This window comes from Chrysemys picta, chromosome 1 (assembly GCF_011386835.1).
Source record: "Chrysemys picta bellii isolate R12L10 chromosome 1, ASM1138683v2, whole genome shotgun sequence".
In the NCBI taxonomy this organism is placed as follows: Eukaryota; Metazoa; Chordata; order Testudines; family Emydidae; genus Chrysemys; species Chrysemys picta.
Window position 1 is genome coordinate 135147416 of NC_088791.1, and position 144179 is coordinate 135291594.

Genomic DNA, 144179 nt, shown 5'->3' on the forward strand with positions numbered 1-144179 from the left:
CCCATTTCTGTTACTCTAGTCATCAAGGTCATCCACACATTCCTGTATAATATTCTGATCCTCCTCTGTACTGATGATGCCTCCATGCTTGTATTGTCAGCAGATTTCATTAGCACACTCCTTTTTGTGGCAAGGTCATTAATCAAAACATTGAATAAGATTGGTCCCAAGACTGATCCTTGCAGAACTCTGCTAGTAACCTCTGTCCAGTCCGATAATCAATGTTTCAGCACAACCCATTGCCTTCTCCCCTTTAGCCAGTGCCTTATCCATCTTACAGTGCTTCCCATCCACCCTGAATAGTGGTCCAACCTCATCCTTCTTTGTGCTTTTTTTATCTATATAACTGAAAAACTCTAATTATTTCTTTTAATTCCCTACATTTTCTAACCGCCATGATGTAGCTTTCTTTGCTGTTCAACCCCTTTTTCTGTTTCCTATAGGCTCTCTGCTTGCTCCTAATTACCTTTTTGATGTGATCATTCATCCAGCGGGTCTGGAGCCTTTTCCTACAAGTTTTTTTCTCTTTCTTGGGATGCAAATGTCAGACAGATTTTGCATAGCTGATTTGAAGAAACTCCAAACCTCCTCCACATTGTCTTGAGCTTGTCAGTCCAGCTGACAACTTTAACTAATTCCCTTAATTTCCCAAAGTCTGCCATTTTGAAATAAAAAACCACAGTTGATCACCTGGTTTTGATTATCCTTCCATTTAATTTAAACTGAATCAACTCATGATCACTCGATCCAAAGTTATTTTCTCTCACCATCTCTTCTATGATGTCTTCACCACTAACTAAAACCAAGACTAAAACGCATCACCTCTTGTTGGTTCAACGATTTGACAAAGAAAACTGTCATCTATCACATCCAGGAATAAGTGGGCCCTACCATTATCAGTAGCTTTTATGCTGCAATTTATGTCCAGGAAGTTAGTCTCCCGTTATGACCCAATTCCCAAAAGTATTTATCTCTCTAATAATATTAAGGAGATCTCTAGCACATCCAAGTCCAACCTGGAGGTCTACAGCAGACCCCCAATACAATCCCAACAGAACCTCTTTTCTAATCCTTTCCCAAAGTGATTTTGACCCAAACAGATTCTATTTTGTGCATACTATCACTTCTTATTTCTTTACAGTTTATTGCTTCATTGATGTACAACACTACACCATCACCTTTACTTTTATTTCTATTTCACTTAAAGAGCACATGCCCCTCAATACCTGTATTCCAGTCATGAGTGCTATTCCACCACGTTTGTATCATCCTTATAATATCTGGTTTGACCTCCAGTAGTTCCAATTCCTCCATTTTATTACCCAGATTCATTGCATTCATGTACAAGAATTTCAGTTGTTTCCCTCAGACTTCAACCAGTTTTCTAGCTTGTGGTATTCCATTATCCCTTACTGTATCTTCCTTTAGCTGATTTTCCTGAACCTGTGTATTGAAGCCAGGCGTGGAGATTTCACAAGTCTCTCCCAACCTACTCCCCTCATCTGCTAATTTAAAGACCTTCTTATCATTTGTGCCAACCTTTATCCCAGAAGGTTAATACCCCAGATAATCAAGTAGAGTAGATCAGTCAAGAAGAGTCTTCTTTCCTTAAATGTCTCCCAGTGATCATTCATCCCAAAACCTTCCTCATAGCACCAATCTTTGAATCAACTATTTATTTGTTATGCCTTTGCCCAGCTTCTCTAGGGACTGGAAGTATTCTGCGGAAAATCATGTGAGCTTCCACTTCTTTAAGCATCTCACCTAACTGAGCGTAGTCATCCTGGATCCATTCCAATGGGAATCCAGCAGGACTGTCATTCATCCCAACATACAGCACAATCAGGGGATTTTTGCCCATGCCCATCAAGATCCTCTTTGGCCTCAGATCCACATCTTGTGTCCTTGCTCCTGGCAGACAGCAGACTCTGCTGTTCTCTGGACCTGGTTTGGTGACAGGCCTGTTGATTCATTTGAATATGGAGTCCCCGATCACCCAGACCTGACTCTTCCTGACGTTGCTACAAATCTGTTTTATGTTCTTTCTCACAGTCCCATCCTCATTTTTCCTTAGGCTCTGGTGCCTGGCTATCTCCATCATTTCTTCCTTTCTCCTGCAGGGACTGGCTTCTCTTCTTTTCTTCCTTGCCACCCCATCCTCTGCCTGTTTCTCCTTCTCATTCCCCAGTACAATAAATCTGTTACTCAATTCAATTTTACCACTACTTGCTGGTCTCTTCCTCTGCTTTGTGGTCACATTCTTCCATATCTCCTTCCTCTTCTGGCAGTCCTCCCTCCAATTTCTGTTAGTCATATTTTTCTGTTTATATTAGAAATTTTGAATATAATTGGAATAATAATAATACTGACCTCATAGGACAGGTAAATGAATTGGAGTTTGTAGAGCACAATAAGACCCTCTGATGGAAGATGCCATATGCAAGACCCAGTCTTCCAAAGTGATGAGCACTACTTGCAAAGGTGCCCTCAACTTTCTTTTTATTCTTTGTGAATTGAGAATGCTCAGCACTTCATGGGAGGTTCTCAGCATTCTGAAGAATTGGGCCATAAATGCATAGTACTCTTAATGTGCCTTTTTTGGGAAAAGAGCATACCAGTAGCCCAAATCAGTTTAGTGGGATCCTGACCATCACCCTCTAGACATTTGCCATTAGTGGATAAGAAAATGTGACAAAGTTCCTCCTCTATCTTGGTGGGTCCTGCGCTTATTGGCGGATTTTCTTGCCTCAGAGATTCACCATGTGGGTTGGGGAACAGCCCAGAGACCTTCCCCTCTGGAAGAACCCACAGTCCAGGTCAATTGGGAGGTTTGGGGGGAACCCGGGCCTGCCCTCTACTCCGGGTTCCAGCCCAGGGCCCTGTGGACTGCAGCTGTCTATAGTGCCTCCTGTAACAGCTGCATGACAGCTACAACTCCCTGGGCTACTTCCCCAAGGCCTCCTCCAAACACCTTCCTTATTCTCACCACAGGACCTTCCTCCTGGTGTCTGATAATAACACTTGTGCTCCTCAGTCCTCCAGCAGCACACCCTCTCAGCTCCTTGCGCCTCTTGCTCCCAGCTCCTCACGCTCACACCACAAACTGAAGTGAGCTCCTTTTAAAACCCAGGTGCCCTGATTAGCCTGCCTTAATTGATTCTAGCAGCTTCTTCTTAATTGGCTCCAGGTGTCCTAATTAGCATGGCTGCCTTAACTGGTTCTAGCAGGTTCCTGATTACTCTAGTACAGCCCCTGCTCTGGTCACTCAGGGAACAGAAAACTACTCATCCAGTGACCAGTATATTTGCCCTCTACCAGACTCCTGTACCCCACTGGTCTGGGTCTGTCACAAAAATCATTAAAGGCCTAATCTTGAGATGTTGGAGTGAATGGGAATTTTGCCATTGACTTAAGTGGGAGCAGTAGCAAGCCTTCCTGCCATAGCAATGCTTGAATAGTGACACACATTTCACTGCTGCTAGCTGAAGAAGGTGGGCTGAAAGGAGAGCATACATCACTTTTTAAATTCCATTTTGAGCACTGGTTAATGGCGTGGCTATGATTAAGTCTTCCCAGCTATTTCTGTTCCAATATGTTCTGCCAATTGACAATGTCACATATTGAATCAACGCTGAAATTTTTTTTTATCAGTGGATTAAAATGTTATTAGCAACACCAACAACGTGAATCCTATTCAGTTTCAAAAAATGAATAATAAAATAGATTCAGGTCCAATGTCTGCTTGTGAATTCTCCTGTCAATTTTTGTGGTTTTCCTATTTTAAAAAAAGTTTTTGCTTTCTTCTGTTGCTGTCTGAAAACCCACCACAAACAGCAGGCGCAAATGACTATATTCAAAGGCCCAAATCCTCAATGGTATTTAGGTGCCTAACTCCCATTGAAATCAAAGGGAGTCAGGCCTCTAAACTCCTTTGAGAATCTGGGCCAAAGTGCTGTCAAATGCACAAAGTAAAAAATCTGAGCAAATATTTTCCTGGTCAATTGTAGTCAGCACAGTGGTTACTTGTGAAATAGTAGGTGCATCCCAATATACATTGGGGAAATAGGGACAGATTCTGATCTCTTTCCTCACCTTCAGAAGTACCTGACTCCATGAATAGTCCCACTTAAATAGATAGGACTCTTTGAGGAGTAAGGTTCCGTATGCTGGTGGACTCGATAACCAACCTGGGGAAAATAATTGGCCATACCCACATCAGTTCATAGCCCCTGGCCTCAGGGCTCTGTTTATTGTCCAACAAAAAAAAGGAAATATAGAGTGAAAACATAAAGTGACAGTCCTGTTGCCAACCCCCTAATCTCTGGCAGTTTAGTAGTCAAAGCCTCCACCCAGGCTACAGGCATTCACAGGGCCTCTCAGGACCTCACAGTCCTCTGCTGCAGTTACAGGAAATGTTCTTCCAGCTCTCTCCTGGTCCCAAGCTCCCTCATGGAACTGAGACCCACATCTATATCGCCTAGCTAGGATTCATCAAACCTAATCACCTGATGCTGCCCAGATGAGTCGGATGATTTGGACTCCTCTCCAGAATCAGGCAGGCTGCTTCCCAAACCTCTTGGTCCTAAAAGGGGCAGGCCATCCTATTACAATGCAATTCAGGGTGAGTAAAGACATCAGCATCTGGCTCAAAGAAACAGTAAAAATAGCTTTAAAGGAATCATAATTAACTGCAGAGGGAACAATTTGTTTTACTGCCAAATTACAGTTTAATTTCATTCTACATAGATACCATGTACCATGATCCCAAGACCATAATCTTTAGACCATAAGAAAATGGAAGTACTGTACATCTCTCAGATGAAGTGAAAAACAATAGAAACATGTCTAAAAGGTTAAAAGCAGACAATCGTTACACTGACAAAACAGGAACCTAAGAAAAGCTTACAGACAAGTTTACACCTTCAGCACTGTTAGCTTTTCACAACTTCTAGCCTGTTTCATTTGCAGCTGATAAAGAAATGATCTCAGACAGAAAGCTAGTCAATTTTATCCAGTACATGACAAGAACATCTTTTTGTGCCTAATACCTTTGGTGGCTGGAAGACATACAGATGAAGACGATGATGCAACAATTTAATAAATTACATGTGAGTAAATGCCCAATATTTATATATAGTAAAAAAATTGATACATACATCTCAAGGAATATAAACAGTTAATATTTTAACTATAAGCTGAATATATTGAAAGTAAAATAATAAGTGGAAGGGGGAAAAAAGCTACAGACATCTTCATAATACAGAAGCCACAGATTTTTTAAAATAAACATTACCCCATTTCAGCAAAGGTAATCACTGCACTTTTGAGACTAATATTTGCACTTTAAAGTGACCTGTCCAACACCACCAAAAAAGTAAACACCAACCCCCTGTTTATTCAGAACTAAAATGATTTTGTATTAAGATGGTTGCTGAGAGGTAAACTGAGATGTGACGTGGCCAACAAAGCATGACTAATCTACCATTTTATAGGTTTTGCACTCATCATATTCAACTACTGTATGCCAAATTTAAGAGGGTCTCATGCAAAATCCAGCTATAACAATTCATCACAAAATGTTCCCAAATGATGAAAAGTTAAACTTGTTTTCTAAATAACTGACAGATGTCAATCTGTGAATGGGACAGAAATCAATACTGAAAGTTAGAGATGTATGTTTTCCAACTGATACTCTAAAATATACCTGCTGATTTTCTGTTACCTTCTAGCTCACACTAACAATCAATATGTAATATTCCCCACAGCTACAGTGGAGGGCAGTGAATGACAGCTGTAGCATCTGCCTAGCTAGATTAACATCAGAGCCAGTACAGCTAACTTTCTATTGTTGCTTAATGGGAAGAAAAAAATAATCACAAAACAAATTCCTATTATGAAGCAATAGAATCCTTCTGATGTACAACATATTTTATATTTATAATATATTTATACTGACTATGATCTCAGTAATGCTATCATGACGATGTGTCTCAGTGGTCTTCTATTTTAAAGTAATTGTCCTAATTGCCTGTAGCATGCAAAGCTTGGAAGAACCAGAAATTCACAGTAAATAGTACAATTTGATTATGCATCTTCTGCCATCCTAAAATTAACCAGAGTACTGAAGACTGTTTGCTTATTTTGCCTATATAATTGACAAAAGTTATGGTTCTGTATACTGTACATTCATAGCAGGATCCCATCTCCATGTGGCACCAACAGGAAGGATCAGGTTACCAACTTTCCACCAAAGTACGCTTTCTAGGGTCTAATGTAATAGACCTGCAAACAGTTGTTTTTAGCTTGAAGTGCAGTGGATCAAGATTTGATGCAATTCTTCTCTCTGTCTCTCAAGAGGTTCTTTTGCTAGCGCATTTTGTAGTCATTAGATACAGACGTTTCGCACAGCTGTCCTTTAAAATCCAAGTCTACTGTGAAATCCAGGTCACGCTGTAATGAAGATTTAGATGGAACATGTAAGTAAGACTATAAGTAGTTTTGTGTGCAAATTTGATTATTTTTACTCAGCCTAAGAAAGAGTGCAGACTCAGAAAGACATGCATAAGTGTTCTTTTTACCAATGAAGTATGAGAATAAATGGCCCAACAGCATTCACTGGGTAATCTACAACAGTAGAAGCTTTGTACATTCTTCTCAGAGGTTTCTTTATAGGCTTGTTGGAAATTTACCAAAATAGCTGTTCTGGAATAACTATTCTAGAAAAGTTATAAACCTCTAGGTGGAGACACTTATTCTGGAATAGGAGTGTCTTTTCCCCCAATTTAGCTTAATCCACTTCCAAATGAAATTCCAATTTTCCATCAAAAATAGTTTTGATGGAAAGTTTTTGGCCCGCCCTCTCATGGACTAGCCCAATGCCCATTGAAGTCAATGGGAGTCTTTACAGTCCCTTCACTCTTTTTTGGATTAAGCTATAAGGGTCACATTTTCAAAAGAGTTCAGCATCCACAACTGGGGCCAGATTTTCAAACAAAGCTCAGGGACCAGTTTGGCACCCAGCTGAGATGGGAGAATTACAGAAGTACTCAGCAGCCAGCAGCTGTCATTGAGAAAAATGGGACCTATACATGAGCTGAGTGCATATGAAATGTGTAACCCCTTACCTAGGTGCCCAATTGGGAGCTGCCAGACGCTCGGTTCTTTTGAAAATATGTCCCAAAATGCATAACTGAAGTAATTATGCCTGATCACACACCATTGAAAGCAATGGGAATTTTATCACTGATTTCAACGGCAGCAGAAACATGGCCTTCCTGCTTATGTCACAAAGTGAGAGCCATAAAACATACAGGATACACTGTACAACTGACTTAACACTGCATTTGGAATCTTTCTTTTTTTCCCCCATCCTGATTTTTTTGCAATTTTAACAGTGCAACATTAGCATTGTATAAACATAGTTATTTGCATCCAGTTTCAGTGAAGCTGTAAACAGACTTCCTGTGACTGATCATGAGTTCAGACCCTTTAACAGGCTCACTCTATTTACTCTTGTGAATGGTACATCTAGCATTACAGCCACAAGTTAGAACCAATGAAGCCAACCTACCACATTTTTTGCATTTGGTTTCATTGATATAGTTCCATAGATTTCTTCACCTCTTCTCACAGTTAGGTAGTCCTCTAAGTAGAACACAGTTTGCTTCCAGTGGGTATATGGAGCATCAGGGGCTACAAAACAGGTGTTGGCATTTATATGAATTAGGCATTTGTGTCTGTTCTATGAACACAACATTAGACTTTGAAAATATTGGAAAAAATTCTCTTCTCATGGCAGATTTCAACTCAAATAATATAACATTTGTATGGCTCCCACTTACCGTAGTGTAATTTCATTAACTTCGGTGGACTTACTCTGGATTTACATTGGTGTTAATCGGAAGTTAATCGGACCTCACTTATAGTGCCTTTTACTGCCTCTCTGTGGGCGCTGTCTAAAACTTCCAGCTTCCAATGGAATCATTACCAAATAAAGCTGGGATTTCAGATATTTAGCTGATCTTTTAAATGTGAAAGTACGCTCTGAATTTGTCTGCACTTCCCTATCAGTCTCAAGGCCTGAGCCTCTTCTAGGCTATAATTAGTTTACAGCCTGATATTTTTTTCAAAAGTCTCAGTACTGTTCATTACATTTGGGAGTGGACTAAATAGGTTAGAAATCATCATGAAGCAGGATATAAAGCTGGATTTTGCTCTCACGCTTTCCACTTTAATGTTTAGCTTTGTTCTAATTTTCTGAGCAAAAAGTTCCATTTTTCAAAGCAAAAGAAAGCTATGACTTGGGTAACCCTGACTGGGGTAACCCTCTCTCCTGTTCCCAGAGGAGTTTACACTGAATGACTACATGCAGATATGTGATCCAAAGCTTATCTGTTACAGGGTGTCCTTTAAGATGATTCAATATCTCAACCATTTTGATTTATTAATTTCACACACACATCCTTCTAATGTATTGATGGATCTTCTTTCTACCCATCAATTTCCTGATGGAGCTTCTTTCTACACTTCTTATTCCCCATTTGCTCCTTTGGCTAGCACTAGAGGCCTGACCTTGCAACCCTGCCCCATTTGAACTCCATTGGCTTTGAGGGATTGATGGACCTGGCCCTTACTCATTCCATTGTCCATATCCTCCCCCTGAAAACTTCAACAGAATGTGTTTGTCTTCCATTCCCCTTTTGCATTTCCTGTATGGTTTTGAAATTTTATTTTCAGATCTTTTGAGAAGCCCCTTGTGAACCTGCATTGGCTCCTTTTTATTTCTTGCATTCTTCTAGTTCAGGGAGTCTGCTGCACCTCTAGGCCCTGATCCAAAATCCATTAAATTCAACAGATCTTATTCACTTCCTTGAGATTTGAAGCAGACCTTCCTTTAGGCTTCTCTAGGCTTCTTCCATACTGATGGATTTGAATATTTCCTCCTATTGCATTTTACTCTCTCTAATGGTAAAATTTTCAAAATTGCGTAAGCCAACACCCTCAAATGTATTTAGGCACCTAACTCCGTTGATTTCACAAATTTGGACCTTCAGAGCCTAAGTCTCACTGAATTTCAAAAACATTTAGACTCCTAAGTCAGTTTTGAAAATGAAACTCAGGTTCCTAAATCACTTGGATACTTTTGAAAATTTTAGCCTAGATTTTTTGATTTCCCAAGTTTGCATTCACAACTCTGATATCTTTGTACCACACTACTTGATGATTTCCATGAACACATTCCTTACTAGGACAGCTATCTGATTTCTTGGGCAAGTCACTTAACAGAGTCTCTGTGACTCAGTTTCCTATCTATAAAATTGGGGGATTAATACTTCCTTTTTCTCACTCTTTGGCTACATCTTCACTACGGGGGGGGGGGTCGATTTAAGATAAGCAAATTCAGCTACGCGAATAGCGTAGCTGAATTCGATGTATCGCAGCCGACTTACCCCGCTGTAGGGACGGCGGCAAAATCGACCTCTGCAGCTTCCCATCGACGGCGCTTACTCCCACCTCCGCTGGTGGAGTAATAGCGTCGATTCAGGGATCGATTGTGGCGTCCCGACGGGACGCGATAAATCGATCCCCGAGAGGTCGATTTCTACTCGCCGATTCAGGCGGGTAGTGTAGACCCAGCCTTTGTTTCTCTTGTCTATTTACATTGTAAAATTTTGCAGCAGAGACTTGTCTTTTACACCCAATCACAGCAGTACCTACAGACTCCAGTGGGGCTGTGTCTACAGTGCCCCGCCGTTCAAACTACAGAGGTGTGAATAGCAGTGCACACCAAAGTGCTGCACTATAACTCCCCCCTCTGGACACTGCGGTTGCAAACTAAAAGGTTCCTACTTCGCATTACTGTAGTCCTCTTTGAAGAGGTCTATATTAATACGAAGTAGAAACCTTTTAGTTCACACATGTAGTGTCCACATGGGAGTTACAGTGCTGCACTTTGGTGTGCACTGTTATTCACACCCTCATAGGCTGAACTGCAGGGCATTGTAGACAAGCCTTGAGGTGTCTATATAACACCTAGCACACTGGGGCCCTGATCTCAAGTTGTGGCCCCTCAGCGCTAAAATAACCGATTCCATGCCTCTGTTCAGATATGGTACCATTTTAAGACCCACCTCTTCCTCCCAGCTCATTAGCCTCATGGCTAATAAAATAATCAAATCTTATGTGAAAAACATTCTAACTTCCTCCATCATTATATCTATTTTAATCTCCCACTTCCTTGGAACTAAAATACAATGTCCTGCTTCTTCCCATTACTCTCATGTCCCACAGATCTCTCTCTTCTCACATACTACAACATAAATCCGGAGTAACTGAAGTCAATGGAGCTACACTGGTGTGAGAGGAGAATCAGATCCAGAGAATAAATTACCAACCAAAGGATGGGAGTAAAGAGCATGGATGAGCAGGAATGTAAAGTGAAAATCTACATTAACAAAAGGCTGGCATATGGCGCTAAATGCCCTTTTCTTGCTCCTTACTTTTCTTACACAGATTATCTACAGATGCTGCCTCTCTGAAATACTGTGCTCGTAAATGTGTTTTATGCATTGTAATCAAGAGGTCTGATTCTCCTGTCACACTGGTTTTACCTAGTATAATTCCATTGATTTCAATCCAATCACTCCTTATTTACCTCGGTATGAGAGGAGAAGGGCCAATGGCTCTGTGGAAGTGTGAAAGATGATCTTCCAAAGTAAATGAGTCATATAAGCCATAGCAATATTTTCCACACGTATTTTTAACACAATAAAAATGTTTTTAAGACTTGTATGTGATACTGTATTTAAGACACATACCCCAAAGCCATTCCACTGAAAGCTGAAAACACCAGAAAATGCCAGAAGGGCTATTTATAAAAAGAAAACAGAGAGAGAGAGAGAGAGAGAGAGAGAGAGAGAGAGAGAGAGAGAGAGAGAGAGAGAGAGAGAAATTTTTTCTCTGGTAAATGAGTCTTCGTGTTTATTGGTGAGCCTGGGTTAATAAGACCAGACAGAGAGTTTAGAGACACTTAAGAATTCAGGACTCTTTTTGCATGTCTATCAGTTGGTTCATAGCAGCCAGCTTCTCTCTTTCTGCTAAGAAGAGTCAATTTAAATTGCTGTCTGCTGGAGACAGTGATATGTGTTCAGTGTGCTCTTCATAGTAAAAATGCAACAGTCTGTGACAAGCCAAATTGAGTTTCTTCCAGTATTATTATCATGCATTCACTGAGATCACATTAACATTATCAAACTCATGAGATGATGAGAAAGATGCTGCGACCTGGTCTGCTCACAGATTTTGTACCAGTATAAAAATTTTGCTTAAGGGTGAGATTTTTTTTTTAATTATTATTTAGCTGAACTGGTTATATCACCACAACCCTGAGGGTGGTTGTAATTATACCAGTAAAAATGTGCCTTATATCAGGAGAGCTTATTCCCCTTCTCTTATGGGAACATGCCACTATATGCACCTTTATACTAGTATCTATACTGGGGTGGGCAAACTTTTTGGCCTGAGAGCCACATCTGGGAATAGAAATGTTATGGTGGGCTACGAATGCTCACAAAATCGGAGTTCAGGTGCAGGAGGGGGTGAGGGCTCTGGTTGAGGATGTGGGCTCTGGGATGGGGCCAGAAATGAGGACTTCAGGGTGTGGGAGGGGGCTCTGGCAGGGCCGGCTCCAGGCACCAGCCAACCAACCATGTGCTTGGGGCGGCACCTGGAGGGGGGCGGTGCGGCACAGCGCTCCGGCCCGAGAGCGGGGCCGCGACTGGGCTCGCCACCCTCCCCGTGGCGCTCCGGCCGCCGGGGAGAGCGGAGCCATAGCAGGCTCGCCGCCCTCCCCCGGCGCTCCAGCCGGTCGGGGAGAGCGGAGCCCCGGCCGGGCTCTCCGCCCTCCTCCCGGCGCTCCGGCCGCCGGGGAGAGCGGAGCCCCGGCCGGGCTCTCCGCCCTCCTCCCGGCACTCCGGCCGCCGGGGAGAGCGGAGCCCCGTCCGGGCTCTCCGCCCTCCTCCCGGCGCTCCGGCCGGTCGGGGAGAGCGGAGCCCCGGCCGGGCTCTCCGCCCTCCTCCCGGCGCTCCGGCCGCCGGGGAGAGCGGAGCCCCGTCCGGGCTCTCAGCCCTCCTCCCGGCGCTCCGGCCTCCAGGGAGAGCGGAGCCCCGGCTGGGCTCTCCGCCCTCCTCCCGGCGCTCTGGCCGCCGGGGAGAGCGGAGCCCTGGCCGGGCTCTCCGCCCTCCTCCCAGCGCTCCAGCCGCCGGGGAGAGCGGAGCCCTGGCCGGGCTCTCCGCCCTCCTCCTGGTGCTCTGGCTGGTCGGGGAGAGCGGGCCCGCGGCCGGGCTCGGCGCCCTCCCATGCCGCGCTCCCCACCGGGGGCGGGGGACGGCGGGAGGCTTTTTTGCCTGGGGTGGCAAAAAAGCCAGAGTCGTCCCTGGGCTCTGGGCTGGGACAGTGGAGTGGGGTGCGGGGGGGTGAGGGCTCCAGCTGGGGAGGGTGCTCTGGGCTTGGACCGAGGGGTTTGGAGGGTGGGAGGGGGATCAGGGCTGGGTCAAGAGGTTGGGGCATGGGGAGAGGCTCTGGGGTGCAGGCTCCGGGTGGCGCTTACCTCAAGTGGCTCCCAGAAGCAGCAGCAATGTCCCCCCTCTGGCTCCTATGCGGAGCCATGGTCAGGCAGCTCTGTGCACTGACCCATCTGCAGGCGCTGCCCCTGCAGCACCCATTGGCCACAGTTCCCCGCTGGAGCGTCGGAGCGGGGCCATGCTGCTGCTTCCGGGAGCTGCGTTGAGTGGTCCCCGATCCTGCTCCTTGGGTGGAGCATGAGAGTGGGACAAGCCCCAGACCCCGCTCCCCAGTGGGATCTTGAGGGTCAGATTAAAATGGCTGGTGGGCCGGATCTGGTAGTTTGTCCACCCCTAATCTATACACTAATGGGGGTTGACCTGCTTAAACATATTGTTATAATTAAAGTGGTAGAACTTACGTGTGTAGCAGAGCTGAGTGGGAAATAGTTTTCCCTTCAAGTGAGAATTGTCATGATTTTGAATAATTTTGTGTCCCAAATAGGGATGAAATGTAAATATCTCTAAAGTTTTCAAAAACCGACAATCCAAACATTTTTTAGATTGGATCAATCAAAATCGGTTCATTTCCATAATTTAAAAACGTTTCATTTTGATTTCAACTTTTTTGTTATTATTTTTTACTTTTCTTTAGTATGAATTAGCTACAACTTTGAACCAAAAATTCATTTTGAAGAAAAAACGAACCTTTTTGTTTACAAAATGTCAAAATGCAATATTTCAACAATTTTGAAATGTTTATTTATTTTCAAAGGGTTTTTGAAGTGGGAGATTTGTCAAAACCGACCCTTTGTTGAAACCGACTTTCAACAAATCGGCTTTTTGTGATGAAAAATGTTTCATCAGAAAATTCCCAACCAGCTCTAGTGTGTAGACAAGTCCTAAATTCTTCCTCTGACAGCGTCCCACACTGAAGCGACTAGTTGGATGCTGCTACATGCATGAGTTTGGATCCAGAATCCAGTTCCAGGCCAAAGGATCTTAATTAATCTGTTCTCTGTTTGACTTGTCTCTGGTAACATTTCTAAATGGAAACATCTTAGGGCCAAATGAAGTCTGACCCAGCACAGATGCACTGTGGGGAAAGAGTGCTGGGTTCAAATCATCCCTGATGTTCCTTAGAGAAGATTGACGTAATTTGACCGTCTGTGCTCCCTGAGCTGAGGAAAGTGGTGGGTTTGAATAGATGGAGGCATGTAGTCATTGATGCTCAAATCTATCAGGCAAATATCAGCCTATTCACCCATTTAAAAAAATTTATAATAATGATTTGCCAAATACCTAAATGAGGCTAATAAGTGTAGTTCTGTTGACATCTGTGGTTCTCTGCCAATGTACACCAATTGAGAGGCTGGACCAGTGTCTCTAGTTAATACAAATTTTTCTCACACACACATACACACTCCATTATCGTTGGGCCACATTTTAATTTGCACTAAGGCCCCTTTGCTCTGCTCTGGTTAAAAATTACATTTATATTAGGGATGTTGAAAGATGTATGTCAAACTATTTTTTGACAGAAAATTGGGTTTTTGACTAAAGAATTTTTCACAAGTGTCTGATTTTTTATTGTAATTCAAAAAAATGAATAACTAAGAAGCAAAAAATTTTGTTCAGTTGAAAACTAAAATATTTTGATTTGGGTATGCCACTGAGGTGCCTCATGGGAGTCGTAGTTCAGTAGCTTCATGTGGCTATCTTCCACTATGGTTCAAGCTATGCAGCCAGGCTTCATTATCCCATGATGCCACACCTTCTGTCACCAAGAGGTGAAACCCTGGTGCATCATGGGAGATGTAGTCAGACCTGAGAATTCACACTATAGAGGAGAATGGGTGCATGAGGCACTCAAACTACAACTCCCATGAGCCACCACATTGGCATTTCGGAATCGAATTCAGCTTTTCAACATAATATTTTGATTTTTGATTTTTCACTGAAAAGTCACAATTTTCTGGTGGGGTGGGCATTTTCTGACAAGATCTAAGTTAGATCCACTTTAAGGCCTGCCACAGCTGAATAATGGTGTCTCAGTGCAAATGACAATCTAAACCCAATGATATTTTGGTATCCTGTCCCTTTAAATAAGGTCAGTCAATTATTTGATTTTCTTTTTAAAAAACAAGTTATGCTGGCTAGGGCAAGACTGTGAACTCTTTACTCACTTTGGCGAGCAGTTGTTCACAAGAATAGGGCTACTCCAGTAAGTATCTGTTCATCAATGTGAATAAAGGATTCACATTCTCGCCTTCAGGATTATCACACAATGGAGCTGTGGCAGTAAGGAGATAGTGTACCTGTTGAAAACCCCATTTTCTTGTGGCACTTTGTAAATTCTATATTAAAATAGGTGACCAAGGCATGAATGTAATCGTTGCGCTGAATTTGGAGGCAGAACGCAGATGTAAATGCAAGTTCTTCTGTCTTCACTGTATAAATATCCACTTCCTGCATGGAGGAAAAAGAATAAGCCATTTACATAACAGAAGTCTATATGTCTTGACTTGTCTTGACTAGACTAGGTAATCTGTTTTACATGTTGAGTGATGTATTTAAACATTTTATTTATTGCTCAGCAATGTAGGCTACTAGCAGCCCATTGCTCTGTAAGAAATCAATGGCATGTTTGAGAAGAATAGCATCCACGAAATCAGCAAATGACCCGGAAGGGGGATCTTACAACCAGGCAGCCAGCCAATTAACTCACTAGCTCAGCAGAGAACAATGGAGAGGCCAACCAATGAAAGGAAATTTGCCCTGGGGGGTTGCAGTAGTTAGAAACAAGGTAAGAAAATATGCTTTGAAATATAGAAGAAAAGTAGAAGAGGGAGCCTTTAGGGCCCAATTATGAGACCCTTACTCTCTCATGTAACTATTACTCAGCATGAGGAAGGGTGGCAGAATTGGACCCTTAATAATCAGCAGAGGACACTGAATATTACTGTAGGGGTGGGCATAAGGAGTGGGGTTGGAAAGAAATCAGACTTTGGACTTTAAAAAAGGAGGCAGGGCCATGAAAGCTGGCAGCAGAGACAGCAAGAAAATTAAGCCATAACACATCTGTTTACCTGGGTCAGGCCTGACAGAAGATGGAAGGAGTTTTCATCACTTGTAAGAACTGCACACAGATATATAGCTGAGTGAATAATGCAGAAAATATTCCATGAATATTCATTTGAATTTTTAAATTTATTTGCTTCGGCCATGTTTGGGCACATTGTAATGGACAACCCAGCATTGGCAGGGATTTGAGTAAGATGAGTTCATAGACTTTGCTACCTCTAATTTCTACTTGGCAACATGGTTAAATTTGTTTATATCTAAGGCCTCTTCTGTGAATTTTGATTTGTATGGGCATCTTTTTTCAGTCTTGGATCCTCTTCACAGAAGGGAATATGCATTAGCTGTGTAGAGCTAAATAAACAGAACCTCCAAAGTAGGTGACATGGGCCCACTTCCCCTGATCATGCTTTCTGACCTTGTATCAAAGAATGGATTCCAAATATTAGGCAGAGGATATTTTTAGACCACAGAAGAAAATTATATAAGTCTTAATATGGCTTGAATGTGGCATTCAACAACAAAGATGCAGTCTCCAAGACAGTGTGCTTATGTTGATGCTCAAATCAGATCTCACGCTTCAGGGCATAAGCTGATTGCCTCAGGAATCGGGATGAATTCTCCCCACGCATGTACAGCATTGCACAGTTGGTTGGGATGGTGTATTATGCATGTTCATTGTTTTCCTCAGAGGCATCAAATACTGGACACTGTGAGAGGCAGGATACAAGGCTTGGTATACCATTGGTCATATCTGATGGTATGGGATATCCTATATTTCCAATGGTGAATTTAATTATATCCCTGTAAGTCCATCTGCCTTCACTTCCTCTTTTGTTGGTGGCCAGGTGCAACTATTTGGTAATGAGTCCAATACACCATATATTATACTCTTCATATCAAAAGGAGGAAAATCAATTTCAACATTAAAATAAAGAAAAAGACAGAAACAGTTCATGCATTCTGAGACATAAAGTTTGTTCTATACTACTGAAGTCTGAAAAGGAAACATATGGGCTAGATTCTCTTCTCCATTACATCAGTGTAAACCTGGAGTAATTGGATTGACTGAAGTGGAATCACTCCGGATTTATATCAGTATAATGGAGATCAGAATCTTGCACATTTATATAGAATACATTTCTATATTTTGTCAAGAACCTGCAATAATATAGCAGAGGCATAGTAAGACAAACACAGACAGACTCAGCTATTATTCAGAAATGGATTTCTTTGCATTGATCACATAATTCACAGGTTTTTCCAAGAGGATGAAAATATAGGGTAAGATGGCCTGCATCTTTAACCACAGAGCTCAAGTTTTGGCCTAATATATTGGAGATATTGTTCAGGAACAGTTCAACCATATGAAAAATGTATTCTGCTTCCAAGGTCTTTGAGTATCTGCCATGTGGAGACATTGAATTACCTGTCACATGTTTATAAGTGGTATAAATGAAAACTGTCTGATTGCTTTAAAGTACAGTACTTCTCTGAAAAGTGATTCTGCATAAAAGGCATTGCAGAGGTTCTGTGTTTATTGTCTCTTAATAATACCTTTCCAAATATGATTAATCTGCAAGCAAAAACATTTTTTTAACTGCCATCCTTGCAAACCCACCTGCGATGTCCTTCTCCTTCATTATCACCAGTACTGATGGCTTTCACCCAAAAGGAAGTAGCGATTTTGGATGCCTCCATTTTTGAGTGTCTGACTTGAGACATCTTTAAGGGTCTGATTTGCAGAGTGGTGAGCACCTGCTCTGTATAAATCAGACCCCCTAAAAAGCGTTTCCAGTGGGGGACCCAAAAAATTAGGCACAAATTAGGCACCCAAAACAACTAATCACTTTTCAAAATCTTGGCCAAAGATTCTGCAAGCCAAATTGAGCCTTCAGTGACAGCTGCAGTTCCATTGTCTTCAGTGGATTTGCACAGATGTAACTGATTGGAATTTAGCATATATTTTTTGTTATTGTTGAAAGACTAGAATCCAGCTCCCCCTCTCTGAGCTGCATTGGCTCTGTAGGGTGAAGCAGAATCAAAAGCAATACAAAAATTATTTTTTCTGCGAAGTTAGTAAAAATGTCTCTGGAAATCTATAGGGAACAAAAATACTGGTAAGAAGGTGCCATTTTTACAGTTATTTTTTCAGAGCAGAACCATACTTTAATTTGCCATGCAGAGTAGGAGATTAAAAAAAATCTGGTATTGATTAATTTGTACAATTTTGTACTGACTCAATCCCTGTTCTTAACCTCCATTTCAGCTGCCACACAGTCCTATATTAGATGTGTGTTCTGCTTCTCAGTCAAAATCCCAGGTGGCTGAATGCTAATTTTGCATAAAATTAGATGGAAAAGTCATGCTCCTCCACATTTCTCTCTAAATTATGGAAAAATTGGGCATAATTGAGCACAAGGCTGGTCCAAATAGAGCCCTTAATTGTAATAAAGTGTTAAATTGAGAAATAGTAAGACTGATAAACACAGCAGCTAACTACCTAGGACCAAATTGTGTCTGGGAGCCTGTGGAGAAGCACAGAGGGGAATATGGGCATAAGGAACCTCTCCTGCTATGTATCCCACTCAGTTCTTGTATTCAGGAGGGTGGAAGATTTGGTTTGTGCCACAAGTAGCACTAGTCACCTCAAGAGTGCGTGAAGGGTGTGAGAATAATTAGAGGGGAAGGAGCAGAAATCACATTCCCCACTTTCAGCTTGGGGAGGGAGGGACAACAATGCCTCCCCCTCAGCCCCTGATCTTTTGGGTGGCTGTGGAGAGGAGGCTGCAGAGCGGGAAAGAAGGAGAGTCTGAGGGTGCTTTGTGCAGCTGCCTCAGTGCTCTGTTAACCCTGCCTCCATCCTGGCCGCAATAACAGGAAGTGGCTGCAGTTGTAGTCTCATGCCAGCAGGGCCTTCAGCAGTGTTATCCTGCTGGGCAGGCAAGAGCCTGCAGCTGTGGCTCCTTTCCTACCTGAGGCCCTCCCACACCAGCTCTGCAGGAGAGAAGAGGCCTGACCAGGGAAAGAGGGTGCAGCACTGGCTGGTAGGAGTTTCTCTTTTCACTTCTACTCCCACTGCCAGACAATCCCTTTGGTAGTATAGTCATCAGGGGCGACTTTATGTCTTTTCCCACCCCAAGCATGGCAGTGAGGTAGCCTTTGGCGGCAGGGCCGGCTCCAGGCACCAGCCCACCAAGCATCTGCTTGGGGCGGCGCCTGGAGGGGGGCGGCGCGGCGGGGCGCTCTGGCCCGAGAGCGGGGCCGCGACTGGGCTCGCCGCCCTCCCCCCGGCACTCCAGCCGGTCGGGGAGAGCCGGGCCCCGGCCGGGCTCTCCGCCCTGCTCCCGGCGCTCTGGTTGCCGGGGGCTCTCGGCTCTCCACTCTCCCCCCGGCCAGGCTTTCCGCCCTCCTCCCAGCGCTCTGGCTGCCGGGGAGAGCGGAGAGCCCCGGCCAGGCTCGCCGCCCTGCTCCCGGCGCTCTGGCTGCCGGGGAGAATGGAGAGCCCCAGCTGGGCTCTCCGCCCTCCTCCCGGCGCTCTTGCCGCCGGGGGCTCTCCACTCTCCCCCCGGCGCTCAGGCCGCCAGGGAGAGTGGAGAGCCCCGGCCGGGCTCTCCGCCCTGCTCCCGGTGCTCTGGCTGCTGAGGAGAACGGAGAGCCCCAGCTGGGCTCTCCGCCCTCCTCCCGGCGCTCTGGCCGCCGGGGAGAGCGGGGAGCCGCGGCAGGCTCTCCGCCCTGCTCCCGGCGCTCTGGAGCAGTGGCCACGGTGGGCTCACCACCCTCCCCCCGGTGCTCCGGCCGGTCGGGGATTGCGGGCCCGCGGCTGGGCTCAGCGCCCTCCCCTGCCGCGCTGGGGGAGGTTGTGGGGGGGCGGTGGGTGGCTTTTTTGCCTAGGGCGGCAAAAAAGCCAGAGCCGGCCCTGTTTGGCGGCATGCCTGCGGGAGGTCCGCTGGTCCCGCGCCTTCCGCGTACCCACCGCCGAATTGCCACCGAAGCCAAAGGCAGCCTGACTGCCGCCCTCACAGGACCGGCAGGCCGTCCCCCCGCGGCTTGCCACCCCAGCCACACATTTGGTGCGCTGGTGCCTGGAGCCGCCCCTGATAGTCATGAGGGGTGCAGCTGTGAGGGGAACTTGAGGAAAGGAAGAGAGGAGGATTTTGGAAGAGGGAAAGAGAACAGGGCAGGAGGCAGTTTGGAGACGAGAGAATGAAGTGTTTGGGGATGAGGGTGGAGAGTGAGGTGAGATTGATTCATGGGGGAGGAGGATTCATGGAGAGGAGAAACTGGAATCTGGGGGAGGAAGAGAGAGGTGATGGGGAGGAAGAGGAAGGAGACTGAGGAGTTTGGAAAGAGGGAGAGGAGTCAGAGAAGATTTCACACAAAGAGGGATGTGGAGGGGAAGGAAGAGGAGAAATTAGGGAGTGGAGGCTCAGCATGCTGTCTGAAGATGATTACAGGACGGAAGCCAGTCAAAGGTGGCACCACAGCAAGAGAAGTGGAAGATAGCCAAAGTAAGTGCTGTGGGTCTTGTTTTTATTTTTAAGAGGAGTGGGGAGAAAGGAACTTGTGTTGGGACCCTTCTTGAGTTGTCGCCTGGTGCTGAAAGGGAATGGTTCAGTCCTTCCCCCAGACTCATTGGGGCAAAAGCATTCCACTCTTGCAGGGTGGGGATATGGGCAGGAGCGCATTTGGCACGTGGCCAAACTCCCTAGGCACTTAGAGGCATTGTGCCTCCTTCAGGCTTATTGCTTCCCAGAGCTCTCTCTGGGGATGTGTGGCTCCATGCAGAAAGTGTTATGTCCCTGCCCTCTGAAAATCAGGCCCCCCTTTGGACAACCCAAAAATGGGCACACCACAGATCATGAGACACTTGAAAAAACAAGAGGTTGTGAACAGGTCCAGAGGGGTTATGACAACCTACCTTATCTTTATGGGTAGATGGGAGATAAGCCTTAAAACTGCTGGGGGTTCCCAAAAGTTTTTTATGGAGTCAGCATATGGAGAACCACCTTCTCAGTCTACTTGCACCCATATTTGTTCAGCCAGCTTTTTACTACAGTTTATTATCTTAAGGGTTTTTAAGGTATTTTTAGATTTAAAATCACATCACACAGAAAACAGAGTTCCCTAAATATACCCCTATATAAAGCCCACCTTGACACCTCCTGTGTTTTCACTGACCAGATTGTGAGTTTATTAACTACTTTAGGGCAAGATTCTGAGACCTTTACTGACATTAAGTAGTACCTGATTCAGCTATTAGTTCCATTGATTCTAATGGCGCTATTATAGAATAAGGCACTCTTCAATGTAAGGGTGGAAGAATCAGGCCCTTAGATAGTCTAGCATGGCTCCTACTAAGGCTAGGTCTACACTACCCGCCTGAATCGGCGGGTAGAAATCGACCTCTTGGGGATCGATTTATCGCGTCCCGTTGGGACGCGACAATCGATCCCCTAATTGACGCTCTTACTCCACCAGCGGAGGTGGGAGTAAGCGCCGTCGACAGGAAGCCGCGGAGGTCGATTTTGCCGCGGTCCTCACAGCGGGGTAAGTCGGCTGCGATATGTCAAATTCAGCTACGCTATTCACGTAGCTGAATTTGCGTATCTTAAATCGACTCCCCCCTGTAGTGTAGATGTAGCCTAAGTGTGTTATGCTTAGAGCCCTACCAAATTTACAGTCTATTTTGGCCAATTTCACAGTTATAGGATTTTTTAAATCATAAATGTCATGATTTCAGCTATTTAAATCTGAAATTTCACAGTGTTGTAATAGTAGGGGTCCTGACTCAAAAAGGAATTGGGGGGAGTCACAAGGTTATTGTAGCGGAGGTTCCAGTATTGCTACCCTTACTTCTGCCCTGCTGCTGGCAACGGTGCTGTCTTCAGAGGTGGGCAGCTGGAGAGCAGTGACTGTTGGCCGGGAGCCCAGCTCTGAAGGCAGAGCCGCCACCAGCAGAAGTAAGGATGTCATGGTATGGTATTGCCACCCTTACTTCTGCACTGCTGCTTGCAGAGCTGGGCCCTCATCAGCAGCTTCCACTCTCCGCCCGCCCAGCTCTGCAGGCAGCAGCGCAGAAGTAAGGATGGTAATACCGTGACCCCCTTAAAATAACCTTGTGGACCCCCCCTGCAACTCTCTTTTGGGTCAGGACCCCCAATTTGAGAAACACTGGTCTTCCCCCATGAAATCCCTATAATATAGGGTAAAAGCACACAAAAGATGAGATTTCATGGGAGCGGAGACCAGATTTCATGGTCCATGACACGTTTTTCATGGCTGTGAATTTGACAGGGCCCTAGTTATGCTGTAAAATTTCCTTGGGGGACTAAAGCTTGCCCTCAGGTTATTGACACAGTTTCCCCAGGTGGAGACACTATTCATGGATTCTAAAATCTGCTAAACCCTGCTGAATGCATGATGCCTGCTGCTCAGATGGCATGGTCCTCATGACAGATGCAAGTGGGTGGACTCTCTCAGAGGAAGGTGTTATATAAGGAAGAAGCATTTGTAATGTTAGGTGAATGCAGAGTTTATTGCACCTTACGTTTTGAAAATAAGCAGTTAAATTTAAGACCACTCTAAAAAAGTTCACAGAAGGGGTGTTCGCTTTCTTTCTAAGGGCTTGTCTTCACTGAACTGTTGACTCAATGTACAACTTACCAGTAAGTAATGTTCCATATGTGTTCCATTCTATATGCATCCGAAGAAGTGGGCTGTAGTCCACGAAAGCTTATGCGCTAATAAATTTGTTAGTCTCTAAGGTGCCACAAGTACTCCTGTTCTTCTTTTTACCAGTAAGTGTTGCCCATAACTCTACTCCTGTGCGTGCACACAGGTCTCTAGCTCAAACTAAGTGGTGCTTTAAACTCAAACTAGCGGGTCTGTCTGGGGATGTGGGTTGAAGCCTGAGAGCTACTGAAATCGGGTTAGTAATGCAGTGGGGACTCATCTACTCTGTGCTGCTAATCCAAACACTCTGGGCAGCTAACTGGAGAGGCATTAACTTGAGTGTAGAAAATTCTAGCTAACATTGGAGTGAAAAGCCTTACGACAGTGGGTTTGTTGCTACTTCTTACTCCCCCTCTCCAGTACTAGCTTGCATAGCACAGACTTGAATAGGAGCAAATTTAAGACCAGTAACTCAGTCTGTCTTTCTATACCCTGTTGATTTCAATGAGTTTTTGTTAAAGGTTTTAGATTTGGGCCAACAAACATGCAGCTCTCACATTACATGGTACCAGGGAAATCAAGCTATTCAACCATCTGTTCTTGCACTATGTATCCATCATTTGTTTAGTTCATTTAAATTTCATTTTAGAGTTATATTCCATCTTAACTATCGTGTGTGCAGTAGTCTATTTAGCTAACTTTGTTTTCTGTGTGCTATGATTTTAAATAACTAAGGCCTGTGCTCTCTACAAAGACAGGCAGCTATCTCATGTTCAACTGAGTGCAGATACAGCATGCACACACTGTGCTCTTGCATAGAGCGTTTACTTTTGTTCTTTCCTGTTTTCATAATCTGAAATATTTTTCAGTACTTCGCCTCTTGCCAGCCAGAGATACAGATAACAATAGGGAAAGTGGAATTGGCTCATGCAAACCATTACTCATGCAAGCAAAATTTATTCATGCAAGTAGCCCTATTGAACTACCTGGGACTATTCAGGGGAATAAGGACTATAAGGGTTAGCCCTAAAAAAGCGGAATTTGGGAACTTCTATGCTGTGTGTTATACAGAAGGTCCGACTATATGATCACAGAGGTCCCTTCTAGCCTAAGGGCATCTCTTCACTAGCCGCAGCGCTTTAATGTGGCTGTGTAGTCCGTGGCACCAGTGCTGGGAGAGAGCTCTCCCAGCGCTATAAAAAACCCCACCTCCACGAGGGGAATAGCTACCAGGGCTGGGAGTGCAGCGCTGGTGCGCTGTCTACATGGCCACTTTACAGCGCTGAAACTTGCAGCGCTCAGGGGGGTATTTTTTTCACACCCCTGAGTGAGCAAGTTGCAGCACTGTAGAGTGGCAGTGTAGACAAGGCCTTAGAATCTATGAACTATCATGGATTCTCAACCTGGGGTTCTGAACAGTCGTCAGGGGGTTGTGACCACCCTGCCCTTCACATATTGCTAAATAGGAGCTGGGGCACAGCTATATCCAAGCTAGATGGGAGAAGAGTGCTGGGAGGTTCCAGTATGAAAAAGAGTGAGAACTTGGCTACCGAAATCTGGCCAACTGCAGATCTCATACACTGGGATAAAACTGGAGTTATTCCAGCAGAGTTAATATCATCTGGTGCCTTAATCTTTTCACTGTAACTAGAATCCATTTAACACCTCTCCCCAGTAGCTTTCCATCTCAAATTTGCAATATCTGTTCACAGGGAGGAAGAACAATTAAAATACATATCGAAATATGTACAGTGTCTCCATTTACCCAGTACTTGCACTGATTACCCCTCCCCCCCCCCAAAAAAAAATTATTTTTAATTTGTGAGAGTTTGAAGGTGTGTTTGGAGATCCATTTATAGCAGCAGCCAGATGAGCACAAAATCCCACTCTCAGGTGACATCTTCCAATTTGGGTAGTACCATATGTGACCAAGGTATTAGTATTCATGTTTAGCTGAGCTGATGACACTCGACATGTGCAACATGCATATACTGGATATTATGAAAACTAAGATTATTTTCCCTCTTAGTTTTATCACATTCCAAACTGATGGTATCTGCAGCTTGTTAGTAGCCCCAAAAGATAGTGTTAAAGAAAAAATAATGCATCTCCAAAGAATGCCACAGTAAGTGTAAGCGTTCACATTTAAGTACATTTAGAATTACCAAACCTTAATTAAACACGCATTGGTCACCACTTGCTTTGGATCTACTATATCGACCAGGGGCTCCTTCATGGCAACATCTCTAATACAGGTCATGTCGAAGCCATACACATTCTCCCACCCTGTGAATGCAAATGGATGTGTCAAAGATGAGAAGTAATACAAATAAATAAATCTTTTGCACTTTGCATAGTTGCTTCTGTTCCAGAATCTCAAAGCATTTCACAACCAATTAGTTAGCTTTCATAGCACCCCTGTTAAATAGATAAGTGGCAAAATCTCCATTTTGCAGATAAGGCACAGGAAGATCAAGGCTCAAAACTTTAAAAGTGGTCTCTTGTTTTGGGTTCCCCAATAACTAAGACACCCAAGATCAGTGGACACTTTTAAAGACTTACTATGAGTTGCCCAAAATCACACAGCAAGTCAGCCAAATTGTTGTGAATAGAACTCAAGAATCCTGGATCCTTGTCCCTAGCTCTGACTCCTAGATAACATTTAATCTCATAGGCCCTGATCCTGCAAAAACATGAGTAGCCCCTATCACAGGGGTGGCCAACCTGAACCTGAGAACGCGCCAGAATTTAACAACATACATTGCCAAAGAGCCACAGTAATACGTCAGCAGCCCGCCCATCAGGTTCCCCACCCCGCTCCCAGCGCCTCCTGCCCACTGGCAGCCCCGCCAATCAGCACCTCCCTCTCCCTCCCCGCACCTCCCGATCAGCTGGTTCCTGGCATGCAGGAGGCTCTGGGGGGGAGGGGAAGAAGTGAGGGCATGGCAGGCTCAGGGGAGGGGGCAGGAAGGGGTGGAGTGGGGGCAAGGCCCATGGCAGAGCCAGGGATTGAGCAGTGAGCAACCCCGGCATGCTGGAAAGTCAGTGACTATAGCTCCAGCTCCAGAGTCGGTGCCTATACAAAGAGCCACATATTAACTTCTGAAGAGCCGCATGTGGCTCTGGAGTCACAGGTTAGCCATCCCTTGCCCTATCGTGTCAGTGGACTAGTCATGAGAGTAAAGTTATGCATATCTTTAAGTGTTTGGAGGATCGAGACCTTAATGCAAGTACATCATGACAGATTGCCTTTTAAAAAGCTTGCAAGCTGAGTTGAGCTCACTAGGTATTTGAACTGTTCTGATGACTGTACCAGTAAGTGCCTTTTATCTTGCTGAGTTTCTTTCTTTGAACAAATGATCCCCTAGGGGGAAAGTACATTGGCTCTGCTCTTACAGTTGACATTTCTTTGTGAAAAAAAAATACAAAGAACTGTTACATTTTTGGATTTGTTTTTTAAAACCAAAATCATATTACACTCTCCTGAACCAGATGAGTCAAATTCCATTAAACCACACTGTCCCATTAAGAGTCTAAACTGAAAGTTACAAAAGTCATGTGGGCTGCAGTGTGTGCTGAGTAGAAGAATGGCTGGAAAAGTACTTTGAGCATTTAAAAATATTATTATGCATGAGAACAAGCAAGGTAAATTGACAAACCATGGTAGGGAGCAGATTTGCAAAAGCTTCTCCTCTCAGAGCACAGCAGTTGAGTTCTTGGAATTCCCAGCGGGGTCAGAATTGGCAGCAATAGTAAAAGGTCAGTAAGTACGATTCTAAATTGCAACATATTTGGCAAAGATATATTCTTTGGTAATGGTGTCCTTTGATGGGGCTGTCAACTTGCCCACATTTTTGGGGAGGTGGGGAGACTCCTGAAAATCTTTTTTTTTTCTTTTTCCACCCTCTTGTTATGAAATCTATCCTTACTCACCCAATATTGGTGTGTTTTCTGAAAGCCCCAGCTCCTTGAGTCATGTTATTATAGGAGAATCTCAGCTTTCATTTTAAGTGCCAAGTTTATAGCCCTCATGGTTCCATTAAAAAAAGCTGGAAAATATGAACCCCAAAGGATCACAGATCAGAAAGCAAATACCCCCACTCTCCCCAAAAATAATTATTTTTAAACCAATTTCATGATTTGGGGCAGGGGCATGATTTCTGAGCACCTTCTGAAACACCCATCGCTGCATTTGGCATGTGAGAGACTCTGGTTCCCATCCCAAGAAGAACAAAGTAATGGGGAGAAATAAAAGTGAAGTGAGATACTAGGGAGGAGTTAGAAATTTAGAGGAGAGAAAATAGTGGGAGAAGAGAATCGGACAGAAAGGAGTAAAGAAGACAGAGGAAAAAAACTGATAGTATAAATAGGGAAGAAAGGTGATATCAGAAAATAAAAATGTTTTGAAGGAAAATAGGCTTTTGGGGGGGGGAGGGGAACCAGACACTTAAAAGGCATGAAAAAACGTACAGACCAATAAATCAGGGGAAAACAAAGACACTGAATATGCCTGAAGAAAAGACATCAAGACATAGAAGGGAAAGTAGAAAACAGGATGGAAAAAGAGGGCAAAAAAGTGGGAGAGTGCATTTTTGGCTGACAGGAAGCATTTTTGTTATTTTACATGAAGTGTCCTTCATACAGCATTTTGTAACTCTGTTTTTATGCAATTTTGTCTGCTTCTGCAACCAAAAAAAAATCTGAAAATATTCCTGCCTTTGGACAAGGAGGAGATGACAATCCGCTTTGGATGTTATAGATCTGTAGTTCTCAACCAGGGGTATGTGTAGGGTGACCAGGTGTCTGGTTTTCGACCAGAACACCCAGTCGACAAAGGATCCTGGTGGCTCTGGCTGACCGGGCTTTTGACTGTCCAGTTAGCAGCGCCGTGCAGCGGGGCTGACAGGCTCCCTGCTAGCCTCCGTGCCGCTCAGCTCCTGGGAAGCAGCTGGCATGTCCAGCTCTTCGGCTTAGGGGCAGCCAGGGGGGTCTGCGTACTGCCTCACACCCCGCCTGCAGGCGCAACTCCCATTAGCAGGGTCAGGGCAGGGGCCGAACTAGCGCGACTCAAGAACGCTCAGCAGGTGGCTGTTGAGGGGTCATGGCGCAGGCCTCTCCCGCTGCTGCTGGCCCACTTCTCCTCCTTGTGCTCTTCCGGTGGCTGGGCTTGAGCTGCGGCACATGCCCTGTGGCGAACCACGGTCGGTCGCCCCATCGCTGGCACCCAGGAGATCGAGGTATGTATCCCCATCTCTGAGTGGTGGGAATGGGGCTGCACCCCCCCATCCCGCTCACTGCATCTCTCCCCTGTGCCATCCTGCCCTGCCTCCCAACCCTACCCATCCCAGCCCTGTACCCCTTACCACCCATCTCTCCACCTCCCAGAGCCGCCCCCCATGTCCCTCACCCTCCACAGCCCTGCACCTCATTCACCTCCATACATTGCTGCACTCTCATTATGTCCCTTTACACTCCTGTGACCCCCACATCCAGGGCCGGCTCCAGGGTTTTTGCCGCCCCAAGCGGCGCAAAAAAAAAAAAGCCGCGATCGCGATCTGCGGCGGCAATTCGGCGGGAGGTCCTTCGCTCCGAGCAAGAGTGAGGGACCGTCCGCCAAATTGCCGCCGAATAGTTGGACGTGCCGCCCCTCTCCGGAGTGGCCGCCCCAAGCACCTGCTTGGCAAGCTGGTGCCTGGAGCCGGCCCTGCCCACATCCTCCTGCACCTGTAACCTTCTGCCTCCCTCTGCATCCCCATACCCCCCATATCCCTTCCTCTCTCCTTCACTGCCCCCTCTCACCCTGCTCTCATCCTTGGTCTCTTTCCTCCCCATCCTCTCTCCTCCACACCCTGCATCTTTCCCCCTCCAGCCCAGCCTCCTCCCTTCCCAACTGAGTGATTTAGGCAGCCCCTGGAAGAGTGGAGTCCTCCCGGGCAATATCATAATCAGAGAGAGAAAATAAAAAGGCAATAAAACCAGACAATAAAACTCAGCCAGCAGCCTGGGCCCCAGGCAGAGCAGAGCCCCCTCAGTGCCAGGGGGCCAGCCTATGGTCCCTTTGCTCTGGGGCTCAACCTTCACGCCGGGCACGGCAGCGCTGCAGCCCCCTGGGCAAGGGGCCCGCAGGCATGGGAAGTCTCCTGCAGCTAGGGTGACCAAGTGACAGTGGGAGGGGGGATGGAGTGAGCTGGGGGAGGGACCTTGGGAAGGGACAGGGCAGGGAGTTTGGCAGTGGCGGGGCAAGGGTGTTTGGTTTTCTGGAATTAGAAAGTTGGCAACCCTAGCTATGTGTACCCCTGGGGGTACATAGAGGTCTTCCGGGGGTACATCAACCCATCTAGATATTTGCTTAATTATAAAGCAGGCTACATAAAAAGCATTAGCAAAGTCAGTACAAACTAAAGTTTCATACAGACAGTGACTTGTTTGTACTGCTCTATATGCTATACACTGAAATGTAAGTGCAATGTTTATATTCCAATTGATTTATTTTGTAATTATATGGTAAAAATGATCAAATAAGCAATTTTTCAGTAATAGTGTGCTGTGACACTTGTGTTTTATGTCTGATTTTGTAAGCAAGTAGTTTTTAAGTGAGGTGAAACTTGGGGTATGCAAAACAAATCAGAGTCCAGAAAGGGGTACAGTAGTCTGGAAAGGTTGACAGTCAGTGCTATAGATCAGTGGGTCTCAAAGCCGGTCTGCCACTTGTTCAGGGAAAGCCCTTGGCAGGCCGGGCCGGTTTGTTTACCTGCCGCGTCCGCAGGTTCGGCTAATCGTGGCTCCCACTGGCCGTGGTTTGCTGCTCCAGGCCAATGGGGGCTGCGGGAAGTGGCGCGGGCCGAGGGATGTGCTGGTTGCTGCTTCCCGCAGCCCCCATTGGCCTGGAGCGGTGAACCGCAGCCAGTGGGAGCCGCAATCGGCCGAACCTGCGGACGCGGCAGGTAAACAAACCGGCCCGGCCCACCAGGGGCTTTCCCTGAACAAGCGGCAGACTGGCTTTGAGAACCACTGACCCTTGTAATGGGTCCAATCCTGAATCCAGTTTGTGGTGCTAATGACTCCCATTGAGCTCAGTGGGAGTTACTTGTATCCTTTGATGGAAGAACAAGGCCCCCCAAGACTGCACTTCAGTCAGAAAAATCAAGACTCTTTTTTTGGAAAGTGGTCAGGTTGTAAGACTAGGATGAAGCCGATAAAGGGGAGTTGTGTGTGTGCATCTGACTGGTAATTGAGCCCACTAGTTCTTTTCCAAGCTCCTATATACCACATGGCCCTAATAAGTAGAGCTGGTTGGAAATTTTCCCATGGAAACTTCTTTTTGCCAGAAAAGGTCTTTACAGCCAAAACAAAAATTTCTGTGAAAAAATTTTTAGTAAATGTTCATGCAGTTTTTTTAAAACTTTTATTAAAAACTTTTGTTATGGTGGGGGGGAAAGTCAACTCACTCTTGCCTTTTTAATTCTCTACCCCGTTTTTTCTCCCCAGTGGAAATATTTTTTTTTAATTAAAATTATGGTTTTCTCCATCAAAATGAAACGAAAAATTATGTTTAGAAACTTTTTTCATAAATAAATTCTCAGAAAATTTTGGACAAATTGAATTCATTTTTCAAAAATGTGAAATATATATTTTTTTGACCAGCTGTATCAATAAACTTTCACACTTACAGTGGTTGCCACTTGTAAAGATTTTAAGCTCCTTTGCAAACTGTTAATGTTACAGTTGTACTCACTGTGCTAAGAATAGGGAAATATATTTGTTTTCCACAACGAACGCTCTGTATAACTTTTCATGAGTGATGTACCCAGATACTTGGATGCTAATATCTAAACTGCATTGTTAAATCTATTCACCTTCGGCCTGGTCCCCACTAAGACCCCACTTCGGACTAAGGTACGCAAATTCAGCTACGTTAATAATGTAGCTGAATTCAAAGTACCTTAGTCCGAACTTACCGCGGGTCCAGACGCGGCAGGAAGGTTCCCCCATCGATGCCGCGTACTCCTCTCGGCGAGCTGGAGTACCGGCGTCGATGGCGAGCACTTCTGGGATCGATCCGGGATCAATTTATCGCGTCTTAACCAGACGCGATAAATCGATCCCAGAACATCGATTGCCTGCCGCCGGACCCTCCGGTAAGTGAAGACGTACCCTTCATTTGGGTTTTTGCTGATTATGTACTGTATGTATCTTCTGACTTTTAAAATCCAACTTTGTATTTGTGGATAATCTAAGCACTATATCCAGAAGTACAGACACTCTTTTCTTAACCTGTGTATTTATTATATAAATTTTTAACATGAGCTTTAATAAAAATTTTAAATTTCACCTAAGTGCTGCCTCTAGGCTACCATGACACTGCATACCTCTAGGCAGTCAAAAGTATAGATTTTTATGGTAATTGCTCTAGATAGCACAATGGAATGATGCAGTTTTAAAAAAAATCCCAGACTCTAAAATCCAGGAAGTTCATATTTAGGGAAGATTACTAGTGGTTGTTGTTTTTTTGGAGGAGGGGGGCAACAATCAGACATTCAACCGACAATGTTCTATACATGTTTTTCCCCTCCTACTTAATACAGTGTTCCATACTAATGAATGTTTCTTTGTGTTCATCTGGGTACTGTATTTGTGACCTAGTGCCCACACTCCATTAACTTTCTTGTCAGCTTCTCTTATAGCAAGACTTTGCCAGAGGGGAGCTTGCAGCAGTGTGGCAGGATTGTTGTTCTCCGCAGGTGCAACTAAACACTGGATGATGAAAAACAAATACAGGACGAAGAATGACACCCCACCACCTTCCCCCTGCAAAAAATAGATTGAAATTCAAGGAGTGAGAGCTATGGGCCTGATGGAATGTGACAATGAAATCAGGGGCGTGTTGTTATATAAACACCAGGAGCTTGCTTCTCATCTCACTGACACAAGTCTAATTCAAGAGCAATTCAATTTAGTTCAATTGGCCTGATTCTGATCTCACACCTGGTTTACACTGGTGTCATTCCATTGATTTCAGTGCAGTTTCTCTTGATCTATATCAGTTTAAGGGAGACCAGAATCAGGCTACAATAAAGATGTGCTTATGCAAAATGCTAATATCAGCAGGGGCAGTATGTATTTTCACAGCCGCTGAGACTGATACCTAGCAAGCAAGCAGGGAATTGAACTAGATGATCTCCTGAGGTCTCTTCCAACCCTAATATTCTATGATTCCACTGAAGTCAACAGAGCTATGTTGATTTACACACCTGAAGTTCCAGCCTATTAAAACGAATAGTAATTCTTAAATGGCAGTGCATTTTCTCATTATTTCATGCAGTTTGCAAATAACATACCAAGTGTAAGAAAGCCACCTGAGGGTTTTGTCTTATCTAACCTCACACTAGTGTAAATCAGGAGTAACTCCAGTAAAGTCACACTGGTGTAAAATTAAGATGTGAGAGGAGAATCATGCCCAATGTATCTATTATGAACAGTCCACAAGGCTACTCTGTAACAATGTGAATGAGGAAATAAAAATATTTTCATGGAGCTGATCATACAGGAGGAATGTATTAGACTTGTACTTACAGTGAATTTTGAAGTCCTTGTACTGTCTGTCTTCAATTGCTACCATGTACAAAGCGGCCCGGTCTGGAAACATAAGACCTCCAGGTTTCTGTTGATGAATTGTGGGGAAATGGATCTCGTAATCTAGTCACCTGACAAAGACATCACATTTTGAACTGCACATACAAAAACCAGACAAGCACCCTCCGCATGCCTTTATTGTTCTCCTTCAGATTTTTCACATCGGCTTTTAATATCTTAGAGATTCTTGCACCCTGCGGCAATGTTGTTAGATAAATAGTCTATCAGAATTGTACCAGCTGTCACTCAAAAGCAAAGCTTACTTTTAAAATGAAAGGTTTCCCAGTTTACTGAGCTCCCCATGCTAATCTTTCTATTAAAGCCTAAGAAAGGGCACTTGAACATAACTGTGTCTTTTTAATGCTGGTGGTAGTAGAAGGGGAGGGCTTGCAACTGGAAAATAAATGACCAGACCTCCAGCAAGGAGTATGACATGCAGAGCACCTACCAGCCACTTGTCTCGTGCAAAGATGACTGTGTTTAGCATTGACTCATAGAAAAGACAGTAACCCATCCATTCACTGATGATGATGTCTACTTTATCCTCAGGCAGTTCAACTTCTTCCACTTTACCTTTAAATATTGTGATTACTGAAAAAAGAATCCAAAAGAAATATGTTTCACATAATAAAAGCCTGACTAAAAGTACCTCACGGGTGAATGTCATTCTACCCCTGCTTTTCATTTTGATTTAAATATATGGACCTGATTCTCCTCTCTCTGCAGCGTAGATCAGGAGTGACTCCACTCAAGTTCATGAAGTTACACCAGTAAGGAAAAAAACAGTATACGGGAGAAGTGGATCAGGCCCATGCAGTATCTAATAAACAGAGAATCATTAGGGTATGTCTATGGTGCACACTCCTTTCGTCAGTATGTAGAGTACGTACACTATGTCCTGTGTCTCTCTCCCCCCGCCCCCCAGCATGGGTATGAGTGCCATTACCAGTGTAGATGGTGTGAGGCTCTACTTAGGCAAGGAGAGTAAAGACAGGCCAGACCCTTATTGTATGCATCTACAGGGGCCTTTCTACATGCCCAAGCAGTGTCTTTCCCTGTTTTTAGCCATGTAGTGTTCTGCTGCTGGAGCCTGCTTTTCCCCACCACAGGCAGCTGCTGAACCCTTTCCCTGCCCCAGGGAGCTACACACCATCGTGTGGATACAGCCTGCTTTTCACTATGGCATGTAGCCACATGTTACAGTGTGCAGTGTAGATATACCCTTAGTAGCAATATAAAGGGACGTTGTCAAGATAAACAACATATATTTTAAAAAAATTCCTTACCCGTTACATCATCTTCGATTACCAGCCCTTTGGAAGCTGGCATATGTCTACGTCTTCAGTAGTGGGATATAAAGAATTCATCCAAAACCCTGAATACACCCAACCTCAGGCTGTTTGGTTTCTAGTACTATTTGCCAACTCATCAGCCCAAGTTCATCAACATTCATGGAGCTAGGAGCTGTCTGATCTCACACTGGTTTTGCATGTGTTTATCTTCATTGACTTCAATGGAGTTACTCCTGATTTACAGTGGTGCATGTAAATGAGATCTACATTGGGCATGTTGCAGTTTACACAGTTCTAGACCCACCCCCACTATCCTGCCCTCTCTCTGACAAGCACGTTTCCTTGCCCCAACCTCAGTCTGTCTCTAGCTGCCTTTTTCCAGACCTATTCCCAGCTCTGTCCTAAAGGTTTCTGGAAGCACAAGATGTTTTCCACCCCCATCTAAGGTGACCAGACAGCAAATGTGAAAAATCGGGACAGGGAGTGGGTGGTAATAGGAGCCTATGTAAGAAAAAGACCCAAAAATCAGGACTGTCCCTATAAAATCGGGACATCTGGTCACCCAAAGATGGAAGATGGGGGTTCCATCTTTGAAAATGCTAGTATGTCCCTCACTGCCACTCCCAAATTCACCAAGGTCTTCAAGCTAGTAGGCAAGAACTGGTTCAAACCTCCATCTCCCCAAAGCAGCAGAAATGGGCAAACAGTCTCACTCCTGGTATAGCAATTGTTACACTAAACTCGGGATTAGAGTCAGAGACCTCTAACATCTTACTTCAATAGCTAGAGAACTGTCTTGGATTCCATGCAGCTATGTGCTAGGGATTATGGGCCAATTCAGCTAGTATAAAAACGTTAGGAAATTCAAGCCATTTAATAAGATGTTTCCTCACTTCTCAGCCCCAGGATTCTAAGGGTTAAACTGGAAAATATTTCTATGAGACAATTCTAATTTACTTTTTGCTTTTTATGTTTTTAATTTCTTTGCTTGTCACCTGACCTTGAACAGTGAAATTTTGACTTGTTAGTTTCACTTCCTGGTCCTCAAAAACAAGAACAACCTGTTGCATTTGGGTTTATAATGTTGCAGAAGACAGTTTAAATTTCAATTAAAGTATTTTCATTGAAAAATTGTTGTAATTTCAAATAAACCTTAGTCCATTTTATCCTGGGCTCATGTAATTTTGAGCTATTTTCACAAACATCTGTCTTTCTATGTGCTGATGCACCATTGTGCATAGGGCAAAGTATAGAGAGCAAGGACAATATTCAGCCTTAAGTACAAAACAATGACTGAAGTTTAACAGCAATTTTAGGAACTGGAAATTCTTCAGATCACATCTAATCTGATTTCTTTATGAATGGTGTATACTTTTCCAGAATGGCTTGTTATCTGTCTATTTTGGACCCTCTTTCTCTATCCTGACCTCAGTTTTCTTCTTTTACCTTCCCTAACAGTTGTTTTTCAGATTTCAAGTTTGAGAAAATATAGGGGAAAAGACTCTTGTATTGAAGATTCCTTAAAGTTTAGCTGGAATTAATTGAGCTGATTCTACTTCTTTAACGACATCTTTTCTGTCGCATCTCTAATTTCTATTCTTTATGCCTGCAGAAATGAGTTCTGGGAAGAAACAGATCTTCTGGTTTTTTACACAAATTCTTTCTTATATCTAGCAACTTCCAAGAAGGACCTATTTGTGATTTCTGATGACAACAAAAGAAATGATAAAAATCCATCTAGGTTTCAGTCACTGAAGTCTAATTTTATTTTTAAACACAGACTAGCAACCCCATTTCATTATGGCCTTGTCCACACTATGGTGGACAACCATAGTATGGGCAGGGGGTTAAGTTGAACAATTTACAGGGAAAAAAGAGGTTCCACAAACGAGATGGGAATTAATCCTGACATCCTAATGACTCTCGTACTGAGACAACATATCTGATTTTTCTGTCATTCAACCCTTGTTTCTGGAATAATAATGCTTTCAATTACATCTTCAATCTGTGCAGCCATCCCTGACATAGGTACATTTTGTAGCTTCAATTCTTTTTGTAGCATGCATTGTTCCTCTTTGTCTATCCTCATATCCATGACTGTAGACATTATTAGCTCTTGCTTTCCTGGTAAGTTGAGAAGGGGTGTGAAGTATCAAGGAAAAAGATTTATTCATACATGCCATCTTCTTTATCATGTCCCCTCCGTGGCTGGAGTCTCCACAAGCTGAAAAGTGAGTCGTTGAGTCCATTGATAAAATGGAAAGCCCCAGGACAAAGAATTCTGTTTTCTTGAACTTTGATGTAATTTCTGGCTTTTTGTTTTTTTAATTCCCAACTCCAGGGGTCAGCACGAGGGGCTTTTCCCAAAGATTTTAATACCTCATCATTCCTATTAATGCCTCGGTTTTTAAAACAGGTTGTTTGAAGCATGGGTTGGAAAGCAGCAGCTGGGAGGCAGGTCAAGGAGGGTAGATGGTCAGGAAACTAGAAAGAAAGGCAAGCCAGACCCGAGGAAGGTGATAGAGAGCAGGTGTCCAGGGAGAGAGGAGGAGAGAACAGGCAGTGAGTGTGGGCTGAGATGAGTTTCAGAGAGTTGCAAGAGATCAGGCAGCTAGGAAAGGGTTGGGTCTCATGACAGTGGGAAAGCAAAGGATCAGTAGTCCTTTTATTGTATGATTATTTAATGTCATTTTGACACCTCCAGCAAGTGCTGCTCCATAAAGTTCTTTTTAACAATTGCAGGTTTAACGTCTCTAACTACACAAGGTGGGAGCCCCCCTGCTTTGTTTATTTACATCTGAGGGGAAAATTGCAAGTTACAAAACCAGCTTTGTTTCTTAAGCCTTGTCTTCAGTGATGGAAAGGTTAAGCATGTTACAGCAAAATGTTCTCGGCTTACTTACAAAACTCTGAGCTTTGTTAACTCACTTTCCCGGGGAAAAGTTTCCCCCACCAAAGAGAAATACAGACAAACATGGGTGAAAAAAGAAAACATGAAAAAGGAGAAGAGGATACTCCCTCTTCTGGTGAGGTAGCAGGTAGTTAAGAAAATATACTGTAAATGGTAAAGCAGGGTCATTTGAATTGGACTTAATTAGAATTGGTCAAAAATGTTCACGCAAAAGTTTTTTTTCATCTCCAAATGAGTTTTTAAAAAAAAAAAAAAAAAAACACACATCCTGTTGACTTTTTTGATTGATCTTGCTTTTTCCAATATTTTGCATGTCATTTTAGTTGAAATTATTATTGAAAAAATTATAAAACATTATTGACATGATCATTAGAATATTTTGTTCACTCAGAACTTATTTTTCAGTAAATGAAAAATTTTCATAATCGTTTTGTTTTCTATAAAAGATTGGTTAACAAAATCCAGGACAAGTTTTTAAAAATTGATCCATTTAAAACCCAGAAGAAAGAAAACAACTTCAATATTTGACTGGCCCATTTGTGGTCAGGTTAGAAAGGCTTGATTGGAGTTGCCGTTCCATTGTTAGACAAAGTTTTCTACCCCAGAAAAATGAGCAGGCAAAATGAAATCTTGGACCAGCTAAGGTATGTTGGTAAAATCCTGGCCCCGTTGAAATGAAGTGGAGTTTTGCCATTGACTTCAGTGGAGCCAGGTTTTCACTCTTAACGTTCAGTAGGTTGGACACCCATAAGCTGGAGAGGAAAATAAAGAAAAGAACAGACACAAAACAAAAGCAAGGACAAGAAAAGCGCCTTCTGAGTTCATCTTGGGTTTTATAATTTTCCATTCTTGGAAAACTACTAGCCTGTTCACAGCCATCCTTTCAGAATTTTCCAATAGCTCTTAGTTCAAAATCAAGGAAACTTGAACAAACTCAAAACAAATCAGAGCCCAATTCTCAAAACAAAGTTCCGACAAGTTCCCAGCATACAATGGATAGTTCTTAGCATGACTCTGGTTAAATGATTTAATTGTTAAGGCAACAATTCATAGTGCATCGCCTTAAATCTATTAAAATCTCTCTCTTGGAAGTAGGATCAGAGGTAATTGTTAAGGAACAGGAAAGAGGAACTGAGAACATGCATCCTTAAGCTTAAATGACCAGATAAATCCATACCACCATCTCTTACAGACATACAGCCTGACTGTGATCTCACATCAGCTTTGCAGTGGTACAGCTCCTTTGGCTTCAGTGGATCTACTCCACATGTGCATTGGTGGGACTGCAATAACTTTCAAAGTATTATTCCATCTTCACACTGAGGAGAATCAGGTCCATTTTCTTTTAAAAATTCTGGACATCTCACTCAGCAGAGAGAGGTAATTTTATCTCCATGGAACACAAACATAAAAGTCTGCACAAACACCTGCCCTGCTTTCCAAAATCATCTGCTTCTTGACAGACTCTTTCACAACACATTGGCACCTCACTCAGAATCTGCTAGCAGTTTTGGACTTGGCTGCCTTTCCCCAGCTATCTACAGTGGCTGTTTTGAAAAACATTTCTGTCAGGTGTTTTGTCAGCAGCACATTAGTTTCAAGGAGCTGAGAAGGTTATTAAGTTCAGAGTGGCTGAAGACCTAACTTGCAGACTGCAGGGAGAGCATACAGTGAAGCTTGTTAAATTGCTGGCAAGTCACCGAAAGGGTGGGGGAGGGGAAATCACATCACCTGGATCAACAAAGAATAATAATAGGCCAGATCATCCCCTCCTGCAGTAAAACTCTGTGAAGGGGGGGAAGAAATTCCATTCCAGGGATGAGGTAGCTCCATCTGAATAAAGACCCAGACCCTGTGTCTCTACACCAATGTGAATAAAGAGTAGTGTCAGTGAGATTCATTCATTTACATTAGTGGAAAACCAATGAGCTCAAAATGAGGGCCAACAGAGCTTGGTTCTTCTGCTTACACTGAGAGGGGAAGAAGAGTGGGTTGTAGCAAGGAAAGCAGTTAACAGGAGTGTTTAAAATAAAGCAGAGCCCCTTCTTTATCTTACATTCTCTTTTTAGTTGCTTTTCCTGTTACAACCCCTCCTCAACACACACAGACTCACACACTTATTCTACACCTTTAGAGTTGTTGTGCAAAATGGGTGCAACACTTTGAATGCAAAATCAATGCAAGTGACACTGCTTTACAATTTACAGTGTATTTTCTTAACTACCTTCACAATGTGCAACTTGCACCATATAAGTCATACCCCATAGCAGCAAAAGTGCAAGGATTATGTTTTGCTGATACAAAGCATTTAAGGTTCAGTTATTTGAGTTTTAATATAAAGAATGTACATGGATCATACCTAGTTAAGGGCACAGTTATATATTCACTGAATGATTCTGACATCATGTATGCATGGTCCCTCCACTTTCATCGGTATGGGCCACTGCATTTGGCCCACAGACTTCCCTGGGAACAGCACTTACATCAGCTCTGAATATGGTCCACGATTTGCAATTTATACTCATTTACTCTGGTAGCAAGTTCTGTCATTTTTTCCATAAGCACAGGCTGAACTCTAAATCTTATGAAATAATTAGGCAATGCTTGTTTGAAAAAGGATCAAACAACCCTTGACTCATGTTAAAAATGTTTCAAAAGTGTTTTGATTATGCAGAAATACATATTAGGTGTATATTCTATTTGCCTTCATTTAAGTTACATCCCACCTAAGCTTTCAATTTAATATACCTGCCTCCAAGTACAGTGAGTTATACAAACCAGATTGGAACAACCTACGCATTCTTTCCCACTGACGCTTCTAATTCAAAGGTGTACTCCTCTCTAAATACTCGCTCGCTTTCTTTTTTAACCAAGAATGGAAATAGAGGGGGTGAGGTGAATCACAGAAGCTAATTGAATTCGCAGCACCACATGGATTAAGTAACCCATTTGGTTTGAATATGCCTAACTACAGCAAAATCCAGCCTTGATCTGTTTGTTCTGTTATCATAATATCAAGTATGCATAAAGTAATATAAGTGATTCATTTTACTTCTGTGGAAGGTCACAAGTATGCGCTGATTCTCCTCTCGCTCTCACAGGTGAAAACCAGAGTAACTTATCAAAGTCAATGGAATTGCACCATGATAATATTGGTGGAAATGAGAGCATATATTTTACTTACAGTAATGCTAAAGGTGATCTAGATCTGGTTGCATTATTTGTTACAAATAATCAGCTCCCTTTATAATTAGCAAATTATTCACAAGTGTGTCCTGACTTTCTCCAGAAATATTCATTATTTGTAAGTTTTCTTCCAAATAGTTTGGACAAATAATTTTTCAAACTATGGGTTGTTTGCAAACTGTTCCTTTTGCTACAATACACCCTTCGTGTTTTGTGATAGTTACTGAAGTGAGATGGCCCTGGGTCTGTTCCCTGACTGGACAATTGAAATGTTTGACACAGGAGAATAAAAAAATGGAGTGATTAGAGATTAATGCACTTTCCAATATTAATTTTTAGACAAATCATTATCTGTGCTAAAATGTGTGAAACTTTTAGGATTCACAGAAACTTTCCTAAACACCTAGCACTAGTATAAATACTTCTGCATACCAAATAATAGAAACCCATTAATCTTAGCAAACAGAACTCAATGTTTCCATTCACAAAAATTATCAGAAATCATGCAGGGTGGGAGATTACTGTTTGACCAGAATTAAGTTGAACTATGTGATACTAAAGTTGTGTGTTAGATGATTTGGAAAACTTGGCATTGGAAACTAGGTTCTGAAATATGAGTTTGCCTGAATTTTTTTTTATGTGGATGCATCATTTTGGGTAACAATGAAGCCAACACAAGCTTAATGTCCCACTTAAACTCTATTTTAAAATTTAAATGAAGCACAGAGGTGAATTTCATACTTCCAGAATATGACTGCTACAATCATCACTTTCGTCAACACTCAGGTACCCTACTTCTAACACATGTCAAAACGGTCCTGATGATTCCTTTGGGGTGAATTTTAGCACTCTTGACAGCTGCCAGAATGACAGGCCTGGAGACTGAAAATTTACACACACACACACACACACACATACACATACACACGGCATAGTGTGGGGGAAGCTTGCACTGCCACTAGCTATGTTTTACCTAGTTTTTGGTAAACAGCTGTCAGTTCAGCTCCTTTCACTGGCTCTAGTCTAAATTAACTTTAAAAGATTTTTTTAAATTTAAAGGTTCTATGAGTTTTAGGAGAGGAGAACAGGATCCTTGGAGTCAGGGCTTGCTCTCATTTATACCAGTGTAATGTGGAGATATTCCATTAATTTCATTGGAGTGACTCCAGATTTACATTGTGCAACCAAGAGTAGACTGTGGCCCTTGGACTCTCTAGAGAATGGTGTGTCTTGGTAAACAAGGAAAGAGGGGTTTACTCTGGGTTTTACACTGGTGTGAACTAATTGATGTCAGTGGTGTTACTCTTGATTTCCACCTATGTTAGTGACAGCACAATGAGGCCAAAATTATTCATTATGGAGGATCATAGATTCAGAGAGGTTAGAGATGGATCTATCTGGAAAAAAGATAATTTTCCCAGTCATTGAACCCCATAGAGAAGGCTTGTAGGAGTCCTGTTTCATTATCAGATTTCTGTACATAACACTAGAAATAGCTCTCAATCAATATCCCAGATCTCAGAGCTGAACACCTCCCAAGCATCGAATGTGTTTGAAATTGGAACCAAGTCCTAGATTAGAATATTTCAGATACCCCCCATCTTTATATAAGAACATAAGAATGGCCGCACTGGGTCAGATCAAAGGTCCATCTAGCCCAGTATCCTGTCTTCTGACAGTGGCCAGTGCCAGGTACCCCAGAGGGAAGGAACAGAACAGGTAATCATCAAGTGATCCATCCCCTGTCGCTTATTCCCAGCTTCTGGCAAACAGAGGCTAGGGACACCATCCCAGCCCATCCTAGCTAATAGACATTGATGGACCTATCCTCCATGAATTTATCTAGTTCTTTTTTGAACCCTCATCAACTTGGCCTTCACAACATCCTCTGGCAAGGAGTTCCACAGGTTGACTGAGCATAATGTAGAAAAATACTTCCTTTTGTTTGTTTTAAACCTGTTGCCTATTAATTTCTGCCTATTAATTTCATTTGGTGACCCCTTTAATAAGTTGAACAACCTCCCCTCCACAGATCTAAACACCCATGAACACCTTGAGTCTTCATGCTAAAGATGAAACAGCTAGAATGAATATAAAGGGGATTCTTCACTGAGGCTACTGGACACAGACAGACCCAGTGGTTCTCTCTAGTTCTGTAGCTCCCAGACTGTCCGGTTTAGTTTCACCATTCACAGCTCCCTAAATGTCGGTCTAGATTAAGCAGTCGTGGAAGGTATTGCTGACTACATGGCAGAGACTACCGCAGCTGCTTTTAATATTTAAAAAAATAGCCTTGCAGTCCTTTCTCTGGCAAAACTATAGTTCAAGTCAATGAGAGTTTTACTGGAGAGAAGACCGGTTGACAGAGAAGAGAGTACACTGCCAACTGGGTATTCTCTGGGTATGTCTTCACTGGAGAGTTAGCCCGGGATCTAACATGCGTGTTTACCCTAACCCCCTGCAGTCCACACAGAACCTCTTACCCAGGCTTGAGGGTGCTTTAAACCCAGGTTAGCATACACTGCTGGGCTTGAGCTTGTGTTTCTCCTCAGCCCAGGCTGGCAACCCAGTGAGGACACAGGCTAATCAAGTCCTCCACTGCATTCCCACAATTTCACCTCGGCCATATTTTCTTGCTCTCTACCTCCTTCCTTCTTCTGCACCAGAAGTCACCTACACTAGCTCCGCATTTAAACCCCAAGTTGCCTGTTACAGTTCTGCTGTGGTTCCACGGATTTGAATAGACATGCCATGTGAGAAATCATCCCCCCAGAGTGCTGTTTGCTGGCCAGAAGCTGCCAGCAGCAGCTTAGCCACTGCAGTTTAGCAGCAGCTGGCAGCAGCACAGCTTAGTACAGGGCTAAGAGCCACAAGATGTCCTGCCAAAAGCCTACCCCTGCACAGGGGCACTTAATACAGCACCAGTGTGGGTTCAGCTACATGGGTCTGGCACAGGGTAGGGGTCTGCACTAGGGAACGTTCTACCAGAGCTAGCCTAGCCCTGGCTCACCCTGCAATGAAGACATACCTTCCATGACAGACCCCTTGATTCTTGAACTTGTTCCCAACCCCAGTTTGAAAAAGCCTCTGTAAAGGTTACCTATTTGCTGTGGACTGAGGGATCACTGACGGTAGCGTTTGGGGTCTATTTTGCTACATTGAATCACCAGCTAGTTAGGTTCATTTACTTTCATTGCATATAAGCACTGATGTGCTCCTGGGTGATTATTCCAGGGTGGATTGTGATTCTCAGTAATTGTCCAGGTGCCTAGAGCTGTAAATAGGGATTTTTTTGTTTTCTATTTATATCGAAATAAATAAATCATCAGCTGTATGTACCAAACCATCAATTGCATGTAAACTACACAACAGAAATCAATCAGAGAGCGCAGGCCCCAGTCTGCCACCATTTTTCACAGAAACTATTCTTAGATGTCTTACTGTTGTCCAAGTGGTTCGCCTTGATAATTTTTTCCGAGTAGTCAGATATACTGGAGCATTCAATCTAAAAAAGAACAGGACAAAGGAGAGCTTTGAGTTAAAGACTTCAGACATACTGAACAGAAATAAAATCCATTGAACACAGCAGAATCTGTACGAAACATGCACCATAGACAGCAGATAAATCAAAGCTTTATCTGCAGTCCCACCGTGGAGAGGGTGATATCTTAGCATGAAAACTGTGAAGTGTGTGTATTGTATGTGAAACTTTCTCTAAACCCATGTGAAAATATGAAAGAAAGAGGTCATGTGTAATAGACTGCATAGCACACATAATAATACCTTAATTTATCCCAATTACTTCAGAATCTGTTGGAAAATCTGTTACGTTCCTCCACCCCCCCCCCCCCCAAGAAAGCCAATCATTAAAAGAACTCAAGAGAAAGAATAGCATGTTGCAAAATTTCCAACACAGTTGAAAAAATATGCTTCCAAACTGTTCAAGTTGTGTCTACATCCAAACCATTTCAGTACTTGTCTGTTTCGAAAAGCAATTATTCATCAGTTCCATTATTTACCTACTTTGATAACAATGTGTACCGTTGAAAGGGAATTCCGAAATTCACATATACTAAATTACTGGTGTATTTTATATACTTTTAAAACAACCTTCAGAATTCGTATGCCTCCAGGGCCACCCTCTAGCGCTCTCTTGTGTCCTATATTAACTCATAGATTATCCTCTCATTAACATCTGTGTATTTCAGCATAAAACTGGAGACTCAAAGCCATTGACTTCAGCAGAGTTACTTCTGTAATGTGAAGGAGGTCTAAACTAGTCCTTCAGTTATTCCTTCCTGGCTTGAAAAATGTACAGACTACATCTTCAATAGCACCTGATCTATTCTGGACACACCTGACGAAATGTGGGGCATAAGTACCTTTCCATCTTTTTTTCTATTCTCCATAGTGGCTTTCCATCATCTCTCAACCCCATTTCCCAATCCGGGCAGCCAGGAGCCAGTTAGGCCCTTGGCACAAGTTACCATAACCACAGAGGTGGTTCCACTTATCTAGGATCAGTGGAGCACAGCACACTTTGGTAACATCCCCTGCAGCCCACCAATATGCCCCTATGCTGTAGGAGTGGAGCCTGGCTTTAAACCATGCCAGCATTCGCCTATGCAAAGGGAATGCCCAGCTATCCCCTTGTGCTACCTGATCAGCACAAAGAGTACGTCCAGACTACCGATCGATTTATCGGGGATCGATATATCGCATCTCGTTAAGATGCGATATATCGATCCCCGAACACGCTCCCCGTCGACTCCGGAACTCCACTGGAGCGAGCGGCGGTAGCGAAGTCGATGGGGGAGCCGTGGCCGTCGATCCCACGCTGTGTGGACCCCAGGTAAATCGATCTAAGATACTTCAACTTCAGCTACGCTATTCACGTAGCTGAAGTTGCGTATCTTAGATCGATCCTCCCTCCTCCCCCCCAATGTAGACCAGCCCTTTTGGAAGTAGGAATTGTTTTTTACAAATCACACTGTCTTCCTTCCATATTGGAATGATGCTGAATCAGATCTAGGAGGGCAAGTAGAGCAGGTATTTTAAAAAAAAAAAAAAAGTCTGGCAGATGTGAGTGAAGTGCCTTATTTAGTAGCTGCTCTCTATACTAACCTGGAAAATGTACTACAATTCTCAAATTCTGTCAACGAATGTTCACATGTTGATATTCTATCAATAAATGTCCTTCCGTATTTATGAAAATATCACGACCCACCTACACCTTCAGCTCTGTGCTTGAAATTCAGACTGTCATAAGGTGGGATGTGTCTGCGACAAATTCTGAACTCTGCTTTGTACTGTAACCATCATTTTTGGATTAGGACATCCATTTTGTACTAGGGGCTGAATTCATGTCCAACCTTGCCCAAGGCAAGATTCCTATGATGAATTCTAGACAGCCACCCTGCCCAGGAAAGGTGCATGTTCCCTAGTTGAATGACTATAACTGAGAAGCCATGACAGAGCTATCTAGGGCAGTGGTTCTCAAACTTTTTTTATCGGGCCCCGCTTCTTTGTGTCTGTAGTAGTTTACAGCCTCCCCTTCCCCCACAAGTACATAGACCACCACCCAGTTCTGAAGGCAGCACTGTGCCAGCAGCAGCACAGAAGTAAGGGAGGCAATGTGCAAAGTTATATTTGTCAATATCACTTTTCACAATAGACCTAGTGCCCTATTGCCACACTTACTTTCTATGCTGCTGCTATCCTGAGGCTGACAGCTGGAGCCCTGCTGTCTCCTGGTGAGGGATTGAGTGTGTGGGGGTGGAGAGGAGAGTCTGGGAGGCATGTCTCTGTCTGTCTCATTTATCCCCTCCTCCTGGATGTGCATGGCCCTTCTGCACGAGCCCCAGCCACCAGGGGCTGACAGCCAGAGCTCTTCAAAAACCCAAACCAAACAAAAAAAAAAGCACATAGCTCGCACCTCCCTTGACACATTCCCGCACCCCGTTATTTGAGAACTGTTGATCTAGGACCATCAGATGTCATTGTCTCTCAACTGCCAGCCAATCCCATGGAACAATGGTCTCTCTGCAGGGGGTGTTCCTTGTTTTCCTGTCCCAGTGTCCCCTAAGGAGTGAAACTAGAAGCCAGATTGCCCACAGCTAGATGGAACTCTGGGGGAGCCTGTATAAGCAACTGGGGGGCGTGGGAGATCTGTGGCACTGGTTTCAGGGATCAGGGAGGCTGGACTGCGGGGTCCCATGTCCCAAGGAAGGACTAAGACAAGAGGTCTGTGCATGAGAATGTGCCCTACAGACCCAGAGCTAAAAATAGCCACTAGAGTACCCAGGCTCAGGGGGCTTTGAAGCACATGGGACAAAGCTGCTGGATCCACTTACAACAGACTGGTGACCATCAGTAGGGGGACTGGCCCAAGTTGTAACACAGATCATAACGGTTTTTTTTTTTAAGTCATAAACACTTTAGCTTGCAATGTTTGTAAGTGCTACAAAAGAGAGACTTTTTTCCTGCAGAGTTTATACATTCTTCAGCTCGCTCCTGTAGAGCTGTTAAGTTCTGCAAAAGAAAGGCTGAAGCCTTTCTCCAGCAGAGTTCAAAACTCTGCTGACACTTCCAGCCTCAGCACATTTATCTGAAACTGTTGATTATCTAATTGAATTGATTATTTAAATAAATTTTAATGGCCCTTATTACTTGCAGATAATTAGCTAAGAAATAGTACAGTATAAAAATGAGAGAGTAAACTAATTAACCAAAATGCTATATTTGGAATAATGGATTCCTTTGGGTTGGAAAGAACCTTGAACTAGGTCACCTAATCCATCCTCCAGCATTATTATGGCAGTATTAAATTAATTATCCATTACCATCTCTCTAGGCAGCTTTATCTACTGACTGAGCTATTCTGAGAGTTATAATAATTTTCCAGATATTTTACTTAATTTTCACATGCTGCAACTTCAAGGGACACTGCCAACTTAAAATTCACATGTGTGGCAGAAAAAGTATACCTACTGTTAGAATTAGCACCTAAGACAACTGTAACTGAAAGAGACCAATTTGTTTAGTGTGTCTATTTGAGAGCACTTTTTAATTATGGTTGGTTGAACGGCTTCCTCTGTATCATGAGTCATTTAGTCAGTTTCTCCTTCATTTATGTGGGTGTTTTCACCCATAAGAAGGAGAAAGAAACATTTTCTTGAAATAGGAACTTGCATCTATAAAAACACAAAAATTTACAGTGGGACTCAAAGGTAGGTATTGTACTTGAAATGACTTAACTTTTTTTTTTTTTAAACTGACTAGATTTCAAGTTGAAGGTGTCCTTGTTTTTTCCTCACTGGACTAATGGGAATTACTGATCCTTGTCTTCTTTTAAATTCTCCTTTCTCATATTTATAGATAGATAACTTTCACCTCCGTCATATTTTCACCAGACTGCACATGCTCAGTTCTCTCCAGTTTTCCTCATAAGTCTTACTTTAAGTCTTTTAATGGGCATGAAATGAGAGGTTAAGAGTCATGGCTTCTGTCCCCAGCTTGGCCATTAACTCTGCCTGACCCTATGCATGTCATTTAACTTCTCTATGCCTCAGTTCCTTCACCTGGAAAATGGGGATCATGACAGTTACCCATGTTTATAAAAGTGCTTTAATATCTGTAGAAAATTGTATGTTTTTCCTTCTGAAGTCTCCTAATTTGTGTCTCTTTTTTAAAATGTGGCACACAAAACTATGCAGTAAACTGATCGATCCCTAAGCATTGCTGGGAAGTGCACAATAATAACCTTGCTGGATGCATGCCATTCTTATTACTACAACCCAAGATAAACATATTGCCTTTTTTGTAGTAGCATCAGATTGTTGACAAGAATTCAATTTATATCCCACTAGAGTTGCTTTAACTGCAGGACTGCTGCCTAGCCAATGTCCCTCCATTTAAAATGTGTGCATTTAATTATTTCTTCCTCCATGAACCACTTTACATTTGCCTTTATTGAATTGCCTTGATGGATTTTTCAATCCATGTCACCAGTACACTTATGATTATTGTTATGTTATATAGTGGTAGCACCTAAAAAAATTTCCAATTCCCATAGCTAACTTGGCAATGTTACCTCAATATTTGGAGTAAATACTGAGGCACAAGTGGAAAGTTTTAAAGTGCACCAGTATACCCATCAACTATTTGGGATTCTGTCCAAACTTTGTGTCACCTGCTACTGTGATTAGTGCAATCTTCTCTTTATCCTCCAAGTTGTAAATGGAAACATTGAGTAGTACTGTACCTTGAAGAAACCCCTTGGGAAACCACATGTAATATATCCTCCAAATTTGACATCAAAGCATCAGTAATGCTGTGCATAATCCTCATTGCTCTAATTTCCCTATGGGAATGTCTTATGGAATCCTCTAAAATGCCCCACTAGAAAATTTTTCACTTGACCATGTCCAATGAATTTATTTTAACCACTAAAGGCTGACTTATGGTTGGCCCTTATGAAATTGCAAGGGGTAGGATGGAGGGATTGCATGAAGCCTCCCCTTTTTGTGTAGCCCATGTAAGGGCCAATCACAATTGCACTGTGTGCACTCGAGAACACGAAGACTGCTCCCTGCGAGCACCCTCGTGCGCATAAACCACCCCAAAAGGAAGAGCTGGTAGAGTCATGGCCTTACCTCCATCTTTTGCCCTTGGTCCTGCAGCAGGACAGGCATGTAGAAGGGAATAATGAAGGGCTGTAACAACAGGCACATCTCAGAGAACTTAGGGAAGAATTCTGCTTCCTTGAGGTGCAATGTCTTTCCTAGCTTCATTAAGGCATGCCTTCCCTTTCTGTGGGTGGTTTGCACAGTCCAGCCCTGCCACAGTAATCTTAGCAAAGAAAGGGCCCAATTTCACCACCCTTACTTACATTTCTCTATGTCTTATGTTTTAATTAGACTTCTAATTCCTGGTGTTTATTCATGATACCTCTTGAATTGGTTACAGAGACATCTACATGTTTAGAGGTTGCTCCCAGCCTTTCTAACCAGAGCTGTGCTGAGGACAGAAGTTCCTTTTCATGAAGAATTTTGAGATTTTTGAAATTTAGGTTCATTTCAGCTAGGAATAAAAATCAAAAGATTCAAAATTCTTCACATAGTAAAATTCTGGGGAAAAAACTGTTTTGTGTCAATCAAAATATTTTGTTTTAATTTCAACTTTTAAGAAATGGTATCATATTGTATCAAATTCTAGCCAAATCAACCCAATTTTCTAAGTATTTTGATTAGACATAATTTCAACTTCCGATGGAATATGGTCCCATTTCAGTTTCTCCAACCAACCTTAATTCTAACTCCATCTGTCTCTTCCCAACTCTGCCTTTGATTTGCTTCTCAAATGTGAATTTGATCCCCTAAACCTTTCTTCTTTTTACTATGGATTCCCCTGATAAACTGACCATTGATTTGCATAGCTAAGTTTTAGCCCCTCACTGTATCCTTACCACTTCCTTTTTAGGAGTTCCACTCTTGCTAGCCTAGAACACAGGAGACTATGTGCTTTGCTTGATGTTATAATGGAACCTGTGTGATATCAATGGTTCCTGAACTTTACACACTTGCTTTCAATACCGTGGCAAGAAACCCAACAATTCTAACTGCACCACTGCACCCAGGAAACTGATATCTGGGTCATTTGTCCAAGAAGAGAGGTAGCATATACCCTCGTGCTAAAGAGTTAGAAGCATTCATTATGGTAACTTGCTGTTGCTCTATAATGTTTTCTGTATCATGTGTTTATCTCCTAATTTAAATAATACCCAATTAAACTAAGGTCAGCCATATGTCTTCATGTCCTAATGGGTCAATTCATAATTGCCTTTGCTCCCTGGTTTGGCTAAAAACACCATAGAATGTGGATAGTGTTGCTGCAGAAGATGGTTCAGTTTTGCACACCTACAAAACTGGAGCTGGTCTCAGGTTTCAAGGGCTAAGCAAGAACTTCAGTAGCTCATCACTAGCCCTCCCCAACTAGGAACAGGTCACACACCTGCTCCCTTCTCTATGTTCTTACACCAAGTCACCCAGTAAGCTCCTACTCCACCTCTGTACTCACTTCCCTGGTCACACTGACCCTCCTTCACTTGTTTGAAAGGCATGGATGCTACTAGAAGGTCACTGAGGAAGAAGGCAGTGAGAAAGAAATACATTCAAGACCTTGAACTGGGAGACAAGAGGAGAACTAGATAAGTGAACTGGGACTTGGATGAGAGAACAATTAGAAATAAGAGAGTGTCATTAGTGACTCTCTGACTCGTAGGTTAGGTGTGTACCATGGTTGACATTAAAAAGTCAGCATTTACCAATAATTCCCACATGCGCTACCTGAGGCACCACAGTTATTTCCTATTTTACATCTAGAGAAAAAAGCCCTGTGTGATAACTCTTTGAAAATGTTGGCTTTTTAACATGCACTAAGGCCCAGGGTGTTTGAGGCTCTTCACCACCACATAGGCAGCATAGAATTCAGTTCTGTTCTGAAAAGTGGCCATAAAAACAGAATTGCATGGTGCTCCATCTTTATAGTCACTGGGGCTTCAGATCAAATGTGGTCAGTTTACAGGCAAAAATATGTGCTTTCTAACTGCCAGCCCTGCATATTCAGTCTAGGCTCTAAAACTAACATTTTCAATAGTGGCTTCGAATTTGGCTGTATCCATTTTGCACTGCCCAACCTGACACACCTGGTGCCTCAGATTAGGCACCCAAAAATTGTGGCATCCGTAATCTAGGGCACTTTTGAAAATTTGGGCCTAAGAGTCAAGCTGAGTTCTTTGCATTTCATACTTCATCAGTAAGGCTATGTTTTAGTCACAGGTATTTTTAGTAAAGGTCATGGACAGGTCACGGGCAGTAAACAAAAATTCACGGCCTGGGACCTGTCCATGACTTTTACTGTATCCCCGACTAAAACTTGGGGTGGGGCGGCTCAGGGGGGCAGCCCAGGGGGTGCCGTGGGTTTTGAGAGGGGGTGAGCTGGGGAGCGCAGAGGGTACTCGGGGGGGAGGGACCTGGGGAGGCACTGCGGGTACTCGGGGGAGGTGTGGCCTGGGGGGGCGCTGCAGGTGCTGGGGGGCGTGGTGGTGGGGGCATCGCACATGTAGTGGGGGGCACTGCGGGTGCTTGGGGGTGGGCAGGAGGTTGGCAGGTCTGGGGCAGGTTCCCTACCCAGCTCCTGGGAAGCGGCAACCTCCAGCTCCTACCTCCACATGCTGCCTCCACTCCGCCTCAAGCCCTGGTTCTGCAGTTCCCATTGGCTGAGAACTGCAGCCAATGGGAGCTGTGGGCGGAGGCAGCACATGGAGATAGGAGCTGAGGGAGGGGAGTTCCTGTTGCCCTTCCAGGGAGCCCCCACTCCAGGTAAGCACCGCCCTGCACCCCAATCCCCAGCCCTGAGCCTCCCCCACCCAAATTCCAGCTGCTCGGGGTTAGGGGGGCCCAAGCGTGCCCCAGCAGCAGCTAGTACGACTGGCCCAAGGGCTCCCTGAGCTGCTCAGGTGGTTCCCGGGCCAGGCACACAGGCCTCTGCAGAAGTCACGGACGTCACAGAAAGTCATGGAATCTGTGACCTCCATGACAAACATGGAGCTTTAGTCATTAGTAATAGTACAGATCCTTCACTTAGGCCCTGAATTACATCTGTCTGGGCAACCCTTTTGTCTTCAATGCACCGCTGTAACTAATTGGAACTTAGAAAACAATTTTGTCGACGGAGGAATAAAAGAAGGAATAAAATCCAGCTCTCTCTCACTGAGCTTTTTTGGCTCTGCAGGGCAAACAGGAGTGAAAAGCAATAAGAACTTTTATCAATCACTTTGAAGTCACCAGAAATAACTCTGAATACACAAAGGGAGCAGACCTGTTGAGTAAGAAGATACAACTTTTACATAATCACTTCTCAGAGTAGAACTGCACTTTAGTTTTCCCTATGGACAGTCAGGGCCGGCTCCAGGAACCAGCTTGTCAAGCAGGTGCTTGGGGTGGCCACTCTGGAGAGGGGAGGCACGTCCAGCTATTCGGTGGCAATTTGGCGGACAGTCCCTCACTCCGGCTCCGAGCGAAGGACCCCCCGCCGAATTGCGCCGCAGATCACGATCGCGGCTTTTTTTTTTTTTTTTGGCTGCTTGGGGCGGCCAAAGCCCTGGAGCCGGCCCTGTGTACAGTACATTTAAAGTAATCATTCCCTGCCTTGTCTGAGGAGTGGAGTAATGGATATGGAAAGGCTACAGATGCTTTCTGTTTCAGCTCCTTTGGTTGTTATGCACAGGGAGGCTAGATTGGAGGAATTTGTTTCTGGTGCTTTGAAGGTCCCAAGAACATAAGAAAAATCCGAAAAGGCAGCACACTCCCTATCAACTTTTCCAAGAGGAGCAAATGCTTTTAATGTTTGTAGGAAAAAGACTGCTTCCTCCCCCTCCCCCACTAGGATCAGTGCAGGCCACACACACAACAATCACAAGGAAAGACGAAACAGCTAAAAGAGGGATCCCTTCGCTCTTTTGAAAGGATGTCATCGGCCAGATCCTTAGCTGGTGCAAATGGGCATAGCTCCACTGAATCAATGGAGTGGCACCCATTTATGCCAGCTAAGGAGCTGACCCACAATGTAAGGCTGTAGGTCAAAACAAGACATGGAAACACATGAAAAAAGAAAAGAAACCCTACGCTTCCCCCTCTTTCCTTCTCCAAAATAAAGTTGTTAGGAAAAATTCTTCTTACCCCGTACACCTTCTTGGCTCCTGCCTTGGCAGCAAACATTGAGAGGATTCCTGTGCCACTTCCAACATCCAATACAATCTTATCCTTAAAAACATGTTTATTGTGATACATGGAGTTTCTATATGTTAATGTGCGCACCTCATCCTTTAACATTTCCTGTGTTGAAAGAAGGCATCACATGTTTACTCATGGGGTAGGAGTCACTGCGTCATTAAAATTCAACATATTCACCAGCTGAAAAGTTTTTCAGCTTGTTTGGGACACAACCAGGATTCATTACAGATCAAGACAACTTTAAAATGCAAACTACGAAGAAGCTGAAATAGTAAGAATCAGCATTGTCTCATTCGTCTACTCTTATTTCCCTCAAATATTATTTTACTGTTAAAAATGGCGACCAGAAATTATAGTCAATCCACAGTACTGCTTTGGGCATAGGCAAAAATGGTGCAAACCTCGTCACTCTCCTCCCCTGTGGGGCTTTCTGCTGAGACCGCCACAAAGAATGAACATTGCGGTGGTTGTGGCCGTCTTTATAATACCTCCATACTAAATACTATAATACTAAAAAGACACCTCCACAAGGAACTGGACTAAGACTAACTCCAATAGGTTTCACATAGGTCACCAGACAGACTTTAGAAGGTAATGACTGTCACTACTCACCTGGATATGACTTGGTGAACTAATAATACATAGACAGTGTATTTCCCCAGTAGGTGGGGTAGTTATTATTATTCCTCTTTTACAAGTTGGGGGTGGGGATTGGAGCACAGAGAGATTGAGGACTACATTTTCTATTGTCCAATAATTATGGGAGCCCATCTTGAGATTCCTAGGTGTCTTTACTTGGGCACCCAAAAACGAAGGCACTCAAGTTGAGTAGACACTTGTGAACATGTCAGCTCAACAGACTTGCCCAAAGTTTCACAGTTAATAGTTTCAGACCTAGGAATAGCACCCAAGTCTCCTGACTCACATTTTACTCTCCTATTCCCTGCATCTCACTGCCTCACTACTAGAAGGATCTTAGTTTCCAGTGGGTATGTGTGCAGTATCTAGAGGTTAAGTCTTGATCAGTCCCTTTAGGCATTCAGTTCCTTCTTCTGAAGTTGCCACTGATAGGGCCAATTCCTTTCTCACACCAATTTTATATAGGTGTAACTCTATTCACATCAGTGGAGTTAATCCTCATTTGCACTAGTGTGAGGAAAATCAAACAAATTGGGGAAATATTTTCAAAAACACAAGTGATTTAGACACCTAAATTCCATTTTCAAAAGTGGCTTAGGCACTAATGAGCCACTCAGGTGCTTGTGAAAATGTTATCTATTATGTCTAAAAGGCAATAACTGTGATTATTCTTGCTGTCCTCACTGAATAATTTTAGGCAGGAGGATGATTGCGTGTTGAATGCCAAGATATATGAAAGCCCCAATGCCTAGCAGATGGAAGCACTAGTGCACAAGATTACTATACATTGGTTGCTTATCTGTCTGGGCGGGTTACTTTCAAGGGGACTGATTATATCCATAACTGTTGACGTGTAAGGGGACGTTTTCTCATGGAGTGTGGCTTGATATAAAATACTGAAAAGGGTAGAGAGGGGAGTCTGATTCCACTTTGCATGAAGTAGGAGCTGCTGTGGCGGTATTAAGCCTGGTCCAATCCCCATGTTGCTTGTTTCTCACTACTGATCTGACACATTATGGCACCATTTAATGTTTCCTGAGCATGTGCTTTTAGGGCCTGATTTTCAAAAACAAAATATATTTTATGAATTTTATAAAATTTGATCTTAGGGATGAGATTTTCAAAGCTGCCTAGGGGATTTGCAAGCCCAACTGTCATTAATTGGAATGGGAATACAATGTCTAAATCAATTTCGTGGCTTTGAAAATCTCAGCCTAAGTATGGATTTAACGGCTTAGCTTTAGGTACCCAGATTTGAAATATGTTCCTGTAACTCTTTATAGACAGAGAGGATGATACATCCTTTGGTCCAAGCTGCTTGCAAGCCAAGGCCCAGATCTTGTCCTGCATATTTTTGCATGCCAAGGATGCTATTAAACTACCCAATAACTGTCAGAAGGAGGGAGGCAGTTGCACTGAAGTGGTAGCAACCTTCTTCCTCCCTTCCTGTGGAGAATCCCTTTTGTATGAATTATGCATATTTGGGACTTTGTGGATTTCAAAGGGGGAGGGGTTGTTAGGCAGGGAGGGGCTGCTGTCTCAGTGACTCTATACCAAACTTGTTCAATTTATTTACAAACATAAAAATATCTTTCTAACTACTACTCCTGAAACTCACCCTGGGATCTGAGAGACAAGCTGGGCTCTTTCTGTCTCATATATCACTATTAGTATTAAAATTTCTGCTGTTCTAATATAACCCTTGCGTACAACTGTACAATTCCACTGTCCTCACATCATGTTATGCCTTCTTCAATACCTTTTTGATCTCCTTCTCCCACATCTGTCTCTGCGTCTTCTTCCATAATGCCCCTTGTGCGTTGAGTGCCCTTCCAAAATCTATTTGTCAAGCTTCCAACCTGACCTCATTCAAATCACTATTAAAAGCTGCAGCATCTCCTACAAAATGCCTAAACCCTTCTGAACATGGCACAGAAAAAGATGTAACTAAGAACAGGAAAATTTCAAACAGCAACAAGACCCAGTAGCCAAACAAAATACACAAGTGGCGGAAAAAACTCCCCCACAATGAAAAATCCCAACAAAACACAAACCAAAATAAAGGAAACAAATCCTAGTTTGTTTGATGACCTCACTGTAATTACTGCATGGGCATTAAATGTAAATGACAGATTGCTCTGGAGTCCTTACCAAATTTTCCCTTAGATAAATGCTTGCATCTCCCATTGAAATCAATAGGAGCTTGGCATGCATGTCTGAAGGGAGAATATGGCCCACTGTATATTGTATGCAGCATCTGTGTTTAAATGTTCTAGCAAAGAAAGAGCTAGCTTACTAAATTGGTATGTCCTTTCCATGGGGGTGGACCCATTCTGCAACCCTTATAGTCATGCTAAGTACCACATACTTAAAGGTGAAATTCCCCACTGTGCAGAGAGCCAGCACAAGTTCCATGCACCCCTGCCGGCCTCTTTTGAAGATTTAAATAATACATAGGCCTTGAAGTGGCCCTCTGCCCAGGGGTGGAGTTCATCATTAGCACTTAATCAGAGGAACCATTGCCATGAGTAAAGATTGCAGAATCAGGTCTTTGGCAAATTGGTGCATCCAGTAGGAGGGGGAAAAAATCAACCATGAAATCACTGAAACCATGTTGCCCTTTCATATTTTTACCAAGAAAAGAAAGCCTTACCTCATGGATTCCAAAGTGAGCATAGGAATCAAAATAGTAATCCCTGGATGTCATTTCTTCTGGATTCAGAAGTTTTGCCATCTTGCCTCGGCCTGGGCAGCTCGGTTGCAAAGGTACATGAATGACCGATTGAACAGGCTTCGGAATGACAATAGGCTGAGGAGGCTGGGAAGGGCCACTACAGACCTAGAAAGATGTGAAATATTATTGCAACCGTCATTAGTCACAGAACATTCCTCTGCATGTTCATTGCTGTCTCTGTCTTACCAGCGATATTATTATTATTACAGTAAGTTAGCTTCAATGCAGGGGTGGTATGGTCCAATGAATGGAATTTAAGGATGGGAGCCAGGAACAGCTGCTTTTTAATCCTCTTTAATTTACTTGCTGTGTGGACCTTGGAAAAGTTCCTTGCCTGATTCTCCATTGCCCTGAACCTTGTGTAGTCATTTACAACAATGCAAAGAGGATAAAAAGTGGGTATAAAATGCTAGCACTGGTGTGAGTGGAGAACTCTGGTGCGTTCTTATGTTCATCAACTTTGCACTTATGTCAATGACTATACAAAGTGCAAGTCAATGGAGATTTGGGTCTTCTCTTTTAGCTTTTTCCTCTGTAACACTGTGGCAATAATCTTTACCATCCTACCTCATAATATGTGAATTTTGGTAAACAAAAAGGGTCCCTGCACAGAAGAGCTCGTAGTCAAAGGACCATCCTACAAGATACTGAACACCACCTGCAAGGAACTGGGAGTTCTCACTTCATCTGAAAGTCCCTCAATGTTCAAAGAAACAGCTGCCGGGGGCTGAGCAGGATATGTTACCCCTAACTTTTACTCTTCTGATGCTGATGGCGTGCTCAGCATGGATATAAGTCTCATGTATCTCCACTCCCCCACAATTTTCTGTGTAATTGCACCTCTTTCAGCACAATTTCAATAGGGACCAGAGGGCACACATCACTTCACAGGATCAGACTTGATAGTTACAATGAGTAGAAAGGATGTATGACTACAATACAGAACACAGAATGTTGCATTAACATTATATCTGGAAAAAGTCATGGAGGATGTGGGTTCTTAAATATATCTCCATCTTTAATTCTAGCATGAAGCAAAATTCTGAACAGTGAGAAAAATTAGAAGAGGCATCAAAATCTCAGAGGAATGTGAAAGTTGCCCTACCATTTACGGATCATCACCATTAATTTATTTGTACAGAAAGCTAGGGAAATTCCTCCACCTAAAATATTCCATCCTTTTTCTACTTGTTCTCAGGTTTAAAATTCACTAATTCCCCAGCCATGACTTCATTTGGTGCAACCTCTGCTAGATATTTTTTTTGAGGTTTGAATTATCATTTGCAGTTTAGTGTTGCAAGAGATCAATCACTTGTACTGTCTCTGAATAGCACCAATTAGCCTAGTTTAACTTACTTTGATAAAAAAATGACTTTAACCTTTCTTTCCTGGCTCATGTATAATTTTAAACATGTCTTCTTTTGATGGTTTCTTTGGTCCATCTGTGTAAAATGAATAGTAATAACTTGCATTCCTGCAATGCCTTTCATCCTGAAGGATCTAAAAACACTTTCATCATCGAAGCTGGAGATGGAAAAGACCTAGCTCACCCAGTCCATCTCCCAGCCACTGCAGGATTGTTCCCTATTATTGGCTTGTTTTAATAGTCCCAAGCAATGGCGCTTCAGCTACTTCTCTTGGGAGTCTATTCCACATATGATTTCATTAAGAATTTTTCATAATAGTTATCCACATTTTTCTCCTCATAATTTCATCCCATTACTCCTAATTATACCACCATGTAATACCCTAAACAATTCCTTTCCCTCCTTGGTGTGGCACCTATCAAATGTTTGCAGACTGTAATCATATCCCTCTACCCCGTTTGCTTCCTAAATCAAGTTCTCTAGACCCAAGTTCATTTTGTCGCTATTCTTTGCACTTTCTCCACTTTGTTACTGTCTTTGAGGTAGTGAGATGCTCAATGCAATATTTTATGGGCAGTTGCACAAAAGCCATATATAGTACAGGAGAGAGAATCTATCACCCTTTTGTTCAATGATGCCATGCATTTTGTATGTGAAACCTAAAGGGACACTGGCCTTTTTTATGGTCATAGTGTAAATTCATGTCTAATTTGCTGTCAACTGGAGATGCTTATCTATAAGGAGCCAATATGGCCTTATGGTTAAGGCACTTAGCATAGATCTCAGGAGATCTAGATTCAATTCCTGAGTTTATCTCCAACTTCCCATGTGAGCTTGGGCAGGTCATTTAGGGTTTGTCTATATTAGGGTAAGAGGTCAAGATTTATTAACCACAAACTTCTTCCATAATGTAGACACAGAAAGGAGGGAACCTCAACATTCCTGGTTGGAGGGAGCTGATCTTACACCAACTGGATCCTCTCTTTACAAAGAAAATGACAGAGCACTGCCATTCTCTGCAATCTCTCACAGAGCAGCCACTATATTTTTCCTTTGGATGCTGCAACTGTTTTTTGGCAAAGGCCTGTATATCCAGACAGTGCCAAGTTAATAACTGTTATCATGCTATTGAGACTGCATTATTTCTGAAAATTTGCACTTTGCATTACTAGTACACCGGAGATTTTCCAAATGAAAAAGATATAAATATTGAAGCACCTGGAATAAGCACTGTAATCACTTCTGCAGATGATATTGTAGTACATGGCTATGGGTTGGAGAAGAAGAATAATCTTGTGACTGGAACTCAGGAGACGTGTTCTGTTCCCAGATCTGCCATAGACACTATGAGTGATCTTAATCAAGTCAGCTAATTTCTCTGTGCCTTAGTTATCCATTTGTCAAATGGAGATAGTAATAATTCCCTACCTCAAAGGATGTTGTGAAAACAAATTCATTGATGTACGTGAGGCACTCAGATACTATGATAATGAACACCATAGGAAAGCCAGTGAATGCTACCAGAACACTGGAAAACAAGGAAGAGGAATATGTTGAAAGAATGTCTATTGTCTTGGAAACAATAAAGTCTGCAAGTCTGAAGCTCAGTGAAGAGAAGTGCTTGCTGAACCAGAAACAGCTAGACTTCTTTGGACATGTTATAAATGCTCCAGATGAAAGCCAACCTCCAGAGTAAAGCCATTAAGGAAAGGCAGCTTACTGAATCTATTCTAGAACTGAAAAGAAGCCTAGGTTTGATTTACTAGCTTGGCAGATGTATATCTAACCTGTCAGAAACAATACATCCTTTGACTAACTCCTGAGAAGGGCAAGCACCTGGATTGGAGCAAGCACCAGAGCAGGCATTCTACAGAGTCGAACAACTCCTATCTGAAGCCCCAATACTTACTTCCTATGTTGCTAGTAAGCCCAACCATTATAGGTGTGGATGCCACTGAATATGAATTAAGGGGACAATTACTGCAAGATCTTAATAGTCTACTGAAACCAGTCGCATACTGCTCCAGATCACTGATTAATTTAGAGACCTGTTGACATCCAAAATAATATGGTAAAAAGCTACCCCGTGAGTCATCCATCAATGTGCCCAGCACTTCTGCCCACCTGCAGAGGACACTGTTGTTTGGAGACACTTGAAGATGACCTACAACCAGGCTTTCCAGTGTTTGGGATTTAAGTTTAAAAGAAAGGGTGAAACAAGTTGGTCCTGTCATTTCTTTGGCAACATTGTTAAAGAAAACACTAGGTAAGATATATTGAACCTAATACACATGCTCAGGGTCATATTGATCTCCAGATTTGGGGTTGGCAAGGAATTCCCCCCCCCCCCCCGATCAGATTGGCAGTGACCTTTGGGGTTTCCTTTTCCTTCCCTCTGCAGCACTGGGTGTGGAATCTCCTGGTAGGATTATCTGTGTATATCTTACCTAATCAATTCCTTATCATTGCAAAGGCCTTGACCATTGGTGGCACCTTGGTCTCCCCTGTTCTCTGTCTGTAGCACTTAACAGTTAAATTTCCTGAGGATTAAAATGCTTTAGTCTAACTGAAGTCTTTGGGATCACTATAGAGCTGTGCTGGGATAAACAAACCCCACGTGGGACAATATGGGGTTAACGAGCTAATGTGGGCACAGGTGGCTCTGCTCCTTTGCATGTGTGAGAAATTTTAGTCTTGGAGTGAAGAGCTTAAGAGGAAGAGTTCCTGCTAGTTGATGGCACACCAGGAAGGAGAGCAGGCCTTCAGTGCTCAGCTCCTGAAGAGAGGGCAGACCAAAGGCACCCAACAGTATGCTCTTCTTCATGGGCCCTTCCTGAGGAAAGGGATGGCCGGATGCTGACACACCTTGAGAGGGAACCATTCCCCACTTTTACCTGTGAACTCAGTTTATTTATGTTAAGTTTCCTTGTTCTTGTTAGTTGACTACTCCGGAAGGGGCAAGACTGTAAAGTGACCTGGCTGGAGGGCCAAGTCACAGGAAGAGGCAGATATCTGCAGGCCCAGAGCATTGGTTGGCAGGTGGTACCTGATCAGAAGAGAGCTGCTATGCCATGCCTGGCCATAAGGAGGTGCTAGCATTGAGTCAACCCTTTCACAGGGGTAACTGGGTGAAACTTAATAGCCTGTGATATGCAGGAGGTCAGACTAGATGATCTACATGACCTTTTTATAAAAAAACTGAGGAAGTACAACCTAGATGGAGCTACTATAAGGTGGGTGCATAACTGGTTGGAAAACCGTTCCCAGAGAGTAATCAGTGGTTCACAGTCAAGCTTGAAGGGCATAGCAAGTGGGGTCCTACAGGGATCAGTTCTGATTCAAGTTCTGTTCAATATCTTCATCAATGATTTAGATAATGGCAGAGAGAGTACACTTGTTTGCGGACGATACCAAGCTGCGAGGGGTTGCAAGTACTTTGGGGGATAGGTTTAAAATTCAAAATGATCTGGACAATCTGGAGAAATGATCTGAAGTAAATAGGATGAAATTCAATAACGACAAATGCAAAGTACTCCACTTAGGAAGAAACAATCAGTTGCACACATGTAAAATGGGAAATGACTGCCTAGGAAGGAGTACTACAGAAAGGGATCTGGGGGGTCATAATAGATCGCAAGATAAATGAATTAACGGTGTAACACTGTTACAAAAAAAAGAAAACATCATTCTGGGATGTATTAGCAGGGTGTTGTAAACAAGACATGAAAAGTAATTCTTCCGCTCTACTCCACACTGATTAGGCCTCAACTGGAGTATTGTGTCCAGTTCTGGGTGCCACATTTCAGGAAAGATGTGGAAAAATTGGAGGAAGTCCAGAGAAGAGCAACAAAAATTATTAAAGATCTAGAAAACATGACCTATGAGGGAAGATTGAAAAAATAGGGTTTGTTAAGCCTGGAGAAGAGAAGACATGATAATAGTTTTCAAGTACATAAAAGGTTGTTACAAGAAGGAAGGAGAAAAACTGTTCTCGTTAACCTAGGACAAGAAACAATGGGCTTAAATTGCAGCAAGGGCGGTTTAGGCTGGACATTAGGAAAAACTTCCTAACAGTCAGGGTGGTTTAGCAGTGGAATAAATTGTCCAGGGAAGTGGTGGAATCTTCATCATTGGAGATTTTTAAGAGCAGGTTAGACAAACACCTGTCAGGGATGGTTTAGATCATACTTAGTCCTGCCATGAGTGCAGAGGATTGGACTAGACCTCTCGAGGTCCCTTCAGTTCTATGATTCTATAATTCTATCTATGGTCCTCTCTGGCCTTACACTCTATGAAACTAACATGTCCTTTTCCTTCAGTGGTCTCCAGTAGCATGGAGCCTTATGCTGCAGAGTCCCTTTGAAGCCAGCAGGATTCTTCATGGGCCTAAGGCTCCTTGTTAGATCTTGTTGCATAAGTGGAGCCTTACTGAGTATACAAAAGACTTTGGCTGAGATTTTCAAAGCCACCTATAGGATGTGGATGCCCAATTCCCATTAATTTTAATTCATTAATTTGAATGAGACTTGGGCATTCAAATACTCGAGGTAGCTTTGAAAATCCCAGCTTTTTCATGCATCACCATCTGACTCTGCAGCGAGGCAAGAAGGAGTTGGGGGATGGAAAACATGCAAAACTCTTTTAATTACTTTCAATTTTTAGGATACTGTGAAGAAAATTGAGGTGTGTCAAGAAAAAGAAAATTAATTTCCAAGGTTACACAAGTCCTGCTCTTCCTTGACATTACCATGGAGATAGGGTCTTGGAGACTAAGATTCAAATCTTGAAGAGAAGACTGATAAAACTGATGCTCAAACTGCAATTTTCTTCCCTGTCAAACTCTGTGTTATTTATGAATACAAGTAATATATTTCTGTGGGTACTGCCCAGGCTAGTGATATTTTATATTCAAAAAATCCTACACCATCATTAAGAGAGAATCAAACTGCTAATGGAGTTAGAGTTTGATTTGTAAAAATTCAGACCATTCAAAATTCTGTGTCAAATATTTCTGTGGGTTCTGAATTTCAATGAGCCAGATTCTCTCCTGTGTCAGGACCACTGGAACAAAGCAGCCCCAGAAGGATCTCCCCAGCACAGTGGGGATTATCACTTAGTTTAGCACACAGTCACCATAGCAGATGCTGCAATGCAGCTCTCCCTGCAGTGGGGAAACAGCTCGTGACCAGGGGTCGATGGCAAAGCTGGGGCATCCTGGTGAACATTGGCTCCCATGATGGCCTCTTGGGGCCTCATTAGCAGATGGCACAAGTTATGGCAACCTTTAGCTTCTGTGATTTATGTACTGTGGGGACCAGACTGGTCCCAGGTTTAGGGGAGTGCAAACCCCTCCTGAGTTTTGTTGAGTGCTCCTTGGCCTGAGCAGAGTACCTCAGCCATTGTCTATACACACTGAATTTTTTGTGTCAGGGTTTTATTTCAGTATTTGAAGTGCTCGGGAACTACAGTAAGGTGTGGTATGAAAATCTACGTAGATTATAGATATGGAATCTAATCTAGACAGACAGACAATATTCCTTGGATGTGATTATTTAAATGTACCACCTATTTGGCAAAGTTTCTTTGATTTTTAAAAAAACAGGGCCTTGAAAATCTTGGCCCAAGTGTTTCTTGTCTTTTCTCTGTTCGATTCTTCTTATTGCGTTTAATTTGTAGCCTTGGTTTTTCTGTTCTCAAATCTAGGACTAAAGGGCCTGACCCTCAGCTGTAAATCCACTAATTATTCCAGTTTACCCCAGTTGGAGTTCTGGCTCCATATGTTTATGTAAGTTTTGTGAAAAATGCAGATCTACCCAATGTTAGGCAATGTTAACAATTTCTCAGGAGTCAAACCGACCCGGTAGAATAGTTGGGGTACGCAGCTGTGAATTACAGGTACTTGGATGTAGCTTACTACTTTGCCGGACACTTAAGTCACACATTTACCTGACTTTTTTAGCTTGAATGCCAAACTGCCTGGAGAGTAGGTTTGCACAACATCAGATGAATTTGTTATGGACAGCAATCCACAATTTGTCAAAAAGCAGTCATGTCCTTTATGAACAACTGTAACTTTGACTGCATTGTAACCATTTCACATTATCCCCAAGCTAATGGTGAGCCTGAGAGAGCTCTGCAAACTGTAAAGCATGCTCTGAAACAAGAGGATCAATTTTTAGTTTTCCTCAGTTATAGAATATAAATGCCACCAAGTATGGCCCAGGCCCAGCACAGCTGAATCTGGGCAGACACCAATTCCACCCTATGTGGCAAAATCCCAGACAAGCCAAAGCAAAAGATGCATATAAATTTCAATTTGATCAGGGCATGTCTGACATACTGGGACTTAAGGGGGACTAAAATTAGACTTTGAGAAGGGATGGGCAGTGCCTACTATTGTGCAAGATTTGTAGGTTCTACACTGTCAAGTCATGCACCTTCCACCTTTACTACACAGGAACTAGAGACAGGACTAGCGTACAAACTCCTTTGCAAAACTGTCCAGATCATCAAGAACAAATGAGGATTGATTCTTCCTCAGGTGTTATGATCAATACTTCCAGAAGAAGAGTGATCAGGAAACCTGAGCATAGTGGAGACCACAGGTCAGATTATGTCCACTGTCCAGCCCCTACACATTTGCACAAGGGATGGAGAGGATATAAAGAGCCTCTCCCTGGAAATTAAACTTTCATTATTATTATTATTATTTCATTTCATTATAACTTTCACGAGACAGTATCAAAAGCCTTACTACAGCTGAGATATATCACATTGACTGCCTCTCCGCTAGCCATGAGGTTTGTTACCCTGTCAAAGAAGGATATTAGTTTGGTTTGACATGATTTGTTATTGACAAATCCATGCAAACTTACATATCACCTTATCTTCTAGGTGCTTACAAATTGATAATGGAACAAATAATCTTTCCAGGTATCAAAGTTAAGCTGACTGGTCTGTAATCCCCTGTGTTGTCCTTAGTCCCCTTTTTATAGCTAAGTATTATATTTGCCCTTTTCCAGTGCTCTGGCTTTCTCCGATCCTCCATGAGTTCCCAAAGATAATTGCTAATGGCTCAGAGATCTCGACTGCCAGTGCCTTAAGTATTCTAGGATGTCAGCTGTCAGTTGAAGACATCTAACTTGTCTAAGTAATTCTTAACTCTTAATTCTTTTAGCCTCAGGTCCTGCCCCATTTACACTGATGTTCACTATGTTGGTTGTCCAATCACTACTAATCTTTTTGGTGACAGCTGAAACAAAAGAGGTGTTTAACACTTCAGCCATTGCTACATTTTCTGTTATTTTCTTTCCCTCCTCATTGACTGCTGGACCTAATAAATAAATAAATTATCCCATCTCCTAGAGCTGGAAGGGACCTTGAAAGGTCATCAAGTCCAGCCCCCTGCCTTCACTAGCAGGACCAAGTACTGATTTTTCCCCAGATCCCTAAGTGGCCCCCTCAAGGATTGAACTCTCAACCCTGGGTTTAGCAGGCCAATGCTCAAACCACTGAGCTATCCCTCCTCCGTCCTTGGTCTGCCTCTTGCTTCTATTGTATTTGTAACATGTTTTCTTGTTACCCTTTATGTCCCTAGCTGGTTTAATTTCATTTGTGCCTTGGCCTTTCTAATTTTGTCGCAACATGCTTCTGTTTGTGGTTTTTTTTTTAATGTATTCATCCTTCGTCATTTGACCTACTTTCCACCATTTTTAGGACTCTTTTTTGAGCTTCATGTCATTCAAGATCTCTTGATTAAGCCAAGGTGGTCTTTTGCCATACTTCCTATCTTTCCTATGCATTGGGATAGTTTGCTCTTGTGCCCTTAATAAGATCTCTTTAAGAAACTGCCCGCTCTCCTGAACTCTTTTTTTCTCTTAGACTTACTTCCTATCGAATATTACCTACCAATTCTCTGACTTTGCTAGAGTCTGCCTTCTTGTCCATTGTCTTTATTCTGTTGTTTTCCCTTCTGCCATTCCTGAGAATCATGAACCCCATCATTTCAGGATCACTTTCACACAAGCTGCTTTACACCTTCAAATTCCCAGCCAGTTCCTCCCTATTTGTTAGAATCAAATCTAGAAAGGCCTCTCCCCTAGTCGCTTTCTCCATCTTCTGCAATAAAAAGTTTTCTCCAAGCATTCAAGAACTTGTTGGATAATCTGTGCCCTGCTGTATTATTTTCTCTCCTCAAAACTCTCATTTGCCATGATAACTACATAAGACTTGACAATGGCTAGGCTGATAGCAATGCATTGTCTCATTTTTTCCCTTCTACAGCCCCATCCATCTGTATCAATCTGTTGTCTCTTGCCTTATACTTAGATTGTTATCTCTTTGGGGAAGGGACTGTCTTTTTGTTCTGTGTTTGCACGGCACTTAGCACAACAGGGTCTTTCTCCATGAGTAGGGTGTCTAGGCACTGTGGTAATACAAATAAACAATAATAATGTCAATGCCGAATGCTTAATAGGTTTAAGGAAAATGTTAGACAGTTATATGAATAAAAACTCCACATGGGATAAAAATTATAAAGGATATAAAACTCGCGTTGTAGGGCATAATCAATCCTTAACTGTTTGGTATATAGAAGAAATTTCCCCTGTATAGCAGGCTATTCTATCACTATCCATTGTGGGATTTTTTTTAATGCACCTTCCTCTGAAGCATCTGTTATTGGCCACAGTCAGAGACAGGATACTGGAATAGATGGATCAATTGTCTGGAATGGCCATTTCTACCAAGGTAATCAGAGAGATTTCAAAATCCAGTATAAATATGTGCACAAATATATTTTCTCCCTTTTGCTTTCAGTGAATAGTTTTCCAAATACAAACTTCCTCACCTGAACATTCATGAGTAAAAGGAGTTGCAAATACCAGCAAAGCAAATTGGTGATGTGACAGTGTGTATAAACCATGCACTAGAACTGAAGGGGTCAAAGAGCAACTCTGGGCCCAGATGACCCCCATCAAGCCACACTCACAAAGTAGGCTCCAGCTGGAGGTGGAGTTTAAAAGGGAAGCCAGGTAGCTCAAAAAGGGGCTGACAAGGCAGGGAGAAGGACCTGCCCTGGGAACTCCTGAGTAGAGATGCTGCAGAAGCCTATCTTTGAAAAGAGGGGCCTACCTGCTGGGCCCAGACAGACTGAACATAAAGTTAGTACCTTTTTCTATTACCTTTATGCTACAGACTGCAAAACTTGGACAATGGAGTTGGTGGTAGGAAGGAGCCCAGGGATGGCAGCTTTAAGGTGCTCCTGAGTGCCACACCTTCAGTAACCTGCCCTCGGCTAGAGCCTGGTGGAGTGGGAGGACCCGGGATCCCCAATCAGCCCTCCTCCTTACTAAGAAGGAACTCACCCCAAACCACTATGCGATGCTTCCAACAAGCGCCAGCCATCACAGGTAGGTTGAATTCAACCCAATAGTCACAATTTTTTTTTCTTGTATTCATCCAGTTCTAGCTTTGACTTCTATCCTTTCTGACTACAATGTCTGTTTTATGCTGCAGGAAGTGGATTAATTAGAAACTGATGCCAATCTGTTAGATTTGAAGCCCTGTGAACCTCATTGGGGATGAGCTTTGCCTGACTGTGGGGAGTATGTAATGGGCTGGTTAAGGTCCCAGTTCTGCTCCCATTGAGTTCATATGGCATTTTTCCATTGTTCAATTCAGCAGATGCAGGCTCTCTATGTCGACCTCTAGTGGACAGTATGAAATCCTAAGTATGACTGATAGCTATCAGAATTTATTCTTAAACGCAAATACAGAGGCCTGAGTTGTAGGAGTCAGTAATCCTGAAATTAATCTCTGACAACCACTGTGGGTGTGGGTGTGTATACACGCACACACAATATGCAGCACACACATAATATGCAGCATATGGATTTCTTACTTTCTGATGATCACATGATGCAGGGGTCTGAATACAGAGAGAAGGAGAATGAAATAAATGCATGTTATAAAAGTTGTGAAGGAGTCCAGTTACATTTGTGTAGTGCTGGATACTATGATGCTTTGTTTCAATGCTCCAGTTTGCTCAGGAATGGAGGCTATATATATGTGTCAATCAGTGTACCTGGGCTTTCCTGATTTGGAAACACCACCCATCCCTTTTAGTAGCATGTAGCCTCCTGACTATAAAAGAGTGAGGTGGGGGGTGGGAGGTGGTAAATAGTTTTTTTTACAGGCACAGCCATGTTAACAAACCAGAGCGCTGCAAATAAACTTGGCTTGCTAAGAAGTGGACACTGGAGAACTGGGGATATTTTGTAGATGGGAGCTAACTGCCTGGTTGCTTGACAGCCTTGCAATGAGCACATGGTTTCCAGTGCTAGAATATTCACCCACAAGCAGGACTGGCATTTTCACTGTACCAAAACACATGTTGTGTTTTTTCTGGAGAAATGCCTTGGGGCTAGAGGTGTATGGCTAGGGATGGCAACTTTTTAATCTCAGAAAACCAAACACCTGTGCCCTGCCCCGAGGCCCCAGCCCTGCCTGGCCCCTTTCCTGAAGCCCCACCCGCCGCTCACTCCATTCCCCCTCTTCTGTCGCTCGCTCTCTCCCACCCTCACTCACTTGCTGATTTTCACCAGGCTGGGGCAGGAGTGTGGGGTGCAGGAGTGGGATGAGGGCTGGAGGTGTGGGCTCTGGGGTGGAGCCAGGGATAAGGGGTTTGGGATGCAAGAGGGGACTCCAGGCTGGGGCTGAGGTGTTCAGTGTGGGAGGGGACTCTGGGCTGGGGCAGGGGTTTGGGGTGTGGAAGGGGGTATGGGCTCTGGGCTGGGGTTGCGGGCTCCTGAGTGGGGTCTGAAATGAGTTCAGGATGTGGGAGGGGGCTCTGGGATGGGGCAAGGGGTTGGGATGCAGGAAGGGGGGTGCAGGGTGAGGACTCCAAAACAGAGTTTGGGTGCAGAAAGGGGCTCAGGGCTGGGGCAGGGGGTTGGGGTACAAGAGGGGATATGGGGTGCAGGCTGTGAGTGGAGCTTACCTCAGGTGGCCCCTGGAAATGGCCGGTATGTCCCTGCGGCCGCTAGGCTAAGGGGTGGCCAGGTGGCTCTATGCACTGCCCCCGCCAACAGATGCCACCACCACAGCTCCCATTGGCCGCAGTTCCCAGCCAATGGGAGCTGCGGAATCGGTGCTCAGGGCGGAGGCAGAGCGCAGAGCCCCCATGGCCATCCCTCCGCCTAGGAGCAGGAGGTGCCGGCCACTTCCAGGAGCCACACGGAGCCGGGCTGCCCGGGTAGTGAGCCTGCCAGCCCTGCTGCACCGGCAGCACCACCAATCAGACTTTTAACAGCCCGGTCAGCAGTGGTGACTGGAGCTACTAGGGTCCCTTTTTGACTGGGTGTTCCGGTCAAAAACTGGACACTGGCAACTCTATGTATGGCAACTGAAGCGAACTACTGTCTGCCTTCATTAAAAAGGAGGCCCAGGGAGCTCCATATTTATACTAAGAAGCTATTAACACTAATTGCACAGCCACCACCACCCCACACACATTTTCTGCAAGGTGGCAGAGGCTGCGACAAGCTGTGTCTCCTGGTCTCAGACAGGGTTATGGTGATGTGCAACATGACGATACACCTCTTAGCCCCCTCTTCCATTCTAGCAGTGCTATCCCCTTCTTAAGGCTGCTCTAAAAGCAACCCTGCTACAAAAAAAAACAAAAAAAAACAAAAAAAACAGAAACCTCCCACCTTTCGAGTTTCTCCTTCAGGCAAGGGAGGGCAGGAGATTGGTGCGATTGCCATTCTTTTTAATTAATTTATGAGAAATGGAGAGATTCCAGTGATGAGGGTCATATAAGTACCTAGATAAATTGATCAATCATCCAGGGAACAACTTCCATTCTCCTTTGATCCCTTCCCGAAAATGTGAGGCGGCGACAGTGAACCACCAGGCAAGCCCTGCTGTGTGCATTTTGCATTAATAGACTTCCCCCTGAAACACCTGGTGCTAAGGGGTTTTGACAGGGCCAGAAATCCCAGAATGGCCTGTTTTATGGCATTTCATCCAGATCAGGTAGTACAGAAGTAATCAAGGCAAAAATGTTAGGGGGCAAATGGCCTGGACCTCTGACAGGGTATTAGAGTTCATCTTGATTTGAGAGGAGAGGTTAGAGTTAGGTTGGGGTATTTTATTTATATGTTTTTGCCTGTCCTTAGAAAGTGAGAAAGAAGGAAAGACGATAGCCCAGTTTTCCTCGTGAATCTAGGCTACAGCCTCTGGGAAATAAAGAGCATCTCCAAGTTTAACATAATTTTAGTTCACATTTGGGTTTCAGAGACCAGCATAAGGGGAAGAATGTCTCTGCTTTATTAAAATGCATCAGGTGTTCCAGCTGATTTTTAGAATGTTGGTCACGGTCTCAGGGAGTCTAAAAATAAACCATATCAATTGCATTCCCAGGCATTCACTGCAGAGTCACCTCTAAATCTGGTACAGACCATTGTTAGCGTTAAATGTATATTACTTGCACAGATATTGACTTTTTAATGTCCCATCTGGCCTGGTTCCTGCTGATCTTTCAAGGGCAAGTGCTCGTATACCACCCAGCAATTACACCATGTTATCCCATACTATATAGGGACCAAATCCACCCCACTGCTCCAAACTCCTGTAGCCAGGCATGGCACAGGGCTTGTGGAGGTGTGATACTCTCAGACCAGCGTGGTGTTTTGAACCATGGGAATTAATCTTCCCTCCCTCAGCCCACGGATCATAGAACTGGAAGGAACCTTAAGAGGTCATCTAGTTCAGTCCTCTGCACTCATGGCAGGACTAATTATCTAGACTATTCCTGACAGGTGTTTGTCTAACCTGCTCTTAAAAATCTCCAATGATGGAGATTCCACAACCTCCCTAGGCAATTTATTCCAGTGCTTAACCACCATAACAGGAAGTTTTTCCTAATGTCCAACCTAAACATCCCTTGCTGCAATTTAAGCCCATTGCTTCTTGTTCTATCCTCAGAGGTTAAGAAAAACAATGTTTCTTCCTCCTCCTTATAACAACCTTTTACATACTTAAAAACTGTTATCATGTCCCCTCTCAGTCTTCTCTTTTCCAGACTAAACAAATCCAATTTTTTCAATCTTCCCTCATAGGTCATGTTTTCTAGACCTTGAATCAATTTTGTTGCTTTTCTCTGGACTCTCTCCAATTTGTCCGCATCGTTCCTGAAATGTGGTGCCCAGAACTAGACACAATACTCCAGCTGAGGCCTAATCAGCGCAGAGTAGAGCAAAAGAATTACTTCTCGTGTCTTGCTTACAACACTCGTGCTAATACATCCCAGAATTATGTTCACTTTTTTTGCAACAGCGTTACACTGTTGACTCAGATTTAGCTTGTGGTCCACTATGACTGCCAGATCCCTTTCTGTAGTACTCCTTCCTAGGCAGTCATTTCCCATTTTGTATGTATGCAACTGATGGTTCCTTCCTAAGTGGAGTACTTTGCATTTGTCGTTATTGAATTTCATCCTGTTTACTTCAGACCATTTCTCCAGTTTGTCTAGGGCATTTTGAATTTTAATCCTATCCTCCAAAGCACTTGCAACCCCACCCAGCTTGGTATCGTCCGCAAATTTTATAAGTGTACTCTGTATGCTATTATATAAATAATTGATGAAGATATTGAGAACTGGACCCAGAACTGATCCCTGTGTGACCCCGCTCGTTATACCCTTCCAGCCTGACTGTGAACCACTGATAACTACTTTCTGGGAATGGTTTTCCAATCAGTTTTGCACCCACCTTATAGTAGCTCCATCTAGGTTGCATTTCCCTAGTTTGTTTATGAGAAGGTCATGCAAGACAGTATCGAAAGCTTTACTAAAGTCTAGATATACCATGTGTACCGCTTCCCCCATCCAAAAGTTTCGTTACCCTGTCCAAGAAAGCTATCAGGCTGGTTTGACACAATTTGTTTTTGACAAATCCATGCTGACTGTTACTTATCACCTTATTACCTTCTAGATGTTTGCAAACTGATTGCTTAATTATTTGCTCCATTATCTTTCCAGGTTCAGAAGTTAAGCTGACTGGTCTGTAATTTCCTGGGTTGTTCTTATTTCTCTTTTTATAGAGGGTCACTATATTTGCCATTTTCCAGTCTTCTGGAATCTCTCCTGTCTTTCATGACTTCTCAGAGATAATCACTAATGGCTCAGATATCTCTTCAGTCAGCTCCTTGAGTATTCTAGGATGCATTTCATCAGGCCTTGGTGACTTGAAGACATCTAACTTGTCTAATTAATTTTTAACTTGTTCTTTCCCTATTTTAGCCTCTTCTTATCCTACCTCATTTTCACTGGCATTCACTACGTTAGATGTCCAATCACCACCAACCTTCTTGGTAAAAACCGAAACAAAGAAGTCATTAAGCACCTCTGCCATTTCCACCTTTTCTGTTATTACTTTTCCCCCCTCATTGAGTAATGGGTCCATCCTGTCCTTGGTCTTCCTCTTGCTTCTAATGTATTTGTAGAATGTTTTCTTGTTACCCTTTATGTCTCTAGCTAGTTTGATCTCGTTTTGTGCCTTGGCCTTTCTAATTTTGTCCCTACATACCTGTGTTATTTGTTTATATTCATCCTTTGTAATTTGACCTAGTTTCCACTTTTTGTAGGACTCTTCTTTGATTTTTAGATCATTGAAGATCTCCTGGTTAAGCCAGGGTGGTCTCAGCATCAGCAAAGCTACTTTTCAGTGGCTGCTGCAGTAGTCCATTTTCATTGCTTTACTCCTGCTTTGTTGGGGGCACTTGTTAGAAGTTGATCCACTAGCCCCCCAGCCCCACTCCTGCCTGCCCCTTTGAGTCCCAGAGCATGCAGAATTGGGAGGAAGCACTGAAGAACTCGACTCTGCAGTATGGCCCTCTTTGCTCCAGGGCAGCAGCACAGCAGTGCTTTCACAGCACCCAGACACCTTAATGGCTAATACGGAGGGAGCTGGATTTGGCCCTAAGGCCTTTAGACAAGTTGATTGCAGCCACTGGTATGGCTATTAATCCTGACACTTCATGTGTTTTGTGATTGATGCCCTCAGTTGCCCCCTTTCCCTTGGGGCTGGATTGGCACCTAGCAGTCAACTTAGGTAGGAAGGAATGTGTAATTGTGCTTCCCCAGGAGCAGAGCAGCGACTAAATCGTGATTCAGTCACGATCCAGTCCCTGCTTCCCCTTTCTCCAGGAGGAATTAAGTATCTCCAGCTGTCTTCCTGACGCATTGTACTTCTGCGCCAGTTCAGCAAGTAGGAGCCAATCCTCTGACCCTTCTGCTTCTGCCTGACCGCTTCCCATCCATGTGCCCAAGACAGCCCCCCATTGGCTGCCCCGGCCGCCACAATGCAGGTAGCCTGCAGAGGAGAGTAAAAAGTACACAGGAGGCTCCACCCACTCCTCTGTGCCGGCATCTAGGCTGGCTTACTACTGAACCTGTGTGCCAGCGCTTGGTACCCTGCTGCTGTCCCCTTGCCATTCACTGGAGTGTTTGCTAAAGTATAAAGGGAGCTTGGGCTGCCCCAAACCCATTTCACAATTAGACAGAGCAGCCCAGACTCCACCAAGGGTTAAGCTTATATACACAGGTAGTTAGCAGGAAATGACTCGTACCACCAAGGTCTTGCCCTGGTAAGTTATACAGTTGCCTGCAAAGTTTGGGAGCCCTCTGAACTAGAGACGGCTGAAGTCTTTTGTCATTTTGGGGTATAGCTGCATGAATAACCCAGATAATTCAGTGCTCGGGGCTTCAGGCACATGACTCCCATTTAAGCTAACAGGTCACAGTTGGGTGTAGGGCTTGGGAAGCCACTCAGGCAGGGAATTCAGCTCTTTCTGAAGGAAAATGAGACTTAAGGATGAGGTCATTCCAGAATCATAACACAAAGATAAAAAGCTTTCTAGTTGTATTAGCATTTGTTTTCACCTTGTAAAACACAACAAGCCAGAGATGACAAGTTGCTGTTCTATGGAGTCTAGCAAGTACAGACATTAATGGGACTGACACGTTTTATTCCCCTTCAGGTAAAGGGAGACTTTCACATGTGAAATTTCCTTACAGCGCCTCACCTCACCCAGCACACATGGCTGTAGAAGCGGCAGCAGAGGTCATTAGCATCTGTACTGACACCACAGTTGAACACAGTGAGGAACAATGCTGAACTGTGCGGTATAAAAGGTTACGAGGCTACATATGAAAAACGGACTCAGAGAAATTTAACAGAGGGATTCAAATATTAATTTAGATCTGGCTTAATAGCTTTCTTATTCATGACTATTATCATTGCTGATGATGTCCTGAGGTGCCAGCTAAGATCAAGGCCCCATTGTGCTAGGTACTGTACAAACATATAGTAAGAGATAAGCCCTGTTCTGAAAAGCTTACCCTCGAAATAGATGAGACAGAGAAAGGGTGGGAAGGGAAACGCTAAGGACTTGCCTCTTATTTATGCTAAGGCCGCTTTACTTGACAGGATTAAGGTGCCTTAAATTGGTAATAAAGCACATTTACATTTACTTTAAGGCCCCTTTGCACTACCAGAGTGATGTAAAATGGCCTTAGTGTAAATGAAAATCAGGATCTAATATTTAAAGTAACTATTTACTAATTATTAGTAAAAGATAAGCAGAATAGTTTGGCAGTACAAATTGTTTTCTTACATAAGCAGTAAGGGTCTGATCCAGTGCCAGTCAAAGTCAGTGGAAGTCTTTCCATTCACTTTAATAGCAGATAGATCAAACTCTCAAAGAGAAGGCATCACATGCAGAAGATGAAAGACTACAGTAGAAGCTGAGACAGTGAAGGACGGGTAAATACACATACTATACTCTTATATTTATTTTTAACCAGTTCATCCCACTTCATTTTGATTTATAACTTAGGGGCCCATTGCAAACCCTAGCTGTTCTTACAAATTTAAAAATACAAACGAAAAATCACTAAGGCCTGATTCAGCAAAGCATTTGAGCACGTTTTAGTGTTAAACGTGCTTACATTCCCTTGACTTCAGTGGGATTTAAGCATGTGCTTAACCTAAATGCTTTGCTGAGTGGGAGCCTAGGCTGTGGCAGACCAGGCAATAGTGGAAAGTAGTGGGAAATGAATTCCAGAGCTGAGGAGCTCTTCCTTCATATTATTCATTGCTTAATCCAATTCAGGCAACAATATCATTCCATTTCTCGTAATACTTTTATTCTTGTCAATCACCTTTCTATTTTTTTTCATTTTCAAATAAATTGTAGTGCTCATGAAAGATGTCAGCCTGATAGCCCAGGAGGATAAAGTCCTCAGTTTATCCATTGAACAGGTATGGCACAAGCAGTACCATCCCACCCCACCAGAGTACCTCAATTCTGACCTGAAGGAGAACCCCTTGGAGTGAGAGGAGAGGTCAGACTCACATTCACTCCTTGGCTTATGCTCAGACAACAAAGGGACCAATTTGGTATCAGCTGTCTTGATGGCAAACACAATATCAAGGGCCCAGTTCTATGACCCTTACTCAAGGGTAGTCTTTACTTATTCAAATGGTCTCATTTATTTTAATGTTATTACTGAATAAGCAAGGAAAATGTGCATGAATAAGGGATGCAGAGCTGGGGTTTCATTATATTTCTTATAAGAACTAAAAGTTAATGGGCCATAGACGAAATATATTGCAAAACCCAGATTAGACATTGTCACAGATCTGGTCCGGTGCCCCCTTCCAGGCACCCACCAGGCTGCTGTGAAGGGAATCTAAGCCTGGAGTGTTTTAAACCTCTGGAGGCTGAATGAAGTCCAGCCACTGACCCAATCTTGGGGTCCCTAGGCACACTCTCAGGGTACAGAATTTATATTCTGAGAGTTGGAACCTGCTGACCAGCTGCCCAGACCCTGAGCGCAATGATGACATTCAGACTTTCCCACTGCTTAAACACACCCACTCCCAGAACTCCACCCTAAAAGTGTGATGCTTCAGGTTTACCTTTTAGCTCTCTCTGGAGGCACACAGTAGTTATGAAGCATTTAATAAAGACACTTTGCACAAGTCTAACACATTATTGCCCTTTCACTTGTTGGTCCAAGCATGGTTGTTTAAAGTTAACAACCTTCCCATAGTATCAGTTCTAGGAAAAGGTGACACAACCATACTAGCCGATGGAGGACAGACATACCGAGAGGTATTCATGATGCAGCAGATTTTCATAACCACATTGTTAGTCTATAGACCTGTTTATCAGCCTGAGATAGAATTTTGGGTTTGATTTTTGATACACTTATATCCTTACTAATATGTACGAACAAAGAACAACGACACTGTGTGTTGCATTTCCCACACCCAGATGGGGCTTTTAGTACAATGAGAAAAGATAAGGAATAGAGCTAAAGTGTTACTGGGTATGGTGGGAGTATAATATACAAGTGTACATTTGAAGACTGCCTCAACTCCTATTTCAAGACAAGGTCAAGCAACCAGTCAGGAGGGGAAAGATGGGAGGGGGGGAAGGTATAAGAAACACTAAAAGGCGAAAGAAATGCCTGTCCTTGATCATAGCACAACCTCACTCCTTACCCCTCCCATGGGATACAAAAGAGGTGGTACGAAGCCCCCAGACTCACAACCCCCCAAAACGGAACATGACCATAAATTGTAAGGGTTGGGACCAGGGGTGTGCACTGCAGGTATATCTGGGCCTGCTAAAAAGGAGGTGGAAACAGGAACACTGTGAAAAAGGCTCTGTGGTGTCAGAGCTTTGGATATGCTTGCTTGCAACTAACCCCAATAAACATCGCATTGCCTGCACTTCAGACTTCCAGTCTTCTGCTGTCTGTCTGCGTGACAAGAACCAGGGGAAGGGGCGAAGGGAAAACCCCTAACAGACATTTCATAGTAACTCCATAATATCAACCAGAATTGATAAGCTGTACAGAAAGATTGCCACAGACACATTTTGTCTCCTTAAAGCCCAGAGTAAGAGCCCTACAGCAGACCACATTGTCTCTTAGTACTGAGTGAATCCAGCACTACTACGAACAATGGAATTCTGTTATGAAAATCACATTGGGGTGACCCTAACTAAATGACCACTATGTACAGAGCCATAAAACAGCGAGGTTCCCAAACCAGATGTACAGAAGCCTCCATCTAAGGAGAACTCAGTGAGTTTATGCTAAGGAGGGTCAGCCAGGCTGTAACTGTGTGCCCAGGAGCTGTTAAATACTTTACCTGCAGGCAAGAGCTACTCAGATAAAACAATTCTTCCTTGCATTTGAAAACTACAAAGAAAATATTTTCAGTTTGTGCCTACACTGCTCCATGGAGGAAATGGCAACGAGTGCCCTAGGGATTTCTGGCTAGGTTGAGCTATGGGATGTAAGTTTTTCCAGAGGAGGTTGCTTCATCGGCTGAGCTGTTGTGATGCTTCTGAGAGTACTGAGCTCCCCGTGTCTTGTACATTTGTCCCCGTCTGTGATCGTTCTATTTGTGAAAGGGGAGCCCGACAATCTGCTTCATTTTTAATGTGATTTGTGGATACAATCTTCCAGGCACTTAGCAAGGCTTTTATGCATTGACCCCTGAAAGTCATTTTGCATCTGATACCCCAGCCACACTCTTCCCATGCCATTGAGATTCAGACATCTCAGAGTGATAGCTGTAGGAGCTAGGACGCATTTATTCCCTGTAGGCCTGTATCTAGCTTTAGGACTGGGAGGGAAACTCTCCACTATCTCAATTACCTATCATACTTCCCAGAAATGCGTTCGTTTTGTTTCAGATTTAGATTCTGATGTAGATTACCCACACAGGAAGAGACTGAGGAAAGCATGGATTTCCCCACTCTGATTTTTCAGCCTATTCAGGCCAAATGAGATTGGGAAGGAGAGGAGAGTGGAGGAATGACAGATCTTGAGCTGTGGCCTAGGAGGAATTCAGCATACTGATTTATACAGCTCACTGAAGCGTCAGAAATTTCAGTTCACATACACTGACTACAAGCCCCACACTTGTCAATTTAGTCTGAAAAAAAAAAAAAGTCAGCTCCCATATTCAGAGCAAAGGCACTGAGACTGAAGACACCCGTCCCGTCCCTATAGGACTGTGGCTCTCCAAGTCAAAACATATTACTTATTCATGCAGAGACTGCCTGTAGTCTAGTGGTTAGAGCAAGAGTCAGGCCTCCTGTGTTTTAGTTTGGGCTCACTGTGTGTCCTTGAGGAAGTCACCCAACCAGTGCTGTTCAATTTATTCATAACTGATCTGGAAAAGGGATAAACAGTGAGGTGACAAAGTTTGCAGATGATACAAAATTACTCAAGATAGTTAAGCCCAAAGCAGATTGCGAAAAATTACAAAGGGATCTCATAAAACTGGGTGACTGGGCAAGAAAATGGCAGATAAAATTCAGTATCGATAAATGTAAAGTTATGCATCTTTGAAAACATCATCCCAACTATACATACAAAATGAAGGGGTCTCAATTAGCTGTTACCACTCCAGAAAGAGATTTGGAGTTACTGTGGATAGTTCTCCGAAAACATCCACTCAATGTGCAGCATCAGTTAAAAAGGGGGAACAGAATGTTAGGGACCATTAGGAAAGAGAGAGAGAATAAAACAGAAAATATCATAATGCCATTATATAAATCCATGGCACGCCCACACCTTGAATACTGCGTGCAGTTCTGGTCTCCCCATCTCAGAAAAGATATATTAGAATTGGAAAAGGTTCAGAATCATAGAATATTAGGGTTGGAAGAGACCTCAGGAAATCATCCACAGAGAAGGGCAACTAAAATGATTAGGGGGCTGGAACAGCTTCCGTATGAGGAGAGATTAAAAAGACTGGGATTTCTGAGTTTGGAAAAGAGACAACTAAGATGGGATATGATAGAGCTCTATAAAATCGTTAATAGTGTGGAGAAAGTGAATAAGGAGGTGTTATTTACCCCTTCACATAACAGAAGAACGAGGGGTTACACGATGAAATTAATAGCCTGATAAGAAAAACAAAAGGAAGTACTTTTTCAGCACTGTCAACCTGTGGAACTCATTGCCAAGGGATGTTATGAAGGCCAAAACTATAACTGGGTTCAAAAAAGAATGAGATAAGTTCATGGAGAATAGGCCAAGATGGTCAAGGAAGAAACCCAGGCACTAGGTGTCCCTAAGCCTCTGACTGCCTGAAGCTGGGACTGTACGACAGGGGATGGATCATTCAATAATTGCCCTGTTCTGTTCATCCCCTCTGAAGCAGGGGAGGGCAAACTTTTTGGCCCAAGGGCCACATCTGGGTATGGAAATTGTATGGCAGACCATGAATGCTCACAAAATTGGGGTTGGAGTACAGGAGGGGGTGAGAGCTCTAGCTGGGGGTGCAGGCTGGGTGGGAGGGGGATCAGGGCTGAGGCAGGGGGTTGGGGCATGGGAGGGGTTCAGGGGTGCAGGTTCCGGGCGGCGCTTACTTCAATCAGTGCCTGGAAGCAGTGGCATGACCCCCCCCCCGGTTCCTATACAGGGGCACGGCCAGGTGGCTCTGTGCGCTGCCGCATCCGCAGGCACCGCCCCTGCAGCTGCCATTAGTCGCGGTTCTGGCCAATGGAAGCTGTGGGGGTGATGCTTGGGGTGGGGCAGCGTGTGGCGCCCCCTGGCTGTCCTTATGCGTAGGAGTCAGAGAGGGGGTATGCTGCTGCTTCCGGGAGCCATGCGGAGCTGCAGCACACACGCGCAGAGCAGCCCCTCACCCCACTTCCTGGCTGGAGCACGGGAGCGCGGCAAGCACCAGACCCCGCTCCCCAGTGGGAGCTCGAGGGCCAGATTAAATCAGCTGGTGGGCCAGATGTGGCTCATGGGCTGTAGTTTGCCCACCCTTGCTCTGAAGCATCTGGCATTGGGCACTGTTGGAAGACAGGATACTGAGCTAGATGGACCATTGGTCTGACCCAATATGGCCTTTCTTATGTTCATCTATCAATGTGAGTATACAAGCCCTGTAAGCTCTCTGTGCCTCAGCTTGTCCATCTGTATTGGCTATAACGACACCGGCATCATAGGGTGCTACCAAAATTAATTCATTATAGTTTGCAAAAGGCCAGAGTGTAACAGACCCCTCTGTGGAGAGTGAGGAGGAGGGAGCATGTGTAAGGAGATCCCCCATCTTGTGCCCATGTGAGGGTCGGTTACAGTTACAGTCCCCACAGCTCAGGGAAGGAGAGGGACTTCCGTGTCTCAAAAGGGGCAGGACAGTGGCTGGCCATACCAGGAGGATAGTGCAGCCTGTGTAGTCTCCTGGGTACTGGGAGGTTTGAGAAGAAATTATCCCTCCTTGAGGTACAATCCCTCCCCGAGTTCCTCATGGGGCAACGCAGCTCCACACCCCTCCCTGCTTGGGCCAGTGCCTAAAAAGCACATTTGGTCCCAAATGTTTTAAGATGCTCAGATAAATAATTGCAAATATTACAATGTGAACCTCTGATCCTGTTGAGGGTCATCTGTCGCTATTTACCACTGAACTGTCTCCACCGTGAGCTTTGTTGCCTTCACTTTCTTGCTGTTCTTCTTCTTCTAGACAGGACTGGGTGTTTTGCCTCAGATAGCATTTTCCTTGATGCTGACTCATTAGGCAACATATGTTACTACATGCTGACAGAGTGTACACTTGGCTGGGGCTGAATGGGAACTCCTGGCCTGATTTATGGAGGCAATGTAGAATTCTATGTCCACGGTGAAAATAGCAATCTGTGACTGTCCTGATGGGACAGCAGTGTGTTTTATTGCATCTTTCCGCTGAAGTTAAATGGGGAATAACCAAACAGCCGCTGAAGTAGCAATTACTGTGCCATAAACCAAGGTAAGTCATGAAATATGTGCTATTCTGAGATCATGCACCTAGGCACGTTAAGTTAACTTCAGCTGAGAAGCTACCTCTCGATAAGCCTTTGATCATCAGCGTGAGAGAGACCACAGATGGTTTGTGGAACAGCTGAAGATTTAGAGTGGCTGATTCTTGTTTTAGCTGAACTGGTTCACCCAGTCCTGCTTATAATAAGAAACTAAATCATCGAGCATATACAAGAGGGGGATGATCATTTGAATCAGTTGCTGCAGCGAAAAGGTAGTTTAAATGATTACACTGATGAATGGGCCCAGGTGGCAGTCTTGTAGCTTTCAGCCACACCGCTGTGTAGAAGGTGGTGAAGGAGCTGCAGCAAGCAACCCAGATGAAATGAAGGGAGGCAGTGGGCCCAGGGAAGGAACAATGCCTCCTGCAGCTCCCAAGCAGGGGGAGTAGGGCTTGGTCTACACTACCCCCCTAATTCGAACTAAGGTACGCAACTTCAGCTACGTGAATAACATAGCTGAAGTCGAAGTACCTTAGTTCGAACTTACCTTGGTCCACACTCGGCAGGCAGGCTCCCCCGTCGACTCCGCGGTACTCCTCTCGCCGAGCTGGAGTACCGCAGTCGACGGTGAGCACTTCCGGGTTCGACTTATCGCGTCCAGACTAGACGCGATAAGTCGAACCCAGAAGTTCGATTTCCAGCCGTCGAACTAGCGGGTAAGTGTAGCCAAGGCCTAAGTCTGTTGTTACAGCCTTTCAGGGTCCTGCATACCCTCAATTGCACCCTCAGTCATCTCGGTTTGTCATTGTGGGATGCGTGGGTCCACAGTTCTGATTCCTCCCACTTGTTTATAGTGGCACGGGTCCTGCATAGCCCTCTCTCAAGACTGCACGGATGGCAACTTTGGCTATGTCTACACAGGGATAAAAAACCCGCGGCTAGCCTACATCAGCTGACTCAGGCTTGCAGGGCTTGGGCTCCAGGGTGGTGAAATTGCTGTGTAGGCATTTGGGCTCAGGCTGGAGCCCAAGCTCTGGGACCCAGACTGAGCCCGAACCTCTACACAGCATTTTTTAGCCCTGCAACCTGCACCCCAATCAGCTGATCCAGTGCCATGGGTTAGATGTACCCGTTGGAGGACTGTACTGTGGGTGGCTCGGTGTAGCTCCTTACACCTTCTCCTCCCTTGTGCGCTCATACAAAGGCCACCCAAAATAGTGCCCCAGAATTGACACAAAGTCAAAACAGAATCTAGAAAAGATTTCTGCCTAAAAAAGAAGTACAAACCTAGAAGAAAAAAAGGTAATGTAAGCAAGTGAACAGAAAAGGTATTTGTGGCAGAAAAATCTTTGTAACTGGGCTTTTAATCAAATGAATTCAGCGTTGATGCTTGTGTAGTTAGATGGCTGGCTTGAAGACTGAAATTCTCTATTTCAGTGTTTCCAACTCTCGTGATTTTATTGTGAATCTCAGGATTTGGGGTTTTTTTCTCTTACCTGATCCCAGGTGCTGAGCTTTACCTGAAAATCTCAGCTTTTATATTTTTAAGTACATTTTTAAGCCTTCATAGTCGAGGAGAAAAGCTTGAAAACATGACTAATAAAAAGTCTCCAGTATTAGATGGCCAACAAAAAGAAGCCAACATATATTGTTTTTAAAATCTCATGAGATTTTGTTTTTTTTTTATGGCAGATGTTGGCAGTCCTCCTCTTTAATCATAGAATAAATGCAGCATGGTTAGCAGCAGTGTAAACTTTCTCAACACACTGCCCAACCAGTGTGTAAAGAGAGGGGACTTCAATCTCTCTTGCCCATTCAGCCTTTGGCCGCTCCTAAATATTGCCAGGATAAGTGCCAAGAAATGTCCAGTGGTGATGGTGGTTTTTAAAATGTCCACCAAGAACTAGACTAAGATCATCAACTTATTGCATGGGGGCTACCAAACAGCAATCACTACTGACATGGGCTGGGTTGGAAAATGTATTTACCACTCCCCTGAGCCATTAGCTCATCTATGAAATTGTGTTTGATAGACACTATATGGAAAAAAATAGAATGAAAAATCATTTCTCCCTTTAACCTGCTGCTGGCTGTATCACTGAGTTTTAATCTGCCAAATTTTATATCACAGAATCATAAATAACAGGTTCCCAAGGGGATCATTTGTGTCACCCCAATGCTACTCATGTCTCATTCCCACTAATATACTACCTAACTTTTTCCCAGATCTCTGCACAGTGTTCAAAGCTATTGTAAATTAACACAGAAAATGGGGAAAAAATAAAGATGTTATTGAGACTGAGGGTTGGGGTTTTTCTGGAAATGTCTGGGTCCTCCTGGGATCTTGTCTCTACAAATGTTTCTCTTGTTCGGAGAATGATTGGCAGCTGAGTGGGGCAGAGGAGGGGAAACATCAGTGAGCACTTTCTGAATTGATTGCGTATTTAGAATTAACTGGGAAAAAGAAGTGAGAAGAGGAGCTCTCTATTAGGAACAAGATTCTGAAACAAAGAGTAGACGAAACACTACTAAATATGGACTCTATATCTTATTGCATCCAACAAAACTGTGTTAAAGGAACATTAAGGTGGCAAACTCAAGTGCTCAAAAGTTAGCAAATGCTCATTCAACCTTAATTTGGCTCCCTTGTGCATATGCATTATGATACATTCTTTAGTTACATGATCACATACAATTCTTTCCACACCACCGCTGCCTCATTCAGTGAATAGGTAGCTATTCAATATTTCTTTTTATCCTCCACATTCTTTGTGTGGTCCCAGACCTTATTTAATGCCCTGTATCCAACACCTGCACTGAGCACATCATCATTATTATTATGTATTAAAAGCAACTGTATGGGTCTGATAATGGGATATATCAGGCAACCTTAATTATAGGCAGCACTACCAGCATTGCCTATAACAAATGCTGGAGGAAAGGGGAACCAGGTCTGGGCTCCTAAGAGAAGAATAAATCAGCCCGCTTCCCCAGCCTTTAGATCCCAGAGAAAAATCTTCATTAAGCTGAAATTATGGCTCTGCAGAGGTGTCACACTGCAGAAAAGGCCTTAAAGGAATGACATTGAATCTTTTTTTTAAAAAAAAATCACCCTTTGGAAAGCCTGGAAATACACAACTAAAGTTCCATTAAAAAATTAAGACACATTGGAAAATATGAAAATGCAGAGTTAGTCACCCGAGCCTGGCAACAGCACAAATAGATTGAAACACGCAAGCCACACTGTCAGAGCATTCAGTAGAAACCTTAAAGTAGCAGGGAGAGGGGTTCTCCAGACTGGAAGGAACTGCAGATGGGTTAATGTCACTCCAGCCTGCCTTAACTATCAAACAGATTTTCCACAGGGTTTTGAGTCAGGGAATAAGTTTTGCAAAACTACCATGGATGCCAAATGCTGTGGTCTGATCATATTAATGCAGCAACCACAGAAGTGGATCGGAGTCAGCATTACTCCATCCAAGGCGGTATTCAGTCTGTAACAATCATGATGCAAACAGGCCACTTTCATATTCTGTGAAAGATAAAAGGAAGTGATCATTTACTGACTTAAAGCAGAGAAGGAGAACTGGGATGAATAAAAGGCTGGTATCTCCTGCATTAGACCCATGGCTAAAGATTAAAGGACGTAAGAAAACAAAAGAGCATTCACTCTCCATGTGGCAGAAACTTAGGCTTAGGCTTTCCAGCTTCATCACGGAACCTCACCATTGAGTGAACTAGAGAAATATGGAAGAGCAAGTTACTGAAGAGATAGCAGGTACCATACCCTGGTGATCTCCCAGAGGACCAGTTCCAAAATACAAAGATCCTGGAATGGTTTGTTTACATGTATAGACATGAAGTTATTTAGTACAGCCATAAAAAGGGATGCCATGTTCTTCAGACAATAGAAGGCATCAGAAATCTATCAAATGGATCTTGCATCTTTTCCAAATTAGACTTGGATAAACTACTGTCAGCTTGAACAGGATCCCAAGTCAAAATGTCCAACATTTATTTCAATGCTTAAAGTGCTAAGGCCTTGCCAGAGGCTTTAAAAACTGATTTTTTTTCTAACCATTGAAGTGTTTGAGAGAAGGACAGTCAGCATCTAATCAGACTTGGGTTGGACTTTTTCTTTTTAGAGGTGACACTGGTTTTCAGCAGAACAATTATGAAGCACAAAAGGAATGTATCTGACCATTTTGCTGCCAACAATCTGACTTTCAACACAGCTGAGTGCGAATCCCACAAGGAATATATACATAGGGTTTCTTTGGACATTTTTCTCTTCACAGCATGGCATTCAAAATGATCCAAAGAAGGCTCATGACATGAAAGAAGCAGCTGTATCATAAATTGCCAGTTCATAAAAACATTTTCTTGGCATGATTCGCATAACTTATCAAAGTTTTCATATGCAAGTGCTCAGTAAAGGAAACTAACAATAACAAAAATCCTACTACATTAGAAAGGTCAGAACCATGTCAATTTGACTCCATGAAGGATTTTCTCAGTAATGATGCTGTTATGTCATAGTTTGATCTTAAATTGGCATCTGAGTTAATAGTGCACGCAAATCCAGCAGGCTCCAGAAGCCAAACTGAGTCAAATACCAAGAGCTATAAATCTGTCCATGTGATCACTAACAGACAGCTCAAGAAATTAACTCTTTTGAGTCAGTTATTCCAGATTTACATCAGTGAAACTGTCAGAAATAATTGGCCCTTTGTATTTTTTTCAGTCCTTTGAGGTGCTCAACATAAACAAGTCCTGCTAAAGTCAGCGGGCCAAATTCTGCTCTGTTACACTGGTGTAAATCCAGAATAATTCCGTATGTCATCTGCGTTGCCCCAGATGTATATTGGTGTAACTCATAGCAAAATTTGGCCCATTGAGACTTGAGGGCCTGCAGACCCTCACAGGATTGAAACCTTGGGGAGCCATGGGGGCTCTGTTCATGTGTGACAGATATTCCTAAAGTTATTGGATCTCTTCTATATCAAACAGAGAATTTATAATTACATTCTGAGCTTCATTTAAAAACTGGCATTTGATTTACTTACCCAAATACATTTGAAGGTAAAATCAGTGTCTTGGCTACACTCTGGTCTTTCTCAAGATGTGTGATAACAAGGAAAAAGAAATGGATAAAAATATGGGATTCACATACAATAATCCCCCTCTCAGACCAACATGGTCATACTCTGCATTGGTATTCTGCTCCTCCTATATATGCATAACTCCTTTTGACTGTGTACGTATCTCTTTAAATTTAAGGGAGATGTTTTGAGTCTGCTTTTTGCTTAGTGTTCCTTTAAAAACATGGAGCCTGATTCCGCATTGCCCTGCACCTTGTGTAGTCGTTTACATCTATGCAAAGTGAGTGTAAAATGCTATGATTCTGTCCCATTGACTTTAATCGAGCTGCAGATGCTCAGTGCTTCTGAAACTCAGGCCCCTGGTGGCCTCTGGCCTGTTGTGAGCATTCAGTTTTTTGCATCACCAAAACCCCTCTGGTAATTGGCAGTGTCAGGCTCAGCAGAGAGGCCTTTTAATATCATCTGCTCAGCACAGAACATACACTACGTGCTTTACAGCATGTGATGAATATTCATACGCGTTACCATGAAACACATTACAAAACAATATATTGCAAATGACTCAATAAACACAAGCAACGAGAGAACTATTCTCATCTTTATACAAAAGGTGCTGCGTGTGCCCAAGAGCAATTAAAAATTATATTGCTATGCTAAACCCATTTGAAAATGATCACCATAAGTAGAAAGCTGTTGCATATTTATCTGTCCTTGTAAAATCAAACTGACCATGGATTTATGTAAGGATATAATTCTGGCTTCCAAGAATAAAGGATCCAGTGGGCCTTGATCATATAGTAGGGAAGAATTGATAGTTTAAAGTTGCATTAAGATGTCCATGTAAAGCGTTGAGATTTCCATTTAAAATCCCTCTATTTTATATTTTAATTATTTAATATAGTGTCCACATTAGGCACAATAACTCTTCAAGGGACAACTGACTTTTTTACATAATTTTTTTAAATAAATGATGAAGGGTAAAATTTTCAAAAGCACCTCAATGAGACTTAGGCTTCTAAGTCACTTGAGGCCAGATTTTCAAAGGTATTTAGGTGCCTAAAGGTGCAGATAGGCTTCTAGTGGGATTTTCAAAAGCATTTAAACAGGTTAGGCACCTAATTCCTACTGAAATCACTGGCAATTAGGTACCTACCTGCTTATCTGGCTGTGAAAATTCCATTAGGTGCTTAACTGAGCCCAAGGCCAGAGTTAAGGTTGTGTAGTTTACATTTTAGTTCTGTGAAAGTGATAGCACTATTGAACTGAAATTGCGTGTTTTAAAGAAGAAGTTAGTGTGTTGGTGTGATTGAATATCATGCTGGCAGTGCACTATAGGTTGGAGACTAGAACTGTGTTGGGTGTGACTGTTGTCTTAATATATTATTTCCTTGCTCTCTAGTGATCATTCTATGAGAAAAATACACATTAGTAACCTAAACTTTAAATTAGCAAAGTTTTTTTTGTAGTGATAACATACCGTTTATGAAAAGCTCTTTGCTGCCAAGTATTTGAGATAAATAGTCTGTTTTCACATTGTTAGGGTAATAATGCATTATATTCTGTAGCTGTCTAATCCTCATCGGATTATATATAGGGGATATGTCTCCTCCAACCCTATGCTCATGAAACCCTAGGTGGATTTAACTTAATGAAGTAGACTTACTTATAGCTGGTTGTTAAACAGTCTTTAGCTTTGTTTTACCAAGTCCAAAAACCCTTATGTGCAAAGAGAAGTGAAGTGCCAGACATTAAGAGTTAAAGATACATTGTTGTTTTTATGTTAAGTAGAAATCTCATTGAAAGAGACTGAGATCAGCAACCCACAGCTTCAGGCCTAAGGCGTATACAGAACTCCTATTAATGTCCCTTTAGTGCCTGTTCCAAAGCCCAATGAAATCAATGACAAGACTGCAGCTGACTTCAGTAGGGTTTGGATCAAGCTCAGACAGCTAGATTCACAAAGGGACTGAGGTGCCAAACTGCCACGTTAGGTTCCTAAATCCCAGATTTAGATGCCATTGGTATTTACAAACCCCCCACATCCCCTCAGCTGCTGTCTAACCCTGTAGGCACCTAAATTCATTCAGTGCCTACATTCTGTCACTAGACATTCCTTAGGCACCTCTGGGCATGCACACTGCTGCCTCACTTTTGTTGTCCAGACACCTAAGCCCCAGTGCAATGCAGGAACCAGGGGAAGATAGGTGTCCTTCTGCCTTTCTCGCCTGCAGGGGCCTGATCCTATAGGCGTGTTCGCAGCATGCCTACCTCCACCCAGAACAGCTGGGGAATGGGGGAGGACTTCCCTCATAACTTTCAAAGAGTGGTTAGGCTACTCACTTGGGATGTGGAAGACCCCCAGTTCAAATCCCCCCTCACCTCCACCTGACGGGGAGAAAGGATTTGAACAAGGATCTGCCATCTTTCAGGTGCATTCCGTAGCCACTGGGCTATAGTATATTCGGACAAGGGGTTCCCTCAATCTCTCCAGTTGAAGCTGTTCCACTGTGTATAAATAATTAGAGTCATGAGAGCAGGGGGACTGGCTCCTGGGTCTCCCACCGCACAGATGGGTGCCCTAACCACAAAGCTATAGAGTTATTCTCACTCTCTTTCTGGCCCAGTTAATATTTATATATTTATTTCTCCAAAGTGGAAGAGCTTCAACAGGAGAGACTGAGGGAGACCTACATCAGACTACCCTATAGCCCATTGGCTAGGCCAGTCACCTGAGCGATGGCAGATTCCCTATTCAAACCTCTTTGCATCAGGCTGGGACAGGGAAGACTTGAACCAGTGGTCTCCCACACCCCAGGTGAGTACCCTACTCACTGAGTAGTTTTGAGCTGGTGGCTACAGCTATTGCTTGCAAAATGAAGAAATGCCTAAAGAGGGTTCACTGCTGAGAATCCTGAGCAGAGGTTGATGCTTCCCTCTAGCCTGGACTTAGGTGCTGAACTCCCTGCGAGGGCAGGGTGTAGGACACACCCCTCTCCTTCACATCACCCATTGGCTAGGTTAGTTGAGGAGCCACTTAGCATGCCGACTTCTGTGAATCCCAGTCTTAGGGGTATAGGAAGCCTGAGCAACTAACTCAAGTTTTGTGAATCCCAGTGGTTTTCTAGATGTTTAAAAGTTAGGTGTTGCAACGCTGAGCATCGCAATGTCTGACCCTTTGTGAATCTAACTTTTTAATGCTTTAAGCCCAGATTCACCAAGGGGCTCAGCCATGAACCTAAATGGAAGCACATGTTAGTTCCATATATGCCAATGGAACTACTGGTGCGTAAAATTAGACTCATGCTTAATATCTTGCTGAATGGGGGCCTAATTCTAATTAACTGATCATACTGATTAGGTCTTACGCATATGAATAGTCCCAATGAGTTACATGGGATTTGTTGCCTAAGTACTACCCAGTGAGAATAAAGATTAAAGAATGGGGCCCTCATACCTCTCCAATACTAAAAAATGTGTGGCGTGATCCAAAGCTCATTGAAGTCAATGGAAGCCTTTCCATTGACTCCAGTAAGGTTTGGATTAGGCCCATGAAAAATGTTACCTATGATATTAACTGTATTGTATACCCTAATCAATTGTTGCTAACAATGCTAACATAAACAAGAGTACAACACAATGTGTAGCTTCACATTAATACAAAAGCCAGCTCTTGATAGTTCTGAAATGTCTTTCCACAGGTTTGATTGTTAAATGCAAAAGGGATGCAAGAGACCATATCACTAAAACTTTTATACACCCATGAAATTGTGTACCATAACCTTTAGAGCCTGCTGAAGAATCCATAATATGACAAAAACTAATTTAATATGATATTTGCATACTTAAGTAGACTCATAGAGATACCACTGTAAATCACAAATAATTTCATTGAAACTGATGGATTTACACCAGGGTACAAACAGTGTGAGATCAGACTGTCTCCATTTATTACTCAGTTACATTATCTGGAAACAGATCATCCAAACAACAAATATTAAACTTTGATATATTTTTCTGCCACTATACAAGGCAGCAACTTCAAGAAATATTTTATGAGCACTTAGGAGCATTATTGGCCTAGTGCTGAGGAAAGGAATAGAGAGCTGGCAGGTAGAGAGATGACATGAAGGGTGAACAGAGATATTTTTCCAATGAAATAATTGCCTAGAGGCTCTGTAAATGTATGTCTCTTGTAAAAGAAAAGAATCCCAGAAGAATACAATTCCACCCTTACAGTAACAATTGACAGCACTCTCATAGCCTAAAATCCTCCTCTAACTATTTTAACCTCCTATTACATTCAGGCACTCCAAAAAAAATGTGTTTTTTTTTTTTCTTTAAAAACCAGGAAAAATGGAATGTAAGGTAGGAAAAAGCAGAAATGCAAGAAATAATTTTGAGACTTGTCCTACTTCTATTATACAGGTTAACCTTTTCTAAACCAATGCTCACAAAAACACTGTGCTAGTGTCACACTTGCTCTGTCCCCAATGCTTGAAGGAAGAGTAACATGCAGGATGGTAGATAAGGAAGATAGATACATGTAAGAAAGACAGATCAGGCCATATATAAGGTGCTCACATTGCAATCCATCTTTGTGCAAATACAGGGCTTACTTGGACCACTGAGAGACAACCTAATGTTGAAGGGCCATGTGCTACAGGGTACAAAGCTGATCCAAAAATTGGGATGCTTTTCTGCAGAACATTTCAGTATTTCACAGAAATTCAAATACTGAAAAATGTTGACCTAAAATTGGAAAAATTCAGCCAAAATTTTTAAAAGATCTGTTTGAAAATGCTGCTGCAGCGCTGCATGGGAGTTGTAGTTCAGGTGTCTCATGCACCCATTTTCCTCTATACACAGGGCTCTTTGGTCAGACTACATCTCCCATGATGCACCATGGTCTTGCCTTTCGGAGAGTCTTATTACACTATATTTGAACCCATTTCTACGAGTTTTTCCAACAAGAGCCACTAAAAAACAGTCAGTTTTTCCCTGTGATTGTTTTGCTCTTCTCTAGCTGAGATATATCCTTAACTCACTCAGCTGTTCTTAAGTCTAGTATTAATGAGAACACTGTGTGGTTTAATATTCCATACAGGGTTTAATATTTAATGAAGAAATAAGTTGAATGGAATAACAGCCTTAATTTTCCATATCCTTGCTTTGGACAATGAGTCAATCGTGCCAGCTGCTGAAATGCAGAGCCAGAGCTCAGGACTCAGATTTTGCTCAATGACATGACAGAAATATACACAGTGCTCAGCAAGGTGAGCAAAGCTCAATCCTGAACTGAAACTGAAATGAGCACAGCCGGAGAAGACAGGAGATCAGAAATAAACCATGGTTAGGAGATAGGTGCTTAATCCAGCACATGCTAATGATGTCTCTAGAAGCCATTTTAAGGATTTTCTCATACGACCGTTGCCAATGAGGAGAAGTAGCTACCTGAATGCAATTAGGAGAAATTGAGAGCAGGAGAAGCTCTGAGGGCTAGACGCTGACAGAAGAGTATATATTGACTGGCTCATGACATCTAATGGGTACAGTGTTCTAGCCAGCCTATCAGCCTGCATCACCTCCTCTCCTCAGCTTACTTTGCCTTACTGGATCATGAGTTACAAAGCTTCATGGTCAACACACATTATTGATTCAAATGAAACTTATCAAGCTTAGATTTGGTTAAGCATTGGCAAAATGGTGCTGGAACTGGCAAAAGGTTAGTTTAATGGAGATTTCAAGGGAATGCTAAACAAAATTCATCTGAACTAACTGAAACAAAATGCTTTGTGCTTTTCTGAATGTCATGTTCTTATCTCATCTCAGGTTGGTTGGGATGGATCACATGACTAGTCACATGGTGTGCTTTCTATTTCCATGATTGGTCAATCCTGCATTGTGTGATTAAAGCCTAACAGAAGTCAATTTCACTCTGGTTTGCAAACAGAGAGACTGTATTTTGTATGAGTCTCTAGGAGCTGTTGCAAAGATCAAGTTGTTTATTTACAAGCAGTATAAAGGGAGCATTGACCCAATCCCCTGGAAGTCTAACCCATCACCCAGGCCTTTGGCTCTCTGATTCCTGACATTTCTGTCAGGAAATTGAAGGGGAGAATATTTCCTTTGCTGCTGTTGCTGCTGCGGCTGCGAATTGATGATAATGAATGGCCTTAGCAGCAAGTTGATATGAACACATCTCCACATTCTCTTGTTTTCTACTTCGCTCCTTCCATTTCAGTTCCCAACCCCACTGAAGACTTTGTAAGGTGGCCCCTCCCCTACAAGATACAATGGCTTTTCACTTAAGGGAAACTTCACCTTCAACATGCTTAACTTCAGCAACATCAAGATAAACCCAGAATTACCAAGTGCTGAAAATGGTTGAAATGAAAAGGATGAAGCATGCATGATATTCTGTGCCCAGTGAAATGTGCTTCTTTTTCCCGTCTGCTCACCAGCCGCACCAATGGCTCCATGTTGCTATCACACAACCTTGCCTGTCGTGAGGAAGAGTGACCTCACTCTGGTACAGAGGGGATTAAGTGACCCTGTTGGGCACAGCTAACTCCACCCCACCCTGCCCCCTTTACAGGAAGTACAGGGGCGGGATAGAAAATATAAAAGCTACACCCCGCAGCTCAGTTGGGGCTGGACCAGTGAAGGAGGCAAATGTCCCTCCGAGGGAGCTGAGCCACCAGCAGAGCGCACAACCAGCAGTGGGCAGAAAAGGCAAACCACCGCCCTGCAGAGGGAGTGAAAGAAGGGCTGTGAGACTGGGAACCAGGCCCCAGTGGCGACGGAGCATCGCCACCAGGAGCCAGTAGGAAGTAGCCCAGGGTAACAAGACTTTGGTCCCGTTGTACTGTCAGGAGGCAATGCAGTGACTCCACGTTTCCCTGCTGACCCTGTATTGGGGCCATTCATCACGTCAAGTGCCCTGGGCTGGGACTCAGTGGAGCAGCGCGGGCCCAGTTCCCCTTACCGCCCCCACCCTCTTCACAGGGCTGGATGCACACTATCCTGTAGGCCAAAAGGCCAGAGATAGTGTTTATTTGCTCGGCCCTCAACCAAGCACTCCAAGCCATTGACTGTGGCCTGTTCAGCCCTCGTCCTAGAAGGCCTGAGCCATAGACTATTGTTGTTTGCTCAGCCAGGAGGCCGGAACTATAGACTGTTTCGGTGCTCAGCCCATTCAGGAGGCCTGAGTCCCAGACGCTGTTGCTTAATCTGCCCTTCCCTGGGAGGTCTGAACTTTAGCCTGTTGAATTGCACAGCTCTCAACCTGGAGTCCAGAGCTGTAGACGCTAGTTGTTTACTCCAGCTAGGAGGCCTAAGAGATGGACTGTTTAATCGCTCAGCTCCCATCTACAAGGGCAGAGCCTTAGCTGGCTTGATTGTTTAATCCTTGGTCAAGAGATTGGAGCTATTGATTGCCTGTTTATTTGTTGAACCCTCACCCAGGAGGTTTGAACTGTCATTTGCGCAGTTGAGCAGCCACCAGACAGGCTGCCCAACAACTTCATCCAGCGGACATACCAATTCCCCAACACCACCATCGGGGGCGCCCTGGCCTTGAGACACAGTAAGCTTACACTCCCTCTCTGTAGGATCAAGCTTTCAGTCCACAAAGGCAGAATAATCTAAGGGTGATAGCAAGGAATTAACATATTGGAGGACAACGAGTTCAAATCCCAGATGAATCACTCCCTGGTGGAACTATCATCTCCAAATACATGTTACTCTGAATAACACAGGCAGGAAGTTAAGTTCACAGTGTGTCTACACTGCAAGTGAAGGGGTGATTGTAGTAGGCACACCTACAATGTTTGTGAAGGCATACTGATGCAAGGTTTAATCTAGCTAGCATGGATAATAATAGTACTGATGACACAATGGCACAGGCTAATTGCTCATGTAAAATGCTGCCAGGGACCCCGGATACATACTTAGGTTGCTAGCCCATGATACCCCATCTTCACTACTATTGTTACCTGTGTTAGCTTGTATGCCTACTTGTGCTACAATTACACCTTCACTTGCAGTGTGGACATACCCAGGGGCATCAACCCCCAGAAATGCTGCCTGTGAAGTCAATCGGAGTTGATGGTGCTTAATATTTCACAGGATCAGGACCCTAGAGAAGAGACTAGAACCCCAATGTGACTGAAGGTCAAATGTGATGTCTCCTTTTGCATCAGTTGGCTGAGCTGTACAATTAGGCAAGAAGCAAAATCTGATTGTCAGGGGGAGGGAACAGAAGTGGCTTCTTGGATGTGGCCTGATCTTTTTTGGGTAAATAAATGAACAAGAAGTGTTTGACCCAAAACATCACTTTAACGTAGATTTCTGTGTTTACTATTTATTTATTTTTAAAAAACCCTATTTATTAAAATATTCTTCCTCCATAAACGCTGTAAGAAGATCATCAAAGCATGCAGGAGAAAAAACAACATGCCAGATACTCAGCTTGTGTCAGCTGGCAGAGCTCCATGGACTTCAATGGACTATGCTGATTTACACCAGCTGCTGTATGCAGCTAGACAGAAATTCTGTTTCAATAGAGAACATGTACTCTAGTCCCTGTCTCCCTGTACGCCCCCAGAGACTTAATAAAGAGGCTCTCAGCTTGAATGAGAGAGAAAAAAGGATAGATAATACATCATGGGCCTGATTCCGATCTCCATTTACACCAGTGTAACATCATTGCCTTCAGCGGAGTTACTCCTGATATAGCACTGTAAGTTAGGTCAGAGTTGAATACAGTATGTGTATCCCATACCTCAGATCTTACGTGATCTATATACAGCCCCCATCTGTATATAGTATCTGAGAGCCTCACTTTCTTTAATGCATTCATCTTAATAATGCTCCTGTTAGGGTAGAGCTGGGCTATTATCTACATACACAGATGGGGAACTAAGGCACAGAGAGACTTGAGGTATATCTACACTTGAGATGGGGGTGTGATTCCCAGCTCAGGGAGGCATATCCACACTAGCTAGCTCTGATCAAGCTACTACACTAAAAAATAGAGGGGCTAACCAGCCTGACTACATGCCTAGCATCTCGAATGGGTACATACTCAGGCTGGCTAGCCCCTTGTGCTGCCACGGCTATCCTTTATATTTAGTGCACTACTCTCATTGTGCTAGCATGTCTCCTTCAGTTGGGGATCACACCCCCAACTTGAAGTGTACACATACCCTCATTTACTTGCCCATGGTCACACAGGAAGTCTGGCAAAGCAGGGAGCTCAAAGTGGATTCCCAAGCCCGAGGGTAACACCTTAATCTTAACACTTACTTCTCTATTTATTGTGCCCAGGTCTAAGATTTTAGGTAAGAACTTTTTCTCTCCATAATTTCCTTGCATATGTTTTGTTACTGGAATCTTCACTTCTGACTGGAAAGCCAAGACATTCAGATTTATTTATGATGCTGTAACATTTCACTCTCAGAATACAAAGATAAATTGTTTTCCATCACTGCACTTAACAGAGTTTTCAAAAAAGCAGTCTTGGCAGTGATTGCCTGAATCCTTCTCCTTTCCAATTCCGATGTCTAGCTCTCCAAATTGTTAATCCAATGAAACCAAAATAATCCATCTTCCATTCCAATTTTTCAAAGCAAAACTCAATTTTTGTGTTTGCAGACAAAAGGGACAAAATTTTTGCTGCCTTTTTAAATTATGTCTTTATTTTATTAGATTGTCTGAGGCGAAAGGCATCTCCAGGACCACCAGGTTCAATACTCTCTCCATCATAAAGCCCATATAATTTCCTATTACATTATAGGAACTAAATTGTGTCCAGCCTTGTGCAGATGCTCAAGGGTGGGGAAAAGGCTCAAGGGACTTTCCACTCCTTTGTGCCTCTGTGCAGCAGCAGAACACGGTCATATTCTCTGTGCTCAGGACACACAAGATCTCCATGAAGACAGTACTTACAAGTGACACTAGCTGGCTCTGAGTAGGGGTAGAGGATTGCCCACTGCATGCTTTCTAAGGGTGGACAACTGCTGAACTGCAGGTGGCATTGTACCTCTGTGAAGGCACTGCTGTAGCATGCCAATATAGCTAGTGGCTGAGGAGTCACATCTGGCTCTAGGAGTAGTTCCCTTGCTCCTTAATATGGACATGTTTTTGTTATTGTATTCAGAGGATATTCCCACAGAGGAAAGAAAAATGGGGTAGGAAACCCCAAGTTATTACAGAATTTAAAATCTGTCTGACCCTTCCCTTCAGTCCCCAAAATACAGGCTTGACCGTAAGCCAGGTGCTGTTGCTGCGCATCCAGCATGGCCAGTGAAGTCACTGGGAGTTGCAGGTATTTAGCTCATAGCTGGCTCATTCACTTAGGCTTCAAACTCCCAGAAACAGCCTATGAGTCTGCTGAATAACAGCCAGCTTCTCTGCCCATCGGCTTTCGATTAAACACGTGTGGCACCACGCTCAGGAACGACGCACAAAGAACGCTGCACAGCTTCTCCACACGCATAAGCAGCCATGCAGAAGCAAGTGCTGGCACAGCTCCGGGGAACCAAGCCTAGATCAAAGTCAAGCTGCTGTTGAAGCTGGTGGGCAGCGTACTAACCAGCAGAATGCTCTGAAATCAGAGCCCAAAGCAACTCACTTCGCCATTCACCTGCCACTACTATTTTTCTCGGTGATCTAAAAATAGTTTACAAGTAAAAGAGGTTAGTGTAATGTCACGACTAGAACGTGCCCTGTCCCTTGTCCCCTCCTGGTACCTTTGGGGACAAAAGTCTGCTACCCTCTTAGCACAAATCACCATAAGCAGGGCAAGGAGGGCTGGTGGGGAAGGGGGCCAATAGTACTAATTCCATTCTCCATTGTGACCCAGACACCCAAGCAGCAGCAAATTGGTCCATCCTAAAAGGGACAAGTTATCTCCCACTGAACTAGGTGTACCAAGGCTCAGATTCAGTATGGCAATTCCCATGTTCCTGTGTAGAGTACACACTTTCCATGCACCCTCCATGCACCCTCCTGGAGCTCTCTTGGGTTAGTGTAGAACCACAATATCCTCAAAGCAAGCACAATCTGTCCCTTAATGACCCCAGGACAAAGAGCACATTGAACACTACAAAACAGCATATAGAATCATAGAAGATTAGGGTTGGAAGAGACCTCAGGAAGTCATCTAATCCAACTCCCTGCTCAAAGCAGGACCAACCCCAACTAAATCATCCCAGCCAGGGCTTTGTCAAGCCGGACCTTGACAATATGTGTAATTAGACCAGACATTAACAATCTGCTATAGTGAATGACCCTATATGGGCAAGAAACAGACCACAGGATCCAGTAGGTCTCGTCTATCTCTAAGTTCTATGATTCTTATGAAATATAAACATTCCTGGATCTTATTTTGTATTATTAATGCACACATAAGAACATAAGAACATAAGAAAGGCCGTACCGGGTCAGACCAAAGGTCCATCTAGCCCAGTATCCTGTCTACCGACAGTGGCCAATGCCAGGTGCCCCAGAGGGAGTGAACCTAACAGGCAATGATCAATTGCCCCAAATACCTTTGTTATGCAATGGGTCAGGATAACAATGTAGAAGATGCCCTAATTCTAGGAATGTCCTGACTTTTTAGTATTTGATTTCACAACCTGAACATTGTATTACTTCTGAGTAGGGATAGAGAGCATTTAATTACACTGGGCATAATCCTCACCTGAGCCAAATGTATGTCCTGCACAACTGGAGTGGGGAGGGGAAGGTGGTTCTCAGCCAGAGTTCCATTTCCCCCAATCCTGGACTGGCTAAAAACCAGAACAGCCCCCATTATAAATTAGAGCAACTGAAGGGATAGTCGAAGTTATATTGGCTGCAGAGGCAAGGCACCAGCTGAGGATCAGATGGAATGGGATGCGCTCTGCTTTGCTCCCTAATCAAGCTCTACACTACTTGAGCATTCCCCTGTGTCAGTGGGAATTCTCAGGTGCCCCTTTAGGATAGCTTTCTGGCTGCTTTTCACTGTCTCAGCAGCACAAACCAGCTGGAGTAGCGCTAGCTGGGACTTTTCTGAAAACGTGGGGGGGGGGGGTTGTCAGAAAATGCTGATTTGTTGAAATCAAAACTAGTTGCAGGGCAGGGTCAATTTCCACGACTCTCCCAAGTCAAAAACTGTTTTAACCAAAGTTTCAAAATTATCAAAACACATGACCCAAGCTGAAATGTTTTTTGGTGCATCAGTTCACAAACCTTTTCACAATTTTGACTTTTAGTCCCGACAGGAAAAATATTCAAAATCTCAAACTCCCACAGGATCGGAACACTGTTTCCCAGCCAGCTCTGACTGGAACATGGGCTAAGGATCTGGTCCATATAACTCCAATATGCTGTTTATCATCACCACTGGCATTACAACTTTCTGCTCTCCAGTGTTACAAGATTTTGGGACATGTGACCTCTCAGTAAAGTTGAAAGGCATGTCACAAGCTGTTTTCTCAGTGATGACATGCTACAACACAGTCGGCACCGTGCCTCGGAAAGAGTCAGAGTCCGTCATCACTTCCACTACCCTGCCATCTAGGGGGACCAGACAGCAAATGTGAAAAATCGGGACAGGGGATGGAGGAGTAATAGGAGCCTATATAAAAAAAAGACCCAAACATTGGGACTGTCCCTATAAAATCAGGACATCTGGTCACCCTACTCCCGTCCCATCTCTCTTGGTGTAAGTAACTTCTACTCGGCGGTATTCTTTCATGCATGGAGTTCTGAAGTCATGTACTGAAACAAGTCCCATGAGGGCAGGGGACTGGACTCAATGATCTCTCGAGGTCCCTTCCAGTCCTAGAATCTATGAATCTATGAAAACATTATGCTTATATAGTGTTTTTCATCAGTCGATCTCAGAGTGCTTTACAATGGATGTCACTATCCTTATCCCCATTTTACAGATGGGGAAACTGAGACACCGGGGGGAATGACTTGTCCAAGATCACCCAGCTGGCCAGCAACAGAGCCAGGAATAGAATCTAGGTCTTTTCAATCGCAAACCAATGATCTAGCCACTAGGCCATGCTGTCTCTCTCATTAGCAAAAATCTTCCTAATAGGTTTTTAGCTTGTGTTGAGTTTTACTTTAATTATTCATTAAAAACAAATCCTGTGCCACAGGAGTGACTGAGAAATGAAATCCTACTCCTGGGCCATAAAGTAGTTGTGAAGACTCAGGGCTGCAAGTAGCCCTCACAGTTTTTCCACCCATCCATCCATAGTGGTGGATTTGTGTGGTTGCAGATCCACTGACCTTCTCATTCACATAGACCACCTTAATGTCTTCATCCACAATGACAGAGAAGGAGCTTTCACAGATCTGGGCTCTACAGTACTCAGAGTTCACATCCACATTTAAGGACTACTGGCATCCTGCATACCAGGGGGTACAGCAGAATCACACAATTTTCATTGTGTCTATGGCCCTCTGTATCCATGGAAGAGAACCAGGACTTCCTGTAATTATAGAGGGAGGATGATGTAACACTGTAAATGGTGGATTCTCTGTAACTTGAAGTCTTTAAACCATGATATGAGGCCTTCAGTAACTCAGCCAGAGGTTAGGGGTCCATTACAGGAGTGGGTGGATGAGGTTCTGTGGCCTGCTATGTGCAGGAGCTCAGACTAGGCTGGGACCCAAAAGATCTAGATTCATTTCTTGGCTCTTCCACACACATCCTGTGTGACCTTTAGCAGATCACTTAATCTATCTATTCCCCATCTGTAAAGTGGGGATATTAGTACTTCCTTTCTCCCACCCTTTATCTAATCTCTTTAGATTTTGAGGTCTTCAGGGCACAGACTGCCATACTGAGTGCTTCTACAGCAATTAGCACAATGGGAGCCCAGTTTCAGCTGGAGCATCTAGGTTCTATTGTAATAAAAATAGGACTATTACAGGGACTGCAAAGTACAATTTAAAGGGTGGGAGGGGATAGATTTCTCCCCCTGACTGACCTTCCTCTTCCCCTCTCAGGCACCCCATCACCACCAGCAATCTGACCCTCCTCCCACCACCCAATCCAAATTTGAGTGAGTGGTGTTGCAATCTGGCACACAGGGTTGCAATACCACACAAGTCTGAGCCAGCCAAGAAGTGGCTGGGCCCTGGCCCATGTACTCCTGCCCCCAAATCCACAGCCTCTGGACTACGATATCAGTCAGAAGTGTAAAGGGTACGTATGGATGAGTATAATCATTGGATGGTTTATTACAGGGGACTTAGACTCCAGCTATGTATATAACCCCTATCACTGTAACAGTCAGGTTATAAACTCCTTGTATCACTCATGCCTTCATGCTTTTTTTTCATACTACTCCCGGCACCTGGACCAGCCACTGGCAAGGGTCAGGAAGAGATTTTGTTCCTGCTGGGAGATTTATTTTTTTTTAAATTTCCTTACTCTGAAGTATCAAAGATGGTCACAAATAGAGATAGACAGAATGGGCCAGGGACTCTGAGGTGACCTTGAGTATTCTCTCGCTCAGGTGCTTGGCTGGCTGGCTTTTGCCCATATACTCAGGGTCCAACTGATTGTCATATGTGGGTAAGGAAGGAATGTTCCCCAAAGTCATACAGGCAGTGATGCTGGGTTTTTTTAGGCTTCCTCTGCAGCATGTAGGTGCAGGTCACTTGCCAGGATTATCTCTGTATATCTCACTTAATTATTTCTCTGACATTCCAGAAGCCTCAGGCATTGGTGCACCTCAGTCTCTCCTAGTCTCTGCCTGTGGCACACAATTATCTAGTTTCCTGATGTCTGTAATACTTTGGTCTTGTTTCAGTTGTTCAGTTTAGCGTGCCGGTTCTGGGTGGTGTTGCTGGCCTGTGATGTACAGCAGGTCAGATTAGATAATGTGGTGGTCCCTTCTGGCCTTAAACTCTATATGTATCAAGCACACACCCTCTCCTCCTGAAATCTCATTTTTTGGACTTGTTTTCCATTGCTAAACTCAGATCTAGAACTGACATCTCCTTCATCCATGCCCATTCATATTAAAAGAATAGACCAAGCAATCCATGCAAGTGCAACAATAGGGATTTTGGGGACACTTTGCATAAATGCTTTTCCAAAAGCGATTTTTCTTTTCCCTTTATTTTCTATCTTTCTGCTTTCCGTTATTCCTACAGGGCCCAATTCTGAACCTATTACTCACACAAGCAGCCTCACTGATGTAAATGGGATGGATCATATGAATAAGGATTTATAAGATCAGTCCCATAATTGAGGCACTGACCCCAAAGCCCTATTCATATGAATAGCCCTACACTGAAGTCAATGGGATGGTTCCTGAGAGTAAAGCTCTGTAGTATTGGCTTTGGGACTGTACACTAGTCAGGCAGAGACCATGAGCCAAATCTTGCAAGCCAGCCATGACTGAGAGGAGCTTCCATTGACTTCACTGTGAATACTATGCACAGACGGCTTTTGGTTTCAGCCCCCTGTCTTTTATTTTTCTGTAAAGCACCATGCCCAGGGTGCTGTATAAATAAAGAAATATAAAAGGCCCTGAAAATAAATTTCTTTGTAGAAATGTTGGCAAATAGCCCTCTAATGAACTTCTTGTATATAAATACAGGGCTTGATACAATGCCCATTGAAGTCAATGGTAGGACTCTCATTCACTTCACTGGACATTGAATCAGGCCCATAGGACTATATCCACAAAAGGGACTTAGACTCAGCATTGCAATGAGTAACTTCAGCTGCCTTGCTGGCCTGTGAAATCGTCAGCCCCAGGTTAGGCACTCTGGCTCCCCACATACTGCACACTGAACGGGGGGCCACCTAAGCTAGCCAGAAGTGAAATGCTTAGGGGTGTGGCCTAAGCCTTGGCCCTCAAATGGAATTAGGTGCCTAAATCTGGACTGGAGGAAGATGCCTATCTCCACTTGGGCTTCGCAGCTGTGAAGCCATTAAGTACCTAAGCCAGGTCAGTTCTTTCTCACAAAAAACTCAGGAGGAGGTGATGCCCTTATACCCTGTAGTCCAGTGGTCAGAGCTGAGACTTGGACCCAGGCCTCCTATCTCCAGTTGAGTGCCCTACTCCCTGAGCTATGGCATATTCTGATGTAGGGCTCTCTCAGTTTCTCCTGTTGAAGTTGTTTCACTGTGTATACAATAATTAAACATTTATTGGAGCTGGAGGTGGGTGCCCTAACCACTGGGGTATAGAGTCATTCTCAGTCTCTCCTCCTGGCCCAATGAATATTGAATTCTTTATACAAAGTAGAACAACTTCTATGAGTGGGGGGCACCACCTCCTCCTCTAGTTTTATTTCGTGCAGGACCCAATGTAGTAGGCATGCTCTTAAGTGGCCTCTAAAAATCCCTTCTAGATCAGGCCCCACAGACAAGATAGGTGGGCAGGTTTGAGGATCCCACCAGGGCTTAGGTGCTGAACAGCCAAGCAGCATCAGAATTTAGACAGCTTTGTGCATGCCCACGTGCAGAAATTTAGGCACCGTGTTGACTTTGCCAGGGCAACGTTGGCATCTAAAGAATATAAGTGTCTACGGGGTTAGTCAGCAGCTGAGCAGGGGAGCTGAGGATCTAAATTTTTGTGTTAGATGTCTAAAGTGGCATTTTGGTACCTACATCCCTTTGCGGGTCTAGCCCATAGTGCATATAAAATAGTGTTAATGCTGTAAATGTCTAGAAATTGATAAAATATGGGCCTACTGTAAATCCCCCACTGGCATGAATAGTCCTCCTTTACTCACAAGTAGTCCCATTTATTTCACTGAGGTTTCTCGCATGAGCAAGGGTTTCTGGTACTGGGTCTATATTTGTTTTTTTTAACTCAGCACGGTATAAGAAAAGTGCTTGACATACAATATTTGTAGCCATAATGATCTTAGATACATGTGTAGTGGATTTCTGTAATCTAGTGTTCTTTATCACAAAATGGTAATGCTACATGTATGTAATTGTCTTGGTAAGAGCTTGAAATCAATATGAGTAAGATCCAGATTATTTTAGAATAATTTGGCAGTGACATGTTTTGGCCATTTCTTAACTGTTTTAACTGATCATCTGTCTGAGTGTCTCACTTTTTTTATATACTGCCTGTCACCCTAGTACCTTAGTACTTTAGAAAATTAAGAGTATGGGCCAGATCATCAGCTGATGTAAATCAGTGTCACTCCATTGACTTCAGGTGGAGTCAGCTGACATCAATTGAGGATCCTACATAACTTCATTATGATAAGAACACAAATGAAGGACCCTATCTTACATTCTTTCTGCTTCCAAAACATCCACTGGCTTCAGGATGAGTTTGGGGAGGGAGGCTCAGGGAATGCAGGTTGGAGCCTCAACTTGGCATTTTATGGTTTTACTGAATAAGGATGTTTGGTAGTTAACTAGTTTCAAAAATACACCAATATTTTATCTGTTGCATTTCTAATTATGTGGGTCTCTCTCTCTCTCCTTTTTAAAAATTAAGAAACGTTAACAACTGAAAATGAATAAGCTAATAAACGTGAGACAATATTTTACCAGATGTTACCAGTGCATCCTTGCTGGCTTCATGCATAGACAAATACAATAGAAAATGTCTATCTGCAATATGCCAGTCTATATTTTTGCTCTCATTTCACAAATCTTGCATTTGCATAGATTATAAGGAGCAAAAAACCTAGCATTCTGCTTCTCATGTAACCAGGATACACTTCCTTTCCGAATGGATTTTTTTTAAGAAAGCCATCCCTGCAGATGCATAATGCAGTGGGTGCAGCGTTACACAAGACAGCAGGAGAGGGGATAAACCCCCCAAATGCATCGATATCAAGTTTAGATGGAAGAGAGAAAGTTAATGAGTTCAGTTCATATTTACTTCCCCCGTTTAAAGACAATGAAGGGTTCTGAAAGTAAGCAGCTGGGCTTATTCTCTGCCTCCAGTACTGGTCAGGAATCTGGGACCTCTGGTACAGTACGTGCCATCAGTACTAGGACAGTTTACAGATGTGCTGCCTGACTTCTTGCTATTTATAGCAGCCTCTTCTACCACGGTACTCGAGGGGGTTGTAACGCAGGAACAGGCATGCTCCTTTGATTTATTGCTGGAATTATATTCGTTTAAAATAACCCCACTCTTCTCATATCAGGGCGAGTGAAGCACATCCCTGGACCTTTACCACACACCCGTTAGCAGAGATTCACACAGACACTGTTAGGATTCACTGCAAGGGAGACTGGGGGTGTTTGGGGCTAATACCTTTTAAATAACAGTGGAAATAGACAGAAGCTCGCTCTGGTCTCTTACCTCTGCAGGGATATTAAGGGAATGGAAGCCAGCTGTGTGTGAGAGAGAGCGAGAGAGGCTGAAGCGGAATAGGAGTGTGAGTTGGTTAGCATGCAGTGCCATGATGGATACACATTTCACAGTGCTGCATATCGGGTAACCATATGTTAAATATTCAGCAAGAAGAACACTAGGCATAGCCTATTAATAGAAGCCGAGAGTTTGGCTCTCGCTCGCGCTCGCACATGCAGGCAGCCGGGGGATTTGATTCTGTCTCTTCTTCCCCGGGAGCAAGAGCATAGCCACAACCCCTGGAAAACCTCAGCCAGGTCAAGGAGAGCTCAGTGAGTATCAAATGCTACTGACCCCATTACCGCTCAGATGCTTCTCCAGCGGAAACCAGTGCAAGGCTGGGGAAGGCAGCTAAAGGACATGGAGCTAATGCGAAAATATTCTCTCTCTCTCTCTCTCTCTCTCTCTCTGCAGCACCCTGGATAGCTCCTAGGGGAGCCTCACCAAGCCATGCGAAAGCCTCGCCCCTGCCCCGGCCAACTAGCCAGCTTGCACGCGGAGCCGGGGGCTCTGCTCCCCGCGGGCAGCCACGCTAGGAGCTCTCCCGGGTGCTGCAGAGATCTGGCTCCCTAACTCCCTGGCAGTTCAGCGAAGAGCTGCCTGGGATGCTGCAGAGCTCTGCCTCCTCCTCCTCCCCTCGGAGCTCGCGGAGCTATCCCGGGCGCTGCAGAAAGACAGCTGCCCTCCTCCCTTCCCCAGCCCCTGCACACCCGGCTGCCCAGCGCTTGCAGCAATGGAGTGCCCCGAGCGCCGGACTGAGAAGCGTTGCTACCTCCAGGAACGGCCAAGAGCCCAGCGCTTCATTTTACCCAGCCGCAAAGCACTTGAAGCCGCTTCAGATCAAAACCTGCTGCTTGAGGGCAGGGCAAAATTGAGGTGGAAAGTTCTTGACATGTAGGGATCGACGCACTGCTGGAGAGGAAACCAGCCAGAGTAGGGGCCATGCAAAAACGCAGCAGCAACAGTGGCGGGAGCAAGCAGACGGAGCGGGGAAAGTTTTGCACTTGCTGCTGCTAGCGGGGTGTGTGTCCGGGGATAGGGGTCCGGGGGGCAGGTCCCTGTGCCTCGCTTCCTTACCTCGGTGTTCTCAGTAGCATTCTCCGCCATTTTCCTCCTTAGGAGCAGGCAGCGGGAGGAGTGTTTCATTCCCATAAGAGCCAGCCAAGGGGTTGGGGCTTGGAGCTGGGTGCTTTTTTTTTTTTTTTTTTTTTTTAAGATCTCCAAAAACTGGCACAGACACAAAAAGGCAACAAATTAATTTGCTTTGTCCTTTCTGCTGCCTCCACTGGCACCAATTTTCCTTTGACACTTCCAAGTTCTTCTTCCCTTTCCCCCTCTTTTCCGCCTCCACCAAGCACTTGAGATGAGTTCGGAGGCAACCCCCTCTTCAGCTTACACTAAAGGCTGTCGGGCTGCGCGTCCTGCTCCCTCGGAGAAAGCAATCGGGCTAAAAAGCAAAGAAGCACCAACTAAACTGAACTTGGGCGTGCAGTGACCAGCGGGGCATCTTTGTGTCCTGTGGCTAATCTTCCAGAGGCAGAAGCAGCCAGAGACAGAGCAGCGGGGCCAGGAAACCATAGCCCCTTCCTTTCTTCTTTGGGCTCCTCTCTCTCGCTCTCTAAGTCTCCACTCCAGAAAACTTGCTTTTAAGGAAGGAGCCCACACTGCTCACGCTGGTAAAGCATTTGCTAGCTTCTTTCCGTGGCTATCTTCAAAAGGAAGCAGCATCCCCTTCCTGTTCTTGGGCTGGGCTCCTGTCCTACTCTGGGAGTTGATCTCATGTACCTTTCTTGGGAGGGACAACTATATCAGTCCCCCCCCCACACACACACACACACACAACTTTCTTCCTTCCTTCTCCCCCACCCCTTCGGATCAGCTCCACTTTTCTTTCCAAAGCCTCGCTGCCCTTGAGAAGAATTTTATGGGTCAGCCCATTAACTCCTTCTGCTCCGGCTTCTTTTCTCTTTGGTTTTTGGAGGAAGCCTCTTTCGCTCTGGTTTTGTGTGTGTGCCTCTTCCTCCCGGCTGCTGTTTCCTGACTTACATCTTCTAGCCTGAGCCTGACTCCCAAACCGACTCCGGGTGCAGAAAGATCGCTCTGGTAGGAGCACAGCTGCTCAGCAAAGCCAGAACAAGCGTTTTGTTTTTCAAGCCCTTCCCTATGTCCATCCTCCTCCGTGGGAACTGTCGTTAAGTGCCCCCTTCCCGCACGTTTCTCTGGTTCTCCTTCTCCCGGCACTTTTTAGATTCCTGTTGTCTTACAGCGGAGCTAGATTTGCCTGGCTCGTGTTGATGTGTCTAGGGGCGGGAGGGGGTGTATGTTACACACTGTATTCCTGGGTCTTCACTTTATTCCAGTTGAACTCCAACCCACTGTGATTGTGTTGATCTCGTTGGGGGAGTGGGGTGAGAAAATAAAGCTAGAGGGGTTTATTTCACGTTAAAGTACCTGATCAATTTCACCACCGTTCGTTGTCCTAAATCATTTCTACCCGTCAGGCCAACAGACGTCCAAAGAGGCTTAAACATTTCTTTGGATGCCTATTTTTAGTGCACACATTCATATCCCACCCACCCCTACTCCCCTGCTCTTTATCCTTCTCTGATTCTGATTTTTTTTTTTTTTTTTTTTTTTTTTTTGCGCAGCCTCTTTTATAATCTCCTGTAACAAAAGAGTTGCAAGAAGAGTTTATCCTTAGCTGACCTCTGCAATGCTGGCAACACATCAGAGGCCATGCGAGCAACAGGAGCCCATACGCGCATAGGAGGCAGGGATATTCCTGGGGCAGGTGTTAGTGAGTTATGGAGCCGACAGTCAGACTGGCTGTGCTGTCTTCTCTCCACAGGAATGGGGCTAAACGGGCAGGACACAGGAAACATGTAGAGGAAAGGGGTCGGAACATTTTTTATATGCTCACTTACACAGAGATGGAGCTACTCCCCCCTTAAGCGGAGATTTTAGCCATGTGATACATTTCAGGGACGTGATCAATGTATACATACAGACCAGGGAACCGGAGATGCTAGCCATGTGATACATTGCAAGGAGATGTGACACATAAACATATACCACATCGATAGCCAGGATGCTATGAGTTAAATTACAGAATAATGTATTAGACTCAGACCAGGTAGCTGGAGGTGATACCCTGTGAAAAACTGCAGAGCCATTTGATAAATCCATGTGTCTTACACCTTTGACTGCCCACTAACCCATCCCATATTATCCTAACATGCCAAACCTTTTAGTTTCAAACAGCTGCCATTTTTTTAAAATGATCATTTCAGAAAAATGTTTCCTTCTCCCAAATGTGGGATTCAACCCCTGCCCCAAGTCACACTGGTCTGTATGCAAGATTCAGTACTGTACCAATAAGAGGTTGAAACAACCGGGCAGAGCTAGAAATGGGGCACTCTCTTTTTCCGATGGTACACACAAAGAGAACTTGAAACTTCTCCAATGTCAGTTCTTAAAATTGAGACAATTTTTGCTTAGAAAAGTTCTTATAGATCATTTTAGAGGTTTTTCTGACTCTCCCAGAGCCTTGTATAGTTGAACTCAGAGTAATCAAATAACCCAATAAACGTTGCCAAATGTATTTTCTGTCACATACAGAATACCAGGTGGTATTAAGTTTTTATCAGCATGAATTTGGGATGACCTGCATAGCTCAATTGTGGCTTCCTTATTTATGAGTAATATGCCCAGCCATAAATTATGCTGCTAACCCCTTTAGACTATACCACACAGACCTTGTCTACACTGGCAAGTTTCTGCACAGTAAAGCAGCTTTCTGCATTGAAACTCCCGAGGTGTACACACTGCCAAGCCACTTAGTGCACAGAAACTGTGCAGTTGCAGCGTTGTAAAAAAACCACCACGATGAGAGGTGTACAGCTTTCTGCACCGGGGGTACAGCACCATGGTGCCAGTGTAGACACCCTGGTCAATTAAAGCACTGCAATTGCCTTCAGGAGGTGTCCCACAATGCCTGTTCTTGCCTCTCTGGTCACGGTTTGAACTCTACTGCCCTGCCCTTAGATGATCAACCGTCATCCCCACACAGTAAATTCCTTTGGAATTTTGAAAGTCCCCTTCCTGTTTGCTCAGTGATGCGTGCAATGGTCTCAGCGCATCTTTCCAGGTGGCCATGCCTGCTCCACACACCAGGTGATCTCCCACTTGGAGCAGTGCTGAGATGCTGGACCTCATCAGCATTTGGGGACAGGAGGCTGTCCAGTCCCAGCAGCACTCCAGCCATAGGAATTATGAAACCTATGGACAGATTTCACAATACATGACAGAAAGGGGCCATTACCGGGACACACTGCAGTGCAGGGTCAAAGTGAAGGAGCTGTGGAATGTCTACCACAAGGTGTGGGAGGCAAACTGCCGCTCCGGTGCTGCGCCCACGAGCTGCCGGTTCTACAAAGAGCTGGACGCGATACTCAGTGGCAACATCACCTCCACCACGAAGGCCACTGTGGATACTTCAGTGGATCGCATGCCAGTTGAGATTGGACCGAGCCAGGAGGAGGAAATCTTGGATGAGGATGTGGAGGGGGACCCAGAGGTCAGAGATGCATGCAGCCAGGAGCTCTTCTCTACCCTGGAGGAGGCTAGCCACTCACAGCTGTTGGATGTTGGTGAAGCACAAACAGGAGAGAAGGAGAAGATTTTGGGAGTCGCTGAAGCGAGATGTTGGGGGCAGGAGGGTTGCAGAAAGCAGGCTTGTGGCTATATGACTTTTCTGCGCCACTCTGCCATCACTGAGGGGGGAACCATTGCTGCACACAGGCGAGCCACATAAGGGCCAGGGTGGAAGCTGCAGTCTTGGAGAAGACCCTCCCTTGAATCCCCGCTCACCATCAGCAGCGAGACATCTTCCATAATGAACACAGCCTGTGGAAAATGTGAGGACAGGAATTATTATCAGGCCCCCCTACAGTACTGGCTCTCCCCAAGAGTCACGTGCCCAGTGTACAGTAGGGTCCTGAAACACTGATTTCCTCTGCCCCTGTGGCTACTCACCATTTTGGGGGTCTCATGGCTCATGTGTGCTTGCCTGGGGTCAGCCAGTTAGTGACAGGTGTGTGAATAGTGGCTGTGTTTTAAATCACTGAATCAGTGTTTTGTGTGTTGCAAACAATACTGCTTCTGTAAAATGTTGCGTTTTGGCTTCACAGAGATGGCCTTGGGAGCCCAGCCTCCCTCTTTGTTATCGCCGGCTGAACGGCTGCGCAGAATTAAAAAGGGGCCATGAAGAACTAAAGAGGACTTTCTGTGTGAGATTGTGATGCACTCTGTGGCCAAGAAACAGGCATTGAAGGAGTGGCGAGAGAGAGAGAGAAGAGGGACCAAAAGGAGAACGCAGCATGCCAAAATGAAACCATGGAGTGGCTCTTAAACGTTATGGAGCACCAAGTTGACACACTCTAGATGATACTAGCACTGCAAACCAACCAGCTCTGCACCCACCCTCCCCTGCAGCCGTTATCACAAAACTCTTTCCCATGTGCCCCCCAGACACCACCAACACACTCTTATCAACCTCCTGGCTCCAGTCTGTACCCGTGGCATTCTACTCCTCCCCCTGTCACAGTCCAGCACTGCGGACTCCCAGTACCCACTGCACTCAACACCCTCTGAAGTACCCACTGCACTGTACTCCAAAGGAAAAGGTTGAATATGATCCCTGGACATACACAAATCTTTAACCATCCCGGGACCCGACCTCCTCCTGGGACCTTACCTTCCCTCATCCCCCTCAGTGATGAGGTGTTTTTTTGTTTGTCTCTCTCCTCCAGTTGTTGTTTTTAATAAAAGAATTGTGTTGGTTTGAAAGAAATCTTCATTCTATTAATTTAAAGCAAACAGAGCCTTGCAAAGCAACAGACAATTATCTTAAACTTTCATATTGCATCATCTTGCATTGCATGGGGAGAGGGATAGCTCAGTGGTTTGAGCATTGGCCTGCTAAACCCAGGGTTGTGAGGTCAATCCTTGAGGAGGTCATTTAGGAGACTTGGGTAAAAATCTGTCTGGGGATTGGTCCTGCTTTGAGCAGGGGATTGGACTAGATGACCTCCTAAGGTCCCTTCCAACCCTGATATTCTATGATTCTATGATCTGCACCAATCACAATCACCTCCTAGCATTAAAAGCACTGTACTACTGAGCATAGCAACAAATATTAGTGGCTTTCAGCTTCAAATTGCTGCCTCAAGGCATCCCTGATCCTTATGGCCCTGCGCTGCGCTCCCTGGTCTCTGGCTGTTCAAATTCAGTCTCCAGGCACTGAGTGTTAGCAGTCCAGCCCTGTATGGTTTTATAAAAACTTGATAATAAGTCAATATAATGTAACTGAGATGGTTTTAGAGAAAATACGGTAATAAGTGAATGTAACGTAACTGAGATATGCTTCATGCAAAAGGTCTCTTGTAAGGTATCATTACAAAGCTTATAATCTACTGAGTATGATCATCTGATTTGTATAAATGTACCACTCTTGTATCCAAAACTAGAAATATAAAATGTAACTCTGAGGGCCTATTGTAATTGTGTAAACTGTGGACCATTAATGATGGTTTGGAATCTTGATGACTCCCATTGTCTGCAGATGGCTGTATTTACTTGTGAGTCTTCCTGTATATGTGTGTGCTGGCAAGTGAGTAATGAAGTCTTGCAGTGACATGTGATCATGTCACCTGAACTGGAATCCATCTTTAACCTGGGGCTTTTCCAGTGAGGTGGGGGTGGAAACCCAGAGAGACAAAGAGTTCCCGCCTTATGCAAAAGATATATAAAGGGGGGAAGGGAACAGAGAGAGAGAGAGGGGCCATCATGAAGAATCCCCTAGCTACCACCTGAGCTGCAACAAGAGCTGTACCAGGGGAAAGAATTGTGCCCAGGCCTGGAAGGTGTCCAGTCTGAGAAAAAACTTACTGAAGCATCTCTGAGGGTGAGATTATCTGTATTCAGTTTGATTAGGCATAGATTTGCGCATTTTATTTTATTTTGCTTGGTGACTTACTTTGTTCTGTCTGTTACTACTTTGAACCACTTAAATCCTACTGTCTGTATTTAATAAAATCGCTTTCTATTTAGTAATTCACTCAGAGTATGTATTAATACCTGGGGGAGCAAACAACTGTGCATATCTCTCTATCAGTGTTATAGAGGGCGAACAATTTATGAGTTTGCCCTGCATAAACTTTATGCAGGGTAAAACGGATTTATCTGGGTTTAAACCCCATTGGGAGTTGGGCATCTGAGTGCTAAAGACAAGCACACTACTGCAAGCTGCTTTCAGGTAAACTTGCAGCTTTGGAACAAGTAATTCAGACCCTGGATCTGTGTCTGGAGCCAAACAGGAGTGTCTGGCTCAGCAAGACAGGGTGCTGGAGTCCTGAGCTGGCAGGGAAAACAGAAGCAGGGGTAGTCTTTGCACATCTGGTGGCAGCTCCCAGGGGGGTTTCTGTGATCCAACCCGTCACACTGCACCAATCACAATCACCTCCTAGCATTAAAAGCACTGTACTACTGAGCATAGCAACAAATATTAGTGGCTTTCAGCTTCAAATTGCTGCCTCAAGGCATCCCTGATCCTTATGGCCCTGCGCTGCGCTCCCTGGTCTCTGGCTGTTCAAATTCAGTCTCCAGGCACTGAGTGTTAGCAGTCCAGCCCTGAGCGAAGCTTTCACCCTTCCCTTCACAAGTATTAAGGAGCGTACCACACGCAGCTATAAACATAGGAATATTGTCATCGGTCAGGTCCAGCATCCCATATAGGCAGTACCAGCGGGCCGTTAAATGGCCAAAAGCACATTCAACAGTCATTCTGCACTTGTTCAGCCTGTTGTTGAACTGCTCCTTGCTGTTGTCAAGGTGCCCCATGTATGGCTTCATAAGCCATGGCGTTAAGGGGTAGGTGGGGTCTCCCAGGATCACTATGACTTTCCCTACGGTGATCTTCTGTTCCAGGAAGAAAGTCCCTGCTTGCAGCTTCCTGAACAGGCCAGTGTTCCAAAAGATGCGTGCATCATGCACCTTTCCAGACCAGCCTGCGTTAATGTCCATGAAACGCCCACGGTGATCCATAGAGCTTCTGGAGAACCACAGAGAAATACCCCTTCTGATTAATGTACTCGGTGGCTAGGTGGTCTGGTGCCAGCATTGGAATATGCATGCCATCTATCGCCCCCTCCACATTTATGGAAGCCCATCTGTGCAAAGCCATGCACAATGTCACACATGTTGCCTAGAGTCACAGTCTTTCAGAACAGGATGCAATTAATGGACCTGCATACTTCTGTCAATATGAGTCCAACTGTTGACTTTCCCACTCCAAACTGGTTAGCGACTGATCGGTAGCAGTTTGGAGTAGCCGGCTTCCACAGTGCAATCGCCATGTGCTTCTCCAATGGCAGGGCAGCTCTAATTCTTATGTCCTTGCGCTGCAGGGCTGGGGCAAGCTCATCACACAGTCCCATGAATGGGGCTTTTTTCATCCGAAAGTTCTGCAGCCACTGCTTGTCATCCCAGATGTGCATGACGATGTGATCCCACCACTCTCTGCTTCTTTCCTGAGCCCAAAAGTGGCGTTCCACTGTGGTCAGCACCTCCATGAATGCCACAAGCAATCTCATGTCATGTTAGCTCTAGAGAGCAGCATACTGGTCAACAGTTTGGGATCCATTCCTGCAGACCAAAGAGGCAGAGCATGCAGTACACAAACCATTGAAAGATGGTGACAATGCAGACGGAAGCACGGGGACTGCTGGGATGTGAAGCAATGCCTCATGAGGCATTGAGACAGGACCCAGGATGCCCCACAACCCCGTCCACCTTCCCACAACTCTTCATGGCAGAAGAGGAAGAGATGCTCTGTGGGATAGCTGCTCAGAGTGCAACGCTCTGAATATCGCTGCAAGTGCCACAAGTGTGAACACGCTATTGCGCAGGCAGCTGACAGTATGAACACACAACAGCGGTTTCCCTTCAGCGCTCTCTGAGCGGCGCTATAACTGCCGGCGCTATAACTCTGCCAGCATAGACATACCCACCATTAGGTATTGTCTCTTATGCAGAGAATAAGGTCCAGATTTTCCATTTTTCAGCACCAGGAGTTAGGACAAGAGTTCCAGTATAGCGCATCTCCAGTATTTAGGCAGGTAAATAAGAGGTAGGTTTTCAAAAGTGCTCAGTATCCAGTAGTTTCCATTCGGATCGGTTTGCCCAGACTTTCAGAAGCGCTCAGCTCCCATTTAGGCAGTTAAATGAAGAGACAGATTTTCAAAAGTGCTCAACACCCAGCAGCTCCCATGAAAATCGTCGCTTAAGATACCTAAATGAGAGTTGTTGAGCTCCTACGAAGGCCTGACCTCTCACAAGAGCTTCCAACACGCCATTCCTTCCTCATAGTAGTATGTGACCTTATAGAGAGGGGGTCTAGGAAAATGTTTTGAAACCCCATGCTACTTGGGACCATCTACTTTATACCAAAGGCAAATGATTTGTTCTTCAGAAGTACATGTATTAGTCAAGGGAAAAAGTCATCCCTTGCAGGAGTGAATTATTCGTATGGGGGGGGGGGAGGGGCTCTGAATTCCAGCTGAGAAGCAGGGAAATGTCTCACATTTTGATACTGCAGCACTTTGGTAGCAAAGATACACTGCCCAATGCCTAGAATTAAATTCTGTCCTCAGATATGTACATGCAACTCCCATTGACATCAGAGAGCAAAATTGACTACAAGTGCTGAACTTGGGGCATATTCCTGGTACTTGTGCTTTGTTTCAGACATCAAGCAAGACACAAACAATACAAGTATATTAATTTATTTATAACACTCCAAGGAGATGGCCAAAACATTTTGATTTTAAATAAATAATGCATGTGAAGTCCAGAAAGCATAAAAAAGGGGGCAGAGAGAATACAAGAAATTTTTTACTTTTATTTCTCCAAGATGGTAGGTGCTGCGATTGCTGGAGCTCTGCTATTGGCTGAGTGTCACAGTGTGGATAGAGCACTGAGTTGGGACTCAGGAAACTTGGGTTCTAGTCTTGGCTTTGCCACTGGCCTGCTGAGGGACCTGTGGTAAGTCACATACCTCTCAGTGCCTTGGTTTCCCCATCAGTAAAATGTGGATAATGATAGTGACTTCCTTTGTAAAGTACTTTGAGACCTACTGATAAAAAGACTGTATAAGAACTATGCATTATTATTTATTCACATGACCCCATGAGGTAAGCCAAGGGAGTTGTAGACCATATATTACAACACTTTAAAAAAACAAAAGACTGACTGACTGGTGTTTTTAGTACCCGGGGGAAAGTAATGCTCCTTTGAACTGAAAATATGACTTCCCCTGAGCTCTGTACCTCAATGGCAGCTACTTTTCAGCCCAAGTATACACACACATCTGTATCCGTGAATGACACGGCTAGAGTACCTGGCTGCAGTGTTAATCTACAACTGGTGTAAAAACAGTTAGGATAATTGACATCCAGAATTACAAAAGCGGGTGTGGAGTGTTGTCACTACCACAAATTATTTCAAACCACTGATAGCAGCTTTTCCTGTAAAATTACTAATCTGGCAGAATTTGAAGCAGGTCTGCTGCTGTGAAGGTTCAAATGGAGCTGACATGGCCACAACCGGTGTGGGAGCACTTCCAATAGGATCACAACAGTGCTCCAGGCACCAAAGTCAAGTTCAACAATGGAAGCTTGGACAGGAGAGGAGAGGGTCTCACACAGAGAGGAAAGGAGAATGAGAGGAAGAACAGGAGACAGGAGGGGCAGGAGAAGAGTGGAGGAGACAGCAGGAAGGAAAGAGGGAGCTGTAGAAAAGGGGCAGGAGAAGGAAGCAGAGGGTGGCAGCAGGAGAATGGAAGTGAAGGGAAGACTGGAGGTTGGAGTGGGTACAACGGAAGAGTGGCCTCCCTCCTCCCCATTCCTTTTTTTCTACAAGTTTGAGAAGGATTTGACCAGGAAAGTTCCCCATCCTCAATATTTCTCATATTTGTGGGAGAAACAGGAGACAAAAGGATCAGGTTGGAAAAGGCCAATCCGTCTCCTACTTTTTCCCTTACAGCAGAAGAAAGCATTGGGCATTGGCACTCCCCTTTCACTTCTCCTCTTCATGTGTGGGGGTGAAGAACTGGGCTATGAGACGGCACATGCCTCCAGCTTTTTCTCTGCTTAAAGTGGGAGGGGGAACATGATCGGCATGTGAGACAACTCCCTTTTTAATGTGTGTGTTGAGTGGGCACAGGCTATGGAAGGCCATCCTCATTTCTCTCCATCAATGGAGAAAATGGGCCAAAGGCACCTAGCTGTGTCTTATGGGGAAGAGAGCACCATGGGGGCAGCATCCATGTAGGAATGGATGTCTCTGCATCATGTGCATATTGGAGTTCTGGATATACAGTGGAGGAGGACCCCGAACAGTTTAATGGTGAGTCTCTTATTCTGAGGGGGGAATTATATAGGGGTAGCACAAAGGTGACATTTAACTACAGGGGTAGTGAGTCATAGTCATCTTGCTGCCCATGGATGGAAGTGTGTTGGGCAAAGAAGAGAAGAACCTCCTCCCCAACCTTCTGATATCACCTAAAAGAGATATTAAGGGAGCCAGGATACCTCCTGTGGACCTTGTTTCTCTCCTCTGAGTGTTGGCCATTTTACTATATGGTGCCCTAAACTAGATGTGATTCTCAGATTCCCCAACCACAGCCAAATACAGTGGAATAATTTCCTCCCTTGTTTTACTTGACAGTCCTACAAGCACAACTCCGTTTAGTTTTGCCTCCTTTTAGAGAACATCACATAACTGACTAATACGTGACAAGGACTAATGACTCACTGTATCTTCTACTGCAACCCGCTCCCCCAGTTCCCTCTCTATGGAATGCTATGGCTGCCAAGCCACTATTATCCCATTCTGTAGTCATCTTACAGAACCCTGTCTTACATTGATCCTTATTTAATCTTACTTCACTCATTCCATCTCATTTCTCTGATTCATTGAGGTGGCATGGGTTAGTCAACAGTGCACTGGACTGGGAGTCAGGAGACTGAGATTCTACTCTAGCTCTGCCACTGAATTACTGTGTGACCTTGAGCAAACAGCTTCACATCCCTGTGCCTCTTTTCCCCCCTCCCAGCTTTTGTATGCATACTGTAAGCCTTTCAGAGCAGGATCTGTCTCTAATTAAAGGTACGTCTACATTACAAGTGCTATAGTGGCACAGCTATGGAGCTGCAACTACGGGCACTTAACTACAGGGTAGCATAGACACTTACTACAGTGACAAGGGATTTTTCTGTTGCTGTAGTAAATCAACCCTTGACAACCTAGCTGCATCTACAGTGGAGGTTAGGTCATACTAACTACATCACACAGGGCATGAAATTTTTCGCAGCCCTGGGTGATGTAGCTAGGCCAATGTAATTTTTAGGTGTAAACCAGGCCTAAGTGTACATACAGTGCCTAACACAATGAGACCCTGATCTTGGTTAAGGAATATAGGCACTACTATAATACAAATAATAATACTATCATGATATTTTTGATCCTCCAAAGAGTGTGCGATCTCTTCCAATCGTATATTTTCAGTGCATATGATTTAATGTATTCTCTGCTCTATCCTATATGTAAAGTTAAGATTTTGTCAGTTATTTTTAGTAAAAGTCATGGAGAGGTCACAGGCAATAAACGAAAATTCACAGAAGCCTGTGACCTGTCCTTGACTTTTAATAAAAATAACTGTGACAAAATGGGGCTCAGCTGAACCCTGCTGCGGGAGGGGAGGAGGGACCCGGCATCTGCCATCGCTGCTGCTGACAGCTCTGGGGTCCTCTGGGTGTCTGTGGCAGCTGGGAGCTCCAGGTCCCCTGCCCCCCACGGCAGCTAGGAACTGTGGGGGGCCCCTGTCACCCACAACAGCTGGGAGCTCCAGGTCTCCCCTTGGCAGCTCAGAGCTCCAGGACCCCTGGCGGCTGACAGCTCCAGCCCCAGGGCTGAAGTGGAAAATGTCACAGAAGTCATGGATTCCGTGACTTCCGTGACATAATCTTAGCCTTACCAGTAAGATGTTCATGAAATAAATACAGTGGTATTAAGTATTGGGGGTAGCCGTGTTAGTCTGTATCCACAAAAACAACAAGGAGTCCGGTGACACCTTAAAGACTAACAGATTTATTTGGGCTTAAGCTTTTGTGGTAAAAAAAACTCATTTCTTCAACGATGCCACCGGACTCCTTGTGTTTTTACAGTGGTATTGGTTCCTAAAAATGGACCCAACTCAAAATCTCCTTTCAGCTTAACATTAAAGCATTCATAATTATTTTCCATTGTTTAATTCTGGAGGCAATTATGTATGCACGATATACAGGTAGTTGAAGATAAAAGTAATAGTTGCAGCTAATTCATATTTTTTAAAGTTTTCCTCTCCGTATTTTGTGAAACGATATCAAATCTAATGCATTATTTATTTATATATATGTATTGTGCCGACTTATGCCTGATGATACCGGGAGGGGGGGCAAAATGTAAAGGAGGGGCTTTGTGACTGCCCCATGTGTCACCCCTGGGAGGAATCTTCCAGCCCCACTTCCCTGGGCCAGAGCAACCAATCCTGCTGGTTCCTGGGAGGCTGGGGCCATAGGAGTGAGGAGCACGTGTCTCTGGGCCAAGCCGGCTGGCGCAGTCCAGACTCATAGCACCAGTGTCTCCCCAGAGCTCCCACGCCCTCACAGACACCTCAGCAAGGGAAGGGGTGCGGGCAATGGCCCTACCTCTGGCTAAGCAGAGGGACCCAGCTCTCAGCACCTTCCCCAGCAACCCCCCCTGCCCTGCATCCAGCCCGGAGCCACCGCGCTCTCCCCACCCCATCAGAGTTGCGGGGGGGACGGGACTCTGTTCTTCTCCTGTTGCACCTCCCTCACCCTGGCACTTCCAGCTCGCTTGCCCCTCCCCTCGGCAGCTGGGCCCAGGTGGGGCAGAGCCGCTTCTCACGCCAGCGCAACACTTGTCTATAAGAGAGCTCAGCTGGAGAGGCAGGCCGTCTGCTCCCCATCTGGGCCAATCAGCCAGGGATAGGAACCAAGTGAGCCGGAGTCCCTCCTCCACATGTTTCTGGCTCACTCAGCCCCTGTTCCCGGCAGCCGGGCAAGGAGTGGGCCACTGCCACCTCCCCCACCAGGCTTTTTCGCAGACAGCCACCCTGAGCAGAGTTAGATGGCCTGAGAAGCAGCTCCGTCTCGCCCCCTCAGCTCCCCGCCTGGGCCCAGTTGCCCAAGGCAGGGGCCGAGTAAATTGGGAGTGCCGGGGGGGGGGGGGGGGGGGGAGTGGAGGGGGAAGTGCAGAAGGAGAAGGACAGTGCTACAGTGCTGCCATCCCCGGTGGCAGGCAGAATACAGCAAGCCCTGCAAGGGCAGCTCAGCAGTCACTGAAATCTGGGAGGGGACACTTGACCCCGCATGCCCCCCCCTACACTGTGCTAGGTGCTGTACAAACACCTAACAAAAAGACAATCCCTGCCCTAATCTACATATAAAACGAGAGACAACAGATGGGTTAAAGCTGAGAAATAGAATCAATTATATTTTCTTTATTTATTTAGCTTGTTATTGGAGTTGGGCAAGAAACAGTTTTCCTGTTCTGTGAGAATTTTCAAGATTTGGCCATTTTTTCTTATCCTGAATCAGGACAAAAAAAAAAAAATCAAAATCTCCATTTTTCATGAACCAAAAATCTGGAAAAAAATTCAGATCAGATCAACCAAGGCATTTCCTTTGGATAATTTTGAAGCAGGGGCGCCGGACCAGAGTGGGCCAGGAGTCCGTGGCCTCATCACTTTTTACCAGCCATAAGGGAGAGCAACGGGGGGAAGGGGACAGAGAGGAGGGAACAGGGGGCGGGACCTCGGGGGAGAAGGGATGGCGTGGGGGTGGGACCATAATTCGGGCCCATGTCACCCCCTCCCCCCTTTTAGGGAGCGTCTGCTGTTTCTGTTTTGAAGTGACACTTATTGATCGTATGCTGTGTTGTTGTAGGCATGTTGGTCCCAGGATAATAGACATTGGTGGGATGAGGTAATATTTTTTATTGGTCCAACTTCTGTTGGGGAGAGAGACAATCTTTTGAGTTTACACAGAGCTTGTCTTCAAGTTTTCCAGACCTGAAGAGCTCTGTGTGGCTCGAAAGCTTGTTTCTCTCCCCAACAGAAGCTGGTCCAATAAAAGATATTACCTCACCCACCTTCTCTCTCTTTTTGATTTTGACTGTTTATTATTATTATTATTTTTTACTATAAATGAACTTAAATTTCTCAACAAAAAGTCATTTCAAACCCCAAAATAGATCTTTTCATTCCAAAAATGTTGACAATTTCCCCAAAAAATTTCCAAAAGTTTTTCAAAACAGGAAATTTGTCAATAATGACCTTTTCTCATGAAAAGTTTCAGTTTTACAAATCAGCATTTTCCAATGAAAAGGTCATTTAATCAAAAAAATTCCTGACCAGCTTTACTTGTTATCCTATCAAAGAAAGACACAGGTCTTTGTAAATCAGAAAGTCAATGGAGCTACACTGATTTATACAAGCTGAAAATTTTGCCCTCTAAGTACATTTGATATGATCTAATTTTGATGAACCCGTGGTGACTAGTATTTATCAATTTATTTTCCTCCAGAATATTCAGAAATTGACTGTTTTATAAGTGATTCTAATAATTTACCAGATACTGAAGTTAATATTACTGGTCACTAATTGTCAGGGTACCTTTGATTTTCTCTGCCTAAAAATTACAGCTCTGCTATAGAATCATAGAATATTAGGGTTGGAAGGGACCTCAGGAGGTCATCTAGTCCAATCCCCTGCTCAAAGCAGGACCAGTCCCCAAATGGCTCCCTCATGGATTAAACTCACAACCCTGGGTTTAGCAGGCCAATGTTCAAACCACTGAGTTATAAGGTTAAGATCAGCTTTCTGTTTAAATCTTGACTCTTAGTGCTCTAAAATCCATATAATTAATCAGATTGCCTTGAAATTTGGTGTTCCTTATGCGGTCATTGAAGTTTGTTAGTGAGCCAACTTTAAGCCCATTTGACCAACGGGTTCCTGAGATATATATACAGTGCTGTTTTCTCTCAAAGTTGACAGACCCTGGTGACTTTTTTTGTTAATAGATAGAGATCAAACCAGGGCTCAAAGCATCGCACCCACATGTCCAACACTCAAGGGCACCCACTAGCCCTTTGGGAGAAATCAAATTAAAACATTATTTGAAAAAGATTTTGCTTCTCCAGTTAGGATCCTCACAAGCTTCATGTGTTTATTCTCAATCCTAATAGATTACAATCAGCATGCACACATAGAGGTGTTAACAGGATTGTTAGCCCCAAAAATCAACACCAGGTGGGTACTTTAAGACCTTTTGAACCTAACCCAACCAGGTCTAAGTCCCACTCTGGGCAGAAGTCTGGAAAAGGCTGGGAGGCATATTGCTAAAATTTGTCTGTTAAGGGCGGGGGAGGGGGGGTTGTTTGTTTTTAATTTTGGGGGAGGGTAATCAAAGTATTTTTGTAAAAAAAAATTAGACACGCAAATGCTTACTGGTGGGGGAGGGGTATTTAGAGTGGGGTGAGAGGACTTTGGGGCTGCACCAAGGGGAGGGGGTAAATGGGAATGGGTATGAGGGGGTAAGAAGGGCTGAGAGAGTCAGGTGAGGGGGGCAGAACGCTGGGAAGGGGACATGGAGATGCATGGCAGGGGAACTGGGAGAGAATAGGGGTAGGGGCAGCGATCAGTCCCACATTCTCTCCTTTTCTGTATGTGCCAGGATCTGTGGGGGTCTAAGCCCCTCTCCCTATCCCACATGTGATCTGGGGGTCCCCATCCCCACTGGTGGTGTCTGAGCCCTGCTTCCTGCCCCTGTGAATGTGCCAGGATGGGGGGGAGGGGGCTCTGCCCATCTATAGGGCTGTGGTTCCCCTTCCTTGCCTCCCTTGTGTAAGCCAGGTTCTGTAAGGGTCTGGTCTTTCTGGGCGTGTCTGAGCCCCACTCCCTGCCTGCATGTGTGTGGCAGGACCTGAGGGCCCCTGTGGGCAGTCTGGCACCTATCCCTACCCCTACCCCCTTCATCTGAGACAGGCTGGGAGGTTTACTTTACTTGGAGCATTTGAGTCCCTCTCCCTACCCCCGTGTGAGCCGCCAGGATCTGGAAAAGTCCTACCTCTCTGGGTGGGGAAGGGGGAAATTAGAACAGATATGTTCAGACCATACACCAAGAACATACTGCTGAGACTGGGGTGAGGAGCTGAGAATGGGTATGCTTGACACATATCAGAAAGTCTCCAACACTGGGACGGGAACACCCACTGACATGAATGGAGCAGTGCGTGCATCTCAGAGCAATTTGTTTCATCTCCATGGGGCGTTGTTCTCTTTCAACTGAAAACGTCTCATTGAGATGAATGGGCCACTTAACTCTCTGGGCCTACAATTTTGAAGTTTGAAATCCAGGCTGGGCAGAATCTGAGAATGAACTGTAAACATTTGGGGAAGATCTGCCTCTCAAGGTGGGTGGTTGTGGTGGTGGTGGGTTTTTTTTGTTGTTGTTTTGTTTTTAAGAGATGTAATCTGAGTACAGCAGATTATTCAGAAGGCTCTGGCACCCTTTTTGAAAAGAAAATACATTACTCGTGAATGCTCAGTGGGAGGGGAGGGTGATGGGAGTGCAAGGGTAGGTGCCAATAGGGGAACTGGGGTTTGGGTCTGCAGCAAGGGATGTGGGTATTATGGGGAAAGGGATACATGATAATGGGGGAGAGAAGAGGTGTTGGGGGAACTCATGTAAGGAGAAGGGATAAAGGAGAGAGGAAGGGGAGAAGACAGGAGGGGTTGGAGAATAAATGAGGTAGCACAAGAAGTTGGTGGTTTAGGGATAGGGAGATCCTGTCAACCCTGAATTCTCCCCTTCTGTGTGTAGTCTGGGATTTGGGGGGCCCTACCCCTCTGCAGGGGTCTGAGCTCCTCTGCCTGATTGCTGTGTGTTCTGGGATCTGGGGTGGGAGGACTGAAGGTAACATAAATGTAAACATCTGAAATCCAGGAAATGAATAGTTAAAATATAGGTCAACCTTGTGTAGTTTGAGGGGGCTGGCCAACATGTGTTTGGGGAGAGGCCTACTTTGGGGTGGACTAGGTTGGACTGGGGCATGGCTGGGGAAGCCTGGCTGAAGCAAGGGCAGGAGACCCAGCTGGGAGTAGGTAGTGTGAGTGAGGGATCTACCTCAGTATGCAGCTTGGGTGAAATGACCAAGATGGCATGTGGCCCTCCACTGATCTGCTGCTATGATATGTGTTTCCAGCAGCACAGGGCAGGAGCAGCAAGGAGCAACTTCTTACATGTTAATGGCTTATGCAGTGTACCCAGGGGAGGATTAACAAATTTGCCACCCCAGGCCGTCAAAAAATTGCCCCCCCCCCCCAGCTCACCTCCGCTCCCCCGCGGCAAGCCGGGGAGGGAGGGGGGAGAAGGGGAGTTGTGGCGCGCTCAGGGGATGGCGGCAGTGGAGCAGGGGTGAGCTGGGGCAGGGAGTGGTTCCCTGCCCCCCCGCCCCCAAGAGTTACTCCCCATGCCCTCCGGCCCCAGCTCACCTCCACTATCCCCCGAATGCACAGCTACTCGCTTCTCCCTCCCTCCCAGCACTTTTGCGTAGCAAGCCTGGGAGGGAGGGGGGAGAAGGGGAGTTGCGGCGCGCTCGGGGGATGGCGGCGGCAGTGGAGCAGAGGTGAGCTGGGGCGGGCCGGGGAGCGGTTCCCGGCCCCCCGTTACTCCCCTCGCCCGCAGGGCCTAGCTCACCTCTGCTCCGCCTCCTCCGAGCGTGCTGCAACTCGCTTCTCCCTCCCTCCCAGCGCGGCAAGCCTGGGAGGGAGGTAAAAGGAGGGAAGCGCAGCGCGCCTGGGGGAGGAGGCAGGCCGGGGATTTGGGGAAGGGGCGGTGTTGGGGAGGGGGCAAGAGCAAATTTGCCGCCCTAGACCTAGGCCTTGTTGGCCTAGGCGATAATACACCGCTGAGTGTACCTAATGACTTAATGGCATGGGAAGAGGTGGGGGATCTGGAAATGTTGGTGAAGGGACTACATGTTGCAGGGAATGGTGGGGTAGAGGTGGAGAAGGAGAGAGATATCAGTCTTTTCTCACACACTGAGAGTTACTATAACAACCATGTCATAAAACTGGCAAGGATTTGGGCCATAGGCCATGGATGAGAGTTCTCTCCCTGGCCCTGGTAGCAACTACACATTTCAAAGCATGATCATTATCCCCATTCCTCTGTAACAAAATGTACAGGAAGGGGGAGGAGCATGCAGGAATCCCATAGCAACCACGTGGAAAGACCACTGGACTGGGATTATTCCTAGTTCAGCCATTGGCTTGCTGGGTGACTTTGGGCAGTCACATAATTGCTCTGTACCTCAGTTTCCCATCTGTCAATGGAAATGATGTAAAATTCTTTTAGATCTACTGGTGAAAAGCACTATATAAAAGCTAGGTCTTTTGATTATTACTTACCACAAAAACACATCAACTGCAAACCAAGGTGAGAACTACAGCTGCCTAAATGACCATTAATTCCTTCCAACAAACAATTCTCTTATCGTTAAAAAAAAAACTAGGAGATTAAATGGCAAAAACCTTGGTTAACAGAGTTCAGGTTACCCAGTGATAACTCATGTCCTTCCGGAATGTTGAGTTCAGCAAAACTCAAACTTCTGAAAAACCAGAAAGTACAGAAAATAACTGCCCTCTTCGAGTGATACTCCACAACTCTAATAATACACATATTTGCACACTACCTTTTCATTGTAATGGGCAGGTGCTACCTGCTAGCCCTACTCTCAAACACTGATCCTACTCCTCCAACAGAATATCATGGTTTTAAAATTTAACATCCACTTCATACCCCTTTACAAATCCCTTCACTTGCACACAGGATATCACCTAAACCTATACTTTCCCCTGCTCATTGTTAAATCCACTGACTGCTCTCGTATCCTAACTTACTATTAACAATACCCATCCGCAGTGCCCTGCTACTGACACAACCTACACAAATGATTCAGGCTCGACCCCCAAGGTATATAAACACCTCTTTCCTCTGAGAACACACATGGAGGGAGATTCAGACCCAGATCTCCTTATACTACTAGCCTTCAACTACCTGAAGGGGGGATTCCAAAGAGGATGGAACTAGGCTGTTATCAGTGGTGGCAGATGATAGAACAAGGAGCAATGGTCTCAAGTTGCAGTGGGGGAGGTCTAGGTTGGATATTAGGAAACACTATTTCACTAGGAGGGTGGTGAAGCACTGGAATGGGTTACCTAGGGAGGTGGTGGAATCTCCATCCTTAGAGGTTTTTAAGGCCCAGCTTGACAAAGCCCTGGCTGGATGATTTAGTTGGGGTTGGTCCTGCTTTGAGCAGGGGATTTGACTAGATGACCTGAGGTCTCTTCCAACCCTAATACTCTATGATTCTATATCACAATCACAGCTCTTCCAAGCTGCTCCAACTTATTCCTGCTCCATTCAGTACAGCTACACCTAACACAGTGGACTGCAGCTGGAGTGCATGCAGATAATTCCCAGTGGGACAGAGTTACGGTTGCATGGTTGTTTACTTTAACTCTGTATTTCCTTGTTTTCAGAAGTTTGTATTTTGCTGAACTCAACATTCTGGAAGGGCATGAGCTATTACTAGGCAACCTTAACTCTGCACTAACAAAGATTTTTTCCATTTAATAGGTATTATATTTGGCTGCCTTTCCAGTCCCCTGGTACCTCATCTGTCCTCGTTGTGTTCTCAAAAACATCAATAGTACAGACACTTCTTCTCTTAGTTCCTTTGGTACTTTGAGGTCTGCTCATGGTATGAAATTTTTCACAGCTAGGGCAACCAAATAGACCCTTATTTTGTGCCTTTGCCATTCTGACTGTAATCCTTATTCTCTCCCCAATACTTATTTCCATTTTGTCCTAATTTCATTTAAAGGTCATTAAAAATACATTGAAAAATATGGCAACAAACTGTTAAGGGAACCAGCCATTTCCCATTTCGTCATTTGCTATCTTCCTCATCTGATTTACACTACCCATCTAACATTATCATTGCCTCTTTGACCTTGCTAGTTTGGGTTTAGTTATAACTGTGTCCTAGCTGTGTCGCACAGCAATTACATTTGAATTTTGTTTATAGTGAGTAATGTTGTAGTCCATATTAGCAGCATTGTATATTAGAAATAGGTGCCATGAACATTTTAATATGATTTTATAATCTACTAGTAATTCCTTACTTTGACATTTGTATATTTGCTAATTTTAAGGATCGAGGATCAGTTTGAGTGAGCAATGAAGGTCATGCAGGTTAATAATGAATGCTGAATTGTGTGGCAGTGGGGAACTGGCAAGATCACTTAAAGATTCATTTCCAGACCTTCTATATATTTTGAAAATTATAGATTTTTATTTTGGTAAAGAAACTAATTTAGGTTGGGGAAAGGGCTAGCTGGATTGGACTGAAACACTACTTCAACTTTATCACCTTTTCAAGATTGTTTTTCGTGTGTTAATTTCCTTGTTTATAATGAATGCTAAAAGTTTAAACTGGGGTCTATAACTGGGGATAAAGCCTGCAAGAAGAAAGTCCTGCTCTTTCAGATTTTATGAGGGCCACCAACATGTGGTTCCCCTCGTCCATGTGAGATCTCAGGAGGATCAGTTTGCCTATAGGGAAAGTAGTGGGGTGCAGTTGAAAAATCAGGCTTATAGGCCTGTTCCAAAGCCCATTGAAGTTGACATGGAAAGAGTCTCATTGATTTCAATAGGTTAACAATCAGGCCCCTAAACATGAAGCTTCCCATTAATTACTGAATGGCCCGTTGCTTGTTTGTTTCCATTATCCTCTAAGCATTTAGGCCCAGATCCACAAAGATATTCAGGCTCCTAGCTTCCATTGAAATGTAATCCAGTGATTTTTTTCCCCTCTCCTATTATTTTAGTAGAGATAGAAGCTAAAATTATGGGATTGAGTTGCCATAATCTGTTCTGTCTGAAAATTGGGTCTATATGTATGACTTTGGGCACCTCCTCATTCTCTACAATTTTTCAAAAATGTAGATCACCAGGACATTGTCATTATCCAATTCCCTTTATTCTCCGAGATGCATATCATCCAGGCCAGCTGATCTGTGTACATTTGAATTTTCCTAGTGTTCCCTTACTTCACCTTTTTCAGGAGACAGAATTTCAAGATCCTCCTTCCTTACTCATTCAGGCCTCAAACTTCTTTTCTTTTTCTTTTTTTTTTGGTACTGTAGCTGGATTTTAAAAGCATTCAGTGTCTCAGTAATTTCTGAGTCATCATTATTTTACTGAAGTATCTACTCCTCCCTTGTACTTCTATCTTCCCTGACATAGTCATAAAAACTCTTCACATTCCCATTAACCTCTTTAGCTATAGCATTAAGTTACTTTACCTCCCTGCCCTTTTCCCTGCTTTTAGCATTCCTTTTTGGTTGCCTCCCCCTTTTCATTTCCAGTGCAGCTTTTATTTTTAAACTTCAGAAGTTTGAGCCCACATTGACTGCTCTTAGGCCTGGTCCACACCTAAAACAGAATACCCCTGAGGTGTAGTTAAGCCAATTTAAGCTCCAGCATAGACAGCACTAGGTCAACAGAAGATTTCTTTTGTCAGCCAAGCTACCTCCTCTCAGAGAGGTGGATTTACTGCAGCATCAGAAGAACCCCTTCCGTCACGGTCATAAGTGACTACACTACAGCGCTACAGTGGCACGGCTGTGCAGCTGTAGCATTTCTAGTGTAAACATACCTTGAGTACTTCAGGGCTTGTTTTTTTCCAGGGAACTATAGTCTATTGATTATTATTAATTTGTATTATTGTAGAATCTAGAAGGCCCGGTCATGGACCAGAACCCCATTGTACTAGGCACTGTATGAACATAGATAGTTGTTCCTTGGTTTTTCATTTCCTGTAATCTTACTCCAAAGAATTTCTTTCCCACAGTCTCAGTTATTATACTGTAACTCCTTTGGATTGTTAACATACTTGACATGTAGCACCACCCTCCATCTCTGCTTCCCTTCCTTTGTCCTGAGTCTAGATTATACCTGTAAACAGAGTATGCTGAAGTCCTGCCTTTTACTGGGGCTCAGTTATTTAAGGGAAAGGAATTCTGGGAGGTGTAGTTTTCCAGGAGAGATGAACAGAAGGTGTCATTCCAGATCACATGACAGAGTGTCATGTGATGGTCAAATTATAAATACAACTTCTCTTGGATCATTAGGAGAGGAGGGCTGAAGGTGAGATGTAGAGAAGAGAAACATGCAGGCCAGGAAAAAGCTTGCAGCAATATAGTGCTGGAGGCCTAGTGCTGGGGCCAATTCCCAGGCCGGAGGCATCCAGTGAAGAAGGGAAAGAAAAAAGTTTCCTCCCACTTCAGCCATGCATCATTAGGGTAAGGTATTGTGTAATCTGGTCATAGAAAAAGGACTATTGAGTGAGCCTGGGAGGAGAAAAGCCTATGGATTTACACCCTTGGGTCAACAGGGTGTATTGGTGGTTGCAGCCTGGGGTTGGGCATCTCTGCTTCAAGAGATGAGGAGGAGGACGACTATATTGTTGCTAGACTTTTCTGGTGCCCTAAGAAGGGAAGGATTCTAACAGGTTTGGATGGAGGGATAAACTCCAATATAACCCATCCATGAGTTACCCATTGGCAAGAGATGGCTGTGTGCCCACCAGGAGACTAACACCATCCTGTTTTCTTTATCTGGGGCACAGACGACTCCCTGTGTCTCTTCTTTCTGTCTAGTGGCTCCTTCCTCTCTGTCACCTTGGCCACTGGTTTGGATTACTTTCTGCCTTCCTCCCCGTGATGGAGTTTACAGATCCAACACTAAGGCTAAGGGAGTGATGGAGCAGTACTGAACCAAGAAGGCCATGCCTCTCAACAGCTGCAGAGCTTGCTCCAAATGGAGAGTCTGCTTAAAAGAGGACTCTGGCTGGAAAGCAGGGAGAGAGTGAGGGAGAGAATGCCTGCAGGAAGGCAGCAGCTTCTGGGACAGAGGGATCTACAGGGCAAGGGTCTGGACTGTGGGTAAGACCTGACTGGGAGGCCAAGGGCCTTGAACCCCTTTTCTTTCCACCTTCTCCCGGACAAGGGGAAATAATTGGATACTAAAGAGTGAGCTGAGAAGCCCCAACTGACTGACTGAATCATTGAGACTGTGAGCAACCCTTCACTGTGAGGGAAGCGGAGTGTGGGACCATGCCCCAAACTGAGGAGAGAACAGGGGAGGTAGGAAATGGTCCAGAGGAGGCTGGTCTGAGATACCATCTAGAGGGGACTGAGACTTTTCTCACCCCTTCCCCCACTGGGCTGGGACCTGATGGAGAGGGAGGGCCCAGGTCCTGCTTCCCTCTCCTCCAACTGACCAGGGAGCACTGGGGGACAGCAGACTATACCTCAGTTGCTAGGCCCTGAGATTGCCCAGTAGGGCCATCCCAAGTCTCTGGGAGACTGCTGAGCTGCAACTTCCTGGCCCAAAGTGAAGCCTGCTACACTCCCATTCTCAGCCTATTCCCGCTCCTTATCTGCCTCCTCTTCAACGGTAGAATATCTATTGCTGACAAGTAAGATGAAAGACATCATAGATGTTTGTTCTCTTCCCATCTTTCTTCGTTGCATGATTGAGATTTTTAAAACTGTCTAGAGGAATAATTTGAATGGAAAAACCCCTTAAATTGTTTTGAAAACCTCAACCTGCACTTGGTCACCTAATTTCTTGCTTTTCCAGAATTATCTAATACACTATTTCAACTTGCAGTGTCTCTGATGGCTCTTCCCTTTATGCACAGTTTCCGTTTGACAAGTACAGGTTACTCCAGCTATTGGTGATGACAAGTCAAGGAGTGTTTCTGTGACTTCAGGGTTGATATTTTATTCTTCCCACACAGGATTTTTTCTTTTTCTTCCAGTAAGTGTCAAGATTTTGTCGCATTCTATAAAAGCATGAAAGCTGAGAGAGCTTTGCCTAGTATTACAAATAATTAATGGTCTACAAATGACTTGAAGTTGTTCCCAAAACCAAAAGCAATCCAGAGCTCTTCAAAAGCTAGGTCGTGCATAGCAAGCTTGATTCCACCAGTGCCTAATATTCTTCAATATCTTAAACCCAATCAGGCTTTAGGCCAAGTTAGAATATGAAGTCAGCACTTGTGGCACCCAGGATGATCTACTCTTGGCTGTGAACAGAGATCAGTCTCTAATGCTATTGCTCTTAGATATGTTGTGGCCTTCGACACCTCTACTCAGAAGACTCTCCTAGCTCATCTGTGGGACCTGGCAGAGGAAGCTGGTCTTTTGTTAAGCTATCTCCATTCTTTCCCCTTTCAGAATTCTAGAGTGGTAATGGGTAGCTGCCCATCCTCACCAAGGACCCTAACTGAACACTGCTAGAGGATTCAGTCCTGTCACTTCTTTCATTGAACGTATGTTAGTCTACCAAAGGAGATTGTAAGATGTTGTGATCTTTATGCCAAAGACATCCACCACCACCGTTCTTTCTTGTCAACTGCAGACATTCTTATGTTCCCATGTCTGGAAGAAGTAGGGAGAAGAGTGGGGGTTGGCTCAATTCAATCCAAGCAAAAGAGAAGTGATGCAAATTGGTATAAAGCAACACTCTGAGGAGGGAAAGTCTGGAACCACCTCTCCAGCTGAGATCCTATGCCCCCCAGTTGTCAAGGTGGGGCACTCTTCTTCTGGACTTCCATAGAGCAGCTATGGCCAAAAATGCCTTTTACCATCTACAGATGGCCAGGAGCCCTTTTCTGCTGGTTGTTGAACTAGCAACAGAAATTCACATCTTTGCCAACTCCAGTCTATGTTGTCATAATACACCACACCTAGGTGTAACCATGAAGGCCCCCTAGAAGTTAAATTGTGTACAACAGAGGTCAGCAACCTTTCAGAAGTGGTGTGCCGAGTCATCATTTATTCACTGTAAAGTTTCACGTGTCAGTCATACATTTTAACGTTTTTAGAAGGTCTCTTTCTATAAGTCTATAATATATAATTAAACTATTGTTGTATGTAAAGTAAATAAAGTTTTTAAAATGTTTAAGAAGCTTCATTTAAAATTAAATTAAAATGCAGAGCTCCCTGGACCGGTGGCCAGGACCCGGGCAGTGTGAGTGCCACTGAAAATCAGTTCGTGTGCCGCCTTCGGCACACGTGCCATAGGTTGCCTACCCCTGGTATACAGTATGCAGAGGCCCACCTGCTAAGCAAGACAGACCTCTGACAACATACCCCTCTAGGGCTTCGTGCTCTTCACAGGCTGCCTATCCAGTGCAAAGTCCAATCCAGTGCAAAGTCCAGTTCAAGCCCCTGGTAGACCTACATAGGTCTACATTTGCTTGGGACTAACTATCTTGGTGATGGTTTCTGCCTCCACATCCTGGAATGGCAGCTGAGTTCAGGCAAGCTGGAGTCACTATATGTAGTTGGGCTAAAGATTTCTCAACATGGGGCTTGTTGAGGTGAAACATCCTCTGCAAGAGACTGGAATCAGCCTGAACCTTACCACCTTCTGACTACACTGTAAGATACAGGAATCTTTGAAGTGGATTGTCAGTCTCCCTGACTCCGCTTGGAGTCTGACCTTTCTAACAAGAGGCTCTGAGGGAGGACAGCCATATTCTCTCTGGGGGAACACCCCTGTATAAATCTGACTATGTTTAAGATTGGTCTGATACTACAGTGGTGGCTGGTTTAGAAATACTTGCAATAACTTATAAAGCAATAATAGCAGCTCCTGAAAGAACTACCATGTCATATGTACATGTTTAGTCACTATCTTGTGATGTCCCAGATGGGGTGAATAAATGTTATGAGGGATAATGGGGATATATACTTCATGTGTATGTTTTGCTCTCGGGATGACCATTGCAGTTTCACCAACAGTGATGCATAATTTCTTACTCTCAATGTTAAGTAATCTGTTGCCTGACATCACAAAAACCTTCCAGGAGGAATACAACGGTGAAGCATTTCTGCCATAAATTAACTCTATGCAAAATCCTGTAAAGAAGCTAGGTGTGTTTTGGGACATTTGCATTCTAGAAAGCAACTGATGAAGCTCCCAGCATCATAAATTAAGGCAGTTACAGATTTCCTTTTGACAATGAAAAGGAGATAATTACTTACTCTTTTTACTTTTAAAAAAAGCACTTTTACCCACCATCACACAAGAACTCTGTGACGGAACCAGGAGATCTAGGTTCAATTACTATGGCACTGGACAGGATCTTAACCACAAGACCAGCCTTCATAATCATGGAATACCAGCAGGTTCTCTCCTAATAAGATGAAAAAACTTCCAGTAGATCAATGGAAACTAGAGTGAATTTCTTCAAGTTACTGAATCAAAATGATTCATTACTGAAAATTGAGGGCAAGGAATTACAAAGTGCTGTTGATGACTCTCATACACTTTAAGGCAGGAAGGGACCATCATGATCATCTAGTCTGATTTCCTGCACATTGCAGGCCACAAACCTCACCCACTCCTGTAACAAGCCATAACCTCTGGTTGAGTTATTGAAGTCTTCATATGTTGTTTTAAAGACTTCAAGTTACAGAGACTCCATCATTTACCCAGGTTCATACCAATAACTGACTCCTGCAGAGGAAGAAGAAAACCCATCCGGATCTCTGCCAATCTGACATGGGGGGAAATTCCTTCCTGACCCCAATATGTCGATCAGTTAGATCCTGAGCATGAGGGCAAGATCCACCAGCCAGACACCTGGAGAACTCTGTAGTAACTCTAAGCCCTTTCCATCCAGCGTTCCATCTCCAGCCATTGGAGATATTTGCTACCAGTAGTCATGGATGGGCTATATGCCATTATAGACCGTTTCATCATACCAGCCCCTCCATAAATTTATCAAGCTCTGTCTTGAAACAATTTAGATTTGTTGCCCCACTACTTCCTTGGAAGGCTGTTGCACAACTTCATTCCTTTGATGGTTAGAAACCATCTAATTTCAGGCCTAAACTTGTTTATATCCATTTGTTCTTGTGCTAATACTGTCCTTAATTTAAATAACTCCTCTCCCTCCCTGGTGTTTATCCCTCTGATGTATTTATAGAGAGCAGTCATAACTCCCCCCAGCCTCTCTTTTGTTAGGCTAAACAAGCCAAGCTCCTTAAATCTCCTTTCCTAAGGCAAGTTCTCCACTCTTCTGAGCATCCTAGAAGCCCTTCTCTGCACTTGTTCCAGTTTGAATCTATCTGAAACATAGGAGAAAAGAATTGCACAGAGTATTCCAAATGTGATCTCATCAGTGACTTGTACAATGGTAATAACTTATTTATCGCTACAGGAAATACCTTGCCTGATGCATCCGAGGATTGAGTTAGCATTTTTCATGTCTGCATCACATTGGTGGCTCATAGTCATAATGTGATCAACCAACTTACCCAGGTCTCTCTCTTCCTCTGTCATTTCCAACTAAATTCACAGCTTATAGCAAAAATTCTTGTTGTTAGTGCATGACCTTGCACTTTGCACTATTACATTTCATCCCATTTCTATTTCTCCAGTTTTCAAGATCTTCCAAATCTTCTTCTATGATATTCTGAACCTCCTCCATATTGGCAATCTATCCCAACTTCGTGTCATCTGCAAATTTTATTAGTACACTCCCACTTTTTGTGCCAAGATCATTCATGAAAACATTAAATAAGATTGGTCCCAAGACTGATCCTTGAGGAACTCCACTGGTAGCTCATCTTTCAGCATGAGGTCTCCCCTTTAACCAGTTCCTTAACCACCTTTTGATTCTTGTATTAATCCCCATTTTCTCCAATTTAACTAATAATTTACCACGTGGAACTGTAACAAGTGCTTTACTGAAATCCAGGTAAATTAGATCTACTGCATTTCCTTTGTCTAGAAAATCAATTCTCAGAGAAAGAGATCAGATTGGTCTGGCAGGATCTCCTTTTGTAAAACCATGTAGTATTTTATCTTAATTACCATTTTCCTCTCCCTTTAATTACTCTCCTGAAATTTGTTCCAAGACCTTGCATACAATTGAGGTCAAATTAACAGGCCTGTAGTTTCCTAGATCACTTTTCTTCCTTTCTTAAATATAGGTAATATAATTGCAATTCTTCAGTCATAGGATGCAACCCCCAAGTGTATAGGTACATTAAAAATCCTTGCTATTGGGCTTGAAATGTCATGTGCCAGTCCTTTGATATTCTTGGATGGAGATTATCCAGGCCCCCAGTTTGGTCTCGTTGAGCTATTTGAGTTTGGCTTCCATCTCATATGTGTTAATTTCTACTTCCATATCCTTGTTCCCATTAGCCACACTGCCACTGCCCCCAAGCTCCTCATAACCCTTATTAAAAACAAAGGCAAAGTATTCATTCAGGTATTGGGCCATAACTAGATAATCTTTAATCTTCTTTCCTTGTTTTCTTTTTATTTATAAGGCAACAGAGCCTTTTACTATTGGTTTTAATTTTCATTTCAAGGTCTGCTTGGCTTTTGGCAGTTCTCACTTTTCCCCCTGCACTGTCTGACGTGCAATAGGTACCTTTGCTTGTTGATCCATCCCTTCTTTCATGCATTGTAGGACTTCTGCTTTCTCTTAATAACCTGTTTGACATGCTTGTTCATCCAGTTTGGTCTGCAACCTTCCCTAATTTTTTTTTCCCCCTTGCTTGGGAGGCAGGCTTTAGATAGTTTCTGCAACTTTAAGTCAAAGTTTCTGCAACTTTAAGTCAAAGTTGCAGCAACTAATTCCAAGACTCCTCCACCTTCAGATCCTGGAGCTCTTCAGTCCAGTCCACTCCCCCAATTCCCTTAATATTTTTAAGGGAATTTTTGCCCTTTTGAAATCAACCAACCCCCTAGTTACAGACTGATTTTTTTTTATCCTTCCAGTTAGTTTAAACTGCATTAATTCATGATAACTTGAACTAAGGTTGTCTTCTACAACCAGTCTTCTGTGAGGTCCTCACTACTTTCCAATACTAAATTTAACATGGCATCACTTCTTGTTGGTTCAATGACTATTTGGTAAGGAAATTTTTCACATCCAGGAATACCTGGGCCCTACCATTATTAGTAGCATTTGATCTGCAATCTATATCTGGGAAGTTAGTCTCCTATAATCACACAATTCCGGTAGCATTTATTTATTAAAAATATTAGCAGTCTCTATCCATATCCATGTTGAACCCGGGGGGTCTGTAGCAGACCCTATACACTATCCCAGTGGAGCATCTTTTACCTTTCTTCCGCAAACTGTTTTTGACCCAAACAGATTCCGTTTAATCCATTCCATGGCTTCTAATTTCTTTACAGTCTACCTTCTCATTAATATACAAAGCTACTCCACAACCTCTAGCTTTATTTCTGTCTTTCCTGAATAGTACTTACCCATCAATACCTGTATTCGAGTCATGACTACTATTCCACCATGTTTCCATTATCCCTATCATATCAGGTTTCACTTCTTGCACGAGTAGTTCTAGTTCCTCTGTTTTGTTACTCTAGCTCCTTGCATTCATGTAAAGACATCTTAGTTGTTTCTGCTTGGTGTTACCCAGATTCCTCGCCAGATTAAATACAGTCACTTTACTGATGGTATTTCCTACCTGACTGTTATAGTCATTGGTATTGGCATGATATTTCCTCTTGTCCATTTTCCTACCCTCTGTTGTTCCTTTCTCCATTGCTCTATCCTCATTTACTTGATTTTCCTCCTGCACAATGTTAGAAGCGGGTGTGGAGATTACATGAGCATCTTCCAACCGTCACCCCCAAATTCCTAGTTTAAAGCTCTTTTAATCAATTGTGCTAATCTCCATTGCGAAAGTCTATTTCCCTCCCTACTCAGGCGGAGTCCATCCCATGAGACCCGTCCTCGTAAGTTCAAGTACCCTCTCTAGAATAAAGTATGTATCCACAGTTTCCATATTCAGTCATCTTCATTGTCTTTTCCATTCTTTGGGTCACTACCACTGGTGCCTCTAACTCCTGTCAAGGAAAAAAACCACATGTCCCTCACACCCTCCCCCAAACTCCCCTTACAAACTCCCCTGTTTTCAGCTCCCTTGGCTGGCTCCTGTGCTTTTATCACTAAAAGTGCACCAAAAAACTTGCACTGATCTCTGTAAGTATCACTTTAATTGAGAACATTGTGACTACATGAACAGGAAGAACAGAAGGTATGCAAGGTGTGGAAGAGGTTGATGTGGAAGACGGAGCAGTGAAAAAAGCTCTGTAACCCCAATTAACCTTTTAAAATAACAACATCATTACTCATCTGTTCCGCAGGCTTTGTGGTCCAATTCTGAGAGGTACTGAGTGTAGAGATTACAGGTACCCAGTAACAGAGTAATCTCTAGATAGCACACAAAATGAGTACCTTTTTTTACACAGACACACAAACACTGCATCCAGCTTGCACTACACAAAGATATGTATAATGATATCCAAAAGAAGTAAACTCATCTAGGCATTTACCTATTAATCCCCTAGACTTACAAGGTTAGGCAGCAGATAAGCAGCTGCTTAATTACCAGTCAGATAAAAACGATTCTTCTAGGATATTTAATTGGCCCATTTTATCAGTCAGTTTCTAAGGCCTTGTCTTCGCTAAAAGTGTTACAGCATCTACAGCAAGGGCGGGCAAACTACGGCCCGCGGGATGGATCCGGCCCGCCAGCCATTTTAATCCGGCCCTTGAGCTCGCGCTGGGGAGCAGGGTCGGGGGCTGCTGCACACAGCGCCTGGAAGCAGCCGCATGGCCCCCCTCTGGCACTCCAGCCAAGGAGAAGAGTTGGGGGCCACTCCACACGGCTCCTGGAAGCCATGACATGGCCCCCCTCTGGCTCCTCATGCTCCAATGGCCCCGTTCTAATGGCCCCCTCCCGCACTCCAACAGAGAAGGGACATGCCACGGCTTCCGGGAGCGCTTGAGGTAAGCGCCACCCAGAGCCTGCACCCCTGAGCCTCTCCCCATGCACCAACCCCCTGCACCAGCCCCCATCCCCCTCCCATCCTCCAAACCCCTCGATTCCAGCCTGGAGCACCCTCCTGCACCCCTAGCCCCTCATCTCCAGACCTCCCCAGAGCCCATACCCCCAGCTGGAGCCTGCACCCCTTCCCTCACTCCAACCCCCTGCCCCAGCCCTGATGCCCCCCTGCTCTCCAAACCCCTCGGTCCAAGCCTAGAGCACCCTCCTATACCCCAAACTCCTCATCCAGCTTCCCAGCTCTGAAGGCAGCGCCGCCACCACCAGCAGCGCAGAAATAAGGGTAGCAGTACCATTACCCCCCCCATAATAACCTTGTGACCTCCCCGCAATGCCTTTTCGGGTCATGACCCCTACAATTACAATACCGTGAAATTTCAGATTTAAATAGATGAAATCATAAAATTTACTATTTTTTAAATCCTATGACCGTGAAATTGACCCAAATGGACTGTGAATTTGATAGGGTGGTGCACGAGAGGTGAGACCTTGAAAGAGCCACTGGTTCCTCGGACCAGGCAAAAATATTACCATTTAAAAGACAACTTTAAGAATGAAAAATATAATTCTTTCTAAAATGAAAACCTAGATTTGGAAGCACAAGTCTGCAGCCAGGGGTGGATTCAGCAATACATTTTGCAGTCAGGGAAAATAGAGGTGCCTGTTTATATAGATTCCTCTGCTTGGAAACAGGACATAGTGCAGCTATTGATTACACAGAATGTTAAGTTCAGATCCTCAAAAGTATTTAGACACCTAACTCCCATTGGCTTCAACGAGTTAATCATCTAAACTAGGGTTACCATACGTCCAGATTTTCCCGGACATGTCCAGCTTTTTGGGCTCCAAATCCCCATCCAGGGGGAAATCCCAAAAAGCCGGACATGTCCGGGAAAATCGGGACATGAGGGGCCGGCCGTGCGGGTGCTCGGGGGCCGGGCCGGCGGTGCGGTGCCGGGGGCTCGGGGGCCGGGCCGGCGGAGCGGTGCCGGGCCGGGGGCTGGGCCGGCGGAGTGGTGCTGGGCCAGGGGCCGGGCCGGCGGAGTGGGGCTGGGTCGGGCACTCGGGGGCCGGGACGGGCCGGGGGCTCCGGGGCCGGGCCGGCGGTGTGGTGCCGAGGGCCGGGCTGGGGACCAGCGGTGCGGTGCCGGGGGCCGGGGGTGCTCGGCCGAGGGCCCGGGGGCCGGGCCGGGCCGGGGACCGGCAGTGCTGGGTGGGCCAGGGGTGCTCGGCCAGGCCCGGGGCCAGCACCCCAGGGCCCGAGCCGACCCAGGCTGGAAACGCCGGGGGGGCCAGCCTGGGCCGCGCCTCCTCCCCCCACACCCTCCCTTACCTGCTTCAGGCTTCCCGCGAATCAAATGTTCACGGGAAGCAGGGGAGGGGGTGGAGACTTTGGGGCGGGGGCGGAGTTGGGGCAGGGCCGGGGCCCCGTGGAGTGTCCTCCTTTCGGAGGCACTAAATATGGTAACCCTATCTAAACACCTATCAGGATCTGGGCCTTGTAGTTTCCTAGTAGATAAATCTCTTTGGGCCAGATATTCAAGTGGTGTAAATTGGCAGAGTCCATTGATTTCAGTGGAGCTATCTGATATACCCTAGCTGAAGATCTGGCCCTAATGTGCATTTCACATAATCAAGACACACTTAATTGGAAATTTCACTTAATTCGGATCTCTACCAAGGAACTGTTCTAAGTCTAAATGAAGATAACTGGCACTGTGTGTAGCTTAACTGGGACATTTTTGAATGCCACTTAGGTCTTTGTCATATGCAGGTATGCACTGTGTTCTCTAAAACAGCAGCTTACAGTCCCGTCTTAGCTAGGATGTAAGTGGAAAGTGAATAAAGTGAAAGAATTAAATGAATTTGTCTTATTTTCACGCAACACTGACTGTTCCAGGCCATTATCTTGCTCCTTCTCTGGTTGTGGCCACCAAAAGCAGAGTATGTCACCGCCGATTCTGCAACCAGCAGTAGCTAGTCAGAAAACCATTGATTCAGGCCTCCTCCCATTTTGGGGGCTTATCAAGTAAAGAGATGGGCTCACTGCAATGCCACAAGAAAGCAGCATTATTTTTGTAAGTAAATCAGTTAACAAAGAATTCTGTTTAATCAGAACTGAAAGTTGTTCACTAGGGAATTCCTATTAAGCAGATTCTACTGTAACACACACTTCACAGCAGACATTTCTGTATTTGAAGCAGTACACAGCTGGGCCATTTGCTGCCGATAAATGGATGCCTCTCTTTTCCTTAAAGGCCTCAGGATCATTCCACATGCACTCGATGACTGAATGAATGTTTCTCACTGCTGATTCACTAGGGATTTAAGTGCAGCGACTGTAGCATATAGTTCATTGCAGCCTTATATAACCCAACATCACCTCCACTCATTAATACCCACGAGCTATCTCTAATGCACAGTGGCAACAAGCACTGTATAACAATTTTGGTACATCATGGATACATTTAATAGATGAGACTGTTGAAACCACTACCTCATCCAGAGGGCTTAATTCTTAAATTGAGAGTTGAATTCACTTATATTTAATATATTTTAAAAACCCCTATCTTTCAATGTAAAAGTCAAACACTCAAAAGTTAGGAAATCCCTGAACTTAGGTTGCCTGTAGAATTTTAATTCTGTCCGCAGATGCAGAATGATGCAGTCTTTAATTACATGATCACATACTCCCTCCCCAGGACCCCTGCCTCATTCAGTGAGCAAGTATGGTTTAAGTTTGACAAAATTATAAGCAGCTGAAACCAAGGTCATATCATTGAAAGCATCAGGCAACCTTAACAATAAGCACCTATGCCTGCGTCACCAAACTACAATAGCGACCTCCAAGCTTTGTCTAATTGTTTATTTATAGCCTTCCGATTTTCTTTAGCCATTCAGCGTTGTTTTGTCAAGCACTCGCATGGCATTCACACTTTAAAAAGTTATTTTATATAACTAATCAGTTATATAAAATAACTGGCAGTTATTTTATATAACTAAATAACATCACTGCAGTATTTCCTATAGTAAGTATATTTATCTACTTATGAAATTATTTATACTCACCTGGCAATTTTTAAAAGGTAATCACTGTACGTGTTATGTATTTGGGCATTCCAAATGAAATTCACCACTTGGGGAAAACGTAGGAGCATTGAGGAGCCATTAGCCCAAGGAATCAGAGCTGCACATGTTTCGGCCACATAGCTCACACTGAACTTTTTCCTCCTTGCATTTTTAAGTACCTCACCCACAGTGCTGCCATATAAGTGGAAGTACTGCTCTGTAAATACTCCCCAAATACTTACCCCAACAAACACTTCCACATACCGTAAATACCCACCACGCTTTTTGAAAATAGAGGGGTCAGTGACCAGAGTCTGAGAAGTCTTTAGGATTCTCTGCAATATGAATAATTGAGTTTAAAGGGGGCAATAACCACTATTCCAACAGATTTCACTAGCACACACCGTTATTTGACTGCCTCAGCTGGGTGGGCCAGTGTTCTGCAGGGAGATCAATAAGCTTAAGCAGTGCCAGTGCCAACCTACAGTTTTTTAGAACTTAATTTCTCCAGCATTCAGGGTATTCAGTTCCTGGGCTTTGTTTCAGATCCATCTTTATTTCAAAAGTGACTCGTTTATTGGCATAAGTTAGGACTCGGCAGTTAGTGAACTCAGCAGAAATCAGAAGACACCATAATGTACCAGACATTGAGATCTCTCTTCATTGACAGGGATAGAGTTCATACCAGATTATAGGCAGGCACAGACCCTGTCCCCGATCCCCCCTCTGACTGAGCTCCATCCAGCAGAGGACCTGAAGGAGGGTGGGAGGGGCAAAGATAGCTGTTTTCCATCGTTGTGCTCCCATAGCCCGTAGGATTAATTAAAATAGCTCTGGCATTGCTCTAATTTATGCAGGGAGGTAACAGTCTTAAAAGGGCTATTACACCATCTGGGGTGTGTCAGAGTGCAACAGTGCTCCAGTCACACCCCTCTCCCGTGCACATGTCCTCTATGCCAGGGCGCCGAAATGCTGTGCTAACGTTGACACCCAAGGATTCCCTCACACTGGGAGGAATCCTCAATTGCTCTATTTGGACAGCTTTACAGCTCCCACATGCCACCAGAACAGCAAGAAGGGGCCTGTAACAGGGACCAGGATCTGGCCCCTGCATGCTACCCAATGCCATTTTAATTTCCTGAGAGCAGCATTTGTCCTGGCAGCTGACGGGATTTGTATTCTTCATCCCATCTTTTATTAATATGCTGCCAGGTCTCGAAATGTACCCAATGTAGCAGTGTTTACATTGGGTGTAAAAGAAGAGGGACACCTTTGGAGTGGATGTGGAGGGCGGTGGCTCTGCCAGATGACCAGCTACACCCCTGAGTTCAGTGAAACCATTCTCATGCAGTAGAACAGTGAATGATACTGCAAAGCAGGTTTTTTTCCTGACCAGCTGTAACGTCTTTTGCTGGTTAAGCACACAATGTACCATTCGTTTTTCACTTTTTTTTTTAAGCAAACACAAACATGTATACAAGTCCCCAGTTTGGGGATCTTTTTTGATGCCAAGATCTGCCATTGCCCTCATCTGTTTCAATATTATCTTATCACCAGGGACAACAGCAAGTATAATACTCAAAAGTCCATTTATATCACGTCAGCAAATATTCTGTCCTCTCAGCTTCCCAACAGCAAAGCAAAATCCTTGCCGGCCTAATACCCTGGCTGGGGATCAACACAGGGAGGTCAGTGCCAAGTAATGAATTGCTGAGGAGGGTTTTAGTGGTTTCAGCTTAAATAGCCCCCCCAAACTAGAGGAATGCAGCCACTGGTTTATTAGCACTCATACAGAACTTTAACATTGCTATCCTTTTTTGAATACTCCTGTAAATAAAAAGTATCTGCAGGTCTTGTATCAACAATGAAAGAAAATAGAGGTAAGGAAACAGAAGTTAACAATTGTGGAAGCAGAGAAAACTGTGTTTTTGTCTGACACAATGGACAAAGCATAAATTCACAAGTGGCCTTGTAAATAACATGTCGTTATTAGATAAAGGAATAGTAAGAAGAGTAATGTGTGATAAGTTTTCAGCTGCAGCTTTGTTTACTAGAATATTTTTGCAGCCTGTGAATAGTTCAGGATTTGTTTGTAATGTGCAGGCGTTAATCTCTCTATATATATATATATAATCTGATTTATTATGTGCTTTTTGGAGTTGTGGCAAACGCTTATACCCACCCCATTGCATTTGAGCTTGATCACCTCAGTGGAGTGTTGCTGTATGCCTATGTCATAACTATAAAGGGAAGGGTAACAGCTCTCCTGTGTACAGTACTATAAAATCCCTCCTGGCCAGAGACTCCAGAATCCTTTTACCTGTAAAGGGTTAAGAAGCTCAGGTAACCTGGCTGACACCTGACCCAAAGGACCAATAAGGGGACAAGATACTTTCAAATCTTGGGGGGGAAAAAGGCTTTTGTTTGTGCTCTTTGTTTGGGAAGTCATTCGCTCTTGGGACTGAGAGGGACCAGACATCAATCCAGGTTCTCCACATCTTTCTGAACAAGTCTCTCATATTTCAAACTTGTAAGTAAAAAGCTAGGCAAGGCATCTTAGTTTTACTTTGTTTTCTCAACTTGTAAATGTACCTTTTACTAGAGTGTTTATCTTTGTTTGCTATACTTTGAACCTGAGGCTAGAGGGAGGTCCTCTGAGCTCTTTAGGTTTGATTACCCTGTAAAGTTATTTTCCATACTGATTTTACAGAGATGATTTTTACCTTTTTTCTTTAATTAAAAGCCTTCTTTTTAAGAACCTGATTGATTTTTCCTTGTTTTTATATCCAAGGGGTTTGGATCTTGATCCACCAGGAGTTGGTGGGAGGAAGAAGGGGGGGATGGTTAATTTCTCCTTGTTTTAAGATCCAAGGGGTTTGGATCTGTATTCACCAGGGAATTGGTGCAAGGTTTCTCAAGGCTTCCCAGGGAAGGGAATTAGCTTTGGGATGGTGGCAGCGGACCAGATCTAAGCTGGTAGTTAAGCTTAGAAGTTTTCATGCAGGCCCCCACATTTGTACCCTAAAGTTAAAAGTGGGGATTCAGCCTTGACAGCCTATAATAAAAAAAACCTCAGTGACAAGTCCAGATTCAAGATAATTTCTTGGGAACTGAGTGGGAAAAGTCTTGGAGAAAAATCCGAACAATGCCATTTACATATGTGTATGTAATCATTAATGAATGATTAAATAGAAATAACTTTGTAAAAATAAGTCATTATTATTATTTGTCTTGTGGAAGCACTTAGGACCCTGGTCACGGACCCCATCGTGCTGGACACTGGACAAACAAAGAACAAAGAGATGGCCCCTGCCTCAAAGAGCTCACAATCTAAATATAATCCAAGAGACAAAAAGGTAGATACAGACAGACTGATGGGAGAGTACAAAGAAACAGTGAGACAATATGGATTACGAGAGGTGTTTTAACTTGCAGTGGACACACAAATAATAAGCTGAGTATTTGTTTATACATAGCTTTGTATCAGATGCCAGACCCTAGCTATTATCAACTTTCTCTCTTGTCCCATTCATGATTTCACATCCTAAATCCTTCAGGGGGCAGGCCATGTGGTTAGGAAGATGGAAGACAGGCCAGCTAAGCATCTCCTAGAAAGACCTGAGTTCTTAAGGTGAATTATCATTAGTGAGAAAAGTATGCCCTTGACTGAAAGAAAGGGGAGCAAATTGTGAGAGCAGCCAAGGACTTCTTATGGCCTATAGTGCCAGGGAGTGATAAAGTTCTTACCCGCATTAGTATTTGCATTCTCACTACTTAACTCAGCTACCTATTTAGCATCTAATATTTTTGACCAAGATTTTCAGAAATAAGAATCAGTGGGCTGCAGTTTTAAAGCTCTGGCAGGTGCCTAGGCTCCAAAATTCATGTTTAACTTTAGGTTTCTGTTTTGTTTTCTTTTCCCAAAAAACACCTTTGCCTTTATGTCCCCTTATGAAAAATTCAGTTTGGTTGTACTTTCCTAGTTAGAAATCTATGGATTTGCTTACCAGTATAAATTCTATGCTCAGATTCTCAGTTATTAGACAAACTTTATATAGTATTTTAGAGAGAGTGCATAGTATTCAAGAAAATAACATTTGAAAGTTATTCTAACAGTCTGACGACAATCACATGAAAAGTGTTGTTGATGTGCTACATCTCTGATGTAAAAATCCAGCCAAATATGAGATCAACCGTAATACTACTTTATGGGCCAGATTCTCGGACCTACTCTGCTCACTTGGTGGTGTTCAGGTAGTATAAACGGCCTGGAGACTGCCCACAACCAGCTAATTGAGATAACACCTGCGTGAGGAAGTCCCCAGGAGGCATATGCCCCCTTGGGAACCAAAGCCAACTGGCACAATTTAGAGCAGATCCAAGGCTGCTCTAGCCTATTGCCCATGGCTCGGCAGAAATTCAGAGAGCAGCAACTGGCACTCTGACATTCTCCCTGGCTGGAGTTGCTCTTTGGACTCTTATAACATGGAAGGGGCTGCAGAACAGATAATATCCCAGGCTACCTGATTTTCCCCAAGAAACTCCACATGGCTGGCAAGGGGGAGGGAGGTGTGCAGCTGCAGTCTCACCCATATGCTCTCCTCTCATAGATTCTCACACACACACACACACACACACCCCTGCCCCAACTGACCTTGTGTCCCAGGCAAGAAATGAACCAGTGCTAGGAGTTAACTGACCATCCCCCTCACATACTTAAAATAGGAGTGTGTGATCTGCCTACAGAGGGCACACTCTATGCACAAATATGGCCTTGAATAAATCCAAGGAAACAGCAATCTGCTTGAGGATATTATGTGAGCAGAAAAAGAGGCTAAATTCACAGAGTAAATTATTCACTGTGTATTACTCACTCCTCTCTAATTCAGCTCCTTTACGTTCTGACATTTGCCTGTGTTAATGGCATCGGATAGGTGCATTCTTTGGCAAAAGGAACCAGGCAAGGTTTATTCCCTGTTGTCACTTTTGGTTGATTTTAATATTGAGCCATTTACTCACAAAATCGGTAAGGTATGTCTTGCATATGTCACTGTATAAAAATCATGCTCTCTACAAAAAGCTTCCACAGTTATTTATATTAAGTCCCAGTTGTTACTGTTCCATAATTCCTCAGTGTGATGGTTCAGTTCTCCCTAGACACCTTAAATAGTCCAAAACAGAAATACTCCTATTTATTTGTTACCCTTCAAACCGGTTTTCAGTTTTGGAAATCTAGTGAGCTCTCAAGAAGTCTTATATCAAACATTATTGTGGCAGGGCGACGACTCACCGCTGCGGCACCTCCTGCTGGTCGTCCAGGGAATTAGCTCGCCAGCCTCCGGACCACCCTCTGCAGGCCGGTGTCTTACCTTGCCGCTGACCCCCATGTCCCTCCTGGATCCCGGTGCCCCTTCTCTTGGGGTTCTGCCCCCTGCAGTACCCCACAGTCTCCCTGGGTCTCCCCTCCCTGGGGAACCCCCAACCCCCTATCCCCACCTCACCTCAGTCTTTGGCTACTGCCAGTCCCCATCTAGCCCCCGCTCACTGGGGCCGACTGCAGTGTAATTGCCATTCATCATCGGCAAGGAGGGTTTGGACCTGCTGCCTCTGCCTACCCTTGGGCTGCCCCTCTGCAACCCCAGTACCTTTTCCGGCCTTTAGCAAGGCCTGCAGCCTGGGGGTTTTCTAGACTGGAGCTCCCCAGCTCCTCTAGCCACTCCCCAGCCCTGCTCCAGTCTAGGTACCCTGCTCAGCTCCCAGCAGGCAACATCTAGAGAGAGTCT

General features: G+C 44.2%; 1 protein-coding gene across 2 annotated transcripts; it reads right to left on the reverse strand.

The window, feature by feature from the left end:
• Positions 1–4703: 4703 nt before the first annotated feature.
• PRMT8 (protein arginine methyltransferase 8) lies at positions 4704–105494 on the reverse strand. 2 transcript variants are annotated; one of them, XM_005307823.5, is made up of 10 exons: positions 104244–105494; positions 55425–55610; positions 52079–52234; positions 42780–42843; positions 32398–32540; positions 31890–31977; positions 24487–24602; positions 14879–15029; positions 7571–7692; positions 4704–6450 (listed from the first exon to the last, which is right to left on the reverse strand). In XM_005307823.5, the coding sequence occupies exons 1-10, from the start codon at positions 104316–104318 to the stop codon at positions 6367–6369; spliced, it is 1185 nt and encodes a 394-aa protein (XP_005307880.1). In that variant the 5' UTR covers positions 104319–105494; the 3' UTR covers positions 4704–6366. The 2 variants fall into 2 exon arrangements, with proteins under 2 accessions (XP_005307880.1, XP_005307881.1); XM_005307824.5 differs by lacking the exon at positions 52079–52234 and having other exon boundaries at positions 104244–105492.
• Between the last annotated feature and the right edge of the window lie 38685 nt (positions 105495–144179).

Coding starts and splice junctions, on each gene's coding strand:
- PRMT8 (XM_005307823.5), bottom strand. CDS start 104,318: ATGGGAATGAAACACTCCTCCCGCTGCCTGCTCCTAAGGAGGAAAATG. Junction 55,611..104,243: donor ATGCTACTGAGAACACCGAG/GTAAGGAAGCGA, acceptor ACATCTTTCTAG/GTCTGTAGTGGCCCTTCCCA. Junction 6,451..7,570: donor AACCAAATGCAAAAAATGTG/GTAGGTTGGCTT, acceptor TCTTCATTACAG/CGTGACCTGGATTTCACAGT.